Source organism: Hemitrygon akajei, chromosome 8 (assembly GCF_048418815.1).
Source record: "Hemitrygon akajei chromosome 8, sHemAka1.3, whole genome shotgun sequence".
NCBI classification, from domain to species: domain Eukaryota; kingdom Metazoa; phylum Chordata; class Chondrichthyes; order Myliobatiformes; family Dasyatidae; genus Hemitrygon; species Hemitrygon akajei.
The window spans coordinates 35,996,470-36,140,648 of record NC_133131.1 but is presented as its reverse complement, the minus strand read 5'-3'; the positions used below and the strand labels follow the sequence as shown (position 1 = coordinate 36,140,648).

The window sequence follows — 144,179 nt, the reverse complement described above, 5'->3', positions numbered from 1 at the left end:
TGAAAAAACATTGTCTCATTTTTACTATGTACTGTACCAGCAGTTATGGTCGAAATGACAATAAAAGTGACTTGACTTGACTTGAGATCTGACAACATTTGTGGAGAGAGGAAAACTGAGTTTATATTTACTGATGCAAAACCTACAGCAGGACTGGTTAAGACAGATAAATTGATTTACCATAAGACCATAAGACATTAGGACAGAATTAAGCAGTTCAACCCTTTGTATCTACTTCGTCATTTGATCATAGCAGATGTGTTTTCCCTCTCAACCCCATTCTCCTACCTTCTCCCCTTAACATTTGACTTTCTTAATAATCAATAACTTTTCAACCCACGCCTTAAATATACTTGGTTTCCATAGCTGTCTGGCTAAAGAAATACCTCTTCATCTTGGTTCCAAAGGAACATTCTTCTATTCTGAGGCTGTGCCCTCTGGTCCTAGATTTAAGTCATTGAGTTGATGTTGAGACTAAAAGGCTGAATTGAGCCTTTATGGAAGATGGACTGTTGACCTCACAATCTACCTTGTTATTGTTTATCTACACTGTACTTTCACAATCTCTGTTCCAAATGGACACCCCACAATTCTGAGGCTCTGTCCCCCACCATGGGAAGCAGCCTCTCCACATCCTCTGCCTACCACTTATCGGCACAAAAGGTAACGTACAGTACTTAATTAATCCAACAATTAGCTAATCTTTTCAATATGTGAGGAAATTGGAGCACTTGGAGGTCACCTTTACAGTCATAAGGAGAACGTGCAAAATCCACGCAGCACTAGGGGTTAAGATTGAACAAAAGTAACTGGAGCTGTAAAATAGCAGCGCCACCTGCTGTACCTCCAAACTGCTACCCTTATGTGGAGAAAGCTCTGGAAAAACTTGGAAAAGGATGCTTTGGTTGTTGATAATTAAATTCTATTTATTCTTCGGAGTAAGGATCAATCACTATGTACCAATGGAGTGCTCTTGATCTTTTTGTAGTTTCAGGGTTATTCACTGTGCAGCTATATAAAGTTCTTTTTTCATTCAACAAGGTCACTCACTGTGTAACAGTGAAATTCCTGTGTACTTTTGAGGGCCATGGTCATTCACTGTGGACTTGTACAATCGCTTGTACTGGTGCTAATGCATTTTGCATCTTGGCCCTGGAGGAACGCTGTTTTGTTTGGCCATATTCATGTATGGCTGACTGATAATTCAGCTTGAACTTGAACTAGATCTGGAAATTGAAAGATTTGTTCAGAATTAAATTTTACCATTAGCCCATTTCATTCTGGACTATAATATCGCAAGTGTAATTGCTAGGACATACTTTTTATTAGCCTCATTGGCGTTACTAGAAAGACCAGCATTTATCATCCACCCCTAATTGCCATTGACATTTCTCATGTTACATAATTTTGGATGTAGGTCTGACAGAATAAGAAATGCATGGTTCTTCTCCGTAAGCATAAATGAAAACGGATATTGGATGAGCTGATGGCAAGAATGACATCTCATCTTTTGCCTAGATATGTTAAATCTCACAGAGCTCAATCTGAATTTAACTTCAGTTAACCAGCCTTTCCAGTTTGTTTCAGAACTGGCCAGCTCTGCTGAAAGCTCTCCATCCAGTAACATTAACTCAGTTTTCTCTCTCCACAGGCACTGATTGACCTGCAATACATTCACAGCTTTCTGCTCGATTCAGGTTTCCAGTAAGTACAGAGTCATCTTTCTCACCGTTCCTTGTTTCTCCCTAGCTTCACTTATCTTCTCCAAATTTGCAATTGTAGACAGGAAAACAAGGAGACATAGTAGTATCGCAGTTAGAATAACACTATTACAGCGTCAATGGCCCGGGTTCAATTCCATCCCTGCCTGTAAAGGGTTAGTACATTCTCCCAGTGACCGTGTAAGTTTCCTGCAGGGGCTGCAGTCTCCCCCCACATATCAAAGATGTACAGGTTAGTAGGTTAATTGGCCATATGAGTGTAATTGGGCAGCACAGGCTTGGGCTGGAAAGGCCTGTTACCTTACTGTATCTCTAAAAAAACCTGATGATTAAATGTTCATCACCTTCTCTCAGGCAGCAGCGCCATCACTAATTGCACAATTCACTCTGGTATGCTTTTGATCCACCCTTCATGTCAGCTGCCTTCCCTGTAACTACAGTCAAGCCTGTTCGGTAACTTTCCCTAGTTCTGCTGAAAATTTCTCAATCTAAACTGTCAACTGTGTTCCCTCTCTGAAGTTCTTGCCTGATTTGCTCAATACTTCCAGCATTTCAGCATCTGCATTCTTTGGCGGGTTTCACTATAGTCTGATTGTCTGATGGTCCTACACTTTATTGCAGACTGATTTAATTCATTGTTTTCAATTCTCTGGCATGTAGGGATAAACCAGGTTATTGATCCAGTCCACCAGCTATATTGTGGTACCTCTACTGAAGTCACACTTGAGTAATGCATCCACGCCAGGAGCACCAGACTCAAAAACAGTTGCTTCCCCCAAGCCATCAGACTGATCAACACCTTCACCTCATTAACCCACCCCACCACATCCCCACCACTGCAACTTTATCATTCACTGTCAGAGTCACAGATACTCCTAACGTCACTCTATGTACATATATACAATCCATATATAAGTATATCTGACGTATTTATATTTATTGTTTTTATTGTGTTCTTTATGCTTATTGTGAGTTTTTTATGCTGCATTGGATCTGGAGTAACAATCATTTCATCCTCTTTTACTCTTGTGTACTGAAGAATAACGAATCTTGTATCTACTCACGAAGTAAGGACTTTTTTTTTGTTGGAGTCTAGTTTCTGCGTGCTCACTTTGCCTGTCTGGTGTCCCAGATTTACTACAGTAACAGAGTCAATGATAAGATGGCTGTAGGACCACAAGATGGGGTATGCTAAATGCTGGAAGTGAACAATTACTTTATTTTAAGACACTTTTAAGGACTTTCAAGTGGTCAGCTGTTCCCAGAACTTCTATAATGTTTATAAAAGTAACAGCGAGAGAGAGAGGGCCCTTGAATAAACTTTTGTTTAAACTCAACTTGTTTCCTCCATGATGAACTCTATTAGATGCTGAGAATCCACTGAGCTTCACATGTGGTAGCCTTACTATTCCTTTGGCCAAATGTTGCTACTTTGCACAAATACTAGTTGCAAAAAGGGAATACAACAGTAAAACGCATACTGAACAAGCGATTAGAATTGAGCAAACCTTTGGGGATGCTGTAGAGAATTCATTAAATATCCTCTTTTATGTGGTAGGAGTGTGTTTGACACCTCATTTCTATGTAGACAGGTAAATTAGATCTCCCGGAGGTAATGATAATTTCATATGGTAATGATTTATGCAATAACAAATCCAGGAATAAGTACACTTTAGATATCAACCGCTTTCATAGGTGTATCTTAAACTGGTCAGACTCAGTCTTTTCTCTCAGCTGCCTGCAGGCAGTTGTCACATCCTAATCCAGAGCCCAGATCAAAATGACACTTGTTTCCCTCAAGAACATTACCATATGTCAAACCTTGAAGCAATATACTTACATAAAGAGAAGTTATATCGACATTCATAATGCACCTTCCAGTGATTAATGTGGCTTTTCCTCCACTCCGTTCTGATACTTCTAATTGGGCTTAAGATGTAGAAGGCAAGTAAAATTTATTGAGTCCTTTATCCTAAAAAGTTAATGCATTTAGTAGAAAGTAAATAATTAAATAGAATAACTCCACCCACTGCATTTAGGCAGCTGGTTTCTCCCATTTGATTCATTGCACAGGTCAGCAGGCAGTGTCCGAGTTCATGCTAAGAGGTCTCCCCATGCAGTGCAGTGCCAGCCAGCATCTGGGGATGCAGAGTGGAAGACTCAGCTGTTGGCTTAGATCCATGTCAGTGTATTCAATGCTCATGGTGCGGCCTCCTCTACATTGGTGAGACCCGATATAGATTTGGGGGCTGCTTGTTGGACACCATTGGTCTGTCCACCACAAAAGGCAGGATTTCCCAGAGGCCACCCATTTCAATTTGACTTCCCTTTGCCATTCCAAGTTTTTGGTCCATGGTCTCCTTTACTGCTACGATGAGGTGACTCTCGGGTTGGAGGAGCAACACCTTATATGGGTATCCTCCAACCTGATGGTGTGAACACCAGCAATTTCTCCCCACCCCCTCTTCCCACCCTCTTTCTCCATTCCCCATTCTAGTCCTGCTCTCACCACTTCTCCTCACCTGCCTATCACTTTCCTCTGATACCCCTCCTTCCACCCTTCCTTCCATGGTCCATTCTGTTCTCCTATCAGATTCCTTCTTCTTCAGCCCTTTACCTCTTCCACCTATCTCCTCGCAGTTCCTTACTTCATTCACCCCCCCAGCCTTGTGCACTTGTGCAGATGGTGATTGTGGAGGAGATGTTGTTGCCAATCCATACTGCCTGGAGACTGCAAGTGAGGAAATTGAGGATCCAGTTACACAAGGAGGTAGATGCCTAGGACTTGAAGCTTATTGATTAGTTTTGTGGGGATGATAGTGTTGAATGCTGAGCTGTTGGCAATGAAGAGCATCCTGATGTATGTATCTTCACTGCCTAAATGTTCCAGAGCTCAATAGAGATCCAATTAAATGACATTTGCTGTTAACTATTGTGACAGTGGGAAAATGGACTCCTCAGTATGGAGTTGATATGCTTCATGACCAACCTTCCAAAGTACTTCATCATCGTGGGTGTTAGTGCTACTGGACAATTGTCATAACTGTGAGGCCTCTTTCATCTCAGACGGTTGAGGAAGTTTGGTATTATCCTAAGAATTTTCTACAGGGGCACAATTGAGAGCATCCTGACCAGCTGCATCACTGCCTGGTATGGAAACTGTACCTCCCTTTATCGCAGGACCCTGCAGAGTGTGGTGCAGACAGCCCAGTGCATCTGTAGTTGTGAACTTCCCATGATTCAAGACATTTACAAGGACGGGTGTGTAAAAAGGGCCCGTAGGATCATTGGGGACCCGAGTCACCCCAACCACAATCTATTCCAGCTGGTACCATCCAGGAAGTGGTACCGCAGCATAAAAGCCAGGACCAACAGGCTCTGGGACAGCTTCTTCCACCAGGCCATCAGACTGATTAACTCAAGCTGATTTGAGTGTACTCTATATTACATTGACTGTTCTATTTATTATAAATTACTATGATTGTACATTTAGATGGAGACGTAATGTAAAGCCTTTTACTTCTCATGTATGTGAAGGATGTAAGAAATAAAACCAATTCAATTCAATTCATTGAGGCAGGTTACCACACTCTTTTTGGGCATCCAAATGATTGAAGCCTGATTGAAACGGATGATTGCTGAACTGGGAGGTTAAAGATGTCAGCAAACACTCCAGTCCGTTGATTAGCACATGTTTTCAGTACTCGGCCAGGTACACTGTCTAGACCAGGTGCTTTTTGCTGGTTCACCTTCCTGAAGGATGCTCTCAAGTCATTCTCGGAGACTGAAAACATAGTGTCCTCAGAGGCTGTGAAGGTACCTCCATGTTTTGCCAGCCAAAATGAGCATAAAATGCATCGAGCGCATCTGGGTGCATAGCCTTGTTGTCACATATGTCGCTTAGTTTTACTTTGTAGGAAGTGATGGCGTTCAAGCCCAATCACAGCTATTTAGCTTCCTTCTGTGTTTCAAGTTTAGTCCGGAGTTGCCACTTAACATGTGGGTAGCATTCTGGAAGTCATACCTGATCCCCTTATACTTTCTTGGGTCACCAGACTTGAACACAACCGCTCTAGTCCTCAGCAGCCTGCAGATCTCTTGTTTCATCTAGGGCTTCTAGTTAAGGAAGACTCTGATTTTGTGCATATACACTCGTCCACAAGTGTCTTTGTAAAGTCTGTAACAACTGTGGCATATTCATTCATATCCTCTGATGAATCTCTGAATGGCCCAGTCTACCAACTCAAAGCAATACTGAAGCCACTCCTGTGACCAACTCCTTGTTGTCCTTACTTCTGGGGACTTACTCATTATCCTCTGCCTGTAGGAAGAGGACAACCAGATGATCAGATTTCCCGAAAAGCAGTCCAGGGATGGAAGAGTAGGCATTCCTGATTGCAGTGTAACAGTGGTTGAGTGTGTTGGGACCCCTTGTGCTGCAGGTGATTGCAATTCTCCAAAAACTTGCTTATCATCTGATGTATCCCAAATGTTAGCAAAGCGCGAGAGCATACCTCAACAGAAGTGGAAATTATTTTCTTCATGCGATTACTAATTACCTTGAGTCAACCACTATTGAAAGAGGAACTTATTTTATAATTGGCAGACTGGAATATGCAAATCAAATTTAGTGCAATGGAGCAGAATAACTGCAGGTGTTGTAAATGTAAAACCAAAACAAATTCAAATCCAAAATAAGTTTTCATGAGTGACCTTGAACTTGTCACTTTAATCCTCTGTCCTATATGGCCAATCAACCTGTGGGTTGTGTTGAGATAACCAGAGAAGGCTAAGCAGCAGTGGCATTTCAGGCCATTAACTGGAGAGGAGAGTTGTTCCCTATGTTTGCCTTCATGCACAAGTTGGAGGGGTTCTATAGAAAAATGGATCTTGCCAGTACTCAGAGCTCAGAGGCCCAGGGCCTTGACATGAATATTTTCTTTAAATTTGAGTCAGAACTCTCTGTTTTTGAGAAAGAGAGATATCCATGAGATTGCCGGCTGTCCCGGAGTTGTTAAATGCCTGAAGTTTATAGGTCTGAGAGCCCCATGACAAGGAAGCTGGGAGCATCACATAATTAGGGGAAGCTGATTGCAGGAAGTACCGACTGTCTTCTTGCTGATGGGTTCCCTTTTTGCTGGGCTCTTGGGACATGAAGCCCAGAAGTGTCCCGGATTGCCACGATAGAAGCAGGAAACTGATCTCAGGTAGCAAGCTTGTTCCTCCTGAGAGAGGCACCTGCACCCCACCTGCACAGGCTCCTCCATGGACTGGGTACTGGGTGACGACAGATGCTGATCTAGAAAGTAAGAAGCTCGAGACATTCTCTCCCTGTGCCACTGAGTTGCCCAGTTGTCAACTCGAATGACCAGGTTAATCAAGTCATCTAGGCTGTCCTGCTTGTCACAAACAGTGAACTCATGTCAGACCCCTGAGCTCAGTCTGCGCTGGGAGGCAGTGATGAGTGATCTCTCATTCACCCCCATCTCCACTGCAAGTGTGCAGAACTTTACTGCATAGTCCCTCACCGTCCCTCTACCCTGTGTCAGTTCCAGGAGTTGCTGGGAAGCCTGATCCTGTATTGGAAGGTCAAACACTCTTCTTAACTCAGCAATAAATTGCTGAAATGACAGTACTGAAGGGTAACCTCATTCCTGTAGAGCATTGAACATGCTGAGTGGGGTCCATCTAAGAGGTTCACTACGTGCACCAGCCTACATGCATCATCGCCGAACCAATCAGGATCGGCTTGGAAAGTCAGCTCACACTGGGTAATAAAATTCCTGTGACTGGAATATCTGCCTGTTGGAGAATTACTTGATTCTGTTCTACTGCAGGAGTCAGTGCTTTTGTGGCTGAGATTGATGAGGAGGCAGAAAAGGAGGATCTGGGAAATGCTGGGACTGATGTGGGACTGATATGGCCAAAGGACGCTAAATTGCATTTCCGAGAGCAGTAATGGCCGTCAGCCGTAAGCTTCTGGACTGCGGTTGTGAGACCAGAGATGCTGCTAACTGATTTTGGTTGTCTGCACTGATCTGCTGAATTGTCACTGTTCGTCCAGCTGAGGGTGAGATTGTCGAACTGAGATAACCTGTTGCATTGCTTTGGTCAATTCTCCCACTTGTAACTTCTGTCTGGAGAATGAAAGACAAGGTCAGCTTCTCCCTCTGATGGGTCCATTTTTGTTGGTCGAGACTTTCTGTCAAATAGTGCAGATATGACGCATTGACTTTAATGAGAACTGTTGCAGAATTTGAAGGAAAAGAAAAACAATAAATGATAGGCCAACAGGGCTGTTAACTAAAATTCTCAAATTGAATGATAATGCCAAAACTGTGGCTGGAAGAAATAACTAAATACTAAAATAAAAACCGGTCCTTTTACAGCATCAATCAAAAATGTAGTCCTCTTTCCTGGACAAGCATGAGGGTAAGCAGGGAGTGTAAACATTCCGTGATTTGGGTCAATTCTCAACAGACTGGAATGAGAGGCAGGGAGTTAAATACCATCACAATGAAACGTTAAATGGCTGGAACCTGCATACTCTCAAATGCGATTGCTGAACCTGTTCCACAGACTGCCTGCACAGGTGCCCAGACCCCACAGCAGAGTCCATGGTTGTGACACATCTCTGTCATAACAAGGAGACTTTCAATTTGCATTACGGAGAATATGTCAAGGGGAGTATTCACTTTATAAATGAGTAATGTAGATCATAATATGTGAGTACAGTGTCTGATATCACCATTTCCTTTGTTGCCCCAACCTTGTCTTTTTCCCTCTTTCCCAGATCCCCATCCAGCTCCACATCACTCAGTTCCTTTCCCCTTCCACTCCTGACACATACTACCCATTCCATACGTTCTGCCCACGAAATTCTCTCCCCCATCCGGTTCCATCTATCCATCTCTCCTGTGATGGTTCCCATCATCACCTGCTTTATCAGATTCCAGCCCTTGTAGCTTTTGTGAACTCACCCCCCCCCCTTTTATGGAATGCTCCTCTTGCGGGACATGGGAGGCAGGGAGACCAACAGTGCCCCAGATGACTACACCTGCAAGAAATGCAACTTCTGTCAGACTACGCTGAGGATTACAGCTGGAACTGGATGAACTCTGGATCATTCGTGAGGCTGAGGGGTTGATCGATAGGATATGCAGGGAGGTGGTTATACCCAAGGTGCAGGACACAGGCAACTGGGTGATCGTCAGGTGGGGCGAAGGGGAGAGGCAGCCTGTGCAGAGTACCCCATCGCCATTCCCCTCAAGAACAGGTATACTGTTTTAGAAACTGTTGGGGAGATGATCTGGCATTGAAAAGCCACAGGGGTCAGGTCTCTGGTGCTGTGTCTGGCACTGAGGCTCAGAAGCGGAGGGGGAGAAAAGGAGTGCAGCGGTGATAGGGGATTCCATCGTTTGAGGAGCAGGCAGGAAGTTCTGTGAAAGAGACTCCTGGGTGGTAGGTTGCCTCCCAGGTGCCAGAGTGAGGGAAATTTCAGATTGGGTCCACAGCATTCTAAAGGGGGAATGTGAGCAGCCAGAAGTTGTGGTACATATTGGTACCAACGACAGGGGTAGCAAAAGGGAAGAGGTCCTGAAGAGGGAGCTAGGTAGAAGGCCGAAAAGCAGGATCTCCAGGTTAGTAAGCTCTGGATTGCTGCCTGTGCCACTTGCCAGCGAGGGTATGAATAGGCTGATTAGGCAGATGAATTTATCTGCTGGAGCATTGGTGCAGGGAGCAGGGTTTCATATTTCTGGATCATTGTGATCTCTTCTGGGAAAGGTATGACCTGTACAAAATGAATGAGTTACTCATGAACCGGAGGGGTCCAATTTCTTTGCTGACAGGTTTGCCAGAGTTGTTGGTGAAGGTTTAAACTAATTTGTCAGGGGGATGGGAACAAGAATGATAGGACTGAGGATGGGGTACTTGGTATACAAGTTGATGCAGTGTGAGTGAAACTATACGGAAGGACAGGCAGATGATAGGGCAACGTTGCTGTCAACGGGATGAGTTGAGTATAACTTAGGAGAAAAACCGAAAAGTGTGATGAATGCAGGACTGAAGGTGTTAAATTTGAATGCATGTAGTATACGGGATAAGGTATATGATCTTGCAGTGCAGCTAGAGATTGGCAGATATGACATAATGGCCAATACTGAGTCATGGCTAAGAGAAGATCATATTTTGGAGTTTAACATCCAGGAATATATATTTTATTAAAGGACAGACATATGCTCTTGGCAGAGAGGATGGGATAGTTTTGTTGGTAAAAAATTAAATCAAATTCTTAGAAAGAGGTGACTTCGGATCAGAAGATGTAGAATATTTGTGGGTGGAGATATGAAACTGCAAGGTTATAAAGACCCTCATGGGAATTATATACAGGCTTCTGAATGGTAGCCAATAGGCGGGGTACAAATTACAACGGGAGTTAGAAAAGGCATGTAAAATGGACAATGTAATGAATGTAATGGGGGATTTTAATATACGGGTTGATAGGGAAGATAAAATTGGTGCTGGATCCCAAGAGATGGAATTTGTAGAATGCTTGTGAAATGGCTTTTCAGAGTAGTTGATATCCCACTAAGGGGAGAGGTAATTCTGGACTGTGTATCGTGTAATCAACCAGATTAAATGGGGAAGCCTAAGGTAAAGGAACCCACAGGAGACTGTGATCATAATATAATAGAATTTACCCTGCAGATTGAGAAGGGAAGCTAATGCGAGATATATAAGCATTACAGTGGAGTAAATGGAACTACAGAGTCACGAGAGAAGAGCTGGCCAAAAATGATTGGAACGGGACATTAGCAGGGATGCCAGCAGAACAGCAATAGACTGAGTGGACAGTTAGTGCCCTTTTCTCAGAGTTGTAATGGCTAATATGAGAGGATACCGTCGCACACAGATATAGAAGGATTCTTCTTTGCTGTTTCCGTAATAATTTTTTTGACCAGTCAGGGCCGTTAGTGCTGAACTGAGCCCTCAAACCTAGAGGATCAGAGAACCTCTCTTAGTCTGGCCTCTACCCTGTGACTTGTTCAGCATGGATGACCTTACCAAGAGCTAAAGTATGAAGCCCTGACTCCAGCTAGCATAGCTCTCCAGGTCATTGAGGCACACAAGCCTCCAAACCATGGTTGTGGTCCTCCTGAATGATCTTGCTAGATCAGTCTACATTAATCAGGGAGATAGGAAACATGACCTCTTTATCTTTACAAACGTTTGTTAAATGTCAATTACTTCTTTCCCACATAAATTCAAAACAAAATGGAAACACATACCTTCCATCCTTTGCTCAATTAGCAGCAAGTTATCCGACATAAATGTTTGGAAAAGATCCAACAATGAAGCAGGTAGGGTAACATTAATTGGCTCTTGTACACACTTGTCATAACAAATCACTAACGTGTCCAGAGGCATTGCTGATGCTCCCTAGGGCAAGGGTTATGCATAAATGAATATTTGCTTATTTTTCTGATAAAAGGAAATATGAAAATGAGTAAAGGAGGGAGAGATGAAACGAATAAGCATTTGGAAAGATAGATAGATAAATAGATACTTTATTCATCCCCATGGGGAAATTCAACATTTTTTCCAATGTCCCATACACTTATTGTAGCAAAACTAATTACATACAATACTTAACTCAGTAAAAATATGATATGCATCTAAAATCACCCTCTCAAAAAGCATTAATAATAGCTTTTAAAAAGTTCTTAAGTAGTTTACTTAAATACATTGAGTCCTAACCCCGGCACTTTAACATATCTTACTCCTGGCGGTTGAATTGTAAAGCCGAATGGCATTGGGGAGTATTGATCTCTTCATCCTGTCTGAGGAGCATTGCATCGATAGCAACCTGTCGCTGAAACTGCTTCTCTGTCTCTGGATGGTGCTATGCAGAGGATGTTCAGGGTTTTCCATAATTGACCATAGCCTACTCAGCACCCTTCGCTCTGCTACCAATGTTATACTCTCCAGTACTTTGCCCACGACAGAGCCCGCCTTCCTTACCAGCTTATTAAGTCGTGAGGCGTCCCTCTTCTTAATGCTGCCTCCCCAACACGCCACCACAAAGAAGAGGGCTCTCTCCACAACTGACCTATAGAACATCTTCAGCATCTCACTACAAACATTGAATGACGCCAACCTTCTAAGGAAGTACAGTCGACTCTGTGCCTTCCTGCACAAGGCATCTGTGTTGGCAGTCCAGTCTAGCTTCTCATCTAACTGTACTCCCAGATACTTGTAGACAAAGGGATAATAAAAATTAGAACAATGTATAAACCATAAGGAAGTAATCCGAGTGATGGTTACTGAAAAGGTCAATTTCCTTTTCCTTTCTCATTAAACAATGCTACTGGTTTGTGGCTGAAGATTCTGTTGGGTCTGTGTTTCCAGTGAAGTTTGAAGTGCCCTCTTTTGGAAAGATATCACAGAGAAACTCTTCAGGAAAGCTGCATATAATATTGCTACGTAAAGGAGTACTTAACTTCCATGCCACTGAACTGCTAAGGAGAAAAGTTACTGTACTAACAGACATGATCATTGATGTGAATTCAAATCCCTGATCTATATTTAACATATATTCTTAGTAATGATAACAATAAAAATGTAGGATTTTCATATAAAAACATATGACTTATTGATGTCCATTGGGGAGAAAACCTGCTAGCCTTACCTGGTCTGGTCCATATGTGACTCGGAACTCAGCAATGAGATAGAGTCACAACTAGCTCCTCCATTCAAGGGCATAATAACTGCAAACATTGCCAGCTTCATCCATGTTGTGCATCTGTGAAGGAACCTTTCTCTGGATTTTACCACATAGAAGGGTGTGGAACTATGATCCAGGGCTTCAGGCAATAAATTCTTATCTCGTATGTAAATCAAAGGAAAGGAATGAAGCAATGTTCAAAGGCTGACAACAGATTCACTGACAACATGTTTTTTCAAAAGCCGGATTCCAGGTGTGGAACCTGAGCAGGATTGTGAATGGTTAAGCAATCAATGAAAAGACATTGCAAGTATTTGCAAAATTGACTGCAGAGGTAAAGGATAACAGAATGGCATCTAGACATCATTTAAAAAAATATTTTATAACAATAAATGCCTTGGTTCAGTCAGTAACCAGTGGTAATCACAAGCCTCCAGGGTCAATGGTTAACAAGTGTGATGCAAATCACCATCTAAAAAAAATATTTATAATACCCTCCTGATGAAGGGTTTCGGCCCGAAACGTCGTTATTTCCTCCTCCCATAGATGCTGTCTGGCCTGCTGGGTTCTGCCAGCATTTCGTGTTTTTTATTTATTTCCAGCATCTGCAGATTCACTCGTGTTGTTTTTTTTAGGATCTTTTTGTTGGCGAGGCCAATGTTTATTACTCATCTCTAATTGCCTTTAGGGAGATGGTGGTAAGCCATCTTGAACTGCTACAGTCCTTTTGGTAAGGGTGCTCTCACAATGCTGCCAGAGAAAGAGAGAGAGAGTTCCAGCATTGACCCTATTGGGTATTGAAAGGCCTAGATAAAGTGGGCGTGGAGTGGATGTAGTGGGGGAGTCAAAGACCAGAGGACACATCCTCAGAATAGGAGATGAGGAGGAATTTCTTTAGTTAGAGTGTGGTGAATCTGTGGAATTCATTGCCACAGACTACTATTAGGTCAAGTCACTGTGTATATTTAAAGCAGAGGTGGATAGGGGTTTGATTAGTCCGTATGTCAAAACTTATGGGGAGAAGGCAGGAGAAAGGGGTTCACAGGGACAATAAATGAGCCATGATTGAATGGCAGAGCAGGCTTGACAGTTCGAATGGCCTAATTCTGCACATATGTCTTATGGTCTAGTGATGAGAATATATTTACAAGTGAGGATGTTGTGCAGGTTGGAAGGGAACCTGCAGTAGTGGTAAAACTATCAACATCTGCTCTTGCTTTTCTGGGTGGTCGAGGTCCAGGCTTTGGGAAGTTTTGTCAGAGTAGTTTGGGAAAGTAACTGCTATGCATTTTTGTAGTTAGAAATATTTCAACTTTTGGGTGTTTGATATAGTGACTATTAAGCAGGCTGTTTTATAGAGTCACAGCAGTGTTTTTAGCACAGAAAGAGGCCTGTTGGCCCACGATGGCCATGCTGTCCTTTTTGCCCACCTTCACTAATCCCAAACACGAGGAAATCTGCAGATGCTGGAAATTCAAACAACACACACAAAATGCTGGTGGAACACAGCAGGCCAGGCAGCATCTATAGGGAGAAGCGCTGTCGACGTTTTGGGCCGAGACCCTTCGTCAGGACTAACTGAAAGGAAAGGTAGTAAGAGATCTGAAAGTAGTGGGGGGAGGGGGAAATGCGAAATAATAGGAGAAGACCAGAGGGGGTGGGATGAAGCTAAGAGCTGGAAAGGTGATTGGCGAAAGTGATACCGAGCTGGAGAAGGGAAAGGATCATGGGACGGGAGGCCTTGGGAGAAAGAAAGGGGGGGGGGGGGGAGCACCAGAGGGAGATGGAGAACAGGCAAACAACTAAATATGTCAGGAATGGGGTAAGAAGGGGAGGAGGGGCATTAATGGAAATTAGAGAAGTCAATGTTCATGCCATCAGGTTGGAGGCTACCCAGCAGGTATATAAGGTGTTGTTCTTCCAACCTGAGTTTGGATTCATTTTGGCAGTAGAGGAGGCCATGGATAGACATATCAGAATGGGAATGGGATGTGGAATTAAAATGTGTGGCCACTGGGAGATCCTGCTTTCTCTGGCGGAATGAGCGTAGGTGTTCAGCAAAACGGTCTCCCAGTCTGTGTCGGGTCTCTCCAATATATAAAAGGCCACACCGGGAGCACCAGACACAGTATACCACACCAGCCAACTCACAGGTGAAGTGTCGCCTCACCTGGAAGGACTGTCTGGGGCCCTGAATGGTGGTGAGGGAGGAAGTGTAAGGGCAGGTGTAGCGCTTGTTCCGCTTACAAGGATAAGTGCCAGGAGGGAGATGGTGGGAAGGGATGGGGGGGGGACGAGTGGACAAGGGAGTCGTGTAGGGAGCGATCCCTGCAGAAAGCAGAAAGAGGGGGGTAGGGAAAGATGGGCTTGGTAGTGGGATCCAAGAAGTTATGGAGAATTATAAGTTGGACCTGGAGGCTGGTGGGGTAGTAGGTGAGGACAAGGGGAACCCTATCCCGAGTGGGGTGGCAGGCGGATGGGGTGAGGGCAGATGTGCGGGAAATGGGAGAGATGCATTTGAGAGCAGAGTTGATGGTGGAAGAACTAATCCCATATACCCCATTAGGTCTGTATTCTTCTGTGTCTTACCCATTAAGTGCCTATCTATTGATGTCTCTTAAACATGGTAATCGTATCTGTTTCCATCAACCACTCTGTGTAAAAATTTTGTCCCCTCAGATACCCTTTAAAACTTCTTCCTGTCACTTTAAACCCATCTCCTCTTGGTTTTCATGACCCTACTGTGGGAAAATGATTCTGACTGTGATAATTTAATAAAATTCTTTCAGGTCACCCCTCAGTTTCCTTCACTTCACAGCAGGATAAATAAGCTCAGCCTATCCAATCTCTTCCGTAACTAGAGCCCTTCAATCCAGCAAACTTCCTGCTGAATCTCCTCTTCAATCTCGCCAGTGCAGTCATGTCTTTCCTATAGTGTGGCACACAGAACTGCACACAATATTCCAAGTGCTCTAACTAGAGTTCTGTAAAGCTGCAACATAACCTCCCAACAATTACATTTTATCAGTGTGGTGAACTAGATATACCTGTCTGACTGCTCCTGTGGCTCCTCCCACTGACCCCTGCTGACTCCTCCCACAGACCCCTGCTGACTGCTCCTGTGGCTCCTCCCACAGACCCCCTGCTGACTGCTCCTGTGGCTCCTCCCACAGACCCCTGCTGACTGCTCCTGTGGCTCCTCCCACAGACCCCCTGCTGACTGCTCCTGTGGCCCCTCCCACAGACCCTGCTGACTGCTCCTGTGGCTCCTCCCACAGACCCCTGTATAAAGGCGACTGTGGTCTGCTGCTCTCCCTCATTTTCCCAGGATGTAGTGTTGTTCTTCAGTCAATAAAAGCCGATATCTCACTTCCTAAGTCTCAGCGTGAGTTATTGATGGTGCATCAATCAGCCTGACCAATGAAGGGGAGCATGGCTTATGCCTTCATCACCCTATCTACCCGTGTTGCCACCTTGAGGGAATTGTCAGGGTGTTTTCTGGAGTTATGTGACTATAGAATAGATATTAATTCAAACAAGAACCAGTCTTAAGTTCTTAATGTAAACTGTAAATTGCAGGCGGAGGTGCTCGACGAAGCAGTCCCGCAATCTGCTACACCTCCTCTCTTACCACCATTCAAGGCCCCAAACAGTCCTTCCAGGTGAGGCAACACTTCACTTGTGAGTCTGTTGTGGTCATCTATTGCATCCGGTGCTCCCGGTGTGGCCTCCTCTACATCGGTGGGACCCGATGCAGATTGGGGGACCGCTTCGTCAAGCACCTCCGCTCCGTCCGCCACAACAGACAGGATCCCCCGGTTGCCACCCACTTCAACTCTGCTTCACATTTCCATTCGGATATGTCCATACATGGCCTCCTCTACTGCCTTGATGAGGCCAAACTCAGGTTGGAGGAGCAACACCTCATATACTGTCTGGGTAGTCTCCAGCCCCTTGGCATGAACATTGAATTCTCCAACTTCCGGTAATTCCCTCCCCCCCCTTTCCCCATCCCAGTTTCTCTCTGCCTCCTCCTCCAGCTGCCTATCACCTCTCTCATGGTTCTGCCTCCTACTACCCATAGTGCTTTCCCCTTACATTCCTCCTTCACCTCTCCGGCCTATCCCCTCCCTGCTTCCCCTCCCCCACCCTTCACTGGTTTTTCACCTGGCACCTACCAGCCTTCTCCCTCCCACCCTCCGCCCACCTTATTTATAGGGCCCCTGCCCCCTCCCTCTTCAGTCCTGACGGAGGGTCTCAGCCCGAAACGTTGACTGTTCGTTTCCACGGATGCTGCCTGACCTGCTGAGTTCCTCCAGCGTGTTGTGCGAGATACTCTTTAGGGTAGTTTGGTGAGAAAGGGCCACTAGTTGTGAAAGGTGGTTACGTACCATTTGGGACTCCAGATGGGTCCGCGTATACTCATTTGTGAGATTGTATGGTAGTATACTTACTTGTGAGTGTGTGCGTTTTAAAAATAAATTTGTAACTTTAGAATGACAGAGTTTTATATGAAGGCGAATACAATAGGTATCATGAGTTCTGCGGTACAGAAGTGGAAGACTCTGTACATACTCTGTGGCTTTAAGTATGTATTGTTTAATTTGTATTCATTCCTTATAATTTGCTTAGTATGGGAATTACTGTGGAAATATTTGACAGAGAGCTTATATCCAGGTATATCTGACCTTTTGAGGTCAGACAATGGCAGGTCAAGAATCCTGACAAAACCAGCCAGCCTTTGACCCTGATTACCACCATTCGCTGTACCTTCACCCCCGGGAGAACCAGAGCGTTTTGTCAGAGCAGCCCTCACTTAAAGTCACATGTGGGAAATCAGAATTCTGGCGCAAGCTCGAAGAGATGATTGAAATTCACCAGATGCATCCAAAAGATATACACATATTGGCAAAAGCGAAATGCCCGAGGAATATGTGGGACAATATGGCCCAAGGAGTGCGGGATGGTACATGGACAACTATCGGGAATACCCTTAACGAGGGGAGATATTGCTGCTTTATGGGGGAAGTGAGGCGGCGACTGGGGGGAGGTGCGAGTAACTGAGGAATGATAATGTTAGTAGTTCAGAGAGCTTCATGGATTATTCAGTGTAAATATCAAGCTTTTTAGGAATATTTCGGGTTGGACAATCCAGGTAGGGATGATCCAGTCTCCTTGAAAATGGTGACAGAATGCCCGAGCTCAGCCTTCCAGGAAATTGTGGGATCGACCTACCCCATGATAGTGTCATAGGCCAGGAAGATAGACCAGAGAAGGGGAAAAAGAAGTCATAAAGAGGCTGTATTAAATGTAGCTGCTGCGATGTCACAGATGACTTGCTTTGTGTGCCAGCAACCAGGGCACCTAGCAAGGAACTGCTAGAATAGACGTGTATGCTATGTCCTCAGGCTATTGGTGGCATTGTCCTAAAAGGAGGAAGACAGTAGACAATAGGTGCAGGAGTAGGCCATTTGGCCCTTCGAGCCAGCACCGCCATTCAATGAGCTGATCATCCACAATCAGTACCCCATTCCTGCCTTCTCCCCATATCCCTTGACTCCGCTATCTTTAAGAGCTCTATCTAACTCTTTCCTGAAAGCATCCAGAGAATTGGCCTCCACTGCCTTCTGAGGCAGAGCATTCCATAGATCCACAACTCTCTGGGTGAAAAAGTTTTTCCTCAACTCCGTTCTAAATGGCCTACCCCTTATTCTTAAACCGTGGCCTCTGGTTCTGGACTCCCCCAACATCAGGAACATGTTTCCTGCCTCTAGCGTGTCCAATCCCTTAATAATCTTATATGTTTCAATCAGATCCCCTCTCATCCTTCTAAATTGAAGATGCGGGAGTTACCCAACAAAACAGGCAGAATCCACAGTAGCACCCTCTCTGATTGCCGATCAGATCGTGGAGATGGGGAAAACACCATCCAGGTCGGACAAATGGCTGGCAGCCACTTCACTGAAACGCTGCAATCTGCATTCTCACCTTTTCTACAACTGGAACACTACAATCTGTATTCTTACCGTCACTGTCACTGGAACACTACAATTATATTCTTACCGATATAACTAATCACCTACCTTCCAGAAACAGGTATTGGGGAAAATGGAGGAGAAGGGATCTGAGCTGCGGTGGAGACATCCAGTCCAGGTGACTATGGACTTAAGTAATTTGCACCATTGTAAATAAATTCAGGGAAGTTTGCAATGAGTTTGTCCCAACAATGGTATTTGAACATAGAGAGATGTCTCCCACTATAGAAATGCAATTCAAAGGAAGCATTGTCAATCCAAAATATTGAAGCAAACAATGCCATTGTAACTATTGAAAATGTATTGTATCACCTACTGCTGCCTTTGATAATCAGGGTATAAAAATGTGATGCATTTTTGAGTTTGTGAGGCTATCTGAGAGGGTCTGTTTGGCATGATGAATAAAGACTTCTGTATCACCAGTTTAATGTCTCTCTGCTGATTTTGATCACAGTCACAACAGGAACAGTCACTGGGTTTTAACTCCAAGGCCCCTCTTTACATCAACATGTCCCACTCTGGGACTTCTCAAAATGCATCACCTTGCACATGTTGGAATTAGATTCTATCTAACTTTCCATCTTGTCTGTATCCTGCTTGAGCCTTAAATAACCTTCTGCACTTTCTTCAACATAAACGTAAAGGAATTTGCATGTAGGATATGTTGCAGGTTAGTACTCCAGCATTTTAGCTTTGACAGCAACATTTACATAAAGCGTAACAAAATACTGCGGATATTGAAAATCTAAGTAAAGATAAATATGAGGTAAACATATAGTTAACAGGACAAATGGCATTTATTGAGAGTGAAACAACGTTAACATTGTGGATCAATGATCTTCCACAGGGCCCAATAAATGCTTCACATCTAGTTTTTCTCCCTTTCTTGTTGAGAACATCAAGATGCAGATGCATCACAGGGCCACTGGAGGACAGCAGAGAGACATATTCCTTGAAGACAAGCATATATTTACAGAATCAGAATCAGGTTTATTATCACCGGCATGTGATGTGAAATTTGTTAACTTAGCAGCAGCAGTTCAATGCAATACATAATCCAGCAGAGAGAAATAAATAAACAAACAAACAAATAAATAATAAGTAAGTAAATCAATTATGGCGTACATATATCGAATAGATAAAAAGCGTGCAAAAACAGGCAGTATCCAAAGATTCAATGTCCATTTAGGAATCGGATGGCAGAGGGGGCGAGGCTGTTCCTGAATCGCTGAGTATGTGCCTTCACTGGTAACAGTGAGAAAAGAGTGCCGTGCGTGCTAGAGGCCCTTAAAGATGTCCTGGGTACTTTGTAGGTAAGTACCCAAGATGGAGCTGATTAGATTTACAGCCTTCTGCAGTTTCTTTCACAGTGATGCAGCCTGTCAGAATGCTCTCCATGGGTACAACTATAGAATTTTTTGAGTGTATTTGTTGACATGCCAAATCTCTTCAAACTCCTAATAAAGTATAACCACTGTCTTGCCTTCTTTATAACTACATCGATACATTGGGACCAGGTTAGATCCTCAGAATTAGTGGCCAACTTAGTGGCCACTTTATTAGGAATGACTGTATACCTGCTTGTTAATGGAAATATCTAATCAGCCAATCATATGACAGGAACTCAATGCATAAGATATGCAGACATAGTCAAGAGATTCTTTTGCTGTTCAGACTAAACATCATAATGGGGAAGAAATGTGACCATGGAATGATTGTTGGTGCCAGACTGAGAGGTCTGAGTATCTCAGAAATTACTGATCTCTTAGGATTTTGATGCATAGTAGTCTCTAGAGTTTACAGAGAATGGTGCAAAGAACAAAAAGTCATTCAGTGAGTGGTAGTTCTGTTGGTGAAAACGCCTTGTTAACGAGGTAGAGAAGAATGGCCAGACTGGTTCAAGTTGACAGGAAGGTGACAGTACCTCAAGTAACCACAGGTTACAACAGTAGCGTGCAGAACATCTCTGAATACCTCAAAGTGGATGGGTTTTAGCAGCAAAGCGCCACAAACAAACAGCAAACTTAGTGGCAATTTACTAGACATGGGATGTAACTAATGAAGTGGCGACTGAGTGTATTTCACTGTAGCAGAATCTCAAAGTAAGTAGGGCAGCAGTGATCTTTAATTGATTTCATCTGTGATAAGCTCAGGGAAATACTTTTTTGGCCTCTGAACAGCAGCAAAGGTGCGGGCTATAAATTATAACAGGAGATAGAAAAGGCATGTCAAAAGGGCAATGTTATGATAGTCTTGGGGGATTTCAATGTGCAGGTAGATTGGGAAAATCAGGTTGGTGCTGGATCCCAAGAAGGGGAATTTGTAGAATGCCTGCAAGATGGCTTTTTAGAGCAGCTGGTTGAGGCCACTAGGGATCTGCGGTTCTCAATTGGGTGTTGTGCAACTGAACCGGAATTGATTAGAGAGCTTAAGGTAAAGGAACCTTTAGGAAATAATGATCATAACATGATAGAACGTACCTTGCAACTTACCATGCAAGTCAGGTGTATCAGTATTTAAGTGGAGTACAGTAAAGGGAATTACAGAGGCATGGAAAAGGAGCTGGCTAAAGTTGATTGCAAGGGGACATTAGCAGGAATGACAGCAGAGCAGAAATAGCTGAAATTTCTGAGAGCAATCTGGAAAGCACAGGATAGATACTTCCCAAAGAAGGAGAAGTATTCAAAGACAGGAAGACACAACCGTGGCTAACAAGAGAAGTCTGAAATTTACATAAAAGCCAAAGAGTGGGCATATAAAATAATGGGAAGTTAGAGGATTGGCAAGCTTTTAAAAACCCACGGAACGCAACTGAAAAAGGCATAAAGAGGAGAAAGATGGAATATGAAGGCAAGCTAGACAATAATATTAAAAAGGACACAAAAGGTTTCTTCAGATATATAAAGAGAAAAAGAGAGGTGAGAGTAGGTATCAGACCACTGGAAAATTATGCTGGAGGGGTAATAATGGGAGACAAAGAAACGTTGGATGAACTGAATAAGTATTTAGCATTAATCTTCATTATAGAAGACACTAGCACTATGCCAGAAGTTTGAAAGTGTCAGGAGCCAGAAATGAGTGAAGTTAACCATTAAAAGAGAGAAGGTGCTTGGGAAATTGAAAGCCTGAAGGTAGATAAATCACCTGGACAAGATGGTCTACACTATAGGGTTCAGAAAGAAGTGGCTGAAGAGACAGTAAAGGCATTAGTCATGATCTTTCAAGACTCCATAGACTCCGGAATGGTTCCAGAGGACTAGAAATTTGCAAATGTTACTCCACTCTTCAGAAGGGAGAAAGTCAGAAAAAAGGAAATTAGAGGCCAATTAGCCTGACCTCAGTGGTTGGGATGATGTTGGCGTTGATTGTTAAGGATGTGGTTTTGGGACACATGGTGAAATATGCTGCAATCAGCATAGTTTCTTTAAGGGAAAATCTTGCCTGACAAATTTGTTGGAATTCTTTGAAGAAATAACAAGCAGGATAGACAACGGAGAATCAGTGGATATTATGTAAGAAGACCTTTGACAAATTTCCCTTCATGAAACTGCTGAACAAATTAAGAGCTCATGGTACTAAAGGAAGGATACTAGCTTGGATAGAAGACTGGCTGACTGGCAGGAAGCAATGAGTCAGAAAGAAGGGGACCATTTTTGGTTGGCTGCTAGTAACTGGTGGTGTTCTACAAGGTTCTGTGTTCGTACCACTTCTTTTTATACGTTCATGACTTGGATGATGGAATTGATGGCTTAGTGGCCAAGTTTGTGGATGATATGAAGATTGGTGGAGGTGCAGATAGTGTTGTGCAGGATTCCCTAAATGTTAATTTGTAGGTTGAGCCAATGGTCAGAAAGGCAAATGCAATGTTAGCATTCATTTTGAGAGAACTAGAATATAAAATCAAGGATGTAACTTCAGGCTTTATAAGACACTAAAACGGCTTCACTTGTAATACTGAGAGCAGTTTTGGGCTCCTTATGTAAGGAAGAATGTGTTGAGATTGGAGAGTATTCAGTGGAGGTTAACAAGAATGATTCTGGGAGTGAAAGGATTACCTTATGAGGACTGTTTAATGTATCTGCTGGAATTCAGAAAAATGGGGGTGGGAGTTTAACCTCATTTAAACCTATTTAATTTAGATTTTATTTAGGGGTGTAGATGAGGTGGAGTTTGTTAGGTGTGCTCAGGAAGGTTGCTTGACACCATATGTAGATAAGCCTACAAGAGGAGAGGCTGTACTTAGAACCATAGAACCATGGAACACTACAGCACAGTACAGGCCCTTCAGCCCTCCATGTTGTGCTGACCCATATAATCCTTAAAAAAAGTACTAAACCCACACTACCCCATAACCTTCCATTTTTCTTTCATCCATGTGCCTGTCCAAGAGGCTCTTAAATACCCCTAATGTTTTAGCCTCCACCACCATCCCTGGCAAGTCATTCCAGGCACTCACTACCCTCTGTGTAAAAAACTTACCCCTGATGTCTCCCCTAAACTTCCTTCCCTTAATTTTGTACATATGCCCTCTGGTGTTTGCTACCAGTGCCCTGGGAAACAGGTACTGACTATCCACCCTATCTATGCCTCTCATAATCTTGTAGACCTCTATCAAGTCCCCTCTCATTCTTCTACGTTCCAAAGAGAAAAGTCCCAGCTCTGCTAACCTTGTTTCATATGACTTGTTCTCCAATCCAGGCAACATCCTGGTAAATCTCCTCTGCACCTTCTCCATAGCTTCCACATCCTTCCTATAATGAGGTGACCAGAATTGAACACAATACTCTAAGTATTGTGTATAATCAATACTTGATTTGGTATTGGGAAATGAACCTGGTCAGGTGTCAGATCTCTCAGTGGGAAAGCATTTTGGAGATAGTGATCATAATTCTATCTCCTTTACAATAGCATTGGAGAGGGATAGGAACAGGCAAGTTAGAAAAGCATTTAATTGGAGTAAGGGGAATTATGAGGCTATCAGGCAGGAAATTGGAAGCTTAAATTGGAAACAGATGTACTCAGGGAAATGTATGGAAGAAATATTGCAAATGTTCAGGGGATATTTGTGTGGAGTTCTGCATAGGTACGTTCCAATGAGACAGGGAAGTTATGGTAGGGTACAGGAACCGTGGAGTACAAAGGCTGTAATAAATCTAGTCAAGAAGAAAAGAGAAGCTTATGAAAGGTTCAGAGAGCTGGGTAATGTTAGAGATCTAGAAGATTATAAGACTAACAGGAAGGAGCTTAAGAAGGAAATTAGGAGAGCCAGAAGGGGCCATGAGAAGGCCTTGGTGGGCAGGATTAAGGAAAACCTCAAGGCATTCTACAGGTATGTGAAGAGCAAGAGGATAAGACGGGAAAAAATTGGACCTATCAAGTGTGACAGTGGGAAAGTGTGTATGGAACTGAAGGAAATAATAGGGGTACTTAATGAATACTTTACTTCAGTATTCACTATGGAAAAGGATCTTGGCGATTGTAGTGATGACTTGCAGCAGACTGAAAAGCTTGAGCATGTAGATATTAAGAAAGAGGATGTGCTGGAGCTTTTAGCAAGTATCAAGTTGAATAAGTCACCATGACCTGATGAGATGTACCCCAGGCTACTGTGGGAGGCGAGGGAGGAGACTGCTGAGTCTCTGGTGATGATCTTTGCATCATCAATGGGGACGGGAGAGGTTCCAGAGGATTGGAGAGTTGCGAATGTTGTTCCTTTATTCAAGAAAGGGAGTAGAGATAGCCCAGGAAATTATAGACCAGTGAGTCTTACCTAAGTGGTTGGTAAATTGATGGAGAAGATCCAGAGAGGCAGGATTTATTAACATTTGGAGAGGTATAATATGATTAGGAATAGTCAGCATGGCTTTGTTAAGGGCAGTTAGTGCCTTACAAGCCTGATTGAATTTTTTGAGGATGTGACTAAACACATTGATGAAGGTAGAGCCGTAGATGTAGTGTATATGGATTTCAGCAGGGCATTTGATAAGGTACCCCATGCAAGGCTTATTGAGAAAGTAAGGAGGCATGGGATCCAAGGGGACATTGCCTTCTGTGGGCAAGCCACTTCTCGATCCACAAACCAAAGAGTGTTTGTAGATGGGTCATACTCTGCATGGAGGTCGGTGACCAGTGGTGTGCCTCAGGGATCTGTTCTGGGACCCTTACTCTTTGTGATTTTTATAAATGACCTGGATGAGGAAGTGGAGGGATGGGTTAGTAAGTTTGCTGATGACACAAAGGTTGGAAGTGTTGTGGATAGTGTGGAGGGCTGTCAGAAGTTACAGCGGGACATTGATAGGATGCAAAACTGGGCTGAGAAGTGGCAGATAAGTTCAACCCAGATAAGTGTGAAGTGGTTCATTTTGGTAGGTCAAATATGATGGCAGAATATAGTTTTAATGGTAAGACTCTAGGCTGTGTGGAGGATCAGAGGGATGTTGGGGTTCGAGTCCATAGAATGCTCAAAGCAGCTGCGCAGGTTGACTCTGTGGTTAAGAAGGTGTATGGTGTATTGGCCTTCATCAATCATGGAATTTAATTTAGGAGCCGAGAGGTAAAGTTGCAGCTATATAGGACTCTGGTCAGACCCCACTTGGAGTACTTTGCTCAGTTCTGGTCGCCTCACTACAGGAAGGACATAGAAACTATAGAAAGGGTGCAGAGGAGATTTACAAGGATGTTGCCTGGATTGGGGAGCATGCCTTATGAGAATAGGTTGAGTGAACTCAGCCTTTTCTCTTTGGAGCGATGGAGGATGAGAGGTGACCTGATGGAGGTGTATAAGATGATGAGTGGCATTCATCGTGTGGATAGTCAGAGGCTTTTTCCCAGAGCTGAAATGGTTGCCCCAAGAGGGCACAGGTTTAACGTGCTGGGGAGTAGGTACAGAGGAGATGTCAGGGGTAAGTTTTTTACTCAGAGAGTGGTGAGTGCATGGAATGGGCTGCCGGCCACGGTGGTGGAGGCGGATACAATAGGGTCTTTTAAGAGACTCCTGGACAGGTACATGGAGCTTAGAAAAATAGAGGGCTACGGGTAAGCCTAGTAATTTCTAAGGTAGGGATATGTTCGGCACAACTTTGTGAGCCGAAGGGCCTGTATTGTGCTGTAGGTTTTCTATGTTTCTATGTGTCTAGAAACTCCTCGGTAGAGTAGATGTGGAGAGGATGTTTCCTGTGGTAGCAAAGTGTAGGATCAGAGGGTACAGCTTCAAAACAGAGGGATGTCCATTTAAAATGGACAAATTTCTTACCCATAGGGTGGTGAATCTATGGAATTCATTGCCATAGGCAGCTGTGGAGGCCAAGTCTTTGGGTGTATTTAAGGCAGAGGTTGATAGATTCTTGATTTGTCAGGACATAAAGGGTTACAGGGAGAAGTCGGGAGAATGGGGCTGAGAGGGAAATGCATCACCCATGATGAAATGGTGCAGCAGACTCGATGGACCAAATGGCCTTATATTGTCCTATATTTTATGGTCTTAATATAATACAGTATGTTTCTTCACTACAACATGTTTTAGCTTGCTGTGTTTGTCTTATGGCACCATGCCTGATGTTTAGCCTCTGAAGTCACTTTCCCTCAGTGGCACAAATGCTCTGGCACATATTTTTCTCTGAAAACTCTAAAAAAAATGGAAGCATGTTATCTGTATTATTAACTAAGTTCCCTGCTTTACTAATCTTGCAATACAGTCATTAAAATGATACATTGCTCTCTGCCTAATAATTTCCTTAAATAGCATTTTAATTCTTTTGCAACCTGGTGCTCCCTGGTCCGCTGAGCTCTTCCGGCAGTTTCCTTGTTGCTCCAGTTTCCAGCAGCTTCACAGTCTTAAGTACAGATCTTTTACAATTAGTTTTCCAGTGACCACAAAAGGAAATCGAAGAAACTGTAGCAATAATTGGCCAAATGGCTCTTTGAGCTTGGTCTCAAATCAATAGGATCTTGACAAACCTTGTAAGCAATTATATATCTACTTGCATACATTTTAACAATAATGTAGGAGCCATATATCTATTTTCTGTCTGTATTGTATCTTGTGGTGTGTTTCTTATGGTAATCTGCCATGTGGGTTGGGGTGTGGTAGAAGCAAATTAGTATAGTTACGTAATTGTTTAGTCTAGTTGAGAGAGGCAGGGGAATAATAATTTTGGTGACCGCTAACTTAGTTATTTAACCAATTGGAATGCATAGCTATACCAAATACGCATTTATACCGCTTAGTATTGCTAATATTTCTATTAGATTGCAAGTTAGACTGTTATGTCACTAATTTAATTTCATTGGTCTTTTTATCACCACCAAATCGCTGGTCTTTGCTGATTTCATAATAAATGATCAAGTGTACCTTTTTGATTTTGAAATTCGTTATTTGGAAGCATGTTATACAAAGTTGATTACCCTGGCTTAGTCTCTTAGCGGTTTTGGTTTGTTTTCAAGTAATCGCTACAAAGAACATTGTAAAATGCAGCAGACACAGTGGATTTAACATCCCTACACTGTATTAACCTTTCCTTTGTCATGATATCATTAAATTATTGGGCATTTTCTATAAGGAGAGTGTGATAATTTTGCTTGGTAAAAAAGTTTTTTTTTAATATAGTGCTTGAGTAACCAAGGCTTTGCTTTGCACTGTGGAGTGACTGGAGCGCTTACGAAATCACATTCCATTTGTCTGAGCCCTCTCAGCAGGGAATGGGGTTTCTGGGATTGGGTTGTAATTGGGATGCATACATTTAATGCCATTATAATAGAACACAATTGGCCTGGTAATGGAGTGAATAGGCCATTGGGCTAGCAGACCAATTTCTGGATCACTGACCCAAGGAATTGAGTTCAAGTCTCAAATGGCAGCTAGGGAATTTAAAGAAATCTGCACTTAATGACGGCCACATCTACAGATCGTTGTATAGCCGATCTCATTCACTATTACCCTTAAGACATCTGCTCTCTTATCTGGTTTATGCATCACTCCAGACTCAGTAATGTGGTTTATTCTAAAATGGCCTTTCAGTCTTCAGTTCAAGGGAAATTGGTGATGGGGAGAAGACCCTGATACAGTCAGTGCTGGTAACGATGACCACATCTCATGGACAAATACATAACATAAATATTTTGTGCAGTACATCGTGCATCAAATGATTCTGAAAACGTTATTTTCCAGATGTGGTATTCCAGAAGGGCCCGAAGGATCATTGGGGACCCGAGTCACCCCTACCACAAACTGTTCCAACTGCTACCATCCAGGAAACGCAGGGTTCCATGAGAGATTGTGATTTTAAAAAAAATCATTTTTTTGTACTTCGCGCAATGCACAATGCTAATGATCACAGTGGTGGGCAGTGATTGAGCAGCCCTGCTTGCAATCTCAGTCCAGTACAGCAGTGTGCAGTAGGACCATGTTTATTTGGTTGAATCTATTCTCAGATTTTGACACAAGATAGGGGAGGCTATTGATAATTGGTGAGTACTGTATTGCACGGTGGGGAGGATGGTAGGCTGATAATTGGTGGCACTTTATTGCACGGAGGGGAGGACAGTAGGCTGATAATTGGTGAGCACTGTATTGCACGGAGGGGAGGACAGTAGGCTGATAATTGGTGAGCGCTGTATTGCACGGTGGGGAGGATGGTAGGCTGATAATTGGTGGCACTTTATTGCACGGAGGGGAGGACAGTAGGCTGATAATTGGTGAGCGCTGTATTGCACGGTGGGGAGGATGGTAGGCTGATAATTGGTGGCACTTTATTGCACGGAGTGGAGGACAGTAGGCTGATAATTGGTGAGCACTGTATTGCACGGAGGGGAGGACAGTAGGCTGATAATTGGTGAGCGCTGTATTGCACGGAGGGGAGGACAGTAGGCTGATAATTGGTGAGCACTGTATTGCACGGAGGGGAGGACGGTAGGATGATGAAGAGTGTGAAGTACATTTTCCGAGCATCGAATGGACTCGCCCAACTTGGGCTGTGATGTCAGCCTTTCCCTCCCAAATTACCTCCCCCAACTTCCCCTTATATGCTGCCAACTGACTTATGGGAGCAAACAAACTCTATCAGTGTAGTAGAAAATTGGAAGGAAGTTTTAATTCTAAAGACGGTCTAACGTATAAAATTTTTGAAGAGGAAGCGTAAGATAGAAGAGGAGGATTCTAGCTCTAGACAACTCTATGGACAATTCTGATAAGGTTAATGATGATGACTTACAATCTTCTGAGTCATTTCACTGCACCAGTGCAACAATGGATACAAAATAGTCCGTCTTTACGATGAAAGCTGCTTATCAAATGGTTTACATGGACTGGGGATCCAACTTGTCCTACTCCATTGTACCTAGTCTGTGACAAGCAACTTACAAATGCAGCAATGGCTCCAGCAAAATTTGAAAAGACACTTAACTACAAATCACACCAGTTGACACGTAAAAGTGTGGATTATTTTAAATGGCTATTGGAATCTCAAAACAGAGTAAAGCTTTTGTTAATAAAGTCACAGTTAGTGAAAGGTTTCAGGAAGCAAGTAATTTAGTAGCAGAATGTATTCCCCAGAAAAGGAAAAGTCACACAGTTGATGAGAACCCAATAATGCCAGATTGTAAAATTATAGTGGGTAAAATGCTAGGACAAGATGCAGTACGAGAAATTGGAAAGGTTTCACTCTCAAACAGTATGATAAGTCGATGTATTGTTGACATGTCACATGCTGCTGAAGAAGTTTTAACAACAGTTTCTCAATCCAGGTTGATGAGTCAACAGATATCACCAATAGATGTCATGTTGTAGCATTTGTAAGAATTGTAAATGATGGTGAAATTCAACTGGTAGATATAATAATTTTTACGCAAGGGTTCCCTAACACCTGAAAATTATTTCAAGGGTTCTTCTGCAGCAAAAAGGTTGAGAAAGGCTGCTCTAATGTTCTGTGAAGGCCATTGTGAGATCCAAATGGAATCTGATGAGCAAAGTAACAAATAGGATAGATAATTAGACTGGGGAGATTATCTTCCAGACCGAAGGACAACCAATTATAAATTGGTCTGTGTGCAGAATAACAATTGGGCAGTGAATTCTCATTCTCAGGACATGGAAATATTCATTCACCTCACCAGAAAGCAGTTTAGAGGAGAATCAATCATTTATTTACACAAATTGAGTACTGGTTTATAGTAGTTTGAGAATAAGGACTATGCCATTACAAGTAGGTACAGATAAGGTGGAGATCGAACATCATGGAATGGAGCACAAGACACATGGTAACTTCAGCTGAGCCTGGCAAAGATGAGAGGAGGCTGTTAAATTTTGGCGGAGGATTACAGGAATGTTGAATGGGCTGAATGAAAGAGATTGAATTGGATGTATCAGGGAGCATTGCAGAGGTGGTTGAACATTTCTAAAGATTTTACGAGGGATTCTTCAGCAGATTTGATTTAACTGATGTCAGATTGATATAGTGTAGCCTGAAATCAATTAGAGAGATTGATATTAATCATGGCAGATTTAGAGATAGTTCAGAAAAGGAAAGTCAGGGGCAATGATTTTTTGAACTTCAAAAATGGCGGCAGGTAGATCCAGTGTCCACAGGGAGTCAGTAGGGAAAAGGCAGGGTGACAGTAGAGGCACAGGGATGAAAAGTAAATCCAAATTGTTGTAAATGTGTTCAGTTAATGTGTGAGAGAATAAGTTGCAGGGGAACAAGGAAATGAGAGGGAGATTGGGACTGATGGGATTGATCTGGTGAATGCCAGCTCAGATCTGGTGGGTCTGCCATATTGTAACAAGTAGGGAAGATCAGTCTGACCTACTGCTGCTGATCATCACCACGTTTTACAGTTTTCTGGTCACTGTTTAATAGGGAAAACAGTACAGCCCCATTCTCAAGAAAAGCCTGTTTTAAAAAAAAATCTTCAGGCCAACATAGAGTTTGGACACAGTAATTTTCCTGGATTGCATGTTTCTCCTTATGCAGACACTCAAATAATTCACTCCACCTTGGCAATTACATGCTAACATTACCTGAAAACTTGGTTATTCACCAGCCTGTTCAGTGCTCTATAATCCTTTGGAAGTGTTTTTCCTCTATCTCACCTCCCACTTGTCATTATAGCTTTCATTTCTTCTGTAGCAACATTACACTCTGACCGGAAGAGGGTTTTATTCATTGTGGTATTTTCTTTAAAGATGCATGCAGTGATCCCGTCTCTGGAGTAACTGCTGATTATCTTCAAGAACTGACAACACAGCAATGTCGTATGTCATGCTGAAACCAACAGATTCAGTCTCAGCATGGCATTACACAAGAAAACATGAAAAAAAAGCTGTTCTTTCTTTCATGCAAAATAAAATGTTCCAGGTCTTTAGACAAGGATAAATTTGAAGACTAGCAAAATAATGTTTTACCAGGAGAACGTTAAAAAGGATCTTGAGGTAATCTGAAACAGTTCTGCCATTATCCATTTCCAAAGGATCCAGTTACCATTGTGCTTTCTGTTGTCAATTCATGGCATTACCTTGTGTTAGTAGATGTGTAAATTATGAAATTCTCTTCCTAAACCTTTAACTCTCACATTCATTTATTCTAGATGTGCCTTAAAACCAATTTTTTGAAATTAATTTATCCTAAAATATTACATTTTATCCTAAGCTCACCAGCACTCTACTTCCTCAGAAGGCAAAAGAAATTTGGTATGCCCCCTCTGACTCTCACCTATTTTTATTGATGCACTAAAGAGAGGCTTAGGAGAGTCAACAGCGCCTAATGGCAACTCCTTTGTTTGCATCTTTGGAAACAGCTCTATTTCTATCTTTAATTTCTCTATTTTTCCCTTTCAGGGTTCTTTTGAAGACCCTGACCTGGAGTCACACGCCGACTTTGATCCTTAGCGGGAATGGGACCCACTTTCGGGATTTCATGACCGGCCATTATTTGATATGCCAAGGATGCGACCTGGGGGATTAGCTTGACTCTAGAGTACCAGGATCTCGTGGCTCTGGAGACAGGCAGACCAAAAGTCAGTGACTCTGCAGGAATCATAGGAGACTGAAGATCAAAAGCGGCAAGCTGGCTGCTGGCTATGTGCTGAGTGACCTGAGTTTTTTGGGCACAGAGCTCGGAAAAAAGCAATGCAATGTACTTTTAACTTTGTGAATCAGCGAGTTGTTTGTTATGTCTCCCCTCTCATTGTGAAATGGAGATTCCTCTTTTTTCCTTATTAGGGAGCGAGAGAGCCTGTCGTATGTCAAATACTCGGTGAACGAGTAGTCTTTGGGGTACTGCAAGTCTGTGTCTTTATTGATGCTTTGCTGCACGTTTGAGTGCTCGGTGGTGGGTGCCGATGCTTTTTTTTCACTGGTAGGGTAAGGGGGAACATTGCTTTGCTGCTGCTTACATGTGGGAGGGGGAGCTGGGGCGGGGCTTTGGGGGTTCTAACATTTAACTGTCATTCATTCTTTGGGGGCACTCCTCTGTTTTTGTGGATGGTTGTGAAGAAAAAGTATTTCAGGATGTATATTGTATACATTTCTCTGACATTAAATGTACCTTTGAAACTTTAAATATCCTATTCAGATGTGTCACAGATTAGTATGGCAACTGGTCTGTCCAAGACAGTAGGAAACTGCAGAGACATAGCTCAACACATCATGGAGATTAGCCTCCCTTCCATGTACTCTGTTTACACTTCTTGCTGCTTCAGTAAAGCAACCAGCATTCTCAAAGGCCACATCCACCCTATACGTTCTCTCTTCTTGTGCCCCCTTGCATAAGACAGAAGATATAGAAGCCTGAAGGCGTATACCACCAGGTTCAAGAACAGCTTCTATCTTATCGTTATAAGTCTATTGAATGGCTCTCCAGTACAATAAAAGACACTTGACCTCAAAATCTATTTCACTATGATCTTGCACCTTACTGTGTACTTGCACTACACTTTCTCTGTAGCTGTAACAAGTTATTCTGCACTCTGTTATTTTTAAACTTGACCACTTCAATGCACTGTTGTACTAAATTGTTCTGTATTCAAGGCAAGCTTATCATTGTACCTTGGTGCATGTGACAATAATAAGCTAACTTAACACCGCTAATATCTCCTTATGTGGCTTAGTGTTAGCTTTGTTGTGAACTGTTCTATGACACTCCTTGGAATAGTTTGTTATTTGAAAGGTGATGTATAAATACAAGTTACTATTGTGAAAGGATGAGAAAGAAGTAGAAAGGGAATTCAGTATGTTGGGCGATGGCAGGTGGAGGCACAGCTATCAATGTTATAGCAAAGTGGATGGAGTTCTACCCATGGTTAAACATGTGTGAAGCTGAAAGACAGGGATGTGGTGAGAAAGACTCCCCTTGAGTTAAAACTTGATGCTTTTACAACAAGCAGGAAAGAGCAAAACTTAATTGAACTTGAATCATAAATGAAACTCTCCTTGCTGGTGGTAATCATAGTTATTTGCATCAGGGAGTCTAATAGTATCATCGAGGATGCCTGCCACCCAGGCCATTAGATTTTTTCCTCTTCTACCTTCTGGGAAAAAATACAGAAGCTTGAACGTCTGGATCACCAGATTCAAGACCAGCTTCTTGCTCACTGCTTTCAGATTTATGAACCAATCATCTTCTGGTAAATTTTAACAATGCATTAATGTTTGAGAACACTATCTTGAAATCTATTAATTATCTTAGTTGCTGGACATAACTTCAAAACTTGAAATTGAGATGAAACTTGGAAGTGAACGATAGTAATGTCAAGGGGAATTCAGACTGATTAAATGGGTGAACAGTGCGTGATGAAATTCAATGAAACAAAAGCTCAGGACAGAGTAACAAGACATCTAATAAAGAATAAGTGATCTGGTCTTTATTATTAGGCACACAAGAATCCAAATAAATATGAAACTGGATTGGATCTATAGTATCTAACTTTTGGCATTAAACTTTTTAAGAAGGACATGTTGTCAGGAAATGTAGAGAAGGCTTGACCCAAATGCAGAGCAGTGGAGATGATTTAGCCAAGTGATAACTTTAGTAATAAACTGCAAAATAACAAGCAACAAGAGCCACAGAACAAGAGAGAATGGTTATTTAACACAAGGCAACAAAGTAACTGAAGGTTAGGAGCAACTGGTTGAGGGTGGCTGGTTTGATGGGTAAATAAGGACTGTGACAAACACAAGAAAATCTGCAGTTGCTGGAAATCCACACAAAATGCTGGGGGACCTCAGCAGGGCAGGCAACAAGTAAACAATCAACATTTCAGGCAAGACCCTTCTCCAGGATAAGCACTGTGAATGAGAAATGAGTTAAAATAGGCTGCAGGAGATGGGTTGGAAACGAGTGCCAGGTGACTTCTGTTAGCTAGGTGGAGCCTGGAAGGTGCCTGTCAGTGCAGGCTTGATACATGTAGCCTCACAGAGAATACAGGAGAGGTTTATATGAATCATTATTAGTGTAAGAGACAATAATTAATAGGCAGGTAATTGTCAATGGAGGCTAAGAAAAATTGATAGTGGTGTTTAAAATAATAAATAGTTTACCTTTAGGCACAGATTCATGATTGACAAAAAAGTGATTAAGAAGTCTGATTATTCTCTGTGACCTATTCTCCCTTGCCTACTAAAATGAATAATGTATAATGGTATTCAAAAATATTCCATCTAGGATAAATAAGCAGTACTTGTTATCAGATGATTTGATAAATATATATTAAAAAGTCAAAAGAACTACAAGATGAACAGCCAAGAAAATTTTAATGTGCTGCTAATTACAGAGAAATACATGTCATGTGCAGTATGTAAAGAAACAGTATTCTAAAATTGCCCTATTTCATACAAATTTTATATTAAGTAGTTGAAAATAAATAGACAATTACATAAAACAAAACCTTCAAGAAATTGAAATGGTAATTACCCATCTGAATGGTTCTATTCTTCATCAATACAGTTCTTAGAAAAAGCAGTGTTTATGTACGTGTGTGTATGTATGTATATACACATACACACCCTACATATTTTAAAAATTTTATATATATATATTTGATGTAAGTGAACTGCTAGGTAGAGGTTGGGAGATGATGATGGAAAACAAAATGTTTTTAATTTTTGCTCCGGGTGATAATACTAAACAAATTTGGCCATATACTGCATATAAATGAGAGAAAAATTTCGCTAAGTATCTTTTTTGTTCCAATTTCAGGAAAGCCAGCTGTGCTTTTGCATGATAAAACCTAAGATTGTTATTCAGAATGTAGGCAATCCATTGCTTCTATCTTTCAAACTACTCAAACCAGAAATCATTTATACAAAATGTTACTGCATGATAATGATGTTGCTGCTGAGAGAGGGCCCAGCTTTTTAATAATAAAATCATTTGAATTAGGGATATTTTGCAGTTGTTTAAAACCTGTAGCTAAAAAGATTAGTATGTACAAGTTGTGTTTCCTTTACTTCTCAAACTAGCAGTTGATATAGTTTAAGAATTTTTATAACATTAAAGTTAGCTCTAATAATAAGCATCACTTTACAGCAAAAAAAATGGTAGGTAGAATAAGTTCACTGCAACTGAAAACAATGAATTAATGGAAAACATATTTATAGAAAAATTTCTTTAAAGAAGTTTTCAAAAATAATTTTAATTTTCCACTTCCTATTTTCAATTCTTATGAAGATCCAGTGAATTAGAAATGAGAATGTGTTTTGCCCATTAACTGTAATAAATATTCTGTTGGCTGCTGTTTCATAAATGATAAAGTTTGGCTCTCCCTAATAATTATGTAATTACATTTTGTAACAAACTTCTGAGAAATATTCAAAATGCAGATGTGAAATTTCAAATATGCACATTTCCATGAAATTATCAAGTAATTATACTTTTTTTACTTAGTTCACTATGGCCTAAGGGAGATAAACCAACTAGGACCTTAGCTGAGATTACTTTTATACCCATTGGAAACTGCAGTGCTGCAACATTAATTTCTATTTAAAATACACAACTTTCTTTTTGTAAAATTATTTTATATGAAGGAATCCAAAGTTACAGTATAGCATTTTACATTGATAGCAAAAAAAGAGTGCACAAATCATATTCTCCTTCCTGGGATCTTTACATGACTATAATGTAGGATTTAAGAAAGAGAATATTTATTATAGAAATTAGACATCGTCTTTCAACATAAACTACAAATAATACTGAATGAATATAATACTAAAATATTGTATTTAAACAGATTAATGGAATATTATTTCTGTGCTATTTAACTTCTAAATATTAGCTAAATATAAAAGTTAATATTTCTTAAATAATACAAGAAACTAAAGTAAATTAGAAAGCAGAATACTGAATACTAATATTTTATTGTAGAAAGTATAACTTTCAGGCTATTTGTAGTAGTCAAATGGCTAAGGTGAAAGCTGAGGAGAATGGCTGGCTTCTGTCTCCCAAACACAGATATCCTCCTCTTTTTGAAAGTGATCCTGGTTACAGGCCACATCTACTAGAAGATGAAGATCTATTTGAAAACAAAGTCCTAATTATTAAACTGTTTAGAAGTATCAAATACATGGTTGTAAACAGGAAACTAGTGTTCAAATATTTTAATGCAGTATTTTTATGATTCTATATAAGCTTTTTAGTTATACTATTTACTTCTATCGTATTTATACAGTATTGTTAAGTTTCTTAGCATAGTTACAAAGTCTAGTGCAATAACTCAGTTTCATGATTGTTGTCATTTGGAGAGAAAGGCATGATGGTTAAAATGGCTGGGGATTATTCCTGCTTGATTAGGAGAACAGTTTATAGGTTTGTATTTCTTGTAGAGTAAGATGAGTTAAGATACTGATTTGATTGTCATCACCCAAAGTCTCCTTCATAGTTAAGTGCTGTGGTGGTGAAGTATTTCATCTCCTGGAGAGGGTGAAATCAAATGTTGTTTGCTTTACCTGGCTTTCTGTGGAGTAAAGGACAAGTGTTCATTTTGCGGTCTCTGAATACTCTGCTAAGCGGGTTCAAGTCTGGTCAGTACTTGAACGTCTGGGAGAATTAAGTGCTATAGACGTGCTATCCGGGGAAACAATTCACAGACTAAATTCAAAAGGCATGTCAACATATTTCAGCCATTAAGTAAGCAAAACTTTTTTGCATGGAACATCGGTGATGTTAAAGCTACTGGAGGAATTCTAAGAGACAGGATCTAAGTGCATTTAGAAAGCCAAGAACTGATTAGGGATAGTCAACATGTCTTTGTGCATGGGAAATCATGTTTTGTGAATGCCCCATCCTCAGCCCTACATCACTCCCTTTTCATGAATTCTGTAGTGATATTTTTATATAAATACATCACAATTAAAAAAAATTACAGAGAACTTAAAAAATTCAGAAGCATGATATGACTGTGCATAGCTTCAAATTTAATTAATGTTTCCTTACCAGGAGACTTAGCCTGTTGGCCACTATTTTGTTGTCTTGTATTAGCTGTAACTGTATCTTTAGGTAAGTCGAAGTCAGAAAGTAGTGCTGAAATAATGGTTCTTGATCGATCAGAGGTCTGGACAGGATCCAAAGAGCCAGTATGATAGTTAGTACCATGTACTGTCTACAGGAAAAATGAAGATTTAATATCAATTTAGAAAGTGTAAGCCAATTACATTGTTACTGTCTTTAGCAACTAACTCATTTATTTTTGTACTGCACATTCAATGAAAATGATCTGTTTTGAACCTTTTAAAAATCAGTTCAATTCACATTATTAAAGAGCCAGTAGAACTTTAGAAAGTCTACTTAAAAGTTTTAATGTAGCTCTTGATACATAAGAGATGAGAGTATAAAACAACACCACTACAGTATAAATACAGTATTAACATCTGAAAGTAACATACCCAACAAAAAGTAGTCACATTTCATGGATGAGATATTAAGCAGATGACCTGTCTGCTCTCTCAGGTAACAGTAAAATGTTCTGAAGAATTATTTTGAAAAGGGAATGCCATGTCTTTGCTAATTTTCTGAGATTTTATTTTCTGATTAAATCTCAAAAAGAAATCTTCTGATAATTATCAAATTGCTGTGGGATTTTGCAGTTTTCTACATTAGAGCAGTGAATTCACTTCAAAATTACTTAATTGATCGTGAAGTTTTCTGAGGAAAATTTAAGCCTTGAAAGATACAAAATAACAGGTCTTTTTATTTTAAATAATTTTAATTTTGACTCATATTACATTGATTAAATTTATGTAGTTATTGTTTTCATTGTGCTCAAGAACTTGCTATGATGTCTAGGTAGTGAAAGAGGTTCTGTGAATAGTAAATTAAGTTACATATTCTGCTACAATAGTCAATGTACTGTAGTTCATAGATAAACCAGCTAGAAAGGGCTGCATAGGCTGCCTTCCTCCTTCTTCATCATCCACCTCTTTTCCTGCTCTTTCAATTACTGGCTGCATGTTTGGGGAGAAGGCCATATACCAACAGATTGGTGAAACATACTGCATTCTACTATCAGTCTTGAAATATACTCCTTCAGGTACTGCATTGATTTTCCAAAACAGTCTGGACAGTAGAAATTGTTTTTGGATGCCAGTGATTTACTCTATTCCATTTTGCAGCAAAATCACCCTTATCACATAGATGGTTTCATTTGTACATAGATTATGCTGCAGTAACAGTAAATATATCATCAGCAAAGAGCTCTTGCTGCCCATGACTTTTTCCTAGTTCATTTATCACAACTTGGATGTTGGTGGTATACCTGAATGAAACAAAATGAAGGCATTATGATTGCTCTCAGGAAAAATGGCAATCATATATATGTTACACACACACACACACACACACACACACACACACACACACACACACACACACACACACACACACACACACACACACACACACACACACACACACACACACACACACACACACACACACACACACACACACACACACACACACACACCCTCCCTCCCCAGGATTCATTTTGTTGTGGGCATAATCAATACAGTATATCCAATACCCATAACAGAATCAATGAAATACCATGATAACTGGGCATACAACCAGTGTACAAAAGACAATAAATAGTACAAATACAAAAAGAAAGAAATGATAAAAATAAATAAATACACACTAAATATCAAGAACATGCGATGAAGAGTCCTTGAAAGTGAGTCCACAGGTTGTAAGAACATTTGAGTGATGGGGCAAGTGCAATTAGTGAAGTTATCCCCTTTGGTTCAAGAAACTGATGGTTCAGGGGTAATAACTGTTTCTGAACCAGGTTGTATGAGCCTTGAGGCTCTTGTACCTTCTTCCTGATGGCAACAGCAAGAAGAGAGCATGACCTGAGTGTTGAGGATCCCTGACGATGGATGCTGCGTTCCTGTGGCAACACTCTGTGTAGATGTTCTCAGTGGTGCGGAGGGCTGTACCCATGATGGACTCAGATGTATCCACTACTTTTTGTAGGAATTTCTGTTCAAAGGCATTGGTGTTAATGCAGTCAGTCAATATACTCTCCACAGCACATCTATAGAAGTTTGTCAGAGTTTTAGATATTATGCCAAATCTTTGCAAACTCCTAAGTATGTAGAAGCAATGCCATTCTTTTTTCATAATTGCACTGACATGCGGGGCCCAGGACAGGTCCTCAAATGATAACACAGAGAAATTTAAAGTTGCTGATCCTCTCCAACTCTGATCCACCAATGAGGGCTGGGATAGATCATTGGTTTCCTCCTGCTGAAGTCAATAATCAGCTTCTTGTTCTTAGTAAGAGGCTGGTGTTGTGGCACCACTCAGATTTTCAATCTAGGTATGGATAGGTATGTTATTAACATTGCACCAGTTATTGAAATCAGAATTCCCCTACATACATGCACTTATCATGATCCTGAGGATGTCATATCACATGTAGGAAATGTTGGAAAACTTTGAACTGTGTCTTGTTTCCAATAGCATTTAGCTATCCCATTCACAGAAGTCCATTTTCTCTTTGATCATGTTTGCTCTGTATCAGTGCAAATTAAATAGCTCCTCACAACAGGCTGAACTCAAAAATCTGATGGCACATATTTATTTTATTTTTCCTGTCTGTACACAATGAGCAATACTGGCATTTATTGCCCATACTTAATTATCCCAGGAGTAAGGAATAAGTTAAGAGTGACCCATATTTTTGGACCATGGAATCACATATAGGCCAGACTGGTTAAAGCTGGCAGATTTCCTTTCTTGAGGGACACTGTGGACCAGATAATTTTTTTTATGGGAATCTGGTACATTTTTTAAAATTGAAGATTTGTCATTACTTGAACCCCTAGCTGCCCTGAGGGAATTCAAACCTGTACATCTGGATCAGCAGTCTAAAATTCTGTCGCTAGTAATTTAACCTCAAGACTTGATCACAAGACACTGCCATTAAATATTATCTATAGCACTCAAATATGGGAACTTGGATGACATTACCCTTATCCAACACTGAAAGCACGGTCATTGAGCATCACAAATATCAAATTTATGCATTAAGCTTCAAGGAAGGATAACCACAAGTTGCTTAGTGTTAAGTGCTGATAAATAAGAACTTACAGGGCCTAATTCTTTTATATTTCTTATATTAAAAAAAAAATGGATATAATAGTTTAACGTTCCACTAGCTTGACTTAATATCGGCCTACGTAGGCTATTTGCTCTACCTTTCTCAGATACGTGTGAGTCTGTATGTAAGATAGTCACGAGGCGCTCTTTTAACTTAAAGACAGTGAAAGTGCCACTTATACCAAACTTATTATTTACATTTCAAAAATAAAGAAAATTAAAAGCAAGGACAATAATAAAAAAGAAAAATAAAATATATACCTTACTTCTTCATAATCAGAACCTTATATATATATTTAAAATTTTGCTAGACAATAGCTGTTTTAGTGGAAGGCTTATCCTTTTCTGTGTACTGAACATAAGACGGGTGTAAGATGCCCACGAGTATCGTTTCCCTTGCAAATGTCAGATTCAGTCTAATTAATGCCACCAGAATTGTAAATGTACATTATAGTGTACATGCAAGAGTAAAGAAATGATAGGTAAAAAACTATCAGCTTGAGGGAAGTCAATGTGTTCTCATTCAGCACTTGAATGAGACCCTCTGGGACAAGGCAGAAAATAGCTGCATATCCACAGTGAGATAAATTACATAGCCACAGTTAAATGCTACAGCAAGGACTTTCACTGATATGAACTCATGAGTGTTTCTCCCTGCTTCTTCATAAAGAAGTTAGTACATGCAGAAAAACAATCAGATTTCAGATGAAGTCTAGTCGAGCTCTAACAGATATTGCTGTAGCCTACAAAATCAAATATGTTTGTTGAATCAACTCCCAGTGTCCATGCATGCAAGCTGCAAGAAAATCCATGGATCCATTAAATGCTTGGCAGCCAAGACGTAAAGCTGGGAGTTGAGGTTATATTTTCCAGCCTCTGAGTGACAAGATTTGTGTCACTCACATATTGAACTCTCGTGCATTCCCGGAAGCTACCTTAAATTGTCTGTCACATGAGTCATTGTTCTCAGCAAAATGTGACACATCCCCAACTCCATTGTTTGTTTCCTTTTATTGTGTTCAGCTGCATCTTCTCAGCTAGAAGTGATGTGATGTTCTATCCTCGGAGCTCAGAGTGCCCTCTCTTGTGATTTAGTCTGATTGCAGCTTCTTAGCTCCAAGGGTCTCTCCTTGTGAAGTACAAATTATCACCATAGATTCTTGTGCACATTCCTCAGCCTACCTAAGATGGTAGGATATGCAGTGACATTGTGTGTGCGTGTGGCTGCAAAAGGAATCTCTGTGAACTCAACAGAATTGATGCTGATAGATTCTTCACTGTGGGATTTCTCAAGTGGGTCCTTCACCTGTGCTTCTGACAACTCCTTCCATTGCTCTTTCAATGGAGCTGCATTTGGTTGTATTTTTCTAAAATGATTCTTGCAGCAAATAATAGATAAAGGGAAGAAAAACACAGAATACGTGAAGATGAAGTTTGTTACATAATAACCTGAGGGAGAGATGTAATGAGCTGAGGCAGGGCAAATAGGGGATGACTAATATATAGAAACATGCCTGATGTAATATGGACACTCAGAGCAACTATTAAAGCTTGTGAGTGGCACACACAATGCTCCTATGGGAATCATATGCTCTTCTATGGGAGTTAGTATCTGTATCAGGGATGATCCATGAACTGTTTGGAGGGATAGCCTAAAATCTGTGTGGAATGAGCTTCCAGTAGAAGTGGTAGAGGCAGGTTCGGTATTGTCATTTAAAGCAACATTGGATAGGTATGCGGACAGGAAAGGAATGGAGGGTTATGGGCAAAGTGCGGGTCAGTGGGATTAGGTGAGAGTAAGCATTCGGCACAGACTAGGAAGGGCCGAGATAGCCTGTTTCCGTGCTGTAATTGTTGTATGGTTATATGGTTAAAATTCTTGGCAAATTTAGTCTGCAAAAGAAAAGCCTACATATTGATGTGTGCTTGCTATTAGTGTTGGTTGCAAGAGAGGTGCATCCTATGCACCTTGGTATTGTTGCATGTGTATTTGTGCCAGGTGTGTACATTTAGCATGAATCCATTAGTTTTATGAATCCTTTAGTGCTTAAATAGCTAAATGATTATGTTATATATTTTTATAAAAATAAAAAAAATGAGTTATCAGGTTAAAAGTTCATATCATGAATTTTATTCTTGTTGATAAAGATATATGCCTAGAGACTGGAGATCACTGAAAAAACGTTGTTGAAACATCATGGTCTCTTTATCATATGCCAATTACAGTGGTACCATTTTACTAGTATATGGAACTGCCAAAGCAGCCTGGTTCATGTCATCTTCTGCTGGGCCTGTAAATGGGAAAGCAGCCCACTTAACTGAAGCAAACACAAAGCAATATGTCGAGAGACTGGAGATAATTGAAAATCAGGGTTATTTGCCAGACTCAGCATCCTTGTGTAAAATAGAACTAGAACAAAGTACAGCTACTTGGCAGTCTGACTGAATGTTGTATGAAAATTTCTAAGCTCTCTGTAACTGGAGATAACCTTTAGCTAGCATATTTTCAAACCTAATTATACCCATAAGTTTTTTTGAGAGATTTGCAATAGAGCAAAACATGTTTATATTTTGATCAGTTCAAGGTCTTTAACAAAGCAACAGAAAATAAATAGATAGTCCTGAAATATACCTTGGGAAAAAGATCATTAATCTCCAACAGATATAGCCATGTCAGATATGACTCAAATCTCAGGAGTTTTCCTGATTCCCCAGTGACATAATTTTCAATTCCTCCCTGGAGCCACATAGCGAAATACTTAATTTAAAAAACATAGGGAGATTGGTAGACACCAGGAATGTGGGACTAAATGGATGGTATTTATCCTATCTTCACTTTACTTCCATGGTTTCTGGAAGGTGCCAGGATCCTAAAGAAATACCAGATTAATACCATTCACAAACTAGTAAGGAATCTTAAATCACAGCTTATGTAGGTCAAGTATGACCTGGGACTCAGGTCGGCTGGTGCTTACAAGATTTCTTGTGAAAGCAGAGCAGCATATATTGGCCAAACTGGATGCATGGTGGAAACCCATATCAAGGAGCACAGCAGGTATATCCATTTGGGTTATCCAGAGAAATTGGGGGTAGCAGAACACTGCCGTCGCAATGGCCATAGGATTGACTTCGACAGCACAAAACAACTGTGCCGTGCCAATGGATTTTGGGACTGCCTCGTATAGAAGCCATTGAAACAAAATTAGAGGAAAAGTATTGTAGTAAAGATAAAGGTCTCACTCTAAGTAAGAACTGGAATTCGATTGTAAACAAGGTGGGAGAGCGGAAACCTGATTGGATGAGGACTAACCAATCAGGAGGGATGGACTACGGGGAATATAAATACCACCAGACTAGATGTGCCCAGGCATCATCCCTGATGAAGATGGCAGAGTTTGTCATTGAAACATCAGTTATAATTGACACTTGTACCCAGCTGGAGGCCCAAGAAGTGTTTACTCATCATATACCCTGGGAAAGCATTAGACGCTTTTTCAGCTAGGTAAATGTTCTGGATTATTTTCCATTTACATTTCTGGATTAAATTGATAATTGAAATTTCTGACTGCTTTTTCATTTTACAACTTCATAATTTTCAGTATTTGCCCTTTTTATTTCTGCATTTGTAGCAAAAGTAAATTGTAAGATAATAGTAAGTAAAAACAATACACTCAGTGCACAATTTGCTAATTTATAGAGATATTAATATTTTATTCTTTAAAATGGGGGATACTTTTCTCTGATCAGAAAATGAAAGAAAAGGGATAAAATGGTAACTTCTTTCTCTTTCAGACAATGAAATTGTATGAATTTCATTGATCTATGTGAAGTTAAAGCTATTTTCTACCACTATTGCACAGTAACAAATCCAGTTTAGTCATCTCTTTTCACACTTTTACAGAATGATGACTAACAATTCCTGTTGAAGTACTTTAAGACTTGTGGAAACTTGCTTGTGCAGAATATAGAGTATGTATTTATTTACAATTACTCTATGAAGCAAAACTTTAACGTAGAAGGAGATGGCACTGTAAAGCTTTTTAAACTAGCTTTCTCATATTTTTCTAGTGAAGATATAGCTTACTTTTGTAAGAATCTAACTGCTGCTGAACAAATCCTTTAATCAGTTTTCTTACAACATGATTTTTTCACATACTGAGTAGAAATAAGTTTGTGTTATAACTTACTGTTTCAGAGATGGATTCTGTTCCATCCTCAACAAACATTATTGGATGGAGAGATGTATTGTGGCACAGCTTATGCACCTCATCATGTGTTAGACACTGATCAGAAGCTACTGGTTCAGGTACAATGCTTACAGTGGTTGTATTTTCAGATAGCTTCGACATAGTTGTAAGCACACTGTCAGCAACTGCTGGCAGTGAACATGAAAGTGGCTCGTCTGCTGCTGCTACCACAAAAGACTTAATTTCCGAGACTGCAGTAGTCAGGGTCTGAATTTCCATTGGTCGTATATTGGCTCCTGCATTTTCAGTAAATGTTGGAGAGCTCGGTGTCTGTTGCGTATTCTGTGATTCTTGCATTTGAATTGCATTCTCTGCGTCATCCATCTTCACCATCTGAAGTGTTGGAGAAGCTCTTAATTCATCCACTATCTGAAAGACAGTTCCCAAATTAACTTCAGATATTTTGGATTCATCTGTAGCAGTGCAGTCCCAGTGTGCTGCATTGCTGTGTAGAATATCAACAAGATATGAAGACTGCATGGTAGCATTCTCAAGGGCAAGAAAGTTGAAATTTCAAGGCGTCTATTGCAAATTAAATTGGGCCGCAAAAACTATTTTTGTATTTGTTTAAAAGACTGAAGATTTATTGTCAATGTATATCTCCTATATACATTATTAATATATATTTTCTTTCTGTATAACTAGGCTTCCTATTGCCACTTTTTGTTAAGCTTTATGTCAATTTTTCTATTAGAAATTTCTAGGTCCAGATTCATTACAGATGACTGTCTAATCTGATCACTGGGTCACTAAATTTTCTAAAAATGCTTTCTAAGTATATCTTCAATGATCCTTTTCCAATCTCAGTAAATGAAAGTTCAAGTATTCAATTAAGGCTTAAAGAAAAGAAATTTTTTACAATTTTAATTAACCTTCAAATATATTTATGTTTATTGATGATTTCATTTAAAAATTTCACTCTCTCAAGCAATCCCAGTCATTTTATTCTCCTTCCTAAGATCTACTCATGACTGCTCAGTGAGCTCTCATAAATTGATTATAGCCAGTAACAGATTAGCTCTAAATTCTCCATGTTCCACTGAGTAAGGAACTTGAATAAGTTATAAGATGCAGTGGAGTATATGAGATCTGATAATCTATATCATCTATTGTGGATTGTGTGGCACTGTTAGTGCTCGGGCCATTCTGGAGTACGGAGTTCAATTCCAGCACCATCTCTAAGGAGTTTGTATGTTCTCCTGTGAATGCATGGGTTCCTCCAGAGGCTCTGATTTCTGCTCACAGTCAAAAGGTGTACCAATTAGTAGGTTAATTGATCATTGTGAATTATATGGTGATTAGGCTAGTAGGGATTCCCAGCCTTTTTTTATGCCAGGGATCCTTACCTTTAACCATGAACGCCAGGTTGGGAATTCCTTGGCTGGTGTTAAAGAGATGGGTTGTTGAGTGATGCATCTGGTTGGGCTGGAAGGCGCTTTCAAAGATCAAAGTAAATTTATTATCGAAGAACATATATGTTACCATATACAACCTAGATATTCGTTTTCCTGTGGGCATACACAGAAACTCCAAGAAACATAATAGAATCAAAGAAAGGCCACACCCAGCAGAATGGACAAACAACTAATGTGCAAAAGACAACAAACTACGCAAATACCACAGAAAAATAATAATAAATTAAAAAGTGTTAAATATCAAAAACTTGAAATGAAAAGTCCCTGAAAATAAGCCCATAGGTTTTGGAAACAGTTCAGTGATGGGGCGAGTGAAGTTATCCCCTCTAGTTCAAGAGTCTGATGGTTGAGGGGTAATAACTGTTCCTGAAACTGGTGGTGTGGGTCCTGATGCTCCTGTACCTTCTTCCTGATGGCAGCAGGAGTGAAAAGAGAGCATGGCCTGGGTGGTGATGGCCCTTGATGATGGATGCTGCTTTCCCGTATAGCACTCCATGAAGATGTGCTCAATAGTGGAGAGGGCTTTACCCATGATGGACTGGGTTTTTATATGCTTTTCCATTCAGAGATATTGATGTTTCCATACTAGGCCATGATGCAACCAGTCAATGTAGTCTCCACCACACTTCTATAGAAGTTTGTTAAGTTTTAGATGTCATGTCAAATCTTAACAAACTTGTAAGGAAGTAGAGGTGATGCCATGTTTTCTTTGTAATTGCTGGGCTCGGGACAGTTCTTCTGAAATGATAACTCTGAGCAATTTAAAGTTGCTGACCTTATCTGGCTCTGATTTTCTGATGTGAACTGGCTCATGGATCTCTGGTTTCTTCCTTCTGAAGTCAATAACCAGCTCACTGGATTGCTGACATTAAGTGAAAGTTTGTTGTTGTGCCACCACTCAGATAGATTTTCAATCTTCCTTGTACAGTGCCTACAAAGATTATTCACACCCCTTTGAAGTTTGCATGTTTTATTGTTTTACAACATTGAATCACAGTGGATTTAATTTGGCTTTTTTGACACTGATCAACAGAAAGAGACTCCTCTGTGTCAAAGAGAAAACAGATCTCTACAAAGTGATCTAAATTAATTACAAATATGAAACACAAAATGATTGATTGCATAAGTATTCACCCCCTTTAATATGACACACCAGATCATCACTGGTGCAGCCAATTGGTTTTAGAAATCGCACATTTAGTTAAGGTGTCCTAGCTATATATAAAGCAGTGTACAGTCAAGGTGTTTCAACTGAACGTAGTAAAAATACACCTGTATCTGGATGGTCCAACTGCTGGTGAGTCAGTATCCTGGCACAAAATTACACTATGAAGACAAAAGAACACTCAAGCAACTCCATGAAAAGGTTATTGAAAAGCACAAGTTGGGAGATGGATACAAGATAACTTCCTAGTCACTGAATATCTCTTGGAGTACAGTTAAGTCAATCATCAAGAAATGGTAAGAATATGGCACAGCTGTAAATCTACCTGGAGCAGGCTGTCCTCAAAAACGGAGTGACTGTACAAGAAGGGGGCTAGTGAGGGAGGCCACCAAGTGACCTATGACAACTCTAGAGGAGTTACAAGCTTCAGTGACCAAGATGGGAGAGATTGCGCATACAACAACTGTTGCCCAGGTGCTTCACCAGTCACAGCTTTATGGGAGAGTGGCAAAGAGAAAGCCACTGTTGAAAAAAGTTCAGATGAAATCTCAGCTAGAGTTTTCTAGAGGCATGTGGGAGACTCTGAAGTCAGCTGGAAGAAGGTTCTATTGTCTGATGAAACCAAAATTGTGCATTTTGGCCATCAAAGTAAACGCTATGTTTGGTGTTAGCCAAACACCGTACAACATCAAAAACACACCATCCCTACCGTGAAGCTTGGTGGTGGCTGCATCACGCTGTGGGGATGATTCACTACAGCATGCCCTGGAAAGTTTGTAAAGGCAGAGGGTAAAATGAATGCAGAAAAATACAGGGAAATCCTGGAGGAAAACCTGATGTGGTCTGCAAGGGAACTGTGACTTGGGAGAAGATTTGTTTTCCAGCAAGATAATGGCCACAAGCATAAAGCCTAAGCTACACAGGAATGGCTTAACAAAGTTAATGTCCCGAAATGGTCAAGTCAGAGTTCAGACCTCAATCCAATTGAGAATTTGTGGCTGGACTTGAAAAGTGGTGTTCATTCACAATCCCCATGCAAACTGACAGAACTTGAGGAGTTTTATAAAGAAGAATGGAGGAAAACTGCAGGGTCCAGATGTGCAAAGCTGATAGACACCTATCCACACAGACTTAAGGTTGTAATTGCTGCCAAAGGTGCATCTATTAAATAGTGACGTGAAAGGTGAGTAATTATGTAATCAATTATTTTTTAAATTAATTAAAATTTAACTGTAATAAATTTTGACCAATAAGTAGAAATTTGTTTTCACTTTGACTTGAAAGACTCTTTTCTATTGATCAGTGTCAAAAAGCCAAATTAAATTCACTGTGATTCAATGCTGTAAAACAATAAAAATATGAAAACTTCCAAGGCAGGTAAATACTCTTTATAGGCACTGTATATAATCATATAACCATATAATAATTACAGCACGGAAACAGGCCATCTCAGCCCTTCTAGTCCATGCCAAACGCTTACTCTCACCTAGTCCCTCCGACCTGCACTCAGCCCATAACCCTCCATTCCTTTCCTGTCCCTATACCTATCCAATATTTTTTAAAATGACAATATCGAACCTGCCTCTACCACTTCTACTGGAAGCTTGTTCCACACAGCTACCACTCTCTGAGTAAAGAAGTTCCCCCTCGTGTTACCCCTAAACTTTTGCCCCCTAACTCTCAACTCATGTCCTCTTGTTTGAATCTCCCCTACTCTCAATGGAAAAAGCCTATCCACATCAACTCTATCTATCCCCCTCATAATTTTAAATACCTCTATCAAGTCCCCCCTCAACTTTCTATGCTCCAAAGAATAAAGACCTAACTTGTTCAACCTTTCTCTGTAACTTAGGTGCTGAAACCTAGATAACATTCTAGTAAATCTCCTCTGTACTCTCCCTTTCTCTCTATTTTGTTGACATCTGTTGAAATATGGTTCAGTACGTAACTCTCAATCCAGGATTGCTATTTCCCTTGTGAGGGCGGCTAAATCAAAAGCTGCTCTAAAAAAGCATCTCCATTCTCGCATCTTCCGTGTGCCAATGTCATTCCATTTTCTTTAAGGTGATATGGCAAAATGATGAGGAAATGAAGGACCTGCAGTTCTGTAAAATGAAACACAAAGTAAAAAGGGGCAGAATTATTATGTTCAAATTTAGGAAGAATTCAAAAGCCTGAGAGAATGCAGAGGCCATGTAGAAGAATAATAGAAGAAAGACCAGTTAAATTGGAAAGCCAGGATTGTGAAGAATAAATTTTAAAGGACACTTAGTGGAAGTACTTTAATTATGCTAGATTAGATGAGGTCAAAGTATTTCTGCTCACTGAGATGTCAGTAACCAGAACAAATGCATTTGAGATAATTACCAAATATACCTGAGCATTGAAGAATTTTCTTTTGTCTAACGAAGACCACATTTTACATCATTACCTTCCCTCCTTTACTTTCACAAAAAGAATCTTTAATTCAATCCACAACCGACCAGAGATATGGCAATACTTCAGTGCTCTTTAGGCATATGTGACATATCAATCATCATATTCTGATGATGTTAATGGAAAAGTAATCTATCATTTCTTAAGTGATTATTCATTATTTGTATAATATATCACAACGGCCAATTGTATTACAACAAAATACCCATGTTGGCAAAGCAGTTATCACTGTGGCTTCATGGCTCCAGAAACCAGTTTGAGGAGAGTTTGCATGTTCTCTTATTGTGCGGGTAGGTTTGCTGGCAAAGAAATCAAAGAGGAGTTGATATAAAGGGAGGTAAAATGAGAGTAAAAGTTCTTAATATCAAGGCAGTATTTTGTTCTGAAGGAGCTCTGGCTAAACTGTGTGTTATGTTTTGTAACTCCAAAAAATAAAATTAATTGAAAGGAAAACATGGAGCTGGGAATAACTGTGTACATTTATTTTTACTTTATACATATGATGTTGTGGCATAATAACCTATGCCATTCACATACTTTTACATATAACCCATAATAAGTTATTTAAACAAAGAATGTTTAATCAAACAATATTTTAATTACTCAAAAATTACTGAAATATTGAATACACAGTACTCCTTGCTTAGCTATAAACTCCAAAAATAGGAAGTATCTCAACTTAAATACACATATACACATACTGTATACATGCACACAGTATACTATATAACTTCTATATAGATACCCACAGCACAGTAAAAACTAAATAGTCTCATTCACGCCTAAAGATTTAATTACTGTGGAGGCTTTCTTACTCTCATTGGATAATGTCTTTCCTGACAGGGGAGATTACTCTATTTGGCAGGTGAGGCTTTTGGTTGTTGGAACAATCTCAGGTTCTAGGACCTCCTCTATAGTGGTTGTAGGAGTTGACTCTGGGACTACAAGAAGTGGTCCTGATAGCTCTGGCCTTCTTTCTTTTCTACCAATTAACTCTTCTCTCCTCAACTAATCAACCTGTCATCTCTAGCTGATATCAGACACAATCTCCACTGTGTAGGAGAGTGGTCCAGTTTTGACCTTAACCTTTCTGAGTACCCACTTTTGATCACCTCTGTAGACCCTCACCAGAATTGAAGTCCAGGAGTGAAACATCAAACCTCTTTGGTGAGGAGGCTTCAATTTGTCTCAGCTGTTTGTCCTGCAAACTCCTTTTGAGACTGAGTTTGAGAGATCCAAGCATGAACGAAAGAGTCTACACAGGAACAGCATAGCTGGTAAATGTTGGTTGTGGAGTGTGCTGTATTGCAATATGCAAGGAGAAAATTGGCTAGCTTCTGATTTAATGTCAGTGTGGTGTGATATGCCGACATTGCTCACAGTTAGTTCTTTAGACTCTGGACAAACCTTTCATCTGGGCATGTTGGCATCATGAACAGTACATGGCAAGCTACTCAATCTGCTGACCTATTTCAGGCTACCAGACAAAGCTTTGAGCCAACACTTTCATTTTGACCTTGCCTGGCGATCGGCATGTAGTTCCTTCAAAACTTTAGCTCTCAGCTTTAATGGTACAATAACTCTCAATTCCCACATAAGGCAACATCCATCAATGGCAAGTTCATCCTGACACTGGCAAAAATGGGGGAACTGGAGTTTCCAGCCATTTTCAATTGCCATATAGATCTGGCACACAGTTGGGTCTTTTCTGATTTCCCTTTGGATTAATTCTGTCATAATCAGGAGACTTTTGATTTGTGTTACAGAGAATATGTCAAGAGTAGTGTCCACTTTTGTAAATTTTTCAGGTATTCCCTTTTCCAAGGGTAAATGTGATGATCCATTATGATTTCCATGATTAGTTGTCCTCATGTATTCAAACTTGTAATTGTGTCCTCCAAGGAACATAGCTCATCTCTGCATTTGTGCTGCTGCTGTTAGTGGAGCAAACTTTTGAAGATTTAAAATGGTCACCAGTGGTTGATGATCAGTAATGTCAATCTGTGCATAATTTTTCTCTGTAGTGGTAAGGGAGCATGATGCAAAGGTTATGGAGCATTCACTTCCATCACACATAACATGTGACATAACAGCACCTATACCTTAAGGTGAGGCATCACAGACAAGCTTCACTAGATGATATGGATCATAATGTGTGAGTACAGTGTTTGACATCACCATTTCCTTCACCTTTTGAAAGTCACTTCACACTGCTTTGTCTATTGCCATTTCTTCGCGATCTGTAGTATTGAGTTCAAGGGGTAGAACACAGTAGCCAGGTTTGGCAGGAACCTGTTATAGTAATTGACAAATCCTAAAAAGGACCACAACTGTGACATGTCCTTTGGGCTTAGGGCATCCACCACTGCTTGAATTTTCTCAGCACACTTATATAATCCTTATGCATCAATAGTATCACCAAAGTAAATGATGCTTGTTTTAAAGGATTCATACTTGTTATGTTGTGTTCTGAGCCCATTATATTTTAAGTTTTTTAGTACTGTCTTGAGATTTCGGAGATATTCCTTTTCATAGTGCAGGTGCAGATACTACTCCAAATATAAGCCCACTATAGCAATAAAGCCCTTTATGAGTGTTTATGGTGGAAAAAACACTTTGGACTCTTTTTCCATCTCCATCTGTAGGTAGGCCTCAGTTAGGTCCACTTTCCTGAAGTGTTTCCCAAAGTTTGCAAAGATATCCTCTATTCTAGGCAGAGGGTTTTGATCTACTTTCAGTACTGAGTTAATGATGACCTTAAAATCACAGATCCTGACAGACCCATTCTTCTTGGCTACTGGGACCACTGGTATTGCCCATGAGTTCCACCCAACCTTGGAAAGAATTCCTTCAGCCTCCATGCGATCAAGATCACTGGCTAGATTATGACAGAAGGTATAAGGAACTGGATGGGCTTAGCAAAACTTGGGTATGGTATTTTCATTTAACATGATTTTACCCTTGAAGTATTTGATTTTTCCAATGACATTCTTGAACACTGCTGTGGCATCATCCAATGCCTGTCTTAATTCACTGTCAATTGACTCTATTACAGGGGATGTATCATGTAAATTATGAATGGATCTTCAATCAAGTTGTAGTTGTCTCAGCCACTCACATACTCACAATGCTGGCCCTCTAGTTTTTACCACATAGAAGCCCAATGTGACTTGTTGGCTGTATTATTCTGCTATTAGAAATGTCTTTTCTGCAGTATCAGTTCTTAGTTGGATACCTGCAGGCTTCAATTCAGTATGTTTGAAATGCAGTTCATGTGGAATGATTGAAACAGCCAAGTCATTTTTCAATTCCATTTTAATTAATTTGCCATTAACCTCTGGTGTAAGTCATATTGGTGGTAAATTGCTAGTTTTCACATGGCTGATCCTAAGGCTACTCAGTCCTGCGTCACTCTCATCATTATCAGATTTTTCATCAACGCCATGCAGATTAGTACTCTTTTTGAAACTGCTACTTGATCTTTTATCTTTTTCTCTTCCCTATGCAATCCATTTATTTTTGTCTGCCCAACGTGCTCTTTGTATGTGTCCTACTTTGTTGCAATTTTTTTGCAAGTTTTGCCTTTAAAACTGTGTTGGTCTGGTGTATGTGACCCCCTACCACAATGGTAATACTATTTGCTTGGCCAGGCCGATTTCTGTTTAGACATTGCAATTTTGTTCATGCTTATTTTAATTTCTGACTGCAACTCAACTGTGTCTCTGTTTGCTGTTCTCATTGATTCAATTATTTTAACTGCTCTTTTAAATGTAAATTGTACTTCAGTTAGGAGCTGTTTTTGAATGCTTTCTTGTAAAATTTCACAAAATACTCAATCTCTCAGTGCATCATTAAATCCATCACTGATCTGACAATGCTCATACATTTTTTTCAATTCAACCACGTACACTGAAATGGACTGCCATTCCTTTTGATTCCACTTATGAACTTTGAAATGCTCTGCAATCAAAGGTGGTTTTGGTTTTAAATGTTCCTGCATTACTTTCATGATATCAGCAGAGCTCATTTTGGCTGGTTTGGCTGGAATAATCAAACTTCAAAGCAAATTGTATGCTTTTCCACCCAATGCACTTAGCAAAACTGTCACTTGCTTTTCATTGGCTTTTTCATTTGCATCAAAATACAGTTCAATTCGCTCAGTATACATATTCCATTTCTCTTGTTCAATTAAATGCACCTAACTTTCTGATGTAGCCGGCCATTTCTGCTTTTTAAAAATTTATGATTATTATCACCTGGTACTACTGTTTATGAACACATGAATTTGTCTGTTTTCTGTCTTTTTAAATTTGATTATTTCTGTCCCCTCCCAAAGAAGCATGTGCTCTGCTGCTCTTTTTTTTAAACTCAAACATATCATTGCACTTCAACAGATAGGTAGTTATCTCGGGTTCATTTAAAACTTCCTCACTGCAACCTTTACATTTTGTAACTCCAAGACATAAAATTTATTAAAAGGAAAACCTGGATCCAGGAAAAACTGTGTACATTTCATTGTTTTTTACTTTAGTGAGGCATACACATCTGACGTGGTGGCGTGATGAAGTATGCAATCCACATAATTTTACATATAACCCATAATGAATTACTTAAACAAACAAGGAATGCCTAATCAAAAGTATATTTGCAACATTACTCAAATATTACTGAAGTATTAAATACATGAAATGAAGTCAGTGGGATTCAGAGAGAAAACCCTTTGCTAGTTGGAAACAAATCTAGCACACAGGCAGATTGTTGTGCTGCTGGAGAGCTATCATCTCAGCCATATATTATCTCTGCAGGAGTTCCTCAGAATTGTGTCCTAGGCACAACTATTCTCAGCTGCTTCCTTGATCAGTCATAAGGTCAAAAGTATGGATGGTCATTGTTCATTGCACAATGTTCAGCATTGCATACAACTCTTCGGATAGCAAAGCAGACTATACCAGATGCAGTGAGGCCTGGAAAATATCCAGGTCTGGAATGAGTAGGAGCAAGAACAGGTTGGAGGCTAGAAATCCTGCAGCAGGTAATTCCCCAAAGGTTGTCCCCTCATCTACAGGGGTTAAGTGTGTTAGAATATTTACCAGTTGTCTGGCTAAATGCAACTACAACAACACTTAAGTTGCTCGATACTATACAGGATATAGAAGCCAGCTAGATAGGCACCCTATTCACATTCACTCTATCCACCACTGATGCATAATAGTAGCAGTTTGTACCATCTATAGCATTCACTGCAGCAACTCATCATGACTCCTTTTCCAAACCCATGGCCTCTACCAGCTAGAAGGACATGGAGCAAAAACATTGGAACATTAACACCTGGATGTTGCACTCCAAGCCACACAACATCCTAACTTGAAAATATATTGCCATTCCTTCAGTATCTCTGGGTCAAAATCCAGAAATTCCCCCCCCCCGCCCCCCCAATATTGTCAGTATACCCATAGCTCATGGGTTGCAGTGGTTCAAGCAGGCAGTTTAGCACCACCATCTCAAGGGCAATTAGGGTGGGTAATTAAATGCTGGCTCAACTTGCAAAACCCACATCCCTGGAATGAATGACCGTCAAGATATGTGAGCACTGTTTCAGGAAAATGTGGGGAAGGGAATGAGACTTCATGGACCAAATGACTTCTTTCTGTGATGCAATAAATAAATGTATCCGAGATGAATGCAAGTAAACATATTGTCATGACTGATAAATTATGGCAGGGAGATTATGCTGGCTGATACTCTGTAACTTATTCCTAGATAACCTGGTGTTAATTCACATGATTCAATGGAAGGGAGCTCTGATGGAGAAAGAGTCCTTAAGCTATTGCTATTCCATTATGTTCTGTACTCTTGCTTCAATTAATGAATAGGATATCCAGGCATAAAGTGGAATGCTCTAAAATATTGTAATGTGGATGGTCTAGAAGGCTATTCACTTTTTTCTAATCTACTAATTTTTGTTTGACACGAGTTCCTTATGGGAGGCTAATCCAGAAGATTAAGATGCATGGGGTCTGCATCGAATTGGCTTTTTGGATTCAGAACAGAAGACAGCACATAGAAAATAGAGGGTTGTCATTGAAAGGGCTTATTTGACTTGGAGGTCTGTAATTAGTGGTGTCCCGCAGGGATATGCGTTGTGATGTATATAAATAACCTGGATGAAAATGTAGATGGGTGTGTTAGTAAGTTTGTGGATGATACCAAGATCGGTGGGGTTGTGGATAATGTAGAGGACTGGCAAAGAATACAGCATATATGGGCAGAGATATGGCAGATGGAGTTTAGTAAGATAAATGTGAGGTGTTACACCTTGGTAGGACAAATTCCAGGAGACAGTACACTATTAAGGGCAATATCCTTAACTGTGCTGCCGAGCAGAGAGATATTGGGATCCAAGTTTATAACTTCTTGAAAGTGACTACACAAGTCGATAAGGTGGTTAAGAAGGCTTATGGAATGCTTATTAGTCAAGGCATTGAATTCAAAAGTCAAGAGATTATGTTGCAACTTTATAAAACTCTGGTTAGGCCACATCTGGAGTTCAAGCCACTCCATTATAGGAAGGATGTTCAGGCTTTGGAGAGGGTACAGAAGAGATTTACCAGGATGCTGCATGGTTTAGAGGGCATCTGCTATAACACAAGGCTGGTTAAACTTGGGTTGTTTTCTCAGGAGTGCTGGATGCTGAGGGGAGATCTGATAGAGCAGTGGTTCCCAACGTGGGGCGTACGCCCCACAGGGGGGTAATTTGATTTTTAAGGGGGGCAATTCGAGAATGAGTTATTAACAGTGAATTTTTTCTAGTAAGTCTGTGTGAGTATGAGTGTGTGTGCGAGTTAATACATATGTGTATATACAGTATGCATACATAAAAATACTTGAGTGTATGTACATGTGTAATTGCGTATGTACTGTATATATAGTGTATCACCATCATTACAACCATCAAATGGCTTTCATAATTAAATTAATGAATTGACTGATGTAGGAAGGAACGAATGAACAAGTCCAAACGCGTAAGAGACTCGTATGAGGTCGCGCCAATGCTGCTTTTTGCAGTAGCTTTTGGTTCTTGGTGGTGTGAAGGTGTGTACATTGCGTCATCTCTTTTAAATGGTGTACCTGTCTTTGTATGCTGTAGAAACGAATCGGCATTGTTTTATTTATTATTATTATCCACATATGAGACAATCCACATATATTTCAATATTCTATTTTCTCGCTCTCTCTCTTTATTACCAGTGAATACTCTTTTATTATTATATTTATCATTATTATTATTTTAATATCACTTAATGTTCTTTTTTTTACAGTTTCTTAGTAATTTCTTCCTCAGAACTTTAACAGTCCTTTGGTTCTTTTATTTTTCTCTTTCATGAATGCCATGTTCTTTGGAAGCTTGTTTAAACCAAGTTAATGGTCTTTTAGGCTTCCTCCAGGTGAATAGGAGTTCACTTTTTGAATAATAAGAATTATATATCACCACAGGGGGCATCAAGATTTTAGAGGTGATTAGGTGGGGCATGGCCAAAAAAAGGTTGGGAACCACTGTGATAGAGGTTTATAAGATTATGAGAGGCATAGATAGAGAAGACAGAGAGTATCTTTTTCCCAGGGTTGAAATGTCTAATACTAGAGGGCATGCATTGAAGGTGAGAAGGGGTAGGTACGAGGGGGATGTGAGGGATAGCTTTTTTACCCAGACAGTGGTGGATGCTTGGAATATGCTGCCTGGTAGGTGGTAGAGACAAATAAATTAGAGGCTTTTAAGATATATTTGAATAAGCACACGGATGTAAGGAAGATGGAAGAATATGGATATGGTGTAAGTAGGAAGGATTAGTGTTTGGCTGTTTTTGATTTGCTTTTTAGCTGGCTCAGCACAAAACTGTGGGCCGAGTGGCCTGTTCCTCTGCTGTTCTATGTTCTATATACTATTCTGCAATAGAAGTCTGTAATAAATTCTAATAAATTTGATACATGTTTCAATAGCCTAAGGACTCAAATATAACAATTGGCAGTTTGGAATTTTTTTTGTGACTGATTTGAAAGTCTTCATATAGATCTTATGATTTTCTTAAACATTATCTATTTCAGGAATCTGGTGTTGGCTGTATGAACAATGTGGATTTCCCATATTGCTAAATGAATGTAGCCAGGGCCTGAACGGTTGAGAAGTTGACTTGACAGAGGATGTGGCATTGATTCATATTCTTTCCACTGATTTTGAAGGATTTTGTGGGGTCAACATCGGTAGTATTTTTGCAATATCTCAAACTTCTCATTGTAGATGGTCCAGGTTTCAGAAATGTTGGAGGATAGGAATTACTGCTAACCAGTCTTGTGCTAGGTCTGTGAGATTGATCTTTAAATGTCCTCTTCATCAGCTGATTAGATGCTGTGCTGAAACTTTAAAATGACTTTGTGGTAAATTTTATTATAAATATTTGTCTTTACTGAAAAATGGCTCTTGAGATATGGGAAATGGAGTACATTTTCCAGGATCTCACTGTGAACCAGCGGGCAGTATGCTGTTGCAGGACCATGTATGTGTCAGACCAAAGACTGTTCTGTCAAATAGGCATACAAATTCCACAGATGGAACAAGCTGCCTAACAAAGGTATGTCCATAAACATTCAATAGCAAGGCATGTGTTGTGGTTCTCAATTGATTACTGATTTCCTGCCAATCCTTTAGCAAGCTCCTTCTACCCTTTCAGTGCAGGGGGTTTAATCTTAAGTAAATTGGATCATAGACTGCTTTGGTGGCAATGAAAGAACTTCTGAACTTGTATCCAAGGATGTTTTTGCAGGTATTGAGCATAGTGGATTTGAGCAGACCCAGTGCTTTCGATAACCTCTGGATATTCCTGTAATGCCTTGCTGCTGAAGGTCTGGGAAGAGGAACGACTGCAATTACAGGAAAAATTCCTGAAACAAAGGCAACCCTTGTACTTGGGTTTAATAGACTTACCGAAGTATTTTGATATAGTAGACCACCAAGCTCTTTGGTGAATACTATCAAGACATGGCTGTTCTGACAAGTACTTATAAATACTGAGGCTACTGCATGATGAAATGACAACCACAGTACTCAGCAATAGCAGCGCTGGATCAGAATCCTTCACTGTCAAGATAGGAGTCAAACAGGGCTGTATCATTGCACCCACCCTATTTGCCATCTTTATTGCTGCCATCCTTTACCTCACTGGCCAAGACCTGGAACAGGGAATCTCAATCAAGTAGAAAATGGACAAAAGGCTTTTCAACCTCAACCAGTTCAAGGGCATGAACAATGTCAGCACCAGCACTATCACGAAGCTTCAGTATGTGTATGAAAATGCCAAGAACAGCAAACTCTGAAGAAGACCTCCAATGTATCCTGAATGCCCTTGCCTAGGCATACAGAGCCCTGGATCATTTTTTCAAATATTAAAAAGACACAGACCCAATGTTAGCAAGTACCCAACCATTTATCGACTCCTCCATAACAGTTGACAATATTGCCCTTGAAAATGTAGTTTACTTTCCCTACCTTGGCAGCATTGCCTCCTTAAAGGCAGACATTGACTCAGAGATCAACCATTGCCTGAGTAGTGCTAGTGAAGCCTATGGAAGATTATGGAAAAGAGTCTTTAAAGACCACAACCTACAGGTCCAAACAAAATTTTTGGTCTATAGAGCAGTTGTTCTTCCTACATTACTGTATGGAGCTGAAGCATGGACCACCAAGAGTAGACACCTGAAAGCTCTGGAACAATACCATCAAAAAATCTTTCGAAAGACTTTGAGGATCAGATGCACTTACAGATCCTTTACTCCCACTTGAAAGAATGTCAGCGAGCCCCTGGTGGGCAAAGAAAATGCTTCAATGATAATATCAAATCAGCCTGAAGAAATTTATCATTTCATCTAAAAACTGGGAAGACATTGCACTCAATAGATGCACCTGGAGGAAATCTGAGCAACAGAGAGCTGCGGCTCACGACAGCGACTTCCGCTGTGCCACAGAGAACAAGCAGCAGCTGTGAAAAGACAGAATGAACAACAAAAGACCCAATCACTAACCAAGCTACTACTTACTTGTGTCCACACTGCACCAGAATAAGTGGTACCCAGATCAGCCTTTACAGCCATCTGAGGACACACCAACTGACAACCCCTTAGGAGAACAACTTATTCGGCTTGAGTGGTTGCACTACTACTTACTATCCATGAAAGCAGTGTTATACATCTTCTTCACCATGTTCTTGAATTCATCCATGGCTTTCAAGGATCTATTTGAAAAGCAATCTCTCCTCTTCTCCTTTCTACATTCTGTCCTGTGCTGCCTGCTTTCAAGTTGATCTTGAAGGCAGGGAAGACTCTCAATTCAGTCACTGATTTTCATAACACCCTCACCTCTCTCATCCAGCAGTAAGAAAACATGGAGAAATGTAGACCTCTTGGCCTTGATACATGTCCCAGAAAACAAAGTCTTGCTTAGTATCTGACTAGTTTTTAAATGGCAGTTATGTAAGCAAAAAATATCTGAATGACACCTGCCCCAACCATTTGTTAATTCTGCTAGGCTACATTGTCTATTTATTTTTTGGCCCATTGATAACTGAATTATACATCACGATGTTCTTTAATGCTTACAGTTCAGCATTTAATACCATCATCCCCTCAAAACTAATCAGTAAACTCTAAAACCTGGGCCTCAGTACCTCCTTGTGTAATTGAATTCTGGATTTCTTCACTTGCAGACCCCAGTCAGTTCAGATTGGCAAAAATATCTCCATTAGCTGTACCACAGGGCTACGTGCTGTACTCACTCTGTGTGGCCAAGTACAATTCCAACACCATATTCAAGTTTGCTAATGAAACCACTGTTGTGGGCCATATCAAAAGTGGTGATAAATCAGCATACAGGAAGAGACTGAAAGTTTGGCTGAGTGGTGTCATGACAACAAAATCTCACTCAATGCCAACAAGGAGCTGATTGTGGACTTTAGGAGAGGGAAAACCAGAGGTCCATGAGCCAGTCCTCATTGGAGGATGAGAGGTGGAGAGGGTCAATAATTTTTTATTTCTGAATATTACTATCTCAGACGACCTGTCCTGGACCCATCATATAAATGTAATTACACAGAAAGCATGACAGCACCTCTATTTTCTTAGGAGTCTGCGGAGATTCATCCTGACATCAAAAACTTTGACAAACTTCTGTAGATGTGTAGTGGAGAGTGTATTGACTGGTTGCAACACAGCCTGGTATGAGAACACCAATGCCTTTGAATGTGAAATCCTACAAAATGTCGTGGATTTAGCCCAGTACGTCCATAGGTAAAGCCCTCCTAACCATCGAGCACATCTACATGAAATGCTGTCATAGGAAAGCAGCATCCATCATTAAAGATCCTCACTACCCATGCCATATTCTTTTCTCACTGCTGCCATCAGGTACAAGGTACAAGAGCCTCAGGAATTCCACCACCAGGTTCAAGAACAGTTACTACCCCTCAACCATCAGGCTCTTGAACAAAAGATGATAACTAAACTCATCTATTGAGATGTTTCCACAACCAATGATCTCACTTTTAGGACTCTTTGTCTTGTTATTTTATGCTCTCTTTACTTATTGCTATTTGTTTAAATTTCCATTTGCACTGTTTGTTGTTTTCTATACTCTATTTGATCTTCCATTGATCCTGTTATAGTTACTGTTCTACAGGTTTGCTGTGTGTGTCTGCAGGAAAAAGAATCTCAGAACTGTATATGGTGACAAGTATGTACTCTGATTAAAAAAGTTACTTTGAACTTCAGTAAAGATTATTTAGTGTAGATTATGAAGACATGCTAAAATATTTAGTGAGCACAAACATATTGTAACCCAGTATGCATGGAATTGTTTAAATGTGAACTGGTCACTAAGAAACCATGTGTAATTGGTTACTAATGTCTTTTCAAATTTTTCTCAATAATAAACTTAAGGTAAGGAACTCTCTTCTCTTGATCAGCTGCCTCTGCCACCTATCCATACAATGGATGTTTTGAGAATTTGACATGAAATGGGAGAGCCAGTCATGTCATATGAAAATCAGTTGACCAAACCAAAAACATCTGTATTCATCTCCTACTGTCCTAAGTTGTTGCTAAAATTTGCAGTTAGAATGAGCATCTTCAAAGTTGCACTGTAATTACATGCATCCTAGCAGGTTACTTCCATTTTATATACGACCAACCATTTTTACAAAGGATTTGAATGGGATCTGGTTCAGAAGACTGCAATGTTAATTTTCTTCAAAATTGTTGATAGTTACAGTATCTTTTTATTATTCTGATGCAATTCATGTTGACATTTTTGATAGTAATTCTGCACTAAATTTCCTTGTCTATCTTTGAATCTGCAAGCTAGTGAGTAAAGCCACCCAATAATACTTGTTTTTTTTTGTGCAAACCATTCACTTTAGAATGCATATTAAGTTAGAAAAGCAGCTTAATGTACAACACTAATCAGACATAAAATTGCCATTGAAGAGTAATGGGTTATTAGAGAAATGAAATGAAAACCACTTAGCTTTGTATTGGGAAATGAACACTCAGTGCTATTTTCGCATGAGCATAAATCAGAAACCCTGATTTCTTTCCTCATTTTAATGGCTCTTTTTTGTGAAAAGACTTAATTTGAAGTTTTTTTATCCAGTTGTTACCTGTATCATGATGACTGTTGAATTAACTGAATTATCTCTGGTGTTATGTTGGAGAATTAGGAAATTAAATATTTTATCAATTGTCAGACACAGAGACAGAAGCACCCACACAGTAGTCCATGGTCCACTTCAGATCATTGATGGGCATCCCAACGTCTCCAAATGGATCTTGTGTGCTGTTCTGTGGCATGAATTATTTGACATTTACTATATACCAGTATCCATTGCAATTCCAAGTTCTGTGAATTGCTGCTACTGACAAGGATTACATATCTGAGGCTTCTCTAGGTAATGCTTTCATGGTATGCGGGTGGAGAATAGCACAAAATGCACATTTTAAGTTAATACAGTACTGAATCATGGCAAATGTTCTGGGTGTTTAATAGTAATTGAAATGCAGGAGACAGCTATTTTTTAAATAAGATACAACTTTCTTCAGTGTCTTTTAAATTGCAAGTAGTGAACATTCTTGATTGTTATTGATCCTACATATAGAGGTAGTAGAGATGAGTGATCTTGGTGAGACTTCAATGATACAGATTGTCATTGCTGATACCACTATGCCGTGGATACTAAATATTGCTGTGTTCAAGCACAAATTAGTTCTCTGTATTCTAAAATAGTGAAGTGAATCTGAGGGTAGAATATATACCCTCATCTTTCTTTATTACTGACAGAGCATTTCCATTCTTTGTTCCCTTACATGTTCAATCTGTGGTACTACATGACTGGAGTTTATCACTGTCTGAACTTTCAAGAAGATCAAAAGCTGGATAAATCTGGATGCATGGATGTATTGCACTTTCTTTAACAAGGCACTTCATCCATACATCCTGTATGCAGCGATGAGCTGCAAATTGTGACATGTATAGTTGCCACTACCTGGAGTAATCAGAAGGAAGGAATTAAGGGTGTCTGTGACTTCACCCTCATGGGCAGAGCAGGCCTGTCATAGGTATAGCAATATTTTATCCTTGTTTGAAAAGACTCTAAATATCATATTTGGATACTTGGTTCTTTGGACATAGGATATAGCAGCATAGTTCAAGGAAGAACTTGGGGAATTAGGCTATAGAGTTTCTCTTCCTTTTCCTTAGCCTTCTGTGAGGGAGACTTGTTTTTGGTCCTTTCTCTTCTGCTCCTGGTTATACTGAAGACCCAGTGGGGATCATGATTAAGAGACCTCTTGTTAAGATAATTAAGATAATATACAGATGACCATTCTGCAATGTTCAGAATACTCTTAATTACTCTTAATTTGTATGAGCAGAACTCCAGTGAAGTTAATTCCAAATTATATTCCTGTAAATATGAATATAACAAGGGATATCTTGAAATAAACCAGGTCTAGTGCTATCCCTATTGTTAATACTTTCCTTTCCTTTGCATGGTCTATGTTGACTGCTAATCACACATACACAAAGGGGAGCATCATCAATCCATTGCTTGTGGATTGATATCACTCGTCCCCTTTATGCAACCTCAGTTTGTGGGTGAATGTATGTGATTCATATGACTGAATATTATATTAATTATAAGTCATAATCCAAATTAATTTGGTTGGCACTTCCTAAACCAAGAGCTTGTGAAATAAAAGTTGATACAATTTTGTTAATGACAAATCATTCTAACATAGCTGCAACTTTTTTGATAAAGTGGAGAATTGCCTAGGTATTGTATATCCTTTTCACACAATTTAGAACAAATCCAGTCCAGTTAATTGTTAATCCATGATCTTCTTTCTGAAATGAGAGCTGACACTGACAGCGTTAAGTAGAACTTACTCACCAATAGCCTGTTCACTGATGCTTTGTTTAGATTTGGCTAGGCCTCTCTGCTCCCAAACTTTTGTAACCCTTGGCCAAATGGTAGTAAAGGGTCTCAATTTTTTTTCAGTTGAGGTAAGAGAGTCTGCACTTGACATTTGGCCAAATTTGTTACAGTGTGGCACCATGGAGCTTTAATAATTATGATGTCATTGGGTTTGGGGTAAATGGTCCACTGGCCAATGCAAAAAAATTGTTATTGTTAGAGGCAAATAATCTTAGCCCCAAGTCATACTACAGGAGTTCCTCTGGAATGATCTGGATGTAAAAGAATTAAGGGAGGCTGTGATCTTCACTTCTCTGGGCAAAGCCTTAATATTTGAGCATCCTTAGTTGCTTCATTAATCCTTAGTTCATACATTCAAAAGTGGGAATATTTGCTAATGATTCCATATGTTTGGTTCTACTCACAATTTGTCAGAATTTGAAGCAGTCTGTTTTCACAAGACCAGAATCAAGATTTGGACAGAGAAGTGGCAAATAATATTCATGATACAGAAGTGCACAATGATTATAACCAAAAAGAGAAATTCATCATCATCTCTTGGCATGACCATTGACATAAATTCCTCTGTCAAGTTCCTAAGGGGTGAGGACACAATTGACTAGAAATTTAACTTGTACTATCACTTAAATTTTTGGTCTAAAGAGAGTATATTCCGGCAATTTACTAATCTGTTAACTCCCCAAAGCCTTTCCACCCTTTACAAGGGATATTGGACATATGACAGATACTTTGTACTTGTCTGGGTTAATGCAGTTCCAGTAAAATTTTAATGTACTGTATATAATTTATGGATATTACTACAACAACTTCCTCTACAGCACCTAGCAAAATCATGACTTATATAATATCAAGGGTAGTAGATGCACGAGAATACCATCACCTTCAATTTTCCCAATAATTCAATCCTGAATTGGTAATATATTGGCATCTCTACACCTTCCATCTGTCCGAATCTTGAAATTCTTTTGTTGATAATGGTGGGAAGAACACCTTTACCATGGTTGGGTTGAGTTGTTCTCAAATCTTGGTAATTTACTTGCACAAGCTTTGTTAGCATATGAGGAGACATCATCGGTTATTTGTTAATTGTGCACAATTAACTGCACACTGATGATATCTCCTTGTATGACGATGAAACATTTGCAAGTAAATTCCCAAGATTGGAGAACAATGTAACCCAACTATCAGCCACCTGAGCTACACATTTTCTGAATTATTTCTAACCTTTAACATATTGACAAGAATGGCTCACATAGGAAGTTTAAAGGCAATGAACAACGGGTAATAAATTATGCCTTTCCTATGATGCCTTCAACCCATGACTGAATTAAAAGCATTTTGACTTACATCATTTTTTTTTATTGTTTAAGAAGATTGGTAATATAGTGTGGTTGATATGTTTTACCTAAACCATTTTATAACAGAAATGCAGTGAACCAAATGGAGAGCTACAGTATAATGGGCTCAGGGGAATACAGATATATAAAGTGGATAAAATTTAAAGTTACAAATTCAAAGTGCAATATTTCGGCAAGAAAAATGAAATTGGCAGAATAAAATTAATTCTACAATTTTAAAGAGGTTCAAGAAGAGAAAGGGAACTTGCCTAATCTTTGCAGTTGGCAAAAGAATTTGAAATAAAAGAGGAAAAAGAAATTGCATATGTTGGAAATATGAAAAAGAAAAAAAACTGTATTCTCTTTTCCACAATCCTGACGAAGAGTCATTGACTTGAAATATTTATTCTGTTTCGCTCTTGATAGATTCCAGTTGATTTGCTGTATTTCCATTCTCTTTTAAGTAGAAAGGTTTGAAGGAAGGATTCAAAATCATAAACGGATTTTGATAGATCAAATGGATAAATTATGGTTCCACTGGCATAAACATCAACAATAAGAAGGCATCATTGTAAGCTGAATTGTAAAAGACCAGAGGTGGTTTGAGACTTTTAAGTATCAAGGTGTAGGGTTTAAAGTAGGCAGATCAACAGAAATTTTCCAAAGGTAACTAGATGAACACTTGAAAAGTAAAGATTTAATACAGTGAAAGAATAGGGAATAATTAGATAACTCCATTTACAGATCCTCATTTATTCTAGACATGTAGTCCTCCACTATTGCTGGGAGGTTTTCTCCATCTTCTTTTCTGAAGGTAGACATAAAATAGAGCAAGACATCTACCTTCTCTACTGTTTTCCTATTCACCAAGATTATTTCTCCTGTCTAAATGACCTACATTAGCTTTATTTAATCCTTTCTTGTTTACAAATCTATAAAGCTCTTATATTTCGTTTCTTAAAAATTTTCTCAATTGCACTATTGGTTTATGGCATATGCTACATTCTGGAATATGCAAATTAGCACATGAATTTACAAAAAATTACCTGGCATGTTTGTTTTTACCGATTGTTAACTGCATCAAAAGTGAAAACTCCAGCCTCTCATATTTACTGTGTGAATCTAAAGCAGATGACTTTAAGATATTAGTGTGTTTAGAAAACCATTACAGTGTGATGTGGAAAGGTATGCTTAAAAGATAAACTTACAAGGCTCCAAAGAGGAAACTGCACCAATAGGTATGATTAAACTTATGGGGAAACATGTTATTTGGCAATATTAAGGGCAATCTTGTAGCTTCATAATTACAAATTGCCCAAGTTTCATGAAACTACATGCCATGATGAATCAAGAAATGTTTCAATGAACTTTTCAAACAGAGAATGAATTGGAGGAGCTATCAATATGGAGAATGAAAGTTTAGATGGAAAATTAGACAGAGCATTGACATGATGGAATTTAAGCCAAGCGTGTGGTGATGTGCTGAGGCAGCCTGCAAGTATTGCTATGACTCTGGCACCAACATACCATGCCCACCATTTACTAGCCCTTATTATGGTTCACTACACTGTGGAAGGAGGTGATTATGCTGGAGAAGATGGACAGGAGATTCATGACGATGTTGCCTGGATTGAAAGACTTTATTTATAAAGAGAAATTGACTCAGCTAGGCTTGTTTTTCCTGGAGCAAGAAGACTGAGGGTGACCGAGCATCTAATTGTAGACCACCACATGGAGTGCATCCTGAGATGCATGGGACAGAATCATAAAAAAAATTACAGTGATTTGCCCATTGGAAGAAGATAAGAAATAGAAGTAGGAGTAGGCTATTCATAGAATAGAAAGTAGCCCAAATGCTGGTTTAAACACCCAACTGAAATGCAGCCCAAATTTACCTAATTTCAAATGTCAGTAATCTGACACTTTATTGTTAAAGTTAACTAAAATGGAATTAAATAATATCACATCAGTTATTTTTTTCTTAGAGATGCTAAGTTGCACAATGATTCTGTTGTAGCTGAGTCACATGAAAACTGATGGGCCAGGTAACAGAAGATATTGGTAGCTGAATGCCAGGGGAATTGGACAACTTGTCCTACCCTTTCACACTGATCACAGGAAAGCCTGTTTTCAGTGTGAAAGAGTAGGATAAAGTCTGGCACAGACTTAATAATAGCAGAACAGCTAATCTATCATTTCCTTTAAGGCACACATAGAACACATTGTGCAGAACATCTGTTGGCTGATGTCACCATATTCATTTTAACTTTGTACTACTACCTATGTGGTTCAAAGTACTGATATCACATCTCTGGATCCCACTGCTGAATAGAGGTTCAACTACAATTAACTACAAATAAGTGTTATGGACCTTGTCCAATCATCCCTCACACATCTCCCTCCAGCCTTAAAACCCCATCTCTTTGTACACCTGTCCATATTATTATCTATATTCTGGCCCCTACCCAAGTGTTGACTACATTCCAAGCTGAACACCTTCCTGTGCCTCCATTCACTCAATTATGACAGTCATGTTATTTGCATTTTCAACACCGGATACCTGAAATAATCATGTTATTTGAACACTGTGAGAGGGAAAGATGAAAAAAATCAAGTATGTTCTTAAAATTTCCTTCAAAAGATGTAATGTCTCTAGTGACTTCTGAGAATTCCTGGCTCAAAGTAAAGAAGGACCTTTGGGGATAACATTGGGCAATCGAGGTCAGGTGACCAAGCAGTTTGAAAAGCTCAAAAAAACAAATAGAGGGGTAGCTCAAGTGGAGTGGCCAGTGAGTGAGTGCAGATTTGAGGCTTTGACTTGAGAGGCTTCGATGAGAAGAGGCGGAGGATGAGCTTGTTCCCAGTTAGTCTTTACAATGCCTCCTGAGACGGTGATGTGTCTCTCCTGTGAGATGTGGAAGTCTTGGAGGAACTCTCCTCTCCTGCAGAGTCACATCTGCCAGAAGTGCTTGTGGTTGGGTAATCTGGAAGACCGTGTGAGGAATCTAGAGCAGCAGCTGGATGACCGTTGACTCATAAGGGAGAATGAGGCAGTCATAGATGAGAGCTACAGGGAGGTAGTCACACCTAGGCTGCCGGAAGCAGGTTGTTGAGTGACAGTCCGAGGGGGGAAAGCGAAGGAGAGTAGACAGGTAGTGCAGAGCACCCCTGTAGCCATTCCCCTGAATAATAAGTTTACCATCCTGGATGCTTTTGCCGAGAACGACCGACCAGGTGTGAGCCACGGTGGCAGGGCCTCTGGCGCTGAGTCTGACCCTGTGGTGCAGAACGATGGGACAGAGAAGAGGAGAGCTGCTGTCATTGGAGACTCTATAGTCAGGGGAGCAGACAGGAGATTTTGTGGACGTGAGAAGGATACCCGCATGGTTTGTTGCCTCCCGGGTGCCAGGGCCCAGGATGTCTCTGACCGGGAGCATGACATCCTGGTACGAGAGGGAAAGCAACCAGAAGTCATGATACATGTTGGTACCAACGACATAGGCAGGAAGAGGGATGAGGTCCTGAAGTGTGAGTTTCGGGAACTAGACAGAAGGCTGAAGAAGAGGACCTCAAGGGTGGCGTTCTCAGGATTGCTGCCAGTGCTACGTGATAGGGATGGTAAGAATTGGAGGAGATGGCAGTTGAATGCGTGGCTGAGGAGTTGGTGCAGGGGCAGGGTTTTAGATTTTTGGATCATTTGGATCTCTTCTGGGGAAAGTGGGACCTGTACAGATTGGATGGGTTGCACGTGAAATCGAGGGGGAGCAATATCCTTGCAGGTAGGTTTGCTAGCATGGTTTGGGAGGGATTAAACTAATTTGCAAGGGGGATGGGACCTGGAGCGATAGAGCAGTGAAAGAAGTGCATGGAGTAAAGCCAGATCTAACATATAGAGATGCTTTGAGGAAAGAGAAGCAGAATAAAGGGTGTAAGGGTAGTAAGGTAGAAGGGCTAAAGTGTGTGTACTTCAGTGCAAGAAGCATTAGGAACAAAGGTGATGAACTGAGAGCTTGGATACATACATGGAATTATGATGTAGTGGCCATTACGGAGACTTGGCTGGCACAAGGGCAGGAATGGATTTTCAATATTCCTGGATTTCAGTGCTTTAAAAGGGATGGGGGGTGGGGAAGGGGAGGAGGGGTGGCATTACTGGTCAGGGATACTATTACAGCTACAGAAAGGGTGGGTAATGTAGCAGGATCCTCTTTTGAGTCAGTATGGGTGGAAGTCAGGAACAGGAAGGGAGCAGTTTCTCTACTGGGGGTATTCTACAGGCCCCCAGGTAGCAGAAGAGACACCGAGGAGCAGATTGGGAGGTAGATTTTGGAAAGGTGCAAAAATAACAGGGTTGTTATCATGGGTGACTTTAACTTCCCTAATATTGATTGGCACCTGATTAGTTCCAAGGGTTTAGATGGGGCAGAGTTTGTTAAGTGTGTCCAGGACGGATTCCTGTCACAGTATGTTGACAGACCAAATAGGGGGAAATGCCATACTAGATCTAGTATTAGGTAACGAACCAGATCAGGTCACAGATCTGTCAGTGGGTGAGCATCTGGGGGACAGTGATCACCGCTCCCTGGCCTTTAGCATTATCATGGAAAAGGATAGAATCAGACAGGACAGGAAAACTTTTAATTGGGGAAGGGCAAATTATGAGGCTATAAGGCTAGAATTTGCGGGTGTGAATTGGGATGATGTTTTTGCAGGGAAATGTATTATGGACACGTGGTTGATGTAGAAGGATCTCTTGCAGGATGTTAGGGATAAATTTGTCCCGCTGAGGAAGATAAAGAATGGTAGGGTGAAGGGACCATGGGTGACAAGTGAGGTGGAAAATCTAGTCAGGTGGAAGAAGGCAGCATACATGAGGTTTAGGAAGCAAAGATCAGATGGGTCTTTTGAGGAATATAGGGTAGCAAGAAAGGAGCTTAAGAAGGGGCCGAGAAGAGCAAGAAGGGGGCATGAGAAGGTCTTGGCGAGTAGGGTAAAGGAAAACCCCAAGGCATTCTTCAGTTATGTAAAGAACAAAAGGATGACAGGAGTGAAGGTAGGACTGATTAGAGATAAAAGTGGGAAGATGTGCCTGGAGGCTGTGGAAGTGAGTGAGATCCTCAATGAATACTTCTCTTCGGTATTCACCAATGTGAGGGAACTTGATGATGGTGAGGACAATATGAGTGAGGTTGATGTTCTGGAACATGTTGATATTAAGGGAGAGGAGGTGTTGGAGTTGTTAAAGTACATTAGGACGGATAAGTCCCCGGGGCCTGACGGAATATTCCCCAGGCTGCTTCACGAGGCGAGGGAAGAGATTGCTGAGTCTCTGGCTAGGATCTTTATGTCCTCGTTGTCCATGGGAATGGTACCAGAGGATTGGAGGGAGGCGAATGTTGTCCCCTTGTTCAAAAAAGATAGTAGGGATAGTCCGGGTAATTATAGACCAGTGAGCCTTACATCTGTGGTGGGAAAGCTGTTGGAAAAGATTCTTAGAGATAGGATCTATGGGCATTTAGAGAATCATGGTCTGATCAGGGACAGTCAGCATGGCTTTGTGAAGGGCAGATCGTGTCTAACAAGCCTGATAGAGTTATTTGAGGAGGTGACCAGGCATATAGATGAGGGTTGTGCAGTGGATGTGATCTACATGGATTTAGTAAGGCATTTGACAAGGTTCTACACGGTAGGCTTATTCAGAAAGTCAGAAGGCATGGGATCCAGGGAAGTTTGGCCAGGTGCATTCAGAATTAGCTTGCCTGCAGAAGGCAGAGGGTCGTGGTGGAGGGAATACATTCAGATTGGAGGGTTGTGACTAGTGGCGTCCCACAAGGATCTGTTCTGAAACCTCTACTTCCCGTGATTTTTATTAACAAACTGGATGTGGGGGTAGAAGGGTGGATTGGCAAGTTTGCAGATGACACAAAGGTTGGCGGTGTTGTAGATAGTGTAGGGGTTTGTCAAAAATTGCAGAGAGACATTGATAGGATGCAGAAGTGGGCTGAGAAGTGGCAGATGGAGTTCAACCTGGAGAAGTGTGAGATGGTACACTTTGGAATGACAAACTCCAAGGCAGAGTACAAAGTAAATGGCAGGATACTTGGTAGTGTGGAGGAGCAGAGGGATCTGGGGGTACATGTCCACAGATCCCTGAAAGTTGCCTCACAGGTAGATAGGGTAGTTAAGAAAGCTTATGGGGTGTTAGCTTTCATAAGTCGAGGGATAGAGTTTAAGAGACGTGATGTAATTATGCAGCTCTATAAAACTCTGGTTAGGCCACACTTGGAGTACTGTGTCCAGTTCTGGTGGCCTCACTATAGGAAGGATGTGGAAGCATTGGAAAGGGTACAGAGGAGGTTTACCAGGATGCTGCCTGGTTTAGAGAGTATGCATTATGATCAGAGATTAAGGGAGCTGGGGCTTTACTCTTTGGAGAGAAGGATGATGAGAGGAGACATGATAGAGGTGTACAAGATATTAAGAGGAATAGATAGAGTGGACAGCCAGTGCCTCTTCCCCAGGGCACCATTGCTCAGTACAAGAGGACATGGCTTTAAGGTAAGGGGAGGGAAGATCAAGGGGGATATTAGAGGAAGGTTTTTCACTCAGAGAGTGGTTGGTGCATGGAATGCACTGCCTGAGTCAGTGGTGGAGACAGATACACTAGAGAAGTTTAAGAGACTACTACACAGATATATGGAGGAATTTAAGGTGGGGGGTTATATGGGAGGCAGTGTTTGGGGGTCGGCACAACATTGTGGGCCGAAGGGCCTGTAATGTGCTGTACTATTCTATATTCTATATCAATTGCGAAACCTGTGGCCATACATTGGAAGCAGAAAGAGGTCCCACATCAGCAGCAGAAAGGATGCACCATTTTACTGCCTGCATGCCTAATCAGGAACCTCCTGCTCCATTTTCGGTAGGGTCTGTGGGTATCCTATTAACATCATCAAACAATACAAGACCAACAGATCTGAGGTGAAATCACTCAGACATCCAAGATCAAATTGCTATCAGGAATCCAAGCTTTTATCTGGCTCTAGGTTTACTAGTTTTCTTTGCTATTAGATTTTCTTAGTGATCAACTTCCCAGTTGCCACCCAATCATCAAGCAGTCATTGGCACAATGTGCACTGATCCTTCTGTGTACTTTCGATAATGTACATTGATTTCTAGTGCAATCTACCAGTTGCTTGTAAATCTAGAGTTAAATGATCACTTTGGAGGATCTGTCCTGGGTCTAGCATGTAAGTGCAATTATGAAGATAGCATGGCAGTGCCTCTACTTCCTTAGAAGTTTGCAAAGATTCAGCATGGCATCTAAAACTGTGACAAACCTCTATAGATATGTGGAGGAGAGTACATCGACTAGCTGCATCACAGCCTGGTATGGAAATGTCCTTGAACGGAAAATCTACAAAAAGTAGTGGATACAGCCCAGTCCATCACAGATAAAGCCCTCTCCACTATTGAGAAAATCTGCATAAAGCATTGTCAAAAGAAAGCATCATCCATCATCAGAGACCATTCCACTAAGGTTATGCTCTCTTCTCACTGCTGCCATCAGGAAGAAGGTACAGGAGCCTCAGGATTCACACACCAAGTTCAGGAACAGTTATTACCCCTCAATCATCAAGCTATTGAACAAAAGAGGATAACTTCACTTGCCCCATCACAGCCTATTGACTCACTTTCAAGGACTCTTCATCTCATGTTCTCAATATTTATTGTTTATTTATTTGTTCTTTTTATTTTCTTCTTTTATTTTGCACAGTTTGTTGTTTCTTGAACAGGTTGGAGTGGTCTTTTATTGAATCTATTATAGTTATTATTTCTATTATAGAGAAAATGAATCTCAGAGCTCAATATGTGACATCCAAAATCCAAAGTACAAAGTAAATTAATTATCAAAGTACATATATGTCACCATATACAACCCTGAGATTCATTTTCTTGTGGGCATGTGTACTTTGATAATAAATTTACTTTTAACTTTGAACTTTAAATAAAGCATTTTTTGTCATTAGGGCCTCTGGCATCTCCATTTTCCATGCATTTTGGGAACAGCATTCATTCAACGATGACAGACATGAGAAGCCAGTTTAGCACAACTGCCTGTTTTATTGCAACAAGCAAAAAAACAGACCAGGCGTTATGACTTGGGGATAGAACCCACTCTGTCACATACAGACAGGGAGGGGATTATTACACACCTCGGTTACCATCAGAGTGATCCACAAACACACATGCGAGTAAATGTATAACCCAAGCTAAAATGTAACAAAAAAAATGAACTTGAACATCCTACCATAATTCCATAAAAGCATTTCAGAACAACACTAAACAGCGCTGACCACTAGGAAAGCCAGGGCAGGCTGTTAAACTGAAGCCCCCTCCCAAACACAGCGCTACAGTGTCCCCATTTGAGGAGTCAGCATACCCCAGCAACCACAGGTTCCACGTCAAAGTCCAAAAGTCCCCTGGGGTGGGTGCTGTGGGGTGCCTGTAGCCTCATCCCCCCCTCATAGGAGGCTCTGTTTGGTGAAGCAGCGTGACCCAGAGTGTCACTTCCTTCCTTCAGCCATGCTGGTTTGGTGGTGGCAGCTAGCCCCATGCAGCACGACTGCCTTCCACCACTCAGGCAACTGCACTTGGTATAACACATCAAAGATGCGGTCAAGTACCTCTCCAGGGCACATCTCCAGCATGCCCCACTGACAGTACAGGGCTTTGATCTCCGGATCCAGGGCGAAGACCTCTGCCCACTCCAGTTGCTGTCGCAAGCACAACCATCCCCTCTCCCAGGACAGCATGGTGTCGCTCACCTGCTCACTGCACAGCTGCTGGTGAATGACAGGCAGGTCTACCTTGCCACCACCACCACTTGCCCCTGGTTGCGCTGTGTTGCAATAGGCCACTGTGGGGTGTGTTGCACTGTTGGTGGGACACTGTGGGTCTGGTGGTGGTTGTAGCTGCCCCCATCAGGTCTGCTTTCTAGAGCTGCCCTGCCAGAAAGCCACGGCTTCAACACCAAGATAGAGTGTTGGCCCTGGCACATCCATATAGACCCCCCCCCCCCCCAGCAGGACAACAAGTCCAAGACTCCTGGATATGGGCTAGCCATACCTTGTCCTTCACTGTGCTTTTCCCCACTGCGATGCGCAGCCACCTCTTCCCTCTCATTGCTGCATAGTTGACAGTGATCATACTCAGTTGAACGCTGTCATTGTCCACCCAAGTGGGAATGGCTGGTCCATGTTGTGGAGGACAACCAGATGGATGATGGTGATGGTTCACGCCATGTTCACCAAAGCCATTTGATGCCCTACACCATGCAGTGCATGTATAAGCCTTGTTCTTCATGCAAACAGCACACCTAGAGAGGACAACAAAGTGATTCTACTGGAGGTCTTGGGCAATGCTGCCTGGTTGGTGTTTCCTGATGGCTGCACTGGCCTGTGGCATGGCGCTAGTGTGGGCAGTCCCTGGCCACATGGCTTGCCTTGCCACACTGAGAGTAGAGTTAGCTGCATGGCACGTGACAGGGCCAGAGTGGCCCTGGCCAGACCTGTCCCATGGGCTCGTCAGTTTCCTCCTCCGCCTCAGTGACACAAGCTTGTGGTGACGTTGGAACATCTTGGGGGCAGGGGGGGTAAAATTGCTTCTGCCCTCCGTGCCTTTGCTAGTACCTCAGCCAGCAAAGATGGTGATGTTAGGTTAACATGCTGCTGAAGGCACTCTGGCGCTAGCAATTTTACAAAGGAGTGGAGGGCAAGCTCCTCCTGGGTCGCAGCAGGGAACTATGGGTAGCCATACTGTGAACAGTAGTGGAGATCTGCTGTGAACGCCTCCACACTTTCTCCCACATGACACTACCTGCCACTCAGTTTTTCCCTCATTGCTTCCTTAATGATCTCTGCCTGAAACGCTGCTTCAGCACTGCTACAAGGGCCCTGTAGTCATGCTGCTCAGCTGGCATTAGGTCAAGGAGGGCCCGCAGGGCATTACCCTGCAGCGCCATGGCAAGGTGCACCATCGTCTCAGTGGAACTCCACCCATTGTGCCATGCAGCAAGTTTCACTTGCGCCAGGTAAGGCTCCAGGCGGCTGGTACCATTTTATCTGTGAAGCTTCAGGGTGCATGAATTGCTGAGTCCTGTTGGTCTTCCTCTTGCAGTGTCGGTGGTGCCTGCCATGTTTTCTGTTTACCATGGCTACAACATCTTGGAGGGAGGTGGGTGATGTGCTCTGCCATTTCCCCTGGATTAGGGAGCCTGGGTACACTCACCTCAATGGTGTACCCTGGGAAAGCACGATGCTGGGTTCCCAGGTTCTCCCTCTGAGTCTTGACTTCAGGAGCCCAGCTCAGGGGTGCAAGGGAAGTATACTGCTCAGTCCCTCAACTTATTCCCTGGATCTTAAGGCATTCCATCCAACATCTATGCTCTTTGATCTTGCTGTCAATTTCTATTCCAAATCCTGACACCAATGTGATGAGCATTCAGTCCATGATGACAGTTGAGAGAGCTCAATTAGCTCAACGGCCAGTTGAGAGAGAGAACCCACTCAGTCACATACATATGGGGGAAGTGATTATTACACACACTGGTTACAGTCAGGGTAACCCACAAACCCACATGCGAATAACTGTATAACCCATGCTAGAATATAACAATAAATGAACTTGAACATCCCATTATAATCTCACAAAAGCATTTTAAAACAAGAACAATAAATAGTGCTGGTCACTAGGAAAGCTGGGGCAGACTGTCGACCATGAACCCCCCCCCAGTCCCCCCACCTGGAGCACTACAATACTTTTGAAAATAAATGTTGAAGCCCATGACCAAGGACAATTTTAGTTTTAGCTTTGGCTAATACAGTAATATTAGTTAGAATCAACACCAAGCATGGTAATCGCAATATCAATTAGAGGCATAATAGTCACCCCCCCCCTCCACCAAATGAATTTCCCATTTAAGATGGAACTTCTCATTAGCAGGATCTGGCAGAATGTTTTCTTTATTTTAAAAGAAGCTATATTTGAAACTTCGATTTAAAATTATTACTAAATCAACTTTCATTAAACTCTAAACATGTCCAATCAAGTACATTTAAAATCAAGTAACTTGAAGGAAATAATGGAAGGTTGTGAAAATGGGAAGAGAAGTAGTAGAAAGGAAGAAAATGGAGCAAGCTAAGTCAAGGCAAATAGTAGAGGACAACTCATTCACCCAGGAAAAGAGTAATAGTACTACCCTCTGCTTCTAGCACTTCTAATGGACTATGCATGTCTTTCAGGTGCTCTTAGAGAGGTCCTTCTAGCATTTGAGGAGATATAACAGGATGTTCTACATAGGAGATTATTCTTGGTATTTTAGCCAATATTCTTAAATATCTGCATTGAAAAGTGATAATTTGTTCACTAGCCCTTGCTCTTTGTGGGACTTTGCTGACTCTAAATTGTTTGCTGTGTTTCCTAGTTCAAAAATAATCAACTGTAAAGCACTTGGTAACATCCTGAGGCTGTTGAAGATTATTTAACTCTGAATCTTGATATCCTTTTTGAGAAAATAAAAAGATCAACTGTCTCATTTACCTTCAATAATCTGGATAAAATATGGGGTAGTTTTTCATTTTATTTAACTTAACAGTGTTTGCAGTGGCATGATTTGGACTGATGTAGTGGAAATAGTTTTCAGAAAGTATATCATTACAAGAGCCACAAAAGAACACCAGCAGGAAAAGAAATATTGAGATCTAAGAGTCAGATTCCATTGGACATTCAATTAAAACTAATAAATGTATCTCACAGAATTGAAGTAATTATGATTTGGATAATTAGTTCACAAAAGATTCTGCAGATGTTGGAAACCCAGAGTAACACACACATAACGCTGGTGGAACTCATCAGGTCAGACCGAAGCATTAACTAATTATTCATCTCCATAGATGCTGCTTGACCTGCTGAGTTCCTCCAGCATATTGTGTGTTACTGTGGATGATTAGTTAATATTTTTATTCCAACTGTCACAAAATTATGAATTTGGGCAGCTAAGTAAGTAAAAAAAAAAGGAGCTAAGGTTTCTGATTAATATCCTTTATCAGTTTGAAACATTAACTGCATTTTTCTCCCTACACATGCTCACTGTCCCACTGAGTATTCTTGCATTTTCTGTTTTATTTCAGATTTTAGCATCTGCAGTATCTTGCTTCTGAATCTGTAAAATTACACTGTTCAAAGTTACTACATAATTTGCCTTTAGATTTTACAGGAAAATAAGTGAAAATTATGGCATTGGCAGTTGTATTGTGAAACAAAGCCTTAACCAGAAATAGAGATCTATATAAATCATTCAACCATTTTCACCAGAAACACTTCACTCTGCTACTTGAATCGAGCATTAATCACACTCAGAGTAAAAGGTTTAAACTCTGTTCAAGTAGGAAAAGGAGGATTTGAGACAGGCTTATTATTTAGTTACAATTACATGATACATTTTTAAAATATAGAATTTCACCCTATATATCTGATTTGGATGAAAATGTAGGTAATCTGATGAGTAAGTTTGTAGATGACAAAAATGGGTGGAGCTCTGGGTAGTAAGAAGGTTGTTAATGATTTATCAGATACAAATCATTTGGAAAATTGGCAATGAAATGAAAATAGTCGAATCTAGACATTTCAGGTGATGCATTTTGGTAGGCCAAATGTAAAGAGAAAGTTTACAGTAAACGGTAGGACGCTTAGAAGTATTAATGTACAGGAGAATCTTGGGATGCAAGTCCATAGCTTCCTGAAAATGGCAACACAGATGGATAAGCTGGTAATGGCAGTTTATGGCATACTTGACTTCATCATTCAGGGCATTGAGTACTAGCAAGTCATGTTGTAGTTCTATAAATGTGGTAACCCACATTTGTAGCATTGTGCGCAGTTCTGATTGCAACACTGTAGGAAAGATGTGGAGGCTTCAGAAAAAGTGCAGAAGAGGTTCACTAGGATGTTACCTGGATTGGCGTTTACTAATTGTGAAAAGGCATAGGGGCAGATAATCTTTTTCTCATAGAATAGAGTAGATTCTTAGAGGGCATTGGTTTAAGGAGAGAGGGGGATAGTTTAGAGGAAATGTGTGAGGCATTTTTTTTTAAAGGTAGAGTAGTAGGTGTCTGGAACACATAACCAAGAGAGATGTTACAAACAATTATCATAGTAATATCTAAGAGGAAATTAGGGAGACACATGAACAGGTAGGGAACTGAGTGATATAGACCATATGCAGATGGATAAGATTTGTTGCATTGGCATTATAGTTGGTGCAGACAGGGCAGGACAAATGACCTGTTTTTGTTCTACACTGTACTGTTCTATATTCTATGAATGTACCTGATAATAATTGTAGTTAGGATAAGAAGAAGCGTTTGTATTTGGACAACCCGCCAGTGGATCCAGGTGGGAGTTAGGAGTACAGCACTGCAAGACTGCTAGAAAAAGAAAACCCTTGTCAGTAAAATGTCTTAAAATATCACATGACAGTTTTCACATGACCATATTAGCCCAAATCACCTGCATGCCACTGCTTGCCAGTCTTCTTCTCCCTGCAAAATCCATTCTTACCTTGAGCAGGATGCCCACAGTGTGAACTTCTTCAGGTAATCTCAATCAACAAGACATTGAACAACATAGGCCATTTCTGTTCATAAATAACAAGCTCCAACCACAGAATTGTTGTTAGTTGATAAGCCATTACCTTAAGCTTACTGGCTGTCAAACTGTTAAAGAAATGGTACATTTCTGATCGTTTTTGACACTATGAAGTAACAAAATAAATATTAAGACCATAAGACCATAAGATATAGGAACAGAAGTAGGCCATTTGGCCCATTGAGTCTGCTCCATCATTTAATCATGGGCTGATCCAATTCTTCCAGCAATCCCCACTCACCTGCTTTCACCCCATACTCTTTGGTGCTCTGGCTGATCAAGAACCTATCTATCTCTGCCTTAAATACACCCAATGATTTGGCCTCCACAGCTGCTCGTGGCAACAAATTCCACAGATTTACCACCCTCTGACTAAAGTAATTACTCCACATCTCAGTTCTAAAAGGACGTCCTTCAATACTGAAGTCGTGCCTCTTGTCCTAGATCCCCCTACCATGGGAAATAACTTTGCCATATCTAACCTGTTTAAGCCTTTTAACATTCTGATTGTTTCTATGACATCCCCCCTCATTCTCCTGACCTCCAGGGAATACAACCCAAGAGCTGCCAGACGTTCCTCATATGGTAACCCTTTCATTCCTGGAATCATTCTCGTGAATCTTCTCTGAACCTTCTCCAATGTCAAAATATTAAAGAGATAAAAAGTAAATGATCTTATATTCAATCTTTATACTCACTATAGTCCCTCTCCAAGTGAACCTAGTTGTTATTCTCTCAAATCTAACAGAAATATCCAATAGTTTTCTCAGCAGAAGTACTGACAAATCTGTTGAAGTTGAACCCTATTCTTGAATGGTAATCCCAAATTTAAGCACAATTACAATCTAATTGTCAGCAGTTTGCTTTGAACTGGTGGCTTTCAGTGGAGAACTTAAGCAATGCTATCAAATGCAAAATTTGAAAAGTTCAGATTTATTATTTTTTCTGATGTGACTGCAAGGCCATCTGTAGATACTTAAACAACATAGCATTTAACACTATAATATTCACTTATGGGTCTGCAGAATTTCTCAAACTGAATACATTTGGAAGAGAAAACATTTGAGAAATTTGTTCATGAAAACAAGTTTAATATTGCTGAATCAGAATCTGAGATATTACTGGTCAGTGGGGCCACAAAATATAACTTGCATATATTACACATAGGAACAAAGTTAGTAATGGAGAAAATTTACTGGTGCAATTTATCAGCTACAGAAGATATATAAGCTGTACAGAACAATTTTATCAACCTCAAACAGCTATATGGGATGAACAAAATGAAGGAAACTCTGAAGGCACACTATTTTTTATTAGAAAGTAACCATTAAATTATTAAATATCTTCCAGGACAGGAACCAGCCAGGATAGTTGTACTATACTTTTGAATTAAAACATTCATGTAAATGAGACAATAATTGGCAAAAATTTAGCATAAGTGATAAAAAATTGGAAAAGATTTGGAATTGGATAAGATCAAGCTGGCTTTATTCTGCTGTCTGAAGTTGCCACCCACGGTCATTGTGTTTGCTTACTTGATCTGAATATGGAGCAAGGCATCTAGCAAGGTGCAGTGTGTTTTCAATAGACATTCAGAATTTAGATGACACCCCACTACGACTCCATTCTGGAACATCTTGTGATCCTTTTACAGGAGGCTCAGATTTGGTCAAAGTTTATCAAGGCTTTACTAATTTCACTTAATAAAGCATTGATAAGCCTCAATAAGTACTTTGCATCAGTCTTCACTGTGGAAGACACTAGCAGTATGCCAGAAATTTGAAAGTATCAAGAGGTAGTAGTGAGTATAGTTGCTATTATAGTGAGAAGGTGCTTCGGAAGCTGAAAGGTCTGAAGGTAGATAAGTTACCTGGACTAGATGGACAATATCTCAGGATTCCAAAAGAGGTAGCTGAAGAGATTGTGGAGCCTTTAGTAATAATCTTTCATGAAGCAATAGATCTGGGAATGGCTCCAGAGGACTGAAAAATTGCAAATCTCACTCCACTCTTTAAGAAGAGCGGGAGGTAGAAAGGAAATTATAGGGCAGTTAGCCTAACTTCAGTGGCTGGGAAGATGGAGGAGTCCATTATTAAGGATAAGATTTTGGGATACTTGGAGACACATGATGAAGTAGGCCAACATCAGCATGATTTCATTAAGGAGTTAGTTATCTTGACTGACAAATCTTTTGGAATTCTTTGAGGAAATAACAGGCAGGATAGACAAAGGAGAGTCAATGGATATTGTATATTTGGATTTTCAGAAGATCTTTGACAAGGTGCCACACGTGAGGCTGCTTAAGACCAAGGAGTTGATTATTGCCTTCAGGAGGAGAAAACTGGAGACCCATAAGCCAGTCCATATCGGTGGGGGTGGGGGAGGGAAGGGAGGTGGCAGGTCAGAGGTTGAGAGGGTCTGTAACATTAAATTGGTTGGTGTTATTTCAGAGGATCTGTCCCGTGCTCAGCACGTTAGTGCCATTACAAAGAAAGCAAAGCAGCACATCTACCTCCTTAGAAGTTTGCAAAGATTCAGCACGACATCTAAAAGTTTGATAAAATTCTATAGATGTGTGGTGTTTCATCACAGCCTTGTGTGGAAACACTAATTCTCTTGAATGGAAAATCCTACAAAAGGTAGTGGATATGGCACAGTTCATCATGGGTAAAGACCTCCCAACAATTGAGCACATCTACACAGAGTGTTGTCGCAGGAAAAAAGCAAACATCATCAAGGACCTCTACCATCCAGGCCATGCTCTCTTCTTGCTGTTGCCATCAGGAAGAAGATACAGGAGCCTCAGGACCCTCACCACAAGATTCAGAAACAGTTATTACATATCAACAATTAGTCTCTTAAACCAGAGGGATAACCTCACTCAACTTCACTTGTTCCATCACTGAACTGTTCCCACAACCAATGGACTCACTTTCAAGGATTCTTCATCTCACGTTCTCAATATTCATTGTTTATTTATTATTATTATTATTATTATTATTTATATTTTAAAAATGTTTTACTTGCACAGTTTGTTATTTTTTGCACAATGATTGTTTGCCCATCCTGTTGGGCATGGTCTTTCATTGATTCTATTGTGTTTCATGGATTTACTGTGTATGCCTGCAAAAATAACCAAATCTGGGTGGTTATATATGGTGACACATACAGTATGTACTTTGATAATAAATATACTTTGAATTTTGAATTTAACAAAATATGAGTCTATGGCATTACAGGAAAGATACTAGCATAGATAGAAGATTGGCTGACTGGCAGAAGGCAAAGAGTAAGAATAAGGGTGGCCTTCTCTGGTTGGCTGCCAGTGGCTAGTCATGTTTCACAGGGTCAGTATTGGGACTGCTTCTTTTCACATTATATGTTAACGAATTTGATGACGGAATTGAAGGTTTTGTAGCCAACTTTGCAGATGATGCAAAGATAGGTGGAGGGTCTGGTGGTGTTGAGGAAGCAGGGTGTCTGCTGAATGACTTGGACAGATTGGGAGCATGGGCAAATAGGTGACAGATGGAATATAGTGTAGGGAAGGCTATGGTCATGGACTTTGGTAGAATGAATACACAACTTTCTAAACGGAGCAAATTCAAAAGTAAGAGGTATGAAGGGACTTGTGTGCAGGATTGAGTCAGTGGTAAGGAAGGCAAATGCAATATTAGCATTCATTTTGAGAGGACTAGAATATAAGAGCAAGGATGTGATGTTGAAGCTTTATAATACATTGGTCAGACAGCACGGAGTATTGTAAACAGTTTTGTGCCACATCTCAGAAAAAAGTGCTGGTCTTGGAGAGGGTCCAGAGGAGGTTCATGAAAATGATTACTGGAATGAAAGGGCTAATGTATGAGGCCTGGAGTTTAGAAGAATGAGGGAGTAGCTCATTGAAACCTGTTGAATATTAAAAGGCCTAGATAGAGTGGATGCGCAGAGGATGTTCCATATAGTGGGTGAGTCTAGGACCATTAAGTCACAGTCTCAGAATAAAGGGACATCCTTTATTGTATTACATCCATTATGGAGATTACTGTAATCTCTTGCAGACTGGAAACTAGCAAGACAAACTGAAATTCCTAAAACTGTCAGGATAACTACTGACAGAGCATAAAATGCTGCAGGAAGTCTGTCTACACTCCAGAAGAGAGATAGCATGGAGAGCAGAGGTCCAGTGCCTGAACAGATGTTTCTTTATAAAAGAAAAAAAACTTAGAGCAGATCTAATATCTTAAAATTATGAAGGAACTCTAGTAAGTAGACAGAAAGTAATGCTAGCTTTCTCAGTCTCAGAAAATATAACCATGGTGAAGAGGGTGTCATTTGGTAGTTCTTCTCTTGCCTTCATCTGTTTGGAAAATATGTGATAGGTCCACTCTGAAGAATATCATGCTTCAGAATCTTTCCTAAGGCTTGTTTGACTTTGTTATGAAGCCATGTGTAGATGGTAAAAATGTTAATTAGAGCATAATTCAGTAAGGTTCGGGCATTTGGTAAATATCAGTTTGCATAATCCATCAGTATGTAAATGTTCAAATTCCTACATGGAAATTTGCTTCCTTCACAAACAGATGAACTCCCAAGGCACCTTCCCTTAACAGTAGTTCTTGTGCTTGCCTTGTTTGTATCAGTATCACAATGGAACAAAGGGAATTACAGGGATATGACAGAGGAGCTTGCCCAAGTAGATTGGAGGAGGATACTGGCAGGGATGACGGTAGAGCAGAGATGGCTAAAGTTTCTAGGAAAAGTTCACAAGACGCAGGATAGATATGTCCCACAGAGGAAGAAGTTTTCAAATGGCAGGGGTAGGCAATCACTGCTAATAAAGGAAGTTAAGGACTGCATAAAAGCCAAGAAAGGGGCATATAAGGTAGCAAAAGTGAGGGGGAAGTAGGATGATTGGGAAGCTTTTAAAATTCAACAAAAGATGTGGGTGATGGAATACAGCACTGGGAAATGTATGATAATGCAGTTTGATAAAAGGAACAAGAGCGCGGACTATAATCTAAATGGGGAGAAGGTTCAAACATCAGTGTTGCAGAGGGACTTAAGATCTTCATGCAAGACTTTCAGGTTAATTTTACAGGTTAAACCTATGGTAACAAAGGCAAATGCAATGTTGCTTTGCAGTAGCAGAACAGGACAAAAACATAAAATTACATTAAACTACAAAATAAACAAGCAGTGTGAAAAGAGGAAAGATGAAGTTGTGTTCATTGATGCATGGACTGTTCAGAAATCTGATTGATTGAGGAGACGAAGCTATCCCTGAGCAATGAGTGGGGGTCTTGTGGCTCCTGTGTCTCCCCATGCTGGTAGTAATGAAAAGAGGGCATGTCCTGGATGGTGATGGGCCTTAATGATGGATATTGTCTTCTTGAGGCACTACGTCTTGAATATATCCTCAATGACAGGGAGGGTTAGAGCTGATTGAGTCTAAAACCCTCTGTTGTCTCTTGCAATCCTGTGCATTGGAGCGTCCATAGCTTGTGATAGAAACAATCAGAATGCATTCCACCATAGATCTATAGAAATTTGCAAGAGTCTTTGGTGACATTTATTTTATTTATTGAGATACAGTACGGAATAGGCTTTTTGAGCTGTGCTGGCTGGCGAGCCCCGATTTAACCCTAGCCTAATCATGTGATAATTTACAATGACTAATTAATCTACCAACCAGTACATCTTTGGACTGTGGGAGGAAACTAGAACAACCAGAGGAAACTCATGCAGTCATGGCGAGAATATACAAATTCCTTACAGACAGTGGCAGGAATTGAATCTAGGTCATTGGTATGTAAAGTGTTGTGCTAACCACTATGCTACTGTACCACCCATAAAGCATCCCATCAAATTCTTTGTAAAGTAGAGATTCTGAAGAGTCCTCCTCATGTTTGCATTAATGTACTGTATCGGGCCCAGGATGGATCCTCACTGAACCTCATACTCCCGGAAGTTAAAGCTGTTTACCTTTCCACCTCATAGCCCTCAATGAGGACTGCTGCACCTTCTCCTGATTTCCCTTCCCTGAAGTCCACAATCAATTCCTTCATCTTTCTGACTCTGAGTGTGAGGTTATTGTTGTGACACTACTTAACCAATCTATCTCATTCCTCATTGTCATCTGGGATTTTATCAGCAACAGTGGTTTAATCTGCAAAATTATAAATGGCATTTGAGCTGTACTCAGCTACACAATCATGAGTGTAAAGAGAGTGGAGCAGTGGACTAAGCACCCATCCTCAGTACTTTGTCATTGAGGAGGAGATGTTATCACTGATTTATAGTGACTGTGGTCTCCTGATAAGTAAGTCTTGGATCCACTTGCAGAGAATGGTACAAAGACCTAGGTTTAGAAGCTTGGTAATTAATAATAAGGGGGATGATGCACTCTTTCCAACTTAATATCTTTCCTGTAGCAGGGATACCAAAACTGAACATGATACTCTAAGTATGGCCTCATCAGCATCCTATGCAACCTCATCCTGTGCAACCACACTCTCGCAAATTTTTTATACACAATGCCCTGACTAGTAAAGGCCATCATGCCAAGAACCTTTTTCATCACCCTGTGATAGCACTTTCAAAGAACCATCTACTTGTACTCGAAGATCCCTCTGATCAACACCACTCTCCAGGGCCATGCCCTTCACTGTGAACTTGACATTCCAAATTGCAACACTTCACACTCATCCAAATTAAGTTCTATTTACCTTTCATTGGTCCATTTACTCAGCTTATCAAGAACCCCATGTAATTTTTGAAAAATTTCTTCATTGTCCACTACACCACCTATTTAATGATTTCTACCTGATCTAATCATGCTTTCTAATTCCTATCCAAATGTTGACATAGATTACAAACAATACTGGGCACAGCACTGATCCATGAGGCATACCACAAGTCACAGGCCTCCAGACTGAATGTCAACCTTCCCTCTCTCTCTCTCTCTCTCTCTCCATCTTGTTTTATGGCGGTTGGCATCCAGCTTAATGGTGCATTACCGCCACCTTCTGCTCCAGAGTATGCGATGGACTCACATTCTAAATCCCTTCACCCAATCGCACACATACACATACCCTAACCTACACTTTATCCTCCCCATCCTAGTACCCTATTTCTGTTTATCCATCATATCCTATAAAAAACCCCTGTACCCCTTAAGAAAGCTAAAAATACCCTGACCTGTGTTCTCTCACCCATGCCCAGCAACCCTTTTAATGTGAATTCCTGCACCCCCAATTACCTTAGATTAATTCTCATCATCTCTCTCTGTATCCCATACTTCCTGCAACTCAGAACTACATGTTCTACTGACTCCTCTTCCTGACATTCCTCACACAATCCTGTCTGGTGTTTCCATATCAATTTCAATGTTTGGTTTAGTGCACAGTGCCTCAACCTTAACCTAGTCCACACAATTTCCTCTCTTCTGTATCTACTTCCTACCCTAGTACCTGCAACACTTTTTTGTATTTGATATAAATGCCTCCCTTTCCCCTCCCTGTCCCATCTTTCTTGCCACATTTGGTTAATTTTTTCCCAGATTACACAGTTAACCTCTGCTTTACTGATACTAATGTGCATTTCTATATTTTCTTTCTTTATTGCCCTCTTTGCCAACTCATCCACCCTTTCATTGCCCTTCATCCCTACATGAGCTGGAATGCATAGAAATTTAACCTGACCTCCCTGATTTGCAACTCTTGTGACTGACTGAAGGACTTCATGAAGTACATCTTGCCGGCTGTTTGAGTGAGAAGACCTTAAACTTGCTAGTACTGAAGATGAATCTGAGCATATCAATGCTTTGACTAGTTTAGTTTTCTCTACCCAACGCAACGCAACCAACACTGCCATCATCTCCACTGTATACACTGCTAACTTATCAGATGTTCTTCTGCTGATTGCAATTGCATTTGCTGGTATAGCCACTCCAAACCCTGTCTCTCCTGTCTCAGGTTCCTTAGCACCATCTGTATAGACCTGAGTATAAGCACTATACTTTTCCATCACATAACAGTTAAATGCACTTACCAAATCAGTTTTATACTTTCCTTTTTACCTCTAACAAATGCCAGTCTACGTCAGGCCATACCAGCTTCCATGGAGCTACAACCGGATAAACTACTGAAGGATTTATCCTTAGATCAAACACTCCACATGATCTAGCAATATCATTCCCTACCTGACTAAAGTTTTCCCTCTGAAACCTCCCATTTTCCCAGGTCTCCTGCAACACTCCTTTAGCAGGGTGAGAATCATTGTGTCCCTGCCAATTAACCCAGTAGTTTGCCATCAATTGCATCCTTCTTAATTCCAAAGGCATAATTCCCATTTCTACCTGCAGGGCTGATACCGGTGATGTTTTAAAAGCCCCACTGCACACTCTCAAAACCTGAGCCTGAATCACATCCAGTTTCCTTGTAAGAGACCTAGCTGCTGATCCATATGCTACACTTCCATAATCCAACACAGATCTTACTAAAGCCACATACATTCTCTTTAATGCCGAACAACTTACTCCCCATTCCCTACCAGTCAAACATCTCATGACATTTATTACTTTTTTACATTTCTCCTCAACTTTCCTGATATGGTCTGCCCATGTTAATCGTGAATCAAATATAACTCCCAGAAATTTAAATGATCCAACCCTTTCTAATTCAATCCCATACATCCTTAACTTCTTCCCCACTTCAATTCTTTTCCTAGTGAAAAATACAGTTTGAGTTTTTTCCACTGAAAATCTACATCCCCAATCATAACCCCACTCTACCACTTCATCAATTGCTCCTTGTAGTTTCCTGATTATATGCTCCGTGTTCCTGCCTCTTTTCCACAAGACCCCATCATCCACAAACAGTGACCTACCTATATCCACTGGTACCTTTGTGAAGACATCATTGATCATAATGATGAAAAGTAACGGGCTAATCACACTACCCTGAGGTGTGCCATTTCCCACTATGTGCTGTTTTGATAATTCTGATCCAATCTGAACTTGAATTTTTCTACCAAACAAAAAATCTTTAATCCAATTAAAAACTCTCCCCCCAACCCCCATCTTGTGCAGTTTAGTTAATAATCCTTCCTTCCACATCATATCATAGGCTTTTTCAATGTCAAAAAACACTGCAACTACTGATTCTTTATTTGCCTGGGCCTTTCTTATTTCAGTCTCTAACCTTATCACTGAGTCCATGGAATTCCTTCCCTTCCTAAAACCACTCTGATAACTTGCCAGCATTCCTCTCTTCTCAAGATCATATGATAACCTTTCAGTTATCATCCTTTAATGTCAACCTTCTACCATCATCCTGTACTTTATACCATCAAACTAAATGTGTATCCAATTAGCTAGCTGCTCTCCCAGATTCCATGCAATTAACTTTTTGGAGCAGCCAATCACATGGAACCTTACTTAAAACCTTACTGGTCTGTTGTTAGGATTGAGAATGGCTCCTTTAGACAAAATTAAAAAAAGATTGGGAAAAGGATTTACAGACTTCATTATTTGATGAGACCTGGAGGGCTATTTTCAAAATGGTTACCGTAGATTCCGGATTTTAAGCCACTACTTTTTTCCCACATTTTGAACAGCTTTGAACTTTGCGGCCTATAATCCAGAGCGGCTAATGCATGATTTTTTTTCATGCCGCCTCGTAAACATTTTGCCTCATAACAGTAGACCAATAAAATTGATGAGTAGTTCACAGAGGTCCAATGAAATTGTACGATAAATCAAGCGCACTTTCACAATTAAATTATTGTAAATCAGTCATTTGTACTCACCCTCATCAACATGGAAAACACTCGAAGCATTGTGCTGCCTTATGGCAGTTACTTAGTTTATAATATTTTCGCTTAGTAATTCATTTTCTAGTTAAAGTTAGAAGAGTTTTAACTATATTTGTTTTCTGTACTACATCGCGGGATGCTATGACGTCACACCCGGTTTTGCGGTGTCTTGTGGGAAAATGCCGGTTTGCGATGAAACGGGACGGAGGGAGGGAGCGCATTACGCGAGCGGCTTTGGATCTGAGCGAACGCTGCTTTTAAGTTAAAGGTGATCAATAACTTTTCCTGGTCGGCTGCAATATATATATTTTTTACCAGTCGTTAGGAGATATTGGAATGTTGTTCAGTAAAGAAGTATACGCAACGTATATTTAAAAGTAGCCGCGTACGGGCACGGTTCGAAAAAAAGCATTTGCAATATGTATTTGTTTTTGTTACCATATGGATTTAATTAAAAGTTAAAAAAATCCTCACGTGTAATATCTTTCTGTGTAAATATCTCATATTACAACGTGGGACACCTGCGGCCGAAAATCCGGTGCGGCCTAAAATCCGGTGCGGCCTTTACAATTAAAAAATTGATTTTATTTCTAAAATTAGAGCCAGCGGCTTTTAATCAGGTGCGCTCTGTAGTCCGGAATCTACGGTAATTCTTCACCATTATGTTCTTGTCATTCCCTCCTACAATTTAAAGTGATACATAGGGCTTATATATCTAAAGACAAGCTCTCTCGTTTTTTTGCAGATATATCTCCTTATTGTGACAGATGTAATAATGGAGAGACTTCACTGATTCATATGTTTTGGTCATGTTCGAGCCTTGAAAAATATTGGAAAGATGTATTCCAATTTTTTTCTGTACTTTTTAAAGTTAATTTTAAGCTCAATCCTTTGACTGCCTAATTTGGTATTGTTGAGGAAAGAGCTATAATTTTGGAGCCTTCTCATTCACAGGTACTGGCTTTTATTTCTCTTATGGCTAGGAGGGCAATCTTGCTTAAATGGAAGGTTGCCCCCCCCCCCCACTCATGCTCAATGGTTATGTGATGTTATGTCATGTTCAAATTTAGAGAAGATTCTTTGTTCGATTTCTGATTCTAAACAAGATTTTCAAAGGCTATAGCGACCCTTTCTGAACTATTTTAAAAAATCTTTGAATTGTTATTGTTATTAAAGTATAGATCTGGGCTATTATTATAAAAAATTTATGGTAAAGTACTATTTTTTTCTCCTGTTTTTTATTACCAACCAGCTTGTCTTGGTAGTGGGTGCAGATTTTTTTAATAATTAACTGTGGTGACCCACTTTCTGCGCAGGCGAACCGGCTCACAAATAGCCAGTGCGCGGGGAGAGACTTTGGTAATTTCTGTCATTTCCGCCCGGAGAGGGCGGGACCTAGGGATTAAATGCCAGCGCCGCAAAGTTTGAATAAACTAGTCTCGAAATGACTTACCGACTGCGTGTCGTTGTCTCTCGCTCTGTATGTAGCACATCGCTACATTGGTGACCCCAACAGTCCAAACGGGATTTGGACCAAAGATGACCGACTCTTCATCTGTTCACGCAGTTTCGCTAAAACTGCCGACTTTCTGGATGCTGCGACCACGCGTGTGCTTTAGCCAAGCAGAAGCCCAGTTCCAGATTCGGCAGATATCCTCTGATTCCACGCGTTACTACCACGTGGTGAGTGCCCTTGACCAGGAGACGGCCGCCCAGGTTGCGGATTTCATACAGTCGCCCCCGGAAGAAGGCAAATATGAAGCATTCAAAGTACTGCTCATTGGGATCTTTGGCCTCTCACGGCGTGAGCGGGGTGCCCGCCTGCTTCACCTGGACGGTGTGGGAGACAGACTGCCATCAGCATTGATGAATGAGATGCTGGCCCTGGCTGACGGACACAAGCCCTGCCTCATGTTCGAGCAAGCATTCCTAGAGCAACTGCCGACGCAGATTTCAGCGACTCCTGGAAGGTGGTGGCCCGGGCAGACGTGCTGTGGAAAACCAAGAGGGAGAGCATGGCGTCCGTCGGTCAGATTACCAGACCACGCGCCCAAGAGCGGACCAGACCAGGCCCGGCAGGGGGGCGCACACAACACAGAGGCAGGAGTGAGGAAGCCAGTGAACAGTGGTGTTTCTACCACCAGCGGTGGGGCACAGAAGCCCGCCGTTGTCGCCCGCCCTGCAAGAGCCAGGGCCAGGGCCAGCAGCCGCTAATGACTACGTTGGCTGGCCACCAGGACAGCCTCTTGTACGTCTGGGACAAACAGTCGGGACGCCGCTTCTTGGTCGACACCGGAGCAGAAATCAGCGTCTTGCCCCCGAAGGGGTATGACATCCGCAACAGGAAGCCAGGACCCACCCTGAGGGCCACAAACGGCAGCACGATACGGACCTACGGCACCTGCACAGTGCAGCTGCAGTTCGGCGCTAGCCGATTCACATGGGACTTCACACTGGCCGCGGTGGCCCAACCACTCCTGGGGGCGGACTTCTTGTGAGCTCACAGCCTGCTGGTTGACTTGCAAGGGAAAAGACTGGTACATGCCGAGACTTTCCAGACATTCTCCCTGGGTGAAGCCAAGTTGCCGGCCCCACACCTAGACTCCATCATGCTGTCAGACAACGAATTCACCAGAATCCTGGCAGATTTTCCATCGATTCTGGCACCGCAGTTCACAGCAGCCATGCCCAGACACGGGGTACAGCACCACATTCCAACCCAGGGACCACCCTTCCACGCCCGCGCATGAAGGCTCCCCCCGGAAAAGCTCTGCCTGGCGAAGGAGGAGTTCAAGAGGATGGAGGAATTGGGGATCATACGGAGGTCTGACAGCCCATGGGCCTCCCCCCTGCACATGGTGCCCAAAGCAACCGGGGGTTGGAGACCATGCGGCGACTACCGCAGACTGAACAAGGCTACAACTCCAGACCGCTACCCCATGCCGCACATACAGGACTTTGCAGCAAACCTGCATGGGGCAAGAATATTTTCCAAAGTAGACCTCATCTGGGGATACCATCAAATCCCGGTGCACCCTGAAGACATCCCCAAAACAGCACTCATCACCCCGTTCGGCCTGTTCGAGTTCCTCCGAATGCCGTTCGGCCTGAAGAATGCCGCACAGACGTTCCAGCGGCTAATGGATGCAGTGGGACGCGACCTGGACTTTACGTTCATCTATTTGGGCGACTGATTATAGCCAGCAGTAGTCGCCAGCAGCATCTGTCCCACCTCTGCCAGCTCTACTCCCGCCTGAGTGATTTTGGCCTTACAATCAACCCGGCCAAATGCCAGTTCAGTCTCGATACCATCGACTTCCTGGGCCACAGGATTACCAAAGACGGGGCAACACCTCTGCCCGCCAAGGTAGACACGATCCGCCGCTTTGCCCGGCCCAACACAGTCAAAGGCCTGCAGGAGTTCGTTGGTATGGTGAACTTCTACCACCGTTTCCTTCCCTCAGCAGCCCGTATCATGCGCCCTTTGTACACCCTGATGTCGGGTAAAGGGAAGGACATTACTTGGGACGAGGAGGCCGCGGCCGCTTTAGTTAAAACCAAGGAAGCCTTGGCAGATGCCGCGATGCTGGTACACCCCAGAACGGACGTTCCGATCGCACTCACGGTGGATGCATCCGACACAGCAGTCGGTGGGGTGCTGGAGCAGCTCATCGAGGGGCGCTGGCAACCCCTGGCGTTCTTCAGCAAGCACCTACGACCACCCGAACTCAAGTACAGTGCTTTTGACCAGGAGCTGTTGGCACTGTATCTAGCAATCCAGCATTTCAGGTACTTCTTAGAAAGCAGGCCGTTCACCGCGTTCACGGACCACAAACCGTTGACCTTCACGTTCATGAAGGTGTCTGATCCCTGGTTGGCTCACCAGCAGCGATATCTGTCCTACATATCCGAGTATACGACAGACATCCAACATGTCTCGGGAAAGGACAACATCGTGGCGGACGCACTCTCCGGACCAGCTGTCCAGGCCCTGTCCCTGGGGGTGGACTATGCAGTACTGGCGGAGGCGCAGCAGGCAGTTGATGAGATGCCCAGCTACAGGACTGCAGTCTCGGGTTTGCAGCTGCAGGGCTTTCTTGTAGGCCCAGATGAGAGGACCCTCCTGTGCGACATGGCTAACGGCCAACCTCGCCCCATCGTCCCGGCAGCATGGAGGCGGTGAGTTTTCGACTCCATACTAGGTTTGGTGCACCCATCTATCAGGACAACTGTCTGGCTGGTCTCCACCGTGGCACGGACTTCGCAAGCAAGTCAGTGAATGGGCCAGAACGTGTGCGCAGTGCAAAACAGCCAAGGTGCAGCGGCACACTAAAGCCCCGCCGCAGCAGTTCGAACCCACCCACCGGAGGTTCGACCACATTCATGTGGATATCGTGGGCCCCCTACCAGTGTCCCGAGGAGCGCGGTACCTCTTAACTATGGTAGACCAGTTCACGAGGTGGCCAGAGGCGGTCCCGCTCACTGACACATCTGCTGATTCCTGCGCCCGAGCACTGATTGCAACCTGGGTAGCACGTTTCGGGGTACCGGCCCACATTACCTCCGACAGAGGCGCCCAGTTCACCTCCAGCCTGTGGTCGGCTGTGGCCAGCCTGTTGGGAATGCAGCTACACCACACTACTGCCTACCACCCACAGTCGAACGGACTAGTGGAACGCTTCCACCGTCACTTGAAGTCAGCTCTCATGACCCGCCTGAGAAGGCCTAACTGGGTGGACGAGCTTCCTTGGGTCCTGCTCGGAACTCGCACAGCACCCAAAGAGGATCTGCATGCCTCGTCGGCCGAGTTGGTGTACGGCACACCCCTGGCTGTCCCAGGAGAGTTCATACCAGCTCCAAGGGGGCAAGAGGAAGAACCCGCAGCAGTCCTGGACAGACTACACGAAAGGCTCGGCAACCTGGCCCCCGTGCCGACTTCACAGCACAGACGGACCCCGACCCATGTACCCAAAGACCTGCAGGACTGTAAGTTTGTGTTTGTACGAAGGGGCGGACACCGGGCACCGCTACAGCGGCCATACGAGGGGCCGTTCAAGGTGATCAACAAAAACGGGTCCACGTACGTTCTGGACATTGGGGGGAGTGAGGAGGTTTTCACGGTGGACCGACTCAAACCAGCCCATGTGGACTTGGCTCAGCCGGTCAAGGTTCAGGCACTGCGGCGCAGAGGCAGACCTCCCAAACAGAGGCTGATCCAGACTGTGGACATTGGGGGCTATATCGCTGGTTCTGCAGGGGGGTTATGTGGTGACCCACTTTCTGCGCAGGCCAACCAGCTCACAGATAGCCAGCGCATGGGGAGAGACTTTGGTAATGCACCTCTCATGTCATTTCCGCCCGGAGAGGGCGGGCGCTAGGGATTAAATGCCAGCGCCACTAAGTTTGAATAAACTAGTCTCGAAACGACTTGTCATTGTCTCTCGCTCTGTATGTAGTACATCGTTACATACCCATATTATTATTGTATTTCATAATTCAATTTATTTTATTTGATTGATAATGCATATGGGATACTGTGATTGCATCAGTGTGATTTATATATAGTGCATTTTGTGCTATCTTATTTTGATTTATAATAAGTATCTTTATGAATTCTGTATTTGTGTATATGAAATTTAATAAAAATATTGGAAAAAGAAAAGAAAGAAAATCTTACTGAGGTCCATATTAGCCACGTCTACTCTCCTGCCCTCATCAAGTTCTAATCAATTCCTATTTTTCCAAATGGTCAGAATCCTCTCCAATAACTTAGCTACTACAGATGTCAGATTTACTGGCATATGAGTTTCCAGATTTTTTTTGTCACCCTTCTTCAACAAAGGCATATTATTTGCTACCCGCCCATCCATGGGTAATGAAGATGCAAATATCTCTGTCAGGACTCCTTCAGTTTCTTTTCTATATCTGACTGAATTCTTGGATAGACATGGCTATGTCACAGAAATTTGTCAATCTTCATACGTTTTAAGACCCACAGCACTTCCTCTTTTGCAATGTGGACTATCCCTAAGACCTCATCATTTAATTTTCCTATATCTGAAGTCTTCATGTCTTTTTTCATGATAAGAACAGAGGAGAATATTTATTAAGTACCTTGCTCATCTCCTAGGTGCCCCCTTTGGTCTTTGAAGGAACCTTTTTTCTCTCTAGTTACTTTCTATCCTTTAACGTACAGTACATATAAAATCACGTTATATTTTCCTTAATATTCTTTACCAAAATTACCTCATGCATCCCCCTTTTCCCTCATTTCTATCTTGAGTACACCTCAGCATATCTTATATTTCTCCAGAAATTCATTTTATCCCAGCTGGCTGTTCCTGATGCATGCCTCCTTCTTTCTCCTTGTTGGGGCTTCAATATCCCTTGTCAAGTATTCCCGAAGTATAGGAACACACAGACCTTGAGCTCTCACTATCTCAACTTCAAAAGCCTCCAACTGACCAGATGTCCATTGGCCCATAAATGACTTGCTCCAACAAACCTTTTCTAATACCATCAAAATTTGTGTTGCCCCAATTTAGAATTTGAACCTGTAGACCAGTTCTGACCTTTTTTCACTATATTAAAACTAATTTAACTCTGGTCACTGGTCCCTAAAGTACTTCCCCCAGTCACCTCAGTCACTAGCCTGGTCCTGTTACCTAAGAATAAGTTGAGTATTGCCTTCGTCTTGGTAGGGCCATGTATAGAAGTGTACAAGATAGAAACAGGACCTTGTGCTCACTGCATTTATATGGGCCATCATGCCAATCTATATGACACTCACATGTCTACAATAATTACAATTCTTCTTTTTCCTGCTCATTTGTATACCTGTACAGATACCTCTTTCTAATCATATCACTTACACTTTTACCAAATTAATATATATGACAGACAACAGAAGACCCAGCACCAACCCCTATGACACGCTATCAATCAGAGGCTTTGAATCTGATAAAGAACCTCCTGCCTCCAAGCTGATTTTGTATCCAGTTTTGCTAACTCATCCTGGATCCCATGTGAACTAACCTTCCAGACAATCCTATTATGTTGGACCTTATCAAAGGCCTTGCTAAAGTTTACATAGTCAATGTCTACCATGTTGGCCTTGTTAACATTATTGGTCATCCATTCAAAAACTCATTCAAATGCATGAGATATGATTTTTCACACACAAAACCATGCTGACTATTCCAGATCTTGACTTTCCAAATGGAAATAAATCTTGTGCTTCAAAAACCCTTCCAATAACTTTTCCACCACTTCTGAAATGCCTGTAGTTCTCTAGATTATGCCTACTGCCCTTGTTTATTTAACTATCCTCCAGTCTTCTGGTATCTCACCTGTGGCTAATAAAAGTACAAAAATCTCTACGATGACCCAGGAATCTATCTTGCTCAACATAACCTCTAAGGATACATCTGGTCAGACACGGGGGATTTATCTCCCTTAATGTGTTTCAAGACCTCCAACACCATTGCAATGTTGATATGCTCTAGGATATAATTGTCCCCTCCCCTGAACTCACTATTGGCATTATCCTTCCCCATGGTAAATACAGTAAAGAAGTATTCAACTACTTTCCCAATTTCCTGTGGTTCCACATATTTATCCTCAAGGAAACCTACTCTCTTCTGAAATACCCTTTACCTCTCAATGTACATCGAATATTTCAAGATAGATTCAACTCAGTACATCACAGGTATAATCCTCCCAACCACTGGGCACATCTACATGAAATACTGCCATAGAAAAGCTACATCTATTATCAAAGATCCTCACCACCCAGGCCATGCTCTTTTCTCGCTGTTGCCATCTGGTGCCTCAGGGCTCACATCATCAGGTTCAAGAACAGTTACTACCCCTCAACCATCAAGCTCTGGAACAAAAGGGGATAATGACATTCATTCTACTTCTGGTGTTCCCACAAATGCTGGTCCCACTTTAAGGACTTATTAGCTTGTTATTTCATGCTCTCATTAATTATTGCTATTTATTTTACATTTACATCTTCACTGTTTGTTGCTCATTGATCCTGTTTATAGCTACTGTTCTATAAATTTGCTAAGTATGCTCACAACAGAAGAATCTCAGGGTTGTATGCTGAGACACATATGTACTCTGATAATAAATTTTACTTTGAACTGTATCTAGTCTGCCCTCTTTGCCCTAGCAATTTTCTTAAGTGTACATCCCTTATACTCCTCAAAGGGCTCTTCTTCCTACCTGCCTTACCTTTTCCCTTTTCCTCAACCAGACCCTTAATATCTTTTGTCAACCGATGTTCCCTAATCTTGTCAGCCTTGTCCTTCTAAAAGGAACATACTGCCCTTGAAATCTTCATATCTCTTATAAACCTCAATTTTCCAGTTGTTCCTTTATCTGCATCATCCTGTCCTAATCAACTTTTTCAAGTTTCTGTCTGATGCATTGAAATTAGCCATCTTCCAATTTAGGACTTTTATTTCATCATAGAAAAATGCAACAAAAAACAGGCCCTTTGGCCCACCTAGTCCATTTAAACTGATTTCTCCCATTGACCTGCACTGAGACCATAGCCCTCAATATCCCAACCATCCATGTTCCTATCTGAACTTCTCTTAAATATTGAATTCAAGCTCATATGCACCACATGCATTGGCACTTGTTCCATACTCTCATGATCCTTCGATTGAAGAGGACTTCCCTTATGATCCCCTTAAACTTTTCATTTTTCACCCTTAACCCATGACCTTTAGTTGTAGTCCCACTCAACCTCAGTGGAAAAAGCTTGCTTGGATTTACCCTGTGTATACCCCTCATAATTTTGCATATTTCTATCAACTCTCCTTTCAATCTTCTACATTCCAAGGAATAAAGACCTAACCTATTGAATCTTTCCTTATAACTCATGTCCTCCAGACCCAGCCATATCTTTGTAATATTTTTTCTATACTCTTTCAATCTGACTTACATCTTTCCTTAGGTAGATGACAAAAACTGCACACAATATTCCAAATTAGACCTCACCAATGCTCTATACAACTTCAACAAAACATCCCAACTCTTATACTCAGTATTTCTATTTATAAAGGCCAATGGCCCTCTCTACCAGTGATTCCACTTTTAATGAATTATGGACCTGTATTCCCAGATCCCTTTGTTCTACTGCACGTCTCAATGTCTTACTGTTCACCGGGTAAGAACGACCAAGTGAAACATCTCGTAACTGTCTGCATTAAGTTCCAATCTGCCATTTTTCCAGTTGATAGCTCTGATAGTCTTCCTCACTGTCCACTACACGCCAGGTCTTGGTGTCATCTGCAAATTTGCTGATCCATTTAACCACATTATCATCCAGACCATTGATATAGATGACAAACGACAATGGATCTGCAAACGACCTGCAGCACTCTATTAGTCACAGACATCCAGTCAGAGAGGCAACGATCTACTACCACTCTCTGGCTTCTCCAACAAAGCCAATGTCTAATCTAATATACTACTTCATCTTGAATGCTGAGTGATTGAACCTTCTTGACCAACCTCCCATGTGGGAGCTTGTCAAATGTCTTGCTAAAGTCCACATAGACAACATGCACTGCCCTTCTCTCATCAACGTTCCTGGTAACTTCTTCAAAAAACTCTAGAAGATTGGTTAGACATGGTTTACCATGCATGAAGCAATGCTCTCTATCCCTAATCTGTCCATGTCTATACAAATTCTCATATATTCAGTGCCTTAGAATACCTTCCAATAACTTTCCCACTGCTGATATCTGTCACCAGCCCTGTCTCATTCCCTAATAGTAGATCCAGTATTGCACACTTCCTCACTGGGGCATTTATATACTGAATAAGGAAAGTTTCCTGAACACATTTGACAATCCCTGTGCCACCTACTCCTTTTACAGTATGGGAGTCTCAGTCAATATGCGGGAAGTTTTTTTTTATTTAATTTTTTTATTAGTTTTTCAAAACATTTTACAAAATTAAAAACCCCAAATCCCAATGAGGAGCATTAATACAGAGCAAGGTTAAGCATACAATAACAATATGCTACACAGGAAGAGAATTTAACAAAAAAGCACCTAAATTAAAGACAAGTGAGCTTTGTGTCCTCCCCAAACCCCACAACACAAGAAAAAAAAACAATTCCAGACCAACCACCACACAATATAGAGAGTATAAGTCCGGACAGTCAAACTCCCAGACTGTAAATACACTTAGCAACAGAGGATAATAATGCCTACTACCAGAAAAAAAAAGGGAGCTGAAAGCAAGGGACTGAAAAGAAAAAAAAACCCTAGTCAAGAGGAAGGTTATGAAAGTACTCGATAAAAGGCCCCCAGATCTTATGGAACTTTAGATCCGAATTAAGAACTGAATAATGAATTTTTTCAAGGTCCAAGCAGGCCATAATGTCGTTAAGCCATTGCGCATGAGTGGGCGGGGCAACATCTCTCCATATAAGGAGGATCAAGCGTCTCGCCAGGAGAGAGGCAAAGGATAGTATTTGGCCTTTGGTCGGACCCAGACATAAATCTGTCTCGCCCCAAAAACCGAACAGAGCAATTAAGGGGTTAGGTTCTAGACGCTGATTCAGAATACCCGATAATGTAGTGAAGACATCTTTCCAGAATTTCTCCAAGCTAGGACAGAACCAGTACATATGGATGAGAAAGGCCACGCCCCTCTTGCATTTATCACAGAGCGGACTAATGCCAGGGTAGAATCGAGATAGTTTAGATTTAGACATATGGGCTCTATGAACAATCTTTTTTTTTTAAAACTTTTTTTATTGTTTTCAAATAGTTACAAAATAAAAGTGTATGAGAAAAAAAAAATGTTACCCAGCCCCCCTCCCCTTAACCCCTCCCCCCTAACATCCCTAAAAAAAAAAAGAAAGAGAAAAAAAAAAAGGAATGCCTGGATATTGGAAGATCCCCACACGCTCCACGGAGTTCGTAATAACTTTGGTGTATGCATTTATTTCTTTCCCCAAGTAACCAATTATTTCATCTTCGGAGCACCTATATATTTAATCCTGTCTTTTGTAAATAAGGGCGCCAAATTTTCAAAAATGTTTCATATTTATCTCTTAAATTGTAAGTGATTTTTTCAAGTGGAATACAGCCATAAATTTCGTTCTTCCAACGATCTATACTTAGATATGTATCCGATTTCCAAGTCACTGCAATAGCTTTTTTGGCTACTGCCAATGCAATTTTTATAAATTCTTTCTGATATTTATTCAATCTGGATATCGGTTTTATCCCTTCAATATTACCTAGTAAAAGTAATGTTGGGTTGTGTGGAAGTTGTATTCCAATGATTTGTTCCAGTAAAACTCTTAAATTTGTCCAAAAAGGTTGAATTTTGGAGCAAGACCAAGTAGAATGTAAAAAAGTACCAATTTCTTGGTTACATCGAAAACACTGATCAGATAGATTTGGGTTTAATTTGTTTATTTTTTGTGGTGTAATATATAGTTGATGTAAAAAATTGTATTGCACTAATCTTAATCGAACGTTTATTGTATTTGTCATACTCTCAAGACATAGTCTTGACCAGTTTTTTTCTTCAATTTTGATATTCAAATCACTTTCCCATTTTTGTCTTGACTTATGGACTCCTTGTTTAATTGCCTGTTTTTGAATCAAATTATACATACAAGAGATAAATTTTTTAATCTTTCCTTTTTGAATTAAAGTTTCTATTTCATTGGGTTTCGGTAGTAACATTGTTTGACCTAGCTTTTCTCTTAAATAAGCCCTTAGTTGAAAGTAACAAAAAAGAGTGTTGTTTGATACTTTATATTTATTCTTTAATTGATCAAATGACATTAATATACCTCCTTCAAAACAATCTCCTATATATCTAATCCCTTTTTGAAACCAATTATATAAAAGTTGATTATCCATTGTAAAAGGAATAAGTCTATTTTGGATTAAAGATCTCTTTGCTAATAAGGATTTCTTTGTCTCATCGTCAACATTTATCTTATTCCATAAATCAATCAAATGTTTTAATATAGGAGATTCTTTCTTTTCCCGTATCCATTTATATATAAAGTCTTCTGGTATGTTTTCTCCTATTTTATCTAGTTCTATTCTGATCCACGCCGGTTTGTCTTTCTCAAAAAAGGATGCAATAAATCTAAGTTGATTTGCTTTATAATAATTCTTAAAATTTGGAAGTTGTAACCCTCCTAGCTCAAATTTCCATGTCAATTTTTCCAACGATATTCTTGACATCTTACCTTTCCAAAGAAACTTCCTCACATATTTATTCAGCTCTTGAAAAAACTTCTGGGGTAATTGTATTGGTAGTGATTGAAATAAGTATTGTAATCTAGGGAATATATTCATTTTTATGGTATTTACTCTACCTACTAATGTTATTGGTAATACCATCCATTTATCAAGATCTTCTTGAATTTTTTTCAATAGTGGTAAATAATTTAATTTGTATATGTTCTTTATATCATTATCGACTCTTATACCTAAATATTTTATACCATTTGCCGGCCATCTAAACTGGGTTATTGATCGACATTGATTATAGTCTCCTTTAGTAAGAGGTAAAATTTCACTTTTGTCCCAATTTATTTTGTAACCTGATACTTTCCCATATTCTTCTAATCTATAGGATAATTTACGCAACGATTGCAATGGGTTTGTTAGATAAAGTAGAACATCATCAGCAAATAAGTTGATCTTGTATTCTTCTTGGTTAACTCTAAAACCCTTAATATCTGGGTCCATTCTGATCAGTTCAGCTAATGGCTCTATCGCCAACACAAATAAAGCAGGTGATAATGGACAACCTTGCCTAGTTGACCTTGTTAACTGAAATGGTGTTGAAATTTGACCATTTGTCACTACTTTAGCTTTGGGATTAGTATTTAAGGTTTTAATCCATTTTATAAAGGATACTCCTAATCCGTATTTTTCCAATACCTTAAATAAAAAATCCCACTCCAATCTATCAAATGCTTTTTCTGCATCTAAAGCAACTGCCACGCTCATTTCCTCCCTCTTCTGTGCTAAATGAATTATACTAAATAAGCGAGTTACATTATCTGCTGATTGTCTATTTTTAATAAATCCTGTTTGATCCATATGTACTAATTTTGGTAAGCATTTAGATAATCTATTAGATAAGATTTTTGCTATTATTTTATAATCAGTATTTAATAAAGAAATCGGTCTATATGATGATGGCTTTAAAGGATCTCTATCTTTTTTTGGCAATACTATTAAAATGGCTGTCGAAAAGGATTCTGGAAGTTTATGCGTTCTTTCCGCTTGGCGTATTAACTCCATAAGAGGAGGAATTAATAAATCTTTAAACTTTTTATAGAATTCAGGCGGAAAACCATCTTCTCCTGGAGATTTATTACTTTGAAGTGATCCTAGGGCTTCTTCGACCTCTTTCAATGTAAAAGGCATATCTAATCCCTTCTGTTCTTCCGTATTTAATTTTGGAAGAGTTATTTGTGATAGAAACCTTTCTATCTTGACATTGTCATTTTGTGATTCTGATTTGTACAACTCAGAGTAAAAATTCTTAAAAGCTTCATTAATTTCTAAAGGTTTATAAGTAATTTTATTTACTCTTGTTCGAATTGCATTTATTGTTTTAGAAGTCTGGTCTGTTTTTAGCTGCCATGCAAGAACTTTATGTGATCTTTCACCTAGTTCATAATATCTTTGTTTAGTTCTCATAATTGCTTTTTCCATTCGATATGTTTGGAGCGTATTATATTGTAACTTCTTGTTAATGAGTTGTCTTCGTTTTTCTTCTGTCATATTTCTTTGGGATTCTTTTTCTAATTTCGTAATCTCTTTTTCCAATTGATCTATTTCTATCATATATTCCTTCTTAATTTTAGAAGTATAACTTATTATCTGACCTCTCAAGTATGCCTTCATTGCTTCCCACACTATAAATTTATCATCAACTGAATGTGAATTTATATCTAAAAAGAACTGAATCTGTTTTTTCATAAAATCACAAAAGTCTTGACGTTTTAATAATATTGAATTAAATCTCCACCTATAAACTGATTCCTCTTTATCTGTCATTATCATTGTCATTATTAAAGGAGAATGATCTGACAGTATTCTTGCTTTATATTCCACATTTTTCACTCTATCTTGAATATTTGTTGATAATAGGAAAAAGTCTATCCTTGAGTATGTTTTATGTCTATTTGAATAAAATGAATAATCTCTTTCTTTTGGATTAATTCTTCTCCATATATCAATCAGATTTAAGTCTTTCATCAATGATAGAGTTAATTTTACTGCTTTTGATTTTGTAACAACCTTTGTTGATCTATCTAAAGCTGGATCTAGACAAAAATTAAAATCTCCACCTATTAATATTTTATCATGTGCGTTGGCCAAATTCAAAAAGACCTCCTGTATGAATTTTACATCATTTTCATTTGGTGCATAAATGTTCATAAGGGTCCATAGTTCTGAAAAAATTTGACAGTGTATAATTAGATATCTCCCCGCCGAATCAATTAATATGTTTTGTATTTTAATTGGTAGATTTTTGTTAACCAAAATTGCAACTCCTCTCGCCTTTGAATTAAATGAAGCTGCAATAACATTTCCAACCCAGTCTCTTTTTAATTTCTGGTGTTCTGTGTCCGTTAAATGAGTTTCTTGTAAAAAAGCTATATCTGTTTTCATTTTTTTAATATATGTTAAAATTCTTTTTCTTTTTACTGGCCCATTAAGCCCATTAACATTAAAACTTAAAAAGTTTAGTAGATTAGTCATTATTTTTTTTTATTATATTATTCCAATCTATAATAATACCTAATCTTTCCACTTTCATGGTATCTTGGGAAATCTTTATAAAAATCTCCGTGTTGCTATGTGTGTCCCCACCAATCATCCAGGCTAAAAGATAGAAGAAAATTAAAATATAAAGAAAAAAACAAAATACCCCCCTACTAATGTTGTGGAAAAATAACACAACATTACCCCCCTCTGCTGTACGGGTCATGGCAACCGTCATGATTACACACGTGAATCCCGCAGTAACCGATCCAAAGCTCCCCAGCCCCCCCGCAACACAAAAACGTACATGTATAAGAAGAGAAAAAAAAAGAAATACCATTCTCATTTAGTATTTCTAAAATTTTGCTCCCCTTTTCTATAATATCCATAAATGTCCATCAATTCTGTTCGTTGGGTCTATCTTCATAGCGAATAGATGGAAGATCTTGTACAAACTCCTCCGCTTTTCGATAATCGGGAAAAAAATTTTTTCCTTCCTCCGAAAAAATTATCAGTGTTGCTGGATGACGCATTGTAAATTTGTAACCCTTTACCCATAAGGCTTTTTTCACTGGGTTAAATTCCTTCTTCCTCTTCAACAGGTTGTGACTTATATCAGGGTAAAAAAGGACTGGTTTTCCTGCTATCATCAATGGCCCGTTTCTATTTTTGGCACTTTGGGCAGCAGCCTTCAGGATCTTTTCTTTGTCTTGGTATCGTAAGCATTTTATCAAAATTGATCGTGGGTTTTGATCAGCTCGAGGTCTTGGCCTTAAGGATCTATGAGCCCTTTCGATCTCAATTGGAATTTCTCCTTCCATTTCCAACTTTTCAGGGATCCATTTTTGAAAAAAATTTATTGGGTCTTCTCCTTCTATATCTTCTTTAAGTCCAACAATTTTAATATTATTTCGTCTACTGAAATTTTCAAGCTTATCAATTTGTTCCATAAATTGTTTTCTTTCTGATGCCCAAGCAGCATTTTCATTTTCTATTTTGTCCATTCTTTCAACCATGTCCTCCGTTGTAGTTTCCAAGTCCGTAATTCTTTTTTCCATTTTTTCCTGTCTCTTTGTCATTTTATCAAGCATAATCTCCATTTTGGTCATTTTTTTTTCGAGTCTTTTTTGATTATTTTTAATTATTTTTAATGTGTCTAATTTACGCATTATTTGCCTCAAAGTCTTTTCTATATTTCTAGAAGGACTTTTAGCTTCTTCTTCATCTGATCTTTCCGAGACATTTGACTCTCCCTCCGATTCACTGTCACTTTCAGTTGCAGTGGTAGCTGGGCTTTGTAGTTCTTGTTGCTCCCGTTTGCGCATGCTCCGTCCTTCGGGTTTGCGCAATTCACGATGACCCTTCCCTTCAGGAATGGCCATTGTTGCCGCGGTCTCTTGTTCCGCTTCGCCGGTGGCACAACGTACCTGAGACCGGGGTTCCTCGGCAGACGTGGGCCCCGCTCTTGTTCCAACTTGCGTAATCTTCCCGGTATTAGTTTTCTTCATCTTCCTTCTTTGAGGCATTGCTTGACACAGTCCGGAGTAGTTTATAAGTAACTTTTTGAAGATACTGACTAACTTTTCTTCATTTAGACATTAATTTATTAACTTTTTACGGGAGAGCTGGGTTCCAGCGTCTCGATCCTACGTCATCACGTGACGTCCCCCCTCTATGAACAATCTTAAACTGTAAGAGACAATGGCGAGCACAAAGAGAGGTTGAGTTAACCAATTTGAGAACTGAGTCCCAGCTCTCCTAAAGGAGATATTTAAATCCTGCTCCCAGGCCATTTTAATTTTATCCACAGGGGCCCGTCGTAAGGCTGCTAGTTTATCTTGGATAATTGAAATTAGACCTTTACCTAGTGGATTAATGGAGAGAAATAGGTCCATAGCATTTTTCGCAGGCATTTCAGGAAAGTTAGGAATTAAAGGAGCAGTAAAGTGTCGGATTTGGAGATATCTGAAAAAGTGAGCATTAGGCAGGTTGAACTTAACAGAGAGCTGTTGAAAAGAAGCGAAGCGGTTATCAATGAAGAGATCTTCAAAATGTCTAATGCCCTTCCTGTACCAAACATGGAATGCTGAATCAAACGTGGTAGGTAAAAAAAGGTGATTATGTGCAACAGGGCTAGAAATGGAAAACCCCTGGAAACCATAGCATTTCTTGAACTGAGCCCATATATGCAAAGTGTGTCTAACCAGAGGATTAGCTATTGATCTGGGCAGACTGCTAGGGAGTGCAGAGCCAAGAAGTGCAGATATAGATAATTCTTTAGTGGAGCTCAACTCCATTGCCACCCAGTTAGGGCACTCAGGTTGACCATGGAAGAAAGACCAGAAGGCAGCACAATGTATATTAGCTGCCCAGTAATATAAGCGAAAGTTAGGTAAAGCCATGCCACCCTCTTTTTTAGATTTTTGGAGGTGGATTTTATTAATTCTAGAGCGTTTATTCTGCCACAGATATGACAAAATAATAGAGTCTAAGGAATCAAAAAAATATTTAGGAATAAAAATTGGGATAGATTGAAATAAGTATAAGAATTTGGGGAGAACATACATTTTGACAACATTGATACGACCTACCAAGGACATAGATAGAGGTGACCATTGTATCAGACTCTGTTTTGTAGCATATGAAAGGTTGACAAAGTTTTCATGAAAGAGATCTTTAAACTTCCTTGTGACTGTAATTCCAAGATAAGTAAATTGATTATGGATTACTTTAAAAGGGAGATCTCGAAATATTAGTTCTTGTGCTTCTTTATTAATTGGGAAAAGTTCACTCTTATGTAAGTTGAGTTTATAGCCAGAGATCTGGCTAAACTGGTCAAGAAGTGAAAACATTAGAGGTAAGGATGTAGACGGATATGAGAGAAAGAGTAGTAAGTCATCAGCATAGAGAGAGACTTTATGTTCAACACCCCCTCTCCAAATCCCGGTCAGTTCAGGACATTTTCGAAATGCTATCGCCAGAGGTTCTATAGTCAAATCAAAGAGAAAGGGACTTAAGGGGCATCCCTGACGGGTGCCACATTTGAGATTGAATACTTGGGATTTCTGAAAGTTAGTTAGAACAGAAGCAGTAGGACACAGGTACAGCAATTGGATCCAAGAGATGAAACTTTGGCCGAGGTCAAATTTTTCTAAGACTGCAAAAAGGTAGTTCCACTCTATACGATCAAATGCTTTCTCCGCATCAAGGGAGATAACACATTCTGGAGTCCCAGTTGGAACTGAGTATAAAATATTAAATAGACGCCGAATGTTAAAAAAAGGGAGACGGTTTTTAATAAAGCCTGTTTGGTCATCAGAAATAATGGAGGGAATAACGGTTTCTAATCTATGAGCCAACACTTTAGCTAAGATCTTTACATCAACATTGAGCAGAGAGATCGGCCTGTACGAGGAACACTCTGTTGGGTCTTTGCCCTTTTTTAAAAGAAGAATAATAGATGCCTCATTGAAAGAGGGTGGCAATTTGCCGTAGTTAAACGAATCAGATAGTACTGAAAGTAACTGAGGAGAAAGAAGTGAGGAGAATGATTTATAAAATTCCACAGGGAACCCATCAGGTCCAGGAGATTTCCCTGAGGACAGTGCAGAAATTGCAAAAGATATTTCTTCTAATGATATAGGCGCATTAAGTTTGGCTTTGAAATCAGATGAAAGTGAGGGGATATTCAGATTCTGTAAAAATTGATCCACAGAGATATTGTCATTCAGGGATTCAGAGGAATAAAGCCGAGAATAAAAATTTTTAAATGCGTCATTAATTTCTAAATGATCCGATGTAATGTCTCCGTTCTCCTTCCGGATCTTTGTAATATGTTGTTTGGCTTTAGAACGCCTCAGCTGATTGGCTAGGAATTTACCAGACTTATCCCCATGAATGTAAAAGCGGCTCTTGTTTTTGAGAAGTTGGCGTTCGACAGGTTGAGTGGACAGAAGGTTAAATTTAGTTTGGAGTTCAACGCGCTTCTTGTATAATTCAGGGTTCTTAGTTTGGGCATATAATTGATCCACATCTTTAATCTGGTTAATGAGGTCTGCTCGATCTGCACGGGATCTTCTATTGAGATTTGCTGTGTAAGAGATTATTTGACCCCTCAAATATGCTTTCATGGCATCCCAGACAATCTGGGATGGCACTTCAGGTGATGTATTAGTGTTAAAATAGAAGGTTATCTGGTCTTTAATAAATTTTACGAAATCATCATCCGATAATAAAGTTGAATTGAACCGCCAGTGTTTGTTCCTCTGAGGGAGACTGGGAAAGTTCAGAGAGAGGGTAATTGGGGCATGGTCAGAAATCAGTATACTCTGATAGTCACAAGTGTGGGCAAATGGGATAAGTTGGTTATCGAGTAGGAAATAGTCAATTCTAGTGAAGGTATGGTGAACATGTGAGAAAAAGGAATAATCTCTCTCCGTAGGATGGAGGAAACGCCATATATCAGAGATACCAAAATTAGAGAGAAACGACTGAATAGCTAAGGCAGATTTGGTAGGTGATCTGGTAACAGAGGACGATCGGTCCAGTTTAGGATCCAACCAACAGTTAAAGTCACCACCCAATATAAGAGAGTATGAGTTTAAGTCTGGTAGTGAGGAAAAAAACTGTTCAAAAAAGTTAACATCATCAAAGTTGGGGGCATACAGGTTTGCTAGTGCAACTTTAGTGTTATATAGTTTACCAGAAACAATAATAAAACGGCCATTTGTGTCCGATATTTTATTATGGAGTTCAAAAGGAATATTTGAGTTAATAAGAATGGAGACTCCCCTAGCTTTAGTGGCAAAGGATGAATGAAAATGCTGACCCGCCCACTTGGACAGAAGCCGGGAGTTATCGAAACAACGAATATGAGTTTCTTGGAGGAAAGCAATGTCAGCTTTGAGTTGTTTAATATGTGAGAATACCTTCCTCCTTTTAACAGGGTGATTCAGTCCCTTTACATTCCAGCTCACAAATTTAAGTGCACTAGCCATTATCAATTACTAATGCATAAAAGGCAGCAGGCATATAAAAAATCAAGCGGTACAATAGCAGTCTGGGAGCAGAGATGTAAACATAGATTCGTAAGGTCAAAATATAAACATGTCCTAAACAATAAAGAAATGTTGGAACTGGAAAATTCACCCCACCCGCACAACCCAAAACTAGACGGCTACCAAAACAAGTAGCTAGCTCTACCAGAAAAACTAACCCAAATACAACGTCCAGATCTGTGTCATTGACAGCAGTTCCGTATAAATGCTATAACAAACAGTAACTAGTTTATGCACTAGAAAACATAACTACAGATTAGAACACCTTCTGCCGAGATATACAACTTAATACAGAGCGAATCGGAAGAAAACCAAAACTAACCTACCCGCGAAATATTATAGAAGAATAAAGTAAGAGAAAGGGAAAAAAAAGGTAAGAAGGAAAAAGAAAAAAAAAGAGGAAGGGGAAAATTATAAATTCAAGACGAGTATTTATCAACCGTTTACCGAGAAGGGAGAAAAAAACATTCAGAGAATGGAAAAAAAAGGGGATGAAGAAAAGAAAAAGATAAAATAAATGTATTTAAAACAGAGGAAAAATAAATCAGCAGTTGAACTGTGAACCGACAAACAGGGAGGCCTTCACTAAAGACTTCAGACCTCCAAAACAAGTTAGATTTAGTTGTAGAACTCTGTAGGTAAAGTTATACAGAGGTAAAAATAGATTACACACACACCAAATCCTGGGAGAGATTGTCAACAGCCTTTAGAGTTTCAGTGAATAATGTCTGAGTGATTCAAGTGAATTCTGAGTCCAGAGAAAGTAATTTTACTACGAGGAGTACTTATCCACCATTTTAGGAGGTCCGATCAGATTCCGAAGATGACTGGATAGCCGGAAGACTTGCCACAAACGCTTCAGCTTCCCTCGCTGATTTGAACCACTTGAATTCCCCGGTATTAAACTTGATTCTTAGGTCAGCAAGATTACGAAAGGAAGGTTTGAAACCACGATCAAAAAGCACTTTCATTACGCCTTTATACTCAGCGCGCATCTTTAAGGTCTGGGGTGCAAAATCTTCCACAAAGCGAATGGTTGTATCCTGGAAAGAAAAAGAGCCTCTGCGACGTGCCTCCACAATCAGACTGTGTTTTACCTGGTATTGATGGAAACACAAGATTACTGGTCGTGGATGGGATCCCAGAATTCCGGCCGGGACGTTAACTCTGTGTGCCCGTTCCAGCTCGTGCTGGTTTGGAAGCAGATCCTTCCCGAATATCTCACAGAGAAACTCGGCGAAAAACTTCACAGTTGACCCCTTCTCAGTTGCCTCTGGTAATCCCAGAATTCTGATGTTGCAGCGTCTGCTGCGATTTTTGAGATCCACCATTTTGGAAAGAAGTTTATTAGATTTTTCCTCTAAGCTGGAACAGAGAGTCTCCAAGTATCGAACCCGACTTTCTAAAGCTTCAGAAGTCGAATCGATGCGAGATAAGTGTTCAGCATGTTTGTCCACTTTATCGTTGATCCGATCCAGTTTCTCTTCTAACTGTTTGAAAGCGGTTTTAATTTGCTTTAAGATTTCGTCTCGGAGATTTTCAAGCGCCTCCATCGTCACGTCCGACGAGGTCGTAGTTTCTTTTCTCCCGGATTTAGAACTTTTGCTAGACATTGTAGGTTAGATATATTCACAGGCAAGTAAGAGATACCGAAATAATTCCTAACTAAGCTTTATAAAATGGAGACATTTAGTGCAAAGGTAGCGACAGTAACGGAACAAAAGTTCGGAGCAGCTAAGCGATCGCCATCTTACCGGAAGTACCAATATGCGGGAAGTTAAAATCACCTACTATAATAACCTTTTTTCTTGCGACAGTCTGTAAACTCTCAACACATTTGTTCCTCTAAATACAGTTGACTGTCGGGTGGTCTGTAATGAAGCCCATTTAATGTGGTCTTATCTTTCTTATTCTTCAGTTCCACCAATAATCCCTAAGTTCTCCAGCCTGTTTGACTGAGCACCGCAATGACATTTTCTCTGACTAATAAAGCCACCCATCCTCCTTTAATCCCTCCCACTCTGCTGCATCTAAAACAACGGAACCCAGGAATATCAAGCTGCCAGTCATGCCCCTCCTGCAAACAAGTCTCACTATTGGCTATAATATTGAGCAGATCATTTTCATAATTATCTTGAAACTAGTAGAATCATGGTCACTGGTCACAAGAAGTTCCCACATTGACAGTTCAACCACTTGCCCAGCTTCATTTCTTGAAATGCTATATTGCATGTCACCTTCTCTGGTTAGGAAAGCTATCTATTGTTTCAGAAAGCCTCAAACGGAACAAATTCTGTCCCAACTAACCCATTAGCAATAAGGCAGTGCCAGCCTATATCAGGGAAGTTAAATCGTCAATAATTACAACCATATTATTCCTTTACCTATCTGTGATTTCCCTATATATCTGCACCTCTAATTCCTGTTGACTATCGGGGCGGGGCGGTGGGGGGGGGGGGGTGCTTTCGTCTTATCCCATTACAGTGATCAATTCTCATTTATTTTTAAGTTCTACCCATAATCGATGTTCTCCTGGGATATTCTCTTATTCTCTCAAAGTATTACCACAGTGCTCTCCCTAATCAATTGTGCAACTCTCCCTACTCTATTACCTCCATTCTAGTCACATTGGAAATGTTAATACTCAGAAGACTGAGCTGCTAGTCTTGCCCACCATTCAACCATGTTTCCATAATAACTATAATACTGTATGTAACCAAATCTGCTGATCCTTGCTCTGAGTTCACCTGTGAGGGTTATTACATTGAATAAAACATAGTGTAACTTATCAGACTTTCACTCTCCCTGTCGTGCTCTTGCCACATGGACTTTCTTGCTTTAACCTCTGTATTTGCTTTAATTTTCTCATCTGTTACATGACAACTCTGGGTCCCACTTCATCTCTAGACTAGCTTAAACCCCTGAATAGCACTAACAACTCTCTTTGCAAGAATATGTGTAGTCTTTCAGTTTGGATGCAACCCATCCCTTGTGTACAGGTCACCTCTTTCCAAGAAGGAACCCCAATGGTACAAAACTGAAGACCTTCCATTTGTACCAGTTCTTCATTCTTGAACATCTATGAGGTGACAGATCTCTGTCAACAGTGGCTTAAAAAAATCCTCCTGATGTATTATTCCTTAGATAACAATAAGCTGTCTGTACAAATTCTGGTAGTAGCTCATCCTGTATACTTGTCATCCTCTGGGAAGTTGGGTGTAACTTGTCACTCAGATCCCCTTCAAACCTCAAGCAAGGTAAAATCTGTGGATGCTGGAAATCTAAGCAACACACACAAAATGCTGGAGGAACTCAGCAGGCCAGGCAGCATCTATGGAAAAATGTAAACAGACGACGTTTTGGGCCGAGACCCTTCATCAGGACTGGAGAAAAAAAGATAGGAAGTCAGAGAGAGAAAGTGGGGAGAGGGGAGGAAGAAATACAAGGTAATAGGTGATAAGTGAAACTGGGGGAGTGAGAGGGGTGAAGTAACGAACTAGGAAGTCAATTGGTGAAAGAGATAAAGGGCTGGAGGGGGGAATCTGATAGGAAAGGACAGAAGGCCATGGAAGTAAGGGAGGAAGCACCAGAGGGAGGTGATGGACAGGTAAGGAGATAAGGTGAGAGAAGGAAATGGGAATGGGGAATGGTGAAGGAAAGTGGAGGTCCAATAGTGGAAGTTCGAGAAATTGATGTTCATGCCATCATATTGGAAGCCACACAGACAGAATATAAGGTATTGCTCCTTTAACGTGAGTGTGGTCTCATCACGGCAGTAGAATGGGAATGGGAAGTAAAATTAAAATAGGTGGTCACTGGGAGATCCCACTTTTTCTGGTAGATGGAGCATAAGTGCTTGAGGAAGCAGTTTCCCAATCTCCCGGGAACATTGGATACAGTAAATGACTCCAACAGATTCACAGGTGAAGTGTCACCTCACCTGGAAGGACTTTTTGGGCCCTGAATAGTGGTGAGGGAGGAGTAGGGGCAGGTATAGCATTTGTGCTGCTTGCAAGTGTTAAGTGCCACAAGGGAGATCAGTGAGGAGGGACGAATGGAAGGGGAGTCACATAGGGAGCGATCACTGCAGAAAGCAGAAAATGAGGGAGGGGATTGGAAAGATAAACTTGGTGGTGGTATCCCATTGGAGATGACGGAAGTTACGGAATATTATGTGCTGGACGCGGAGGCTGGTGGGGTGGGGTGAGGACAGATGTGTGCGAAATGGAAGAGATACAGGTGAGGGCAGCGTTGAAGGTGGAGAAAGAGAAGCAGCTTTCTTTGGACATCTCCTTAGCTCTGGAATGAAAAACTTCATCATGAGAGCAAATGTGGCAGAGACAGAGGAGTTGAAAGAAGGGGGGGGGGTGATAATTTTTACAAGTAACAAGGTGGGAGGAGGTGTAATCCAGGTAGCTCAGAGAATTAGTGGGTTCATAAAAAGTATCAGTAGATGAGCTGTCTCCAGAGAAAAAGACAGACAGATCGAGAAAGGGGAAAGGTGTATCGGAAATGGGCCATGTAAATTTGAGGGCAGAGTGGAAATTAGAGGTAAAGTTAATGAAGTTGACAAGCTCTGCATGAGTGCAGGAAGCAGCACCAATGCAGTTGTTGTAGTGTAGGATAAGTCGGGGAGTGATACCAGCGTAGGCTTGGAACATACACCGTTCCACACAGCTGACATAAAGCCAGGCATAGCTGGGACCTATTTGAATGTAAATTTGTTTGAAGGAAGTGGGAGGAGCCAAAGGAAAAATTATTAAGAGTGAGGACCAGTTCCACCAGATGGAGGAGAGTGGTGGTGGAGGGGAACTAGTTGGGTCTGGTGTCCAGAAAGAAATGGAGAGCTTTGAGGACTTACTGGTTGGGTCCCCTTTAAATCTTACCCTTTTCACCCTCAGCTTACCTTATAAGAAGGAAAACATTACCTACATTATCTAGGTCAGGAAATTATGTTGCAGCTTTATAAAATTCTAGTTAGGCTGCATCTGGAATACTGCATATAGTTTTGGTCACCCCTTTATAGGAAGGACGTCGAGGCTTTGGAGATGGTGCAGAAGAGGTTCAGCTAGTTTAAAAGAAGGATTCTTGCATCTGAACACATTATGTATACCAAGCAGCTTCCATGCATGATGGAAGGACAACCACATGCTATACCTTTGGGGGAAAAGTGTTGGATGACCATAAAGTACTAGGAATATGTCACTTAACCCTTCAAGCCTACCCTGCTATTCATATATGATTTGCCTCGGGCCTGATTTCCTCTTCTGTGTCCATAGTTATCAATTCCACATATTTCACAAATCTTTATTTGTCTAGCCTCCACAACCCTCCAGGGTGGAAAATTGCACAGATTTACAACTTCCTACAGAAATAAATTCTTACACACCTCTATTTTAAACAACTGAGCCCAAATCTTGTGACTATTCCTTTTCATTTGAGATGATCCCATTTATCCTGTTATTTCTCTTAATGAACATACACTATACATTTCAATAAGTTTACTCCTCCTGTTCTAAACTTCAAAGAATATAAATCTAATTTCTTCATCTGCTCATGATAAAAAATCCCTTCGTCACATGAATTATTGTAACTCTTTTGGACTGCTTCCAATGTCAGTAGAGGATCACTTACTGAATAGGAATCAGATGAGAACCCAGCATAGTCAATTCAGTATAAAGCCACATTGGTGTAATAAACCAAAAGCTTGCTGCACTGGGGAGTCTTCTTTGAAGAAGTCAGATCCCACTTGGGAGGATGTAGAAACCTAATACCATCTTGGTCCATGGCATGATATGGAGACTGGAATCCATTTTACTAATAGAGAATTGTGGAAGCCAATACCATATAGTGTCTAATGAACTTGAATATTTTGTTACAATCATGCTGCCATTGGGTTTCTTAACTGAAAGGAATTTGTGGATTGTGGTGCCAGCTACTTTGTCTTCCACAAAGTCACTGAGCAAGCTCTGCAGGTAATATTGTGGAGAACAGATCTGTTGTCATTACAGTGAAGAAATGATCTAACAGAAGTTTAATAGTTTACTTCTGATCCCCTCACCCATTCATCTCTCATTATCCTTGCAGTTGCCAGCCAATTAATTAGTGAACATGAACCTAGGAAATCAGATGAATTGATCTTCATGGAGCCAGTGGACCTCATCACCTTGATCTTCAAGGTAAAGTATTTGAAAGGCTATCTGTTGATCATAAATTGTGGAGCAACAACACTGACTTGAGTTTAATGCATCTGATTAACATTGTTCAATTATATAGCAGAAGATATCCCCCTTAGTTAGAGCATCTCATGTTCTCACATGCTACCCCATTGCCCTCACACTGAGGTCTCTTATTTTCAGGAAAACACATGGAAATTGTGTGATTATGGTTTTCAGGATACCTGTTCAGTCTTCAAAGGTAATCCTGAGCTTTTAGCTGCCCTTAACCACAATGACTTTTCTGTCTTTGGCCTGGGAGACTCTTACAATGAAATTCAAAAAGATGTTTGAAGTTAACCACATCTTCCTCCACCTAAACAAATTATTTCCTTCTGATTTGACAATGAATTCAACTACTTCATATAGTCAGCCAATCTAACCTTGCATCTCACATTTTCAACAATCACAGGATATTTTTTCCTTGTTCTAGTTATAGTAATTTTAATGCGCTCTTCTCTTTGCACATTTCTCAGACATACTGGTTGTTATTTATTAGTCATTATTACCTTCTTTTGTCTGGCTTCATAACCTTTTTAATCATTCAATATTTCCTGCTTCACACCCTAACCTGAACTTCCTATTTGTTCTTTCCAATGTTTTGACCATTCTCTGAAACTTAAAGATTTTCCCAGTTCTGATGAAAGGTTATTGACCTCAATAAAAAATAAATATTTTTCTCCCTCATTAAATTGCTGAAAATTTCTGGTATTTTCTGCTCTGTCCCCTTCACCTTCTTTTTCCTCTTCTTGTTATGACACCCCAAGCTTGGCCATCTGGCAAAATAACTGATGGCAACAAGTAGTCTCTATTATGAATATGAGGCAAATCTCCAGAAATATCAATACCTTCTCTTTGGGTATCTGATGAGTCAAGGCAACTAAACCTCGACTTGATTGAGAGCATCAATGGTATTCTCAATGATATTCTCAATGATATTCCTGAATTGATTCTTGTGTGTGGAATTAGCTAGTACAAAGAGCTTCACAAGATATCTATGAACTATGGTAAGCCTTAAATTAATGTGTAAATTCACAAGATTGTTCTGTGAGTACCTTTTTGTCAGTCTGTTGCTTGACTCACTTGTAGAGATCGAAGTACAGAAACAAAGTCCACAGCAGGATACAAAGGTGAAGGGTGAATGTAAAGATGTAAAGCCTTCTCAGCAAAACTATTTTTGGAATAGTACTGTAGTTGTATGTTGTTTTTGTTTTTCTATCCAAAACATGAATTAAGCTTTGAGACTTTACCATCTTTCTGAAATAATTTGAAGTTCAAAGATACTGAGGAAACAAAACGTGTGAAATGGAAACAGAAATAACTAGGATGGGTCACGATATTTGGGAAAGAATGCTCTGTTGAACCAAGAAACATGTCCTCAGATATCTGATTCCAAATTCAAATCAAATTTTGGAAGCTCTGGGATGTCCTGTGGCAGCACAGTGGAAGCAGATCTGAGTGTCCCTTTTTCTCTTTACTCTCTCTGGAGTAATATATTGCTTACAAACCTTTTGCTAACTAATCATTCTATAATTTATCAAAATTCTATAATTTATTCAGAAATTATGTAAAATTAATCTTTGAAATTATTTTACAATATGCAAATCACCCTAGTACATTTCCCTATAATGTCTGAAAGAAACCATTATTTCCACTAGCACAGAGACAAACACCATACATCCCCAGCACATACTGGTTGTAATCCCTTATGGATCTGAAACCTAGGAAAAGCTCTTTGACCACATTTCTGACAGAAGACTTAACTACTGGACAAACTAAGAACACAATTACTTACTTCCAATTAATATGAAAAATACAACAAATAAAATAATGGCAGTAATAATGGAATTAAAAAGTTGTACCTGTTGGATAGAAGGCCTGATGATACTGTGAAGGAGAAGTAAGATAACTGGTATATTTCTGACCAGCAGATCCTATCTCTTGAGATCCTTGAACATGCACACTATTAGGATTTGGTTGCAGACTATAGGTGACCTCAGTAGGAAATCGTTGTATGACAGAAAAAGGAATTGCTTTATCAGAAAATGGAGAAGATGAGGTGGTATCAATTTGTCCAGCCATTAGTCCAATAGAGCTGTGCCACGTACGTGGAGGAATTGGGGTTCGATCTAGGCCACCAGGGTTAGAACCTGACAAATTTTTAATGGACACTGTATGTAAAGGACTTTGATTATGTGTAGATGACAAAAATGGGTATGGGGACAAATTATCTCTGCGGAATGTTCGTTGAAGTTGGCCAACTGTCACAGGTCCTGCATAAAACATAACAGATGAGATTATATTATATGGTGGTCAACTTTTATACATACATATGTACAGTATGAGCTTCTTACCCAATAACAGAGCTAAAATGCTATTGCTATTAATAAACAAATACTAAAAAATTTGGCACAGCATTACTTTGTCACCACTGTACTTTAATGGAAGTATTAAGAGTTAATGCCTTCATTAATATAACTAGCTAGCTAAGGTGTACAAAAACATCAAGCATTTTCTACTGATGTAACTACACCAATTTCTAGTTATAGTTCATAATTTTAGTTACCTGATTTTCACCAATTAAATATTACTTCAATCCACTAATTATTCATACCTGTAAACTCCTGACATTTCTTAAGTTTTGGTAAAGTTAAAATTTGGAAATAAGCTTGCTCTATGGTCTTGGCCCGAAACATCGACAGTGCTTCTCCTTATAGATGCTGCCTGGCCTGCTGTGTTCCACCAGCATTTTGTGTGTGTTGCTCTATCTTTGAATGTTCCACAGAATATAAAGGGGATAAAGGGGTTGATAGTTTTTTAAGAGTGAATAAAGGATGGCGGGGAGGGGTCCATTTTTATGACAGTATCATAATTTAAAAGATATTATCTTATTTAGAGTTTCCCTAAATGTTTATACTGTAATGAAATGTGGTGAAATTAGGACAATAATCATATTGTTTATGGGGTATTAGCACATTGTGTTGGCACGTGGCCTAGTGGGCAAGGCATCAGACTAGTAACCTGAAGGTCACTGGTTCGAGCCTCAGCTGAGGCAGCGTGTTTGTATCCTTGAGCAAGGCACTTAACAACACATTGCTCTGCGACGTCACCGGTGCCAAGCTGCATGGGTCCTAGTGCCCTTCCCTTGGACAACATCGGTGGCGTGGAGAGGGGAAAGCTTGGGCAACTGCCGGTCTCAAAATACAACCCTGCCCAGGCCTGCGCCCTGGAAACTCCAGGTGCAGATAGCATGGTCTCTCGAGACTGATGGATGCCACCACCAATTAGCACATTATATGCCCCATTAAGTAAATGCTGCCTCCTAGTACAATACTCCTTGCACACTCCATTTTCCCCAGTCTTTATAAATTATTCTCTTTTTGTTATATATACAATTTCCTTTCAAGTTATTTCCTTCAATTCTACTGCCAATGAACTACAGTCTGTAGCCAGTACTCTGCTGAAAGTGATTATATCTGGAATCCTGGAGCCATCCATGACTAGCAACGGCTTCCATTTATTTACTCCTTCTAAGTCAATCATGATCTTGTACACCTCTATCAAATCTCCTTCTTAAACTTCTTTTGCCAAGGAAAACAGTCATACCTCTCTAGTTCTTCTGGTTACATTGTTCTCTGGTGCAGTGTCAAGCCCCCAAGAAATTCAACAGAGGCCCCTTTCTGGAATTTCAGGTAGAGGCAATGTTTGTCAGTGCAGTGGTTTGTAAAAATTCAGTTTCAGAATTCATGACAAATTAATGTATCAATTGAATGCATCAAAGTCCTGTGAATTACTTAAGCCATTAAAATTCTTCATTATTCTTGACATATATAGAAAGACTGACATCAGATACCATGCTTTGCCAAATTAAATGTAGGTAGACTCCTCCATTTAGAAAGTTTCACAGTAACTACACTATAAGGTCAATCTTGTTATGTGGAAAGCAGATAATTGTGGTGACACCTGTCAATAATAGCAGCTTTGAACTTTAAAACATAACATCTACCCATGTGAAATGACTTTGGCACCACTCCATGGACTTTCAAGACAATCAAGCCATTTTAATTCTTTGTAATTGCACTCTCCCTGGTAGATTATCTCTATAAATAATGGAAAATTACTTAAAATTAATTATCTTAAAAATCATCTAATACATGAGGGATATAATTGCGCTCTCGAAACAAAACATTTCCAGAACAAGGAGGCACAATTTAGATATGAAATCAGAGGGAAAAACATTCACACAATGGGTAGTGGTATTCTGGAACTCTCTCCAAAGCGAATCATTATTACAGGGTTCATTGGAATGATAGAACATACATGTGTTGCAATGAATGAGGCGAACCCAAGCACAGGACACAGGCACGGAAATTTAGTTAGGATACAGATGCAGGCATGAGCTTTGAATGGAAAACAGGAGGGAGAGCAGGAAGGCAGGAGACAGGCAGAATTTATCTTGACATGGAGAGACTGGGTTTCACAGGTAAACCTCATAACTGGAGTAGAACTTAGAAAACTGATCTTAACACGGAGAAACTGAGCTTCACAGATAAATCTCGGTACTGAAGCAAAACTTAGGACACACAATCCTAAGCGGCCGGGAAGCGTTAATTACCACACTGCAAAACCAACGATCTGGCAACTACTGAGTGCAAAGCCAGAGTTCTTATGCTGCAGGTCTTGATGAAAACCAGGTGTGCCAACATCAAAGGGAATTAGGAGAAAATGGGGAATTAACAGTCGGAACTGTGACAGTATTCACTCCCACCCCCAATGGGAGCCTCCAGGCAAACCAGCAGGCTTGTCTGGATTGTCTTGATGGAAATCATGGATGAGGGAAGGGTCCAGGATGAAGGAGCGGGGAATCCAGGTGTGCTCCTCAGGGCTGTGTCCCTCCCAATCGACCAGTACTGGAGACCCCTGCCTCAGCAGTGCACATCTTGTATTCGCCGGACGGTGTACGCTGATATTCGTCAATGATCCGGGCAGGTGGAGGAGGCTCAGCAGATGGGCACAAAGGGCTGACAGACACAGGTTTCAATTGGGAGATGTGGAATGTGGGATGAATGTGCATGGATCTGGGCAGTTTGAGTCTGACCACTGAGGGGTTGATAATGCTCTCAATCTCAAATGGCCCAAGGTAGCGAGGAGCAAGTTTCTTGGATTTATTCTTGAGGGGGATGTCTTTAGAAGAGAACCAAACCTTCTGACCAGGCCGATAATTAGGTGCAGGAATTCGATGGCAATCAGCAATCCTCCAGTTGCGGTCAGCTGAGCGGGCAGTGGCACGCGTACATCCTTCCAGATCTTGCAGCGCCGGTGGAGATGGGCCTGAACTGAAGGCACAGCAATGTCATCGTCATGTGCAGGAAACAGAGGGGGTTGGTAACTGAGTGAGCATTCGAAGGGAGACATTCTGGCGGCGGTGCTGACCAGGGAGTTGTGGGCGTACTCTACCAAAGTGAGATGGGTGCTCCAGGATGATGGGTTGTTGGCAGTTATGCAGTGCGATGCTGCTTCCAAATCCTGGTTTCTCATTCCATTTGACTGTTAGTCTGCGGGTGAAAACTGGAAGACAGGCTACAAAGGCTTGACAAAAGGATCTCCAGACTCGAGAGATGAACTGGGGGCCCTGGTCAGAAATGATGTCAGAGGGAATTCCATGAAGGCGGAAGACATGATGGACAAGGAGGTCGGCTGTTTCATGGGCTGTAGGGGGTTTGGAAAGGGCTATGAAGTGCATGGCTTTAGAGAAGCGGTCCACCACTGTGAGTACGGCAGTTTTCCCATGTGAAGTGGTTGGTCCCATAACGAAATCCAGCTCAATGTGAAACCAAGGGCAGCTAGGGACAGGTAGGGGCTGAAGCAACCCGGCAGGTGGTCGATGGGAGGCTTTTCTGCGGCACACACAGAACAGGCAGAGACAAAGGAGCAAGTGTCAGCATTCATGGAGGGCCACCAGAAATGTCTCCTCAGAAAGGACAGAGTTCGACCAATCCCAGGATGGCAGGCAAAATGAGAAGTATGCCCCACTGGAGAACCTGAGACTGAACAGAGTCAGGCATGAAGGGGCGATTGGGGTGTCCATTACCTGGGTGAGGTTGAGTCCGTTGGGCCTCTTTGACTATGGATTCGATCTCCCAGGTGAGTGCAGCCACCTCACAGGATGGTGGAAGGATGGGCTTGGGGTTGGGAAGGCCCTCCTCGGAGATGTATTGACGAGAGAGAGCATTGGGCTTCCCATTCTTGGAGCCAGGACGATAAGTGAGTGGGAATCTGAAACAGCCAAAAAATAATGCCCAACCGGTTTGGCAGGAATTTAGGTGTTTGGCGGTTTGGATGTATGTGAGGTTCTTATGGTCCATCCAGATGATGAATGGATGTTCAGTTCCTACCAGCCAGTGCCTCCACTGCTCCAAAGCGAGTTTGATGGCCAGTAACTCCTGGTTCCCTACGTCGTAGTTCCGTTCGGTGGGGTTATAGATGGCCAGAGAAGAAGATGCAGTGATGGAGCTTTTGGTCTGAGCCGGAGCGTTGGGAGAGGACTGGTCCCACCCCAGAGTTGGAGGTGTCGACTTCCACAATGAATTGATGAGAAGGGTCAGGTTGGGCCAGGATGGGAGCGGAAGTGAAATGCCTCTTTAGCTCCGAGAAGGACGAGTCTGCTTCGGGGGTCCAGTGAAAAGGGGTCGCAGGAGAGGTCAGTCGAGTAAGGGGCACTGCCACCTGGCTGTAATCCCTGATGAAGCGACGGTAGAAGTTTGTGAACCCCAGAAATCACTGGAGTTGCTTGAACATCGTGGGTTTTGGCCACTCTGCCACCGCCCGGATCTTTTCAGGATCTGCCCTCACTTGCCCGCTCTCAATGATGTACTCCAGGAAACTGACAGAAGGGACATGGAACTTGCACTTCTCTGCCTTAACGAACAGCTTGTTCTCCAAAAGGCTCTGAAGAACCTGACGGACATGGTGGGTGTGTTCCTGAAGACTGTGGGAGATTAGGATGTCATCCAAATAAACAAAAATGAAACAGTTAATGAAGTCCCTAAGTCCCCAATCATTTACCAGGGCTTGGAGGACGGTGGGGGCATTGGTGAGTCCGAATGGCATGACCAGGTATTCAAAGTGACCAAGAGGGGTGTTAAAAGCTGTTTTCCACTCATCTCCCTCCCTTATCCTGACCAGGTGATGGGCACTCCGTAGGTCCAACTTAGAGAAAATTGTGGCTCCGTGAAGGGGTTTGAAAGTAGAGTTGATAAGGGGCAGTGGATACTTATTCTTAATGGTGATGCTATTTGGGTCACAGTAGCCAATGCAGGGACGCAGTGAACCATCTTTCTTCCCCACAAAGAAGAAACCTGCGCCTATAGGGGAAGATGAGGGTTGGATAATACCAGCCACGAGAGAGTCATTCAGGTAAGTTTTCATTGCTTCCCTTTCTGGTCGGGACTGGTTGTACAGCCGACTGGTGGGTAGAGGGGCTCCAGGGAGAAGGTCAATTGCACAATTGTAAGGGCAGTGTGGAGGCAGGGAAAGAGCCCGTTGTTTGCTAAACACTTTTCCCAGATTGTGATACTCTGCTGGAACCTTGGATAAGTTGGGGGGAGTGGTTTCCGAGGCAGACGAGGTGGCGGTGACTTCCACTGCAGAAAGGGCTGATTGTAGACAAGTGGAATGGCAGAACGAACTCCAGCTGACCATCTTCCTGGTGAACCAGTCAATGTGGGGGTTATGGCGGCTTAACCAGAGGTACCCAAGAACTATTGGAGCTTGAGGAGAGGAAATTAAATTGAATTGTACCTGTTACCGATGGTTCCCAGAGAGAAGGAGAGACAGGGGTGGTGTGCAGTGTGTGACTCAGGCCAGTAGTCTACTGTCCAGCGCCCAGACTTCCCGGGGGGTCCTCAATGGCTCACGAGGAATTCCGGCCTGGAAAGCTAAGCCTTCATCCAAAAGGTTTCCCTCAATACCGGAGTTTACTAGTGCTGACAGAGGCAGGGACTGTTGGTTGTAATGTAAAGTAGCTTGAAGCTGCATCCGGGTTCGGCAAATGGAAGGGAATGTTGTTTGGCTCACCAGGGTCCCCCTTTCTACTGGTGAGCCTTCCCTTTTTGGTTGAAGGGGACAGGTAGCATGGAAGTGGCTGGACTGACTGCAATATAGACACTCACCCGCTCTCAATCTCCATAGTCGTTCTGTGGAGGAACGGCGGTTCCGTCCCAGCTGCATGGGTTCCTCTCCTGGGGTGGTAGAAACAGCTGGGCTGGGAGTTACCCTAGGAGCAGGAGGAGGAGAGAGGCTTGTTCTTGCGGGAGGCAGAAATGAGTGCTGTGGAGTGGCCAAACATGGTGGATGACCAGTTCTTTCTCTATGGCGATCTCGGAGACAATTGTCCAACCTGGTAGCTAGGGAGATCAGGCTGTCGGTGTCATCTATTGCCGCCAACTCATCTTTTACCACGTCGCTGAGACCATTCTGAAATACCCCTTGGAGTGCCTCATCTTCCACCCCGAGTCGGCCGCTAATGTCTGGAACTCACGGAATATTTGGCAACACTGCGTGAGCCCTGACTGAGAGTGAGTAAATGCTTGACGGCGTCTTTACCACGGACAGGGTGGTCTAAGATTTTTCTCATGTCCGCGATAAAGGTGTCAAAAGAAGAGCAGATATCCAGTTTGTTATCTGAAACAGCTAAGGCACTTCCCCACAACCCCATGATGTAAGTAAACTTTGACTTATCCATGGAGTACATGGATGACTGCTGTTTGAACACCAAGGAACACTGAAGAAGGAAGGCCCGGCACTTTCCCAAATTCCCAGTGCAGTGTTCTGGTTCAGGTACGTGAGGCTCTCTTGGCGGGGGTGTTGCTAACTTGTAGGGGGTTGCCACTACAGGCTGTCTGGGCTGGTTAGACAGGGTTCCAGGAGTGGATGGGGTAAAATGAGTGGGTACACGGTCCACCCGGTCACCGATCTTTGTTACATCAGCAATCAGGGAACAGAAGTTCTCCATGACCTCCCGGAGGAGTTGGTCGTGCAGACCCAGTAGGGAACCCAGTCTGGCGAGGGCTTGTTGAAGGAGATTCGTGTCCGATGGGTCCATAGTGGCCAGATCGTTCTGTTGCAACGAATGAGGCAAACCCAAGTGCTGAACACATGTACGGAAATTTAGTTAGGATGCAGATGCGGCCGTGAGCATTAAACAGCAAACAGGAGAGAGAGCAGGAAGGCAGGAGACAGGTAGAGTTTATCTTGACATGGAGAGACTGGGTTTCACAGGTAAACCTTGGAACTGGAGTAGAACTTAGAAAACTGATCTTGACACGGAGAGACTGAGCTTCACAGATAAATCTCGGTACTGAAGCAAAACTTAGAACACACAATCCTAAGCGGCCGGGAAGCGTTAAATATCACACTGCAAAACCAACGATCTGGCAACTAGTGGGTGCAAAGCCAGAGTTCTTATGTTGCAGGTCTTGATGAAAACCAGGTGTGCCGTCATCAAAGGGAATTAGGAGAAAATGGGGAATTAATGGTCGGGACTGTGACAACGTGAGAGACTAAATTACTACCTTGATTGTAATTTATTTTAGATCTGATTTATTTTCATCCTCAGTTTTCACCTTCCTTTCCTTGAAAAAAATGAAGTAATGGAGTTACCATGAGTTCTAACGAAGTGATAGGCCATGGGTTTATCATGGGTTCATTCACTCTCACACTTATTCAACATACACAAAAATTTGCTTATGACAGACCTCAGTGGTTAGTTTTCAGGGGCAGGAATGACTCTTTCTCTAGTTCTCTGACACTTAGGCAAAGCCCAAACATTTCTAGATTACTCTTATTTAAACAGTACTGTTTAAGCATAGGAGCAAAGGAGTTTGGTAGCACTCTTAGGATTTTACTTTACACAGGAGTGGCTTGTGATGCCTATGGGTCTTTGTGAATTCTGTTTCTGTGAGATTTAATTAGTGAATCATGAAGCATATTACCGAAGTCAAAGTAAGTACACATTTGCACAGATGCAGTGAAAAACTTACTTGTGGCAACATTGCAGGTACATAGCCATAGATACATAACATTCATAATCTTAGAACATTTACTTTGAAAACACAATCAGAACAAGGAACACCAAGTCCATTGTAGTGCACTGTGGTCATTGTTTTGCTAGACTGAGATTGTGATTGGGGTTTTGCACGTTGGTTGAATATTGAAGGGAAGTAGCTGCATTTGAACCTAGTAGAGTGGGATGAGGCTTCTGTATCTCCTGCCTGAAGGTAGCTGCAAGACAATATGACTTGGATGGTAGGGATCTTTGATGATAGATATTGTCTTCTTGAGGCATCATACACAAATGCAAAAAGATGCTTATCCATATGCATTAGATTCCTCAGTAGGTGCAATTTACACCCACCCCACAGCTGATACCAATATCATCTGAATCATCCAGTTCCTTTTGTCTCTATCTTTTCAGAAACTTTCACTTTTCAGTGTAACTTAAAACATCCTTGTTTAGTAATATTTCCCAGTTCTGAGGAATGGTCATTAACTGCCTCTTTAACTCTGTTTCTCTCTCCATAGATGCTACCTGACTGAGTGAGTACTTCTGCACTTCTGTTTTTAAGTCAGATTTCCACATGTCAATTTTTCACATTTTTTTCCTGAATGGATCTTGTTTGATGTCTATTGCACAAGAACAACATGTCTGTACCTGTTTACAATGCTTCCTGGGATTATATTAATACAAAGTTCATTTTGGCTTTGTCAGTCGACCTACATAATAAGGAAGTGAAATACAATGTTTTCTAACATTTCTGGCCATCAATGTTACTTAAATAGAAATCCTGCAATCAATCAACCACATTTTAACAATTCCTAATTAATCCTTACTATCTAACGGAGAGGTTCACAATTTTTCACTGATTACTGGAATAGGCGGGTTAGCCTACAAAGATAGAATACACTGTCTCCAAGATTAGGGACAGCCAAATCTCTTGCTTTGAGGTCAAATTAAAATATAAATAAATGGTTTGAATTCATTACTGACAGTTCTGTGTCCATAGAGCACTAATTCAGAAACAGAGCTAGTCAGGGAATGTATGAATCATTTGACATATTTTAAATTTAGTCATGCATATGAGGTCTACAAAATAATGGAGGGAGTCTTACGCAGATGTCTGGTATTGTTTTGGTGCTTTTTAAGGGCGGTGGTTGAACAGCTGTGGGCTGCTGCTGGAGAGTCCATCTTCCTTTAGCTCAGTATCTTCTTCTCTTACTCCCTTCCCATCTATCCTTTCCAGCTTGTACTGAAGTTCTCATCATTCCCAATTATCCCCTCTTCCCTTCCTACCCAGGTTTCTATATTCTTCAAACCAATCATTCTTACTTCCAGTTTTTATCCTTTTTTCTAACTTCCATTCCAATTCCTCTTATTACCTCTCAACATTATCCACACTACCAAGATATTGACTTTTTCTTTGGAATCCCTGTCCTGCTGTAATTGCCTTTCCATCTCCATGATCTGCTCTTCAGCACAATCACCATAATTTTCACTGCCCATAACAGCAGGAGATTGTGGAGAAAACTCCAAGCATAATATGCTGGTTCTGGTGTCCAGCACTATTTTGGAGCAGCACATAAGCAAATTACTACCATAGAATGGAGAAAAATAAGATTCAATTATTGTTTTCAAATGGGAACTAGTAGCCACTGGGATTTTTAAAAAACCTGCAGGAAAGAGCTGAGGAATAGAATTAATTCAAATGTTTTTGCAAAGAGCTAGTGTAGGCTTCATGGTATGAATGACCGGCTTCTGCACTCCAATTCTTTGTGTAACACGATTGAGAGCAATTTCACCACAAAGAATTGCAGAGGGTCAAAGAATCACTGTGGTTCAAAAAGCTAGCTCATCAAAACTTTCTGAAGGGCCATTTGTGATAAATTATAGTTTGCTAGAACTGTTCCTATCACATGAGAAAATGAAAATGAAAAACCGAATATAATGCCATCAAAATACTGAGGCACCCTTGTGAATTTTTTCCAGAGTAAGATATTCATATATGGAGTGTGGTAAAAAGGCAGCCATGTTATTAATTATATCTGCCTTTAATTTTCTCTCTCCCCACTACCTATCAGAGTCTATAACTGTAACTCCATCCCTACCATGTCGGTCTCCTTTGGTCTGGCCAATGGAGTCCATGGAGTTGGTGAGGTACCTCTGAAAACGGTTGGGTGGTCTGGTGTTGACCTGGAGCCCAGCTGCCAGCTTGGCTTTGTTGGCACTAGTTAACCTTTTCATGTTGATAAGTAGCTCTGGGTGATCCTGTTTAAAACTGGGGTTGTGGAAGTGGTGAAGTAGCCCATCCCCTGCCCCCAGCTCGCCAGGCACTGGGTGCTCGCTGCTCCCTTGTCCCAACTTTCTAAAACCGTACAGGTTGAGCTGGCGGATGAAGCTGGTGAAGTTTGTGGTTTTGAAGAGCAGGTCGGTGTTGGGCTCCAGTTTGGCACCATTGCTGATGTTCTTGATCGGGGCGAGAAGCTCGGATTCGAAGAGCTGCTGGTCGACGATGAGCCCTTCTCCGCGGGGATCCCAGCGGATCGAACGGTACCGGGGGCTATTCACGATGCGCCACAGTTTGGCTGGGAAGTTATTGGGGTTGATCGGGGTGGAGAGAAGGAACTCCTCCATTTCACGGCTCACAGCAGGGCTCATCAGGGGAACCGATCCAACTGATTGACGAAGCATGAAGTGTGGCAGCGGGTAGCTTACAGGAAAAGAGCGCTCCTTCTGACAGATGTCGATCGGTGCCAATCACTCGGGCGGGTTCCGATGCTGGTCGATCCTTCGATGGAACCGTTAGTCCGCGTTCCCGAAAACCGCCTTTTAAATTCCAATTCTGGCCAATCAGTACCAGAGCTCGGGCTCATGCCCAGCACACGCGAATAAACGCCCGCTGCACGCGCGAGGCACGACCCCGGCCGGGCGCCCGCGACGATAAACTGTCCCGAGCGCACGCGCTTGGAGGCGACGCTTGCGCTCCGAGGTTCGTCCCTTGGTGCTTGAGTCGACCACCGAGCGAGTGCGTGTTGTCCTGTTCTACACCCGACACGAGTTTTGTTTTCTTCACCAATCAACCAGCAAGTCATTGATTGGATATTGGTACTTAGTATCTAACTGATGATACTCACCGGCAGATGGCTTGTGCTACACTAATTGATGAATGCCTGAGAGACGACTCGGATCTGCTCCAATTTGCCTGCTGCAGCAACAGGTCCACTGAAGATGCCATTTCATTATATGTATCTTTATTCAACCCTGGAGCAGCTGGACAGCTAAGAGGAATACACCAGGATGCTCTTCGACTACAGCTGGGCATTCAATACTATCATCCCCTCAAAACTAATCAATAAGCTTAATGATCAATACATCCTTGTGCAATTGGATCACTTCCAGTCAGTTCAAATTGATACACCATCTCCTCCACAATCTCCATTAGCACAGGTGCACCACAAGGCTGTGTGCTTAGCCACCTGCAAGACTTGCTTTACACTTATGACTGTGTGGCTAAGCACAGCTCCAAAGACATATTTAAGTTTGTTTAGGATACCACTGCATTACTGCCATATGCCGAATCAGAGGCAGTGATGAATCAATATATAGGAGGGAGACTGAAAATAAGGCCGAGTAGTGCCACAACAACAAACTCTTACTCAATGTCAGCAAGACCATTATTGACTTCAGGAGGACAAAACCCAGAGGTCCAAGAGCCAGTACTCATCAGAGGTGGAGAGGGTTAGCAACTTTAAATTCCTTGGTGTTATGATTTTGGAGGATCTGTTCTGGGCCCAGCATGTAAGTGAAATTACGAAGAAAGCATAGCAGCGCATCTACTTCCCTAGGAGTCTGAAAAGATTTGGCATGACATTTAAAACTTTGACAATCTTCTATAGATGTGTGGTGTTGAGTATATTGACTGGCTGTATCACAGCCTGGTATGGAAACGTCAATGCCTTTAAACAGAAAATCCTATAAAAAATAGTGGGCATGGCCCAGTCCATCATGGGTAAAGCCCTCCCCACCATTGAGCACATCTGCGCCAAGCATTGATGCAAGAAAGCAACATCCCTCATGAGAGACTACCACCACCTAGGTCATATCCTCTTCCAGCTGATGCCATTAGGAAGAAGGTACAGGAGCCTCAGGAATCACAACGCCAAGTTCAGGAACAGTTATTACCCCTCCACCATCAGCCTTCTGAACCAGAGGGAATAACTTCACTTGCCCCATCACTGAACTGTTTCCACAATTTATGGACACTCTTTCAAGGACTCATCTCATGTTCTCAATATTTATTGGTTGCTTATTCAGTTATTACTTTTTTCTTTCTTTTTGTATTTGCACAGTTTGGTGTCCTTTCACACTGGTTGTGCACCCTGTTGGTGCGTTCTTTCATTGATTTTGTTGTGATTATTGGATTTATTGTATATGCCCACAAGATAATTAATCTCTCAACCCCTATCTTTTTGACGAGAAAAATATTGCCTAAAGTTGTAAATCTCACTGCAAGGAATTGCTTTTAGGAATAATCCAATTAGAGTACAATGATAAAACAAGTCAGTAAAGAAAATGTATTTCCTAGATGGATGAATTCCAAACAGGAAGATATTTTTGTCCAGAACTAATTCATTGAGGAGTAAAATAAAAACAGATTGTTCTTGAAATACTCAGTGGGTCTGGTAACTGTTGTGGAGTGAGAAACAAGTCAAGTCAAGTCAAGTTTATTGTCATTTCGACCATAAACTGCTGGTACAGTACAGAGTAAAAATGTAACAATGTTCCTCCAGGACCCTGGTGCTACATGAAACAACACAAAACTACACTAGACTATGTGAGACAGCACAAGGCTACACTAGACTATGTAAAACAACATAAAAACTGCACTTGACTACAGACCTGCACAGGACTACATAAAGTGCACAAAACAGTGCAGGGCAGTACAATAATTAATAAACAAGACATTAGGCACAGTAGAGGACAGTTTTGGGCCAAGAGCCTTCATTTTTTACCTTGATGACTTCAGTGGTTTCTGTTTCCCTTCTTATGTACAATGAGGTGTTGATCAAAATTCCTCTTTACAGTTTTAATAAGTATCTCTAGCTCCAGCTTATTTTATCCCTCATACTGAATTCCCACCCATGACTACAACAATGTTAATTACTTATCACATTCTGCAGACAATACTTTTTGCCATTCTTTGGCACATTCTTGCTCTTAGCCTTGCTTTGCAACAGTGTTAATTTACTCTATATCAGAGCTGTTCTGGTCTGCAGTCCACATTATCTTTGATTATATCTGATGTTTCTAAAAAGGGCTTGCTAACTTCAATAGCTCATGCAATATATATAATATTATTATGGTTTCTCTGAACCTACCTCTCCATCCCTTCCTTAAGTCTTACAGCTAGCTGTGTTTTCACTCCACTTTAGATCTTTCACATTTTGTTCCCAATTGGTTCAGATGAAAGGTCATTAACATGAATCACTACTTTATTTCTCTTTCCATCGATGCTGCTGACTTAATAATTATTTCCAGGGATGTCTTTCTTTATTTTGGATTTTCAGCATTTCTGTTTGTTTCCTTCTTGTTAAGTATAAAAGTACATTTCTGAACTCGTTCTTTTCTTGTAGCAAGAATCAAGACTTGAAGTAAGAAGTGGATGGTGTGGAGTATAACACAAATGCCATTTAAAGTTTTGACATCAGGTTGGAAGCTCTCTAGTCAGAATATGGCTGATGCTCCTCCAACCTGAGATTGGCCTCATCGTGGCACTAGAGGAGGCCATGGAGTGACATAGCAGAGTGGGAATTGGCAATGGAATTCAAATTGTTTGCCAATGCAAAATTCTGCATGTTGTGGACTGAGCGAAGGTGCTTGACAAAGCAGTCACATAATCCACGTTTGGCCTCACTAATGTAGAGGAGACTGCACTGGTAGCTCTGGATACAGTAGATGATCCCAACAGACTCTCAGGTGAAGTATTGCCTCATGTGGAGGGACTGAATGGTAGTCAGAGAGGAGATGAATAGGTAAGCGTAGCACTCCTTCTGCTTGTAGTGATGTGCCAAGAGGGAGATCACTGGGTAGGGACAAATGGACAAGGAAAGCATGGAGAGTGTGATCCCTCCCGGAAATGAAAAGTGGAAGTAGGAGGTAAAGATCTGATTGGTGTAAGTTGGTGGGTGTGGGGAGATAAAGATCTGATTGGTGGAAGGATGAAGCAACACCAATTAAGTTATCAATGTAGTGTAGAAAAAGTTGGGGAGCATTATCTGTGAAGTCTTAGAACATGGACTGTTCCATGTAGCCAACAAAAAGGCAGCCATAGCTGGGGCCTATGTGGGTGTCCATGGCTACACCTTGGGTTTGGAGAAAGTGAGAGGAACTGAAAGAGAAATTGTTAAGTGTGAGGACCAGTTCCACCAGATGGAGGAGGATGGTGGTTGAGGGGAACGAGTTAGGTCTGTTGTCTAGAAATAAGCAGAGAGTTTAAATGCCTTCTTGATGGGAGACATTAATAATATAGGGATGGGACATCCAGGGTGAAAATAAGACCAGGGCAAAGCAACTGAAAATTGTTGAAGAGATTGAGAGCATATAAAGATTTGCAGATGAAGGTGAGAAGGCACTGACCCAAGGAAGATAAAATGGATTTGAAGTATACAGACACAATGTTGAGTTGGTCAGGAGCAGGCAGAAACAATCGGCCTATCCTGACAATCAGGTTTTGGATCTTGGGTAAGATGTAGAAATGAGCATTGTGGGATAAGTCAATTTTAAGTTTGTAGGTTGTGGGTGAGCAATCTCCCAATTTAATGAGGTTAGTGATGGAGCAGGAGACAATATTCTGACAGTCCTGAGTGGGGTCTTCTTTAAGGGGTAAGAAGGAGGAGGTGTCTCAGAGTTGCTGTCTGGCCCTAGCAAGATAGAGATCAGTCCAGCAGACTACAACAGCCCCCCCCCCCCCACTCAGTTGCAGGTGTGATGGTGAGGTTAGTATTGGTGAGGAGAAAGCGGAGGGAAGTGCTTTCTGAGAGATAACGTTCGAATAGGAGACAGGAGTGCTGAAGTCAAGACAGTTGATGTCTTGTCGGCAATTAGATGAAAAGATACATAATGGCAGAAGATCAAAGTGGGGTGTGTAAAAAGAGGAGGAATGTTGGAGATGGGAGAAGGGGTCATCAGTGCGTGGTGGGGAGTTCTTGCTGAAGCAGTAGGCTTGGAATGGAGGTGACAGAAGAAGAGCACCATGTTGTAGCAGACATGGTACTCACTGAGGTGTGGGCATAGAGGATAAAGGTAAGGTTCTTGCTAAGGACAGAGTGTTCTGCCTCAGAAAGGGGAAAGTTGGAGGGCATGAAGATATGGCAGGAATTAGATTTGGGATTTGAGGGAGGAAGAGAGATAGAGGGAAGGATTCAGGTGTTTAGAGAAGACAGAATGGGAGGAATGAAGAGATGATGAGGAGCTTGAGAGATCCAGGGTTTCATGTGGTGCAGTGGTGGGAGCAGGAGAGTCTTGGAGTTCAGCAAAGTAAGAAAGGTCTCTGCCTGGAGATGGAGGTGGCCTAAAGTGGTAGATGAAAACAGAGTTGGAGGCCATGTAATCTGTGGTTGTTTGTGGTAGTTGATGATCACCCTGATGAAGGGTCTCTATCTGAAATATTCCTTTCCAGTAATGATGAAGTGTCTCTGACTGAAACATTGGCTCTTTGTTTCTTTCCATAGATGCTGCTTGACCTGTTGAGTTCCTCCAACATTTTGTATGTGTTACTCTGCATTTCCAGCATCTACATAATTTCTTGTCTTTAATAAACAGCAGAGTAAGTTTATTTCTTTCACTTCTTGTAAATTCTCTGAACAATTGGCATAACTGGAAAATCAGCAACTGGGGTTGGTTTATTATTGTTACATGTGCAGAGATACTCTGAAGTACTTTCTTTACATGCCATTCAGACAGATCATTCCATACACATTGAGGTAGTGCAAAAGAAAAATAAAACAATTGCAGAATGCAGGATGCATTGTTACCATTACAGAGAAAGTGCAGTGCAGGTAGTTAAATAAAGTGCAAGAGCCATGACGAGGTAGATTGAGAGATCCAGGAGTTCTTTATCATGAAGAGGACTATAACAGCAGCATGGAAATTGTCTTTCAGCTTGGTGATACCATGTTTTCAAGCTTTTTTAAAATCAAATCAACTGTGATTTACAGGAATTTATTTTGTGTGTGTGTGTGTACACACACACACACACACACAAGTCCCCCATGATTACTGGATCAACACTGTTAAGTGGGCTTCTTAACTTTTCTTTTTTAAACCATAACCAATATCATTACTGTTATATATGCCACATTAACAATGCTACAAATGATTTCCGTCCTGTTGCTTCTCAGTTCCATTCAGCCTGACCCAAGATGATTTTTAATGACTGTACTGATGTCATCCTTCATGAAGAGCACCACTCTATCTCTTTTCCCTGGCTAATTGTCTATTGCTCTGGAATATTCTTCCTTTTTTTTAAAAACACCCTGAATGTTGTGATCTCTGGCATCAACAAGGTCAGTAGATGCATGGGTATTTTCATTTACAGGTACCCCTTTAAGTCAAACTGTATTGCCTATTTTATATAATACAACAGATCTTGGAACTCCTTGCCCAACAACACCGCAGAACTATGTTCTTCAGAAGCATTGGAATATTTCATTCAGGTCACTCAGCAAAATCATCTCTGTGACTCTTAGGTGTGAACAATAAATGATGGTCTTGCAAGCAACACAGAACAGTAAATGCGAAAAACCTTTTGTGAGATGAACAAGATTGCCAGGTTGTTTCAAGCATAAACAAGCAGGAATGGAGGAATCAATCAGGAAAACATGATTAATATTCAAAGGTTTTATTTGGCTACCTTACAAATCTTAAAACAAATGATCATTGATTGATGTTAACACAAGGAAATCTGCAGATGCTGGAAATTCAAGCAACACACACAAAATGCTGGTAGAGCACAGCAGGCCAGGCAGCATCTATAGGAGAAGCACTGTCGACGTATCGGGCCGAGACCCTTCGTCAGGACCCGAAACTTTGACAGTGCTTCTCCTATAGATGCTGCCTGGCCTGCTGTGCTCTACCAGCATTTTGTGTGTGTTGATTGATTGATGTTAGCTTTAATGCTTATATAGACTACAGTAAAGTGCTCTTTTCATTGTCAGATAAGAGGACTGGCCATGATATTTTGTGTATACTATTTGATGAAAAAACTAATTGTCTTGAAATAGAAATGCCATTTATGTGAACTTCCTCAACATTAGGTACTAAAGGACTCTACAACCAGCACAATTTTAAAAACTAAAATCTCTGATTTAGTATGGCTGCCCATAGTATAAGTCCCTCAAAGCAGCCATAATAAAATAGTCATCTATTTTCAGTAAGGTCATTTGTATACCGCACTTTAAGTTGTGTCAGAAGAAGCAAACGATTGTAAATTGTAAATGAAGTTACAAATTATGTGCTTTTCTCCCCGATCAGAAATCTTAGGTAGTTCATCTAAACTCAAATATTTAATTGAAAATTCTTCACCATAACGGAACTGCCAAGTACACTGCTTTTAAACAATATTTCGCAAGCTGAATATTGCTTGCTCTGGAAAATATAGAGGACGAGATATTTCAGTTTCTGTAAATGGGGTCTGAGGCTAATGCAGCAATAGAACAACTGCTCCCTAAACTGACCCACCTATCTATATCGTCTTGAATCAGCAGACAAATCGACACCAAATGACAAATGCCTAAACAGACACAGGCAGTACTGAAGAAGGGTCTCGGCAAGAAAAGTCGAGCATTTATTCATTTATGCCTGACCTGCTGAGTTCCTCCAGCATTTCGTGCACGTTGCTTTGAATTTCCAGCATTTACAGAATTTCGCGTGTTTAAGTATTTAAGATTCTGAATATTTACTATGCAATTGGTTAAGTTTACGGAAGTGACGTTGCCGGAAAAACGTAACGCAGTTTTTTTAAACATCAGTCATGGCTGCGCTGGAGACGGTGCCGAAGGATCTAAGGCATTTGCGAGCTTGTCTTCTTTGTTCATTGGTTAAGGTAACTATAAGAAGAGATATCTGAAGAAATTACTGCACCCAAGCTGTGCTTCCTTTTATTTTGAGGCAGCAATGGCGTGATTTCACGTTAAATAACAGGGTGTAAATGCCGCTGCTACTAGATGTCAGTTGTTCTGACTGGCAAGAGCAATACATACTGTATGTTTGATTTCAACTTGCATAGAGGGTGATCTATTCGTTATAAAAGCATTATTTTTTTTTTACAAAATGTATATAGTTAGGATATTGGGCATTTCGATAGATTATTCATCATCCAAGTTGACCCTAATTTCTAGGCCTTCATCTGTAGTTTCTTTTAAGATTATGCCACATGATCAGCCAATGTGATTTCTTTTCTTGTGTATGGAGCGATGGTCTTTCTGTTGCGTGTCTTGTTTTTTGTCCCTTAATATGTTTTGATGCGTCTTGTATATTTGGAATTGGGACTAGATGTAAGTATTCAGAATTTTTTATGTTTAATCAAACACATAAAACTTCAATTTATTTTGAAAGTACGTAGATATTACTACACACTACTTTTAGATTCATTTTCCTGCAACATTTGTAGGAAAAATAAAGAAATACAATAGAATTTACAAAAAACTATTCATAAAGACTGACAAATAACTAGTATGCTGAATAAGATAAACTGTGTAAATAAAGCTAATATTGAGTTGTAAAAAGTCCTTGAAAGTGTGCCTATAAGTCGTAGTATCAGTTCAGAGTTCTGTCATTTAACGTCGGCTCAGGAATCCGATGGTTGTAGGGTAATAATTATTGCTGAACCTAGTGGTGTGGAGCCTAAGACTACGGTACCTCCTGTCTGATGGTAGTAGTTAACAAGAAGAACAGTTGGGGTCTTTGATGATGGATGTTGCTTTCTTGTGGTAGTTCTCTATTTAAATTTATTCAGTAAGACATTGTGATGGACTGGGCTGTACTCATCACTTTCTCGACAGTGTTTCCATACCAAACTGTAATGCAATTAGATAGGATACTCTTCACTGTGCTCAGGTGTATAAATGAAAGATAATCTTGATCATAATGCAGTTTGCCAAATTCACTACTTGAAAGTAATTTGTTCATTTTGAAAGCTAAGTAGTACTAGTTCTGGTATTCTAGATAAAACAGCAAAAACATTGACACCATTTCTCTCTCTAATGTGTGATCTGTTTACTATTTGCAGAATTTTCTATTGTTTCATTTGTACTTATATTAGGAAAGGTATAGTTAGGGCAAATGCAAAAGGCTTTTTTCCACTGAGGTTGGGTGAGACTAGCACTAGAGGTCATCGGTTAAGTATGAAAGACAAAATTTTTATGGGGAGCATGAGGGAGAACAGCACATTCAGAGGATGGTGAGAGTGTCGGATGAGCTACCAGCGGAAGTGGTGAATGTGGGTTTGATTTCAACATTTAAGAGAAGTTTGGATATGTACATGGATGAGAAGGGTATGGAGGGCTATGGGTGCAGGTTGATGGGACTAGGCAAAATGACTGCTCAGCGTGGACTAGATGGGTTTAAGAGTCTGTTTCTGTGCTGTACTATTCTATGACTATTTGTACCTTTTCAATGTTAAGATATCACCTGGTTGTTACTGTGGTCTTTGCAACATAATGGAAAATTATTTCAATTTAAGTACAGTGGAAATGAACTTAGCATGATTTGTAATGTAGCCAAATCCAGTCATCCTTAGCAATGAGCTATTCATTTGCATTCAAGTATTAACTTTTTCATTTTGCATATGGTGTTTTGAAATAAGCCATTTTCAAATTAATATTGTAATGTATGGATAAATTATGCCTCAATTTTAAATCCTTTTATGTTCCATTAATGTCTATCTAAATGTTCAATATCTATTTTGAGGAAAACTATCTTGAATTGCAGACAGAGATAATGTTTAATGTCAAAACTGGACATTTATGCTTGTCCTTTTTAACTTCATTCCCTACCCCCTACTTGTTGAAGACCATAGATCAATTTGAGTATGACGGTTGTGATAACTGCGATGCCTATCTGCAAATGAAGGGAAATCGAGAGATGGTATATGACTGCACCAGTTCTTCTTTTGATGGGTGAGTTAACAAAATTACACTTGAAACTAAATCATTCTGATTTAAAATGGAGTTAGCTTGTAAGCTACAAGAATAAGCCATCATGTGATTTTACGGTATCAGGAGCAGACGCCTGATTCATAGAAGACAGGAGTAAGAACAATATTCTGGTCTAATGTGTACCTAGAAAAAAAATTGAGAAATAGTATGAGTATTTATAGAGTAGCAGCTGCCCTTTCTTGTATTTAAATTACAGAAAATGACATGAAACAATAAAGTATGAAACTATATATTGGGCCGCAGGAAGCTAAATCAGATCACAACTGATCTGCTTCAGATGTACTGAAATGAATTTATTGGAAGAATAAAGAAGTGGGAGGGAAGTAACCTTTCCAGTGGTAATAGTTGAGATACAGAATACACACTTTTTAACTGGCGTAGAAAAATGAAAAAAGCTGGAGCTCTCACTAAAGATGGTTTACAATGAAATGAAATGTATAATAGCTTATTATATAAAGAACTGAGCCAAAAATGAAAATCACAAGTTTTTGGTGAGAATTTTTTCTTCACCAGACAGAAATTCTGTTAAGCTACCTATAGCAATTACTTGAAAACAAAACAAAACCTCTTAAAGACTGAATATAGGGAACTGATACTGTATGACACATTTCAATAGACAATAGATGCAGGAGTAGGCCATTCAGCCCTTCGAGCCAACACCGCCATTCAATGTGATCATGGCTGATCATCCACGATCAGTACCCCGTTCCTGCTTTCTCCCCATATCCCTTGACTCCGCTATCTTTTAGAGCTCTATCTAACTCTTTCTTGAAAGCATCCAGAGAATTGGCCTCCACTGTCTCCTGAGGCAGAGCATTCCATAGATCCACAACTCTCTGGGTGAAAAAGTTTTTCCTGAACTCCGTTCTAAATGGCCTACCCCTTATTCTTAAACTGTGGCCTCTGGTTCTGGACTCCCCCAACATCAGGAACATGTTTCCTGCCTCTAGCGTGTCCAATCCCTTAATAATCTTATATGTTTCAGTTAGATCCCCTCTCATCCTTCTAAATTCCAGTGTATTCAAGCCCAGTCGCTCCAATCTTTCAACATATGACAGTCCCGCCGTCCTGGGAATCAACCTTGTGAACCTTGCTGCACTCTCTCAATAGCAAGAATGTCCTTCCTCAAATTTGGAGACCGAAACTGAACACAATATTCCAGGTGTGATCTCACCAGGGCCCTGTACAACTGCAAAATGACCTCTTTGCTGCTATACTCAACTCCCCTTGTTATGAAGGCCAACATGCCATTAGCTTTCTTCACTGCCTGCTGTACCTGCATGCTTACTTTCAGTGACTGATGTACAAGAACACTTAGATCTCGTTGTACTTCCCCTTTTCCTAACTTGACACCATTCAGATAGTAATCTGCCTTCCTGTTCTTGCCACCAAAGTGGATAACTTCACATTTATCCACATTAAGCTGTATCTGCCATACATTTGCCCACTCACCCAACCTGTTCAAGTCACCCTGCATTCTCCTAACATCCTCCTTATATTTCAAACTGCCACCCAGCTTTGTGTCATCTGCAAATTTGCTAATGTTACTTTTAATCCCTTCATCTAAATCATTAATGTATATTGTAAATAGCTGCGGTCCCAGCACCGAGCCTTGTGGTACCCCGCTAGTCACTGCCTGCCGTTCTGAAAAGGACCTGTTAATCCCTACTCTGTTTCCTGTCTGCCAACTAATTTTCTATCCATGTTAGTACCCTAACCCCAATACCATGTGCTCTAACTTTGCCCACTAATTTCCTATGTGGGACCTTATCAAAGGCTTTCTGAAAGTCTAGGTACACTACGTCCACTGGCTCTCCCTTGTCCATTTTCATAGTTACATCCTCAAAAAATTCCAGAAGATTAGTCAAGCATGATTTCTCCTTCGTAAATCCATGCTGACTCGGACCGATCCAGTAACTGCTATCCAAATGTGCCGCTATTTCATCTTTTATAATTGACTCCAGCATCTTCCCCACCACTGATGTCAGGCTAACTGGTCCCTGTTTTCTCTCTTAAAAAGTGGGATAACGTTAGCTACCCTCCAATCCTCAGGAACTGATCCTGAATCTATAGAACATTCGAAAATGATTATCAATGCGTCCACAATTTCTAGAGCCACCTCCTTAAGTACCCTGGGATGCAGACCATCAGGCCCTGGGGATTTATCAGCCTTCAGTCCTATCAGTCTACCCAACACCATTTTTTGCCTAATGTGAATTTCCTTCAGTTCCTCCGTTACCCTAGGTCCTCTGGCCACTATTATATCTGGGAGATTGTCTGTGTCTTCCCTAGTGAAGACAGATCCAAAGTACTTGTTCAATTCGTCTGCCATTTCCTTGTTCCCCGTTATAAATTCACCCGTTTCTGCCTTCAAGGGCCCAAATTTGGTCTTAACTAGTATTTTCCTCTTCACATACCTAAAGAAGCTTTTACTATCCTCCTTTATATTCTTGGGTAGCTTACCTTCGTACCTCATCTTTTCTCCCCATATTGTCTTTTTAGTTATCTTCTGTTGCTCTTTTAAAGTTTCCCAAGCCTCTGGCTTCCTGCTCATCTTTGCTATGTTATACTTCTCTTTTATTTTTAAACTGTCCTTGACTTCCCTTGTTAGCCATGGTCACCCCCTACTCCCCTTAGAATCTTTCTTCCTCTTTGGAATGAACCGATCCTGCACCTTCTGTATTGTTTTCAGATAACCGAGTTCAAAGTCAACAATGTTCAATTCTTTATTACCAAGTTAGTGAAGATGGACAATCTTATTGCAATTTTAAAAACTAAAGAAACTAAATTAGCGATATAGTGAAATAAGAGTAATTAGCATAATTAAGCAGTCAACAAAAGAATATTACCACCCCGCCCCTGGCTGAATCCCTGTCAACTAAACCAACTAAGACAAAACAGCATGTACAAAATGCTGGAAGAATTCAGCAAGCCAGGCAACATCTGTGGAAAAGAGTAAACAGTCAACGTTTTGGGCTCTAAGACAAAGCATGAATACGTAACTGTACTCATTTGTTTCTACCATGCTCATTCCATGTGATAAATTACAGAATCCCAGAATAAACGTGCAACACAAAGTACAATACAATCAGAAAATAGATGCATGGTTCCTACACTAGTCTAAGGACTATGGAATCCTCTATTTGCAACATTTTGTGAAAATGCAGAATTTGCTAAAACCATGCAACGCTTGAAGTAGTTAGGCCATTATGAGCAGCAGGAAATCTTTCTCTTGGGGGGGGGGGATGCTGTTTAAAACTGAGATCCATTGAAAACTGTGGGTTTTGATAGGGAAATTTAAACTTAAGAAGCTGCATGACAGAGAACTTCTGCTTGGAAAGTTAGTTGTGAAAGTCAGGAGAAAGCTTCAGGAAACGTCTGGTTTTTATTCCTTTCTTTATCTGGAGTCCCATCATACCAGAACTATACTACACTGCCCCCAGTGTTTTTTTGTTAAGATTTACCTACATGGTTACGCAAAGGAAGGGATTGTTTCAACTCGGTGTCATAAGGTGAAAAATAAACTTCATGGTGTGCAACAATTTAGCAAAGTGATACCTGAAAATCTGTCTGGATGAATAAAGAGCACATCATTTGTAATTATCTATCACCTCCTTTCCTTGGATATTGTTCCTGATTTGGATCATCTAATAGATTCCTGGGAGAAGGACCCTTTCCACCTCTGATTCCCTGATGAAGAATGGCCCATGGACCTCTGGCAGTTTATACATAATGTAGGCAGAATATTTGTGTTTTCCTCCAGTTGCACTCTTTCTTTCTCCTTCCTGATCTATCCAACACCCCCCCCCCCACATCCACACCAGTCCTGCATCACCCTATTTATTGCCCCACCTCTGCCTATTCCTTCTGCCCAGGTACCTCAGTTATGTGGAAAGACTGGAGAAACTCCATTTACTTTCATTGAGATGGAGGGTTGGAGAAAGTTTAATCTTTTTCATTTGTACCTCAAGCAACACCATCTTGAGGATGGAAGAGGAGCAGAGGGGTATGCTTATCTGAAGACATAAGGCTGTAGATACAGGAATCTAAAACCAAAAAGAAAAAAAAAATTGGCTGGAGAAGGTCACCATGTCAGGCAGCATCTGTGGAGGAAACTGAATAGTTCATGTATCATCTGGACTGAAAGACAGAGGGGAGGTAGCCATTGTATTAAAAATAAAAGTCAGGAAGAGTTGGGGCAGGAGCTTTCAAGCAATAGATGAATCTAGCTAAGAAGTGGTGATAGACAGATGGAGGAGGAATGAGTGGAAATAGCAACAAAAGCTCAAAGATTATGGGTGTTGGCAACCAGGGGCAGCAGGTGATGAAATCTGTTAGGGAAAGGAAGGCAGTAATTCGGGTAGGTAGATGTGAACAGTAGGTGGAACAGGATCATCAGTATGGTGGAGTGAGTGGTAGACTGTAGGTGGAGGAGGGGTAAGAAATGGGTTGATGAGGGACTGGGGTGGAGTGAGGTGGGTGTGGGAGGTACTGGGTAGATCAGGAAGGGAGAAGGCAAAAGGGTGAGGGAGTAGTTTACCAGAAATTGGAGAATTTACCAGAAATTTACCAGAAATTGTGCAACGAGACCTGGGTGTCATTGTACACCAGTCATTGAAAATGGGTATGCAGGTACAGCAGGCAGTGAAAAAGGCAAATGGTATGTTGGCATTCATAGCAAAAGGATTTTGAGTACAGGAGCAGGGAGGTTCTACTGCAGTTGTACAAGGCCTTGGTGAGACCGTACCTAGAGTATTGTGTGCAGTTTTTGGTCCCCTAATCTGAGGAAAGACATTCTTGCCATAGAGGGAGTACAGAGAAGGTTCACCAGATTGATTCCTGGGATGGCAGGACTTTCATATGAAGAAAGACTGGATCAACTAGCTTATACTCACTGGACTTTAGAAGATTGAGGGGGGATCTTATTGAAACATATAAAATTCTAAAGGGATTGGACAGGCTAGATGCAGGAAGATTGTTTCCGATGTTGGGGAAGTCCAGAACGAGGAGTCACAGTTTAAGGATAAAGGGGAAGCCTTTTAGGACCGAGATGAGGAAAAACTTCTTCACACAGAGAGTGGTGAATCTGTGGAATTCTCTGCCACAGGAAACAGTTGAGGCTGGTTCATTGGCTATATTTAAGAGGAAGTTAGATAGGGCCCTTGTGGCTAAAGGGATCAGGAGGTATGGAGAGAAAGCAGGTACAGGGTTCACTGAATGGCGGTGCAGGCTCGAAGGGCCAAATGGCCTACTCCTGCACTTATTTTCTATATTTCTATGAATTCAATGTTTATTCTGTCAGTTCAAAGTAAATTTATTATCAAAGTTCATGTGTCACCATATTCAACCGTGAGATTCATTTTCTTGTGGGCATACAAAGCAATTCGAGGAACATAATAGTATCAATGAAGACCACACTCATCAAAATGGATAAACAACCAGTGTGCAAGTACAGAAGGTAATAATAAAAAATAAATACAGGACACACAGTATTATTAAAAATACATAATAAAAAAAATCAAGAAATTCAAGAAGATAAAGGTAGAAAATGCAGAGAAAAAAACCAGAACCAATCCAACATCACAGGATCCTGTTACCATCTATGGAAAAATGATGGAGTCAGAATTAAAAGGTGGGGATCTTTTTTCTCTCCAGTCCTCCTGAAAGGTCTTGGCCCAAAACATCAATTGTACTCTTTTCCATAGAAGCTCCCTGGCCTGCTGAGTTCCTCTAGCATTTTGTGTGTGTTGCTTGGGTTTCCAGCATCTGCAGATTTTCTTTTGTATGTTACAGGATCCTGTAGCAGTTTAACACAATCTGATTACTAACACAGGCACAATCAAGTGGTAAACATCATTCATCAAAATATTGCTTTAAAATACAAATGCATAAATGAAATCACAAGTGTGATCCAGTTTTAGAATCAGAATACCGCAAATTATATTATCCATAATAACTGTCCAGATATAATAAATACCAGATGAACAAGCATGAACAACTTGTTTAATAGATATAACCATTCCAAACACATAACTTACAGAAAATAGTAAGTGGAAAAACACCAGAAATATGCTGAATTAAAAGACTTTGGAACATGAACAAGGTATACATTGTCCCTATAGGTCCTATACACTGGAATTTAGAAGGATGAGAGGGGATCTGATTGAAACATATAAGATTATTAAGGGATTGGACACACTGGAGGCAGGAAGCATGTTCCCGCTGATGGGTGAGTCCAGAACTAGAGGCCACAGTTTAAGAATAAGCGGTAGGCCATTTAGAACAGAGATGCGGAAAAACTTTTTCACCCAGAGAGTGGTGGATATGTGGAATGCTCTGCTCCAGAAGGCAGTGGAGGCCAAGTCTCTGGATGCATTCAAGAGAGAGTTAGATAGAGCTCTTATAGATAGCGGGGTCAAGGGATAGGGGGAGAGGGCAGGAACGGGGTACTGATTGTGTATGATCAGCCATGATCACAGTGAATGGCGGTGCTGGCTAGAAGGGCTGAATGGCCTACTCCTGCACCTACTGTCTATTGTCTGTAGTAATATCTACAACTGATATCATCCCAGAGACTACACAATGGCATTAAGCAATTGGGGCTACACAGTAATATCTGTGTAAATCTTCAGAAAGCCACAATGCTAAACACCATAAGATAGTATGAAAGTTCCTAGCAATTGATAAATGAGTGTGTTTGGCTATGCCTGTAACCTTAGGTTTTACCAGCTTGAGCTGAGGAGAGAAAAAGCAATAAATATAGAGAAGGTGAGATGAAGAGACCTTGAAAGTGAGTCCATAGGTTGTGGGAACAGTTCAGTGATGGGGCAAGTTATCCCCTTTGGTTCAATAGCCTAATGGTTGAGAGGTAATAACTGTCCCTGAACCTGGTGGTGTGGGTCCTGAAGCTCCTTTACCACCTTCCTGGTGACAGCAGTATGAAGACAACATAGCCTAGATGGTGGGGGTCCTTGATGATGGAAGCTGTTTTCCTGCGACAGCGCTCAGTGCTCGGGAGGGATTTGCCTCTGATGTACTGAGTTGTATCCACTACCTTTTGTAGGATTTTCTTTATAAAGGCATTGGTGTTTCCATATCAGGCCGTGATGCAGCCAGTCAATATATTCACCAT

General features: G+C 40.9%; 2 protein-coding genes across 2 annotated transcripts in view; one reads left to right on the top strand and one right to left on the bottom strand.

Moving 5' to 3' along the window:
• Window positions 1-34,260: 34,260 nt before the first annotated feature.
• Window positions 34,261-127,487, bottom strand: hsf5 (heat shock transcription factor family member 5). The gene is made up of 6 exons (XM_073052906.1): window positions 126,941-127,487; window positions 116,641-117,051; window positions 78,590-78,687; window positions 44,254-44,787; window positions 36,902-37,067; window positions 34,261-35,981 (listed from the first exon to the last, which is right to left on the bottom strand). The coding sequence occupies exons 1-6, from the start codon at window positions 127,464-127,466 to the stop codon at window positions 35,872-35,874; spliced, it is 1,845 nt and encodes a 614-aa protein (XP_072909007.1). The 5' UTR covers window positions 127,467-127,487; the 3' UTR covers window positions 34,261-35,871.
• Window positions 127,488-134,807: 7,320 nt separating this feature from the next.
• The window catches only part of supt4h1 (SPT4 homolog, DSIF elongation factor subunit), a 21,813-nt gene continuing 12,441 nt past the window's right edge, over window positions 134,808-144,179 (top strand). The window contains exons 1-2 of the mRNA XM_073053597.1: window positions 134,808-134,934; window positions 136,902-137,008. Of these exons, the coding sequence (XP_072909698.1) occupies window positions 134,863-134,934; window positions 136,902-137,008 (179 nt within the window). The 5' untranslated portion in view covers window positions 134,808-134,862. The remainder of the gene's footprint in view (window positions 134,935-136,901; window positions 137,009-144,179) is intronic.

What these genes read in the sequence shown, in the direction of transcription:
- hsf5 (XM_073052906.1), bottom strand. Translation starts at nt 127,466, where the DNA reads ATGGAGGAGTTCCTTCTCTCCACCCCGATCAACCCCAATAACTTCCCA. An exon ending in TCAGGCCTTCTATCCAACAG is followed by an intron (nt 78,688 to 116,640) that starts GTACAACTTTTT and finishes TTCTTTTTCTAG; the next exon opens with CAGTCTTGCAGTGCTGTACT. An exon ending in CCAACAGGCTAAGTCTCCTG is followed by an intron (nt 35,982 to 36,901) that starts GTAAGGAAACAT and finishes GTTTTCAAATAG; the next exon opens with ATCTTCATCTTCTAGTAGAT.